A 141,399-nucleotide genomic window follows, 5' to 3' on the forward strand; every position below is an offset into this window, starting at 1 on the left:
TTTGGCCTGGCCCATTTGGGGAGTGAACTAGCAAAGGGAGACCTCTCTCTCTCTCTCTTTCTCTCTCTCTCTCTCTCTCTCTCTTCCTCTCTGTCTCTGTCTCTGTCTCTTCCTCTCTCTCTCTGTAACTCTGCCTTCCAGATAAATAAATCAACCTTTAAAAACGAAACACAAGGAAAGAGGTAGCGAGGGGATTGGGCACTGCCCCAGCAGCTCACGGTTCCGACGAGCTGGGGCCGTCCCGGGGGGCGGGGTGAGGTCTCGGTTACATCCCTGGGCTCTGAGCTGCTGGCCTCGCTGGGCAATGTGCTGGAGAGAGATCATCACCCATTCTCGCTCTCTCAGCTGTCTTCGCCTAATCACAGACCCTGGAGATCAACCAGCCCAGTGGTTTCCAAAAACCTCTTTCACGCTCTGAGTAGCAGAAGTCTTTCCTCTAAGCAGACACGGAAGGTAGATAAACACCCATAGCTCGGGTTCAAACAAGGGTGGAGACGCAAGGTCCTACCCACCCCCATCCTCACGCTGCTTGGGGCTTTTAGAGCCCAGTGAGACGAGGGTCCTCTAACAGCTCATGAAATATGCGTATTATGAAAAGTCATGGGATTCTAAATGTTTTTGCACCGAAAGAAACTTATCTCGGCTTATCACAACTGTCTCATTTCAGAGCTGACAGAGCCACCCCTCCCCCACCCCAGAGCCCAAGTGACCTGTGCAGAGTCCCCGGCTGCCCCGGCGGCGGCTGAGCCTGATCAGAAAGATTCCTCCTCTCCACCCTCCGCTTCCTTCCTAAGGAGCGAGTGTCTGGACAGTGCTTGGGAGGCTGCGGGCCGGGCATTTCCAGGGCGGTCCCTGGAGCCACAGCCGAACGCTGCAGCTTCCTAGGACTGGGCAGGACCGCATTGACAAAACATGAAGACCTGGGGTGAGTGTTAGGTGGAGCGATCATGCCCACAGCCCACGCTGGAGTCCCTGGACTTGACAGCCTAACTCCAGCTTCCTGCTAATGCAGATTTTTTTTTAAAGATCTATTTATTTATTTGAAAGGCAGAGTTACAGAGAGGCAGAGGCAGAGAGAGAGAGGGGTCTTCCATCCGCTGGTTCACTCCCCAGATGGCTGCAACGGCCGGAGCTGGGCCAATCAGAAGTCAGGAGTCAGGAGCTTCTTCTGGGTCTCCCAAGCAGGTGCAGGGGCCCAAGGACTTGAGCCATCTTCTACTGCTTTCCCAGGCCACAGCAGAGAGCTGGATGGGAAGTGGAGCAGCTGGGTCTCGAACCAGCGCCCATATGGGATGCCGGCACTGCAGGTGGCGACTTTATCCAGCACATCACAGTGCCGGTCCTGCTAATGCAGATCTTAAGAGGCAGAGTGGATGGCCCAAGTGACTGGGTTCCTGCCAACCAGCGGGAGACCTGGATTGAGCTTCTGGCTCCTGCTGTGGTTCCAGCATATTGCGAGCACCTGGGAAGTGAACCAGCAAAAGAGGAGCTTGCTCGCTCACTCTTGCGCTCTCTCTCTCTCTCTCTCTCTCTCTCTCTCCTTGCCCCCTCTCTCCCCTCCCACCTGCCTTGCAAATTTAAAAAAAAATAAAAAGAAAAGTGAAGCCCAGAGTTGGGTTGCATGCATTTGTATCACTCCTAACAGCTTTAAAAACTCCTTTACAGATGGGGCAGAGATCAATTTGTACAACAGGCAGAAGTTGCTAGAAGACAGTCCCCACCTCCTTTTATAAAACCGTTTATCATACATTTTTGGGGTGCAGTGCGGTAACTCAATCCTCCAAGAAAGTGTGGAGTGATCAAACCAAGGCAATTAGCATTCGCACTTCCTCCTACACTGAAGACAGCGTTTGGCTGAACGCGTATCAGTGTACATATGTCCGCAGTACGCTGCGATATCTCAGTACACACACACAATGTCGGGGTAATTAAGGTCTCGTCTCCGCGTCACCACTCGCCTGGCGCCCCGTCCCTCTCCTCTGGTTCTTCATGAAAGACATAATAGGGCACTGGGAACCATTGTCGCCCCATTGTGCTTAGAGCACCAGAACTGGCCAGGGCTCCCCCGTCTCCCCATTTTTGGTATCCAGTAGCCAGCTTCCTCTATGCCCCTCCAACAGTGGTCTCCCCCTGCCAACCCTTTGGTTGGTGGGAGGCATTCTGTGGGGTCTTCCCGGAGGGCGCGGGGCAAGCAGGGGCCACACAGGGGAGGTCTCCTGAGCCGCACGGGGAACAGGGGTTTCCCAGCGCAGCAAGAACCTTCTTGCTCCCAGCAGAGCAGAGAGGAGCGCTGTGACCCCGGGGTCTCCAAGGTAGGGAAGCGCCAGGCCCCCAGGCGTCTGGATCTGCAGCCGGGCCAAACCGGCTTCCCCCACTGATAGCCCAGCAGCGGCCAGCAGTGCCCCGCTTCAAGGGAGTGTGCGCGAAGCAGAAATGCACGTCTAGTGTTGGCCCTGTGGACCCAATACTGCAGGAAGAGCCCCCCTCACCATGTCAGTCCAGTGCCTTCCACGCGTTTCGGGGCCCGGTAATGACTCGGATGAAGGCTCCCCCTGCCACTTGGTGGGCTGGAGGTGGAGCAAGGGTACAATTTGATGTAGCAAATGGAACGCAATGCGTGGCAATGCGTGTTCTAAAAACAAGGCGAGATCCTCCCAATGCCAACGCCAATGCCAACAGAGGGACCCCGGCGCCTGCCTTGTTCTCTCCTTTGATCCCGACAGAGCTGTGTGAGACAGGAAGGGAGGGTAGGGGTTCCCGCCACGCTCCTGGAGTCGGGGAGAAGGTGGGGGTCTCTGGGGGCCTGGGGGAGGGGGGCGTGGCCTGTGAGAGGTGGAACTGAACTCGGCTCTCTGGTCTACCAATGCCCCTTCAGCTCCCTTCTCCAAGGGAGCGTCCCAATATTTGTCTCGGAAAAGAGGAGAATCAGTGATTTGATTCACAAAAATCCCTTAAATGCGATCACTTATTCTGGGACCAGAAAGAAATTTCGCTCATGAGTCTTAAGAGTGCTGTTAATGCTAATGCATTAGCAGCAATCGGGCCCAGGCATTGGTTGATTAAAACAACCAAAAAAAAAAAAAATGCTGGCTACAGTGGCTAATTATTTACAGACGGCGCTGTGATGCGCTCAGGAAACATTTCTCTTAAACTAGCCTGGGAGGGTGCGCTCCACCCCAGGCTCTCCCTGTGGGCTGTAGGATTGAAATCCGGTGCCGTCTTCCTCTGGTAAACAACACCCACAGCAGAGCATCCCGCCGTCTCAGTTCCTCTCGGATGGAGTGTGAAATAGACAGTGTGTGAGGCCTCCCGAGTGTACATTTCTCCCCCGGGAGTTTCGTCACCTTTAAGCAGGTGGTCCAGCCCCCTCGACTCTGGCAGCACCGCTGGGGGCTGCTGCCCCTGAGGAGGGCCCTTCCAACCGTTCCCTGGATTTCCGTGGAAATCACAGCGCCCGTCACACGTTTTGGACTATTTTGTTGAAATGCTGAACTATATTACGGTGATGACGCACTGAACCTGCCCTGGTGTGGCTCAAAGAAAACCACTCATGCAGGCAAGCGCACTCTGTGGTGTAAGCAGAGGGGGCTGGTGACCCGGAGAGTGACCACTGGTCAAGAGCACCCAGCAGGGGCCGGCACTATGACGTAGCAGGTGAAGCCACCACCTGCAGAACCGGCATCCCATATGGGCACCAGTTCGAGTCCCGGCTGCTCCACTTCTGATCCAGCTCTCTGCTGTGGCCTGGGAAAGCAGTGGAAGATGGCCCAAGTCCTTGGGCCCCTTTACCCACATGGGAGACCCAGAAAAAGCTCCTGGCTCCTGGCTTCAGATCATCTCAGCTCTGGCTGCTGCAGCCACTTGGGGAGTGAACCAGCGGATGGAAGACCTCTCTCTCTCTCCGTCTCTACCTCTGTCTGTAGCTCTGCCTTTCAAATAAATAAAATAAATCTTTTAAAAAAAAAGAGCATGCAGGGGTTTGGACCTCAGCAGCTGAGTCGCTCGTGGAAACCACGGCTGCTCCGGTCACACCAGGCACGCAGAGCCACGCTGCCCACGCGTCACACGGGTTAGCTCATTTCATTCCCCAAACAGCCTTGGGTCTGGGAGCTGTTCTTATTCCTATTAGCAGGTGACACAGCCGAGGCACAGAGAAATGACACAACTCCCCTGAAGTCCTAGCAAGCGGATGGCAGAGCCGGAGACAAAACCCAAAGCTCTGGGCTCCTGCCACCCACTGTCACTCACGGTACGGTTCTTCTGGCTAGGGTGGGAGCCGACGGGATAACAGAGAGGATTATCTGGCCAAAGCACTGGGGGGTTACGGCAGAACACAACCCAACCCACGCACACAGCTTCCCTACCTTCCCGGACAGACCTTGCATTTCCAAGGAGAAGGCAGACGGCCCGATGGAGACAATGGTGCACAGGCATTGTTTCCATCAGCAAAGCCTTTGATGGGTTCTGAATGTCGGGGGTGGCGGCTCCACGGGCTGACAGGTACCTGGAGTGCGGCTCTTTTCTTCGTGGGTTAAGAGCGGGCTAATGCTTCACCAATCAGCCCGAGCGGCAGTGAGGAATGATTGACACTCCTGGGAGGAGGGGCCCGTTCGCTGGAGAGCCGTTCAAAGGGAAAGTGATAACCTATTGTTAGCTAACAGTGTAGCCCTGGTGTGGTTTGGCGCCTGCACGGTGGAAGTGTGTATGTGATTGGAAAATAACTCCTTTCCTGCCAATCTCCTGGAGACGTCGGAGAAAAGCTAACGAGCTTACGTCTAAACCATATTCAATACAACCCACTGCAGGGCACGGCGCTTGCCTTCTGCTGTCTCGCTCCGTCCCTGCTTGCACAAGTATTTTCAGGCTGAATCCAGATCCGCTCCCGGGGCCCGTGCCAGGCTCTCCCCGGGGCCACCTCTACCCAATGAGCCGACTTGGCTTCCAATCCAAACAAGCCGTTAAATTCCATCCTCTTCATTTGGTAGAAGTGGAGCAGAAAACCCAAGATCTCAGACTTGTAATAGCTAAGATGTCAAGTTCTTCGTCAAAGACACGAGGGTTTGGTACTGGTGCCTCCTGTGGGAAATTATTAGGTTTATGTAACACATGGTGACCTGTGTGATGGTCATTATACCTAGTGAGTTAAAAGTTTAATTTGTGCTGGCGCTGTGGCTCACTAGGCTAATCCTCCACCTTGAGGTGCCAGCACACCGGGTTCTAGTCCCGGTCGGGGCGCCGGATTCTGTCCCGGTTGCCCCTCTTCCAGGCCAGCTCTCTGCTGTGGCCAGGGAGTGCAGTGGAGGATGGCCCAAGTGCTTGGGCCCTGCACCCCATGGGAGACTGGGAGGAGGCACCTGGCTCCTGGCTTCCAATCAGCGTGGTGCGCTGGCCGCAGTGGCCATTTGGGGGTGAACCAACGGCAAAGGAAGACCTTTCTCTCTGTCTCTCTCTCTCACTGTTCACTCTGCCTGTAAAAAAAAAAAAAGTTTAATTTGTAGAACACACACACATGCATATACACACATACATGCACAACATGTAAACACCTATACATGTAAACATACACATGTATGATCCTGTTTCTTTCAAAACCAAATATACACATATGTATAAAAATAGGCAGGCAAGAAAAAGTCACATCAAAGTTAACATTGATTACCTAAGGGAGAGTAGGAATTGAGAAAAATCTTTTCAAAATAACAGTACAGTTTGCCCTCCATAGCCATGGGGTCTGCATCCACACATCAGCCAACCATGGACAAGGACAGGCGTCCAGCAGAGAGGTTAGGACACCCCTGGGGACGCCTGTACCCGACATGGAACCCCTTGAATTGACCCCCAGCCCCCCACTTCTGACCAAGATCCCTGCTAATGTGCATCCTGGGGACAGAAGTGATGATTCAAGTGCTTGGGCCCCTGCCACCACCATAGGAGACCCATGGGGTTCTGGGCTCCCAGCCTTGGCTGTTGCTGGTATTTGGAGAGTGAATCAGCAGATTGAAGATTGATCTCTCCCCCCGCCCTCCCTCTCTCTCTTCCTCTATGCCTTCCCCCTCTCTGCCTTTCAAATAAAATATTTTTTAAAATTTAAAAGAAAAATCCCTAAACCTGTACTGCACATATTCCAAGAATTTTCCTGTCATTATTCCCCAACAACACAGTATAGCATCTGGCTGCATAGATGCCAGGTCTATACACTGCGTTAGGTATTCTAAGTCATCTAGGGGTGGTCTCAGATACAGAGAAGGCCCTGTGTAGGTTCTTTGCAAATACCGCACCATCCTGTGCAAGGGACTTCAGCATGTGTGGGATTTGGGATCCCTGTGGGCGCAAGGGACAGCAGTCTACTAAATAAAAGTTGAAAGGAGGCATGGCGCTGTGGCATAGCAGGCTAAGCCTCCACTGTGGTGCCCGTGTCCCCTGTGGGCGCCGGTGCATGTCGCAGTCGCTCCTCTTCTGACCCAGCTCTCTGCTACGGCCTGAGAAGGCAGTGGAAGATGACTCAAGTCCTTGGGCCCCTGCATCTCCATGGGAGACCTGGAAGAAGCTCCTGGCTCCTGGGTTCAGATCGGCTCAGCCCCAGCCATTGTGGCCATTTGGGGGAGTGAACCGGCGGATGGAAGACCTCTCTCTGTCTCTCCCTCTCTTTGTAATTCTACCCCTCAAATAAATAAAATCTTTTTTAAAATAGTTGAAATCTGAAAACAAGAGCCTTGGCTGTGGGGAAGGGTCCAGAGCCCGGCAGGTGCCTGTCTGGGGCCCTGCTGCTGGCTTCCTGATGGGGATTCGACAGCAGCAGCCGCAGCAGGTGGAATGCTCCGATTCCGTGGAGAGGGGCCGCGGAGTCTAACAGGATTCACTTAATCTGCTTGAGTCTCAGTTTGCTTGATCCCTGTCTCCGAGGGCTGTTGTGAGGCCAGGAAAAAGGATGGGATTTAAGTGCCTGTGCTTAAGACTCGGTCCCTTTAGAAAAGAGGTCGCCTGACTGCAAGGAGTGGCACAGGCGAGGCAAGACGCAGGCCTGGAGCTCCCTGAACACGGCACGGCCCCGGCTCTCCCTGTCACCTTAGGCACCTTGCATTTCAGACGCCTGGGTTATGTCAGCGGTGTGCCTGTCCCCTGAGAGCCTGTCCACCCTTGGCATTTCTTCATTTCTGTTTTCTGAAGCTCCCTTTGCAAGGTCAAGAGTCTCACTCAAGGTCAAGAGTCATACCCTATGGGGCTGGCACTGTGGCATAGCAGGTTAAAGCCCCAGCCTGCAGTGCCAGCATCCCATATGGATGCTGGTTCAAGACCCAGCTGCTCCTCTTCTGATCCAGCTCTCTGCTGTGGCCTGGGAAAGCAGTGGAAGATGGTCCAAGTCCTTGGCCCCTGCACCCACATGCGAGACCCAGAAGAAGCTCCTGGCTCCTGGCTTTGGATCAGTGCAGCTCCGGCCGTTGTGGCCAGTTGGGGAGTGAACCATCAGGTGGAAGATTCTCTCTCTCTCTCTCTCTCTCTCTCTCTCTCTCTCTCTCTTCCTCTCTTCTCTCTGTGTAACTCTTTCAAATAAATAAATGTTTTTTTTAAAGAGCCTGGTAAGAGTGCTATGTGAAACCTAGCACACATACTGCAATGCCCCATACCCACGTCCAGGCAGACATAACTAATCAACTACAGCATTCTTGCTCACTGAGCCTGTGTGAAATCTCTGTGTGCTTGTTAGCAAACCCATTCCTGTAACTGCTAAATGGTTAATTCTCCAAATGAAAACCTTGTCACATCCTATTTTCATGTCCACTGGAATATCTGAATGCAGCTGCAGTCGCCCATCCCAGTCTCCCACACCGGAACCCTCCGCGGGCACTCAATGCTCCCTGATTAGAAGCAAATGATTCCATGGCAGGGAGGCCCGGCCCTCAGGCCAGGTGCCTGCTGGGTGGACACAAGTGTTCCCAGCTGCCCCGAAAGCCTGCTAACATCCTCCTCTGTACAGCAGGAGAGTGAGTGCTGAACCATGGACCATGCCCGTGCTTCAGAGCCAGCCACGGGTGGACGGCCACAGGCGAGCCCCCGGACAATGCTGATCTCAGCTGGGGCATTCACGCTGTGGTCCAAGCCCTCGCGGGGTCAGACCCCACCACCTGACCACGGAGGAGCCCACGTCACAGAAGCTGCCTACAGGGTTCAGGAGCCGGGTGAGAAGCAGTGGCCGCTGTGCGAGCCAGGGGGAGGTGGCGTCTGCATCCACACCCCCAGGGATCTGAAATCCCTGATGCGCCCCTCCAGTGCCCCTGTGTATGCTGCAAACCCTACATTCCTCTGTGAGTCAACTCAGATGAAAGAGATGGACGCTTGCAATGGAGGGAGACTGGTTCCTGGAGGACACAGGGAAGGCACCATGGGGCGTGAGGGACCTGTGACGCCCTGGTGGGGCCTTTCTTAGCTTAATTATTATTACCATTAAGATTTACTTAGAGACCAGTGCTGTGGCGGAGTGAGCTAAGCATCCGTCTGCAGCGCCAGCATCCCATTTGGGCACCGGTTCGAGTCCCGGCTGCTTCTCTTCAGATCCATCTCTCTGCTAAGCAGTAGAAGATGGCGCAAGGTCAAGAGTCTTACCCTATGGGGCCAACACTGTGGTGCAGCGGGTTAAAGTCCCGGCCTGCAGTGCCGGCATCCCATTTGGGCACCGGTTTGAGTCCCTGCTGCTTCTCTTCAGAGCCATCTCTCCGCTAAGCAGTAGAAGATGGCCCAAGGTCAAGAGTCTTACCCTATGGGGCCACCACTGTGGCGCAGCGGGTTAAAGCCCCGGCCTGCAGTGCCGGCATCCCATATGGGTGCCAGGTCAAGTTCCACCTGCTCCACTCCCAACCCAGTTTGATCTCACGTGGGAGACCCGGAAGCAGCTCTGGGCTCCTGCCGCTGCAGCCATTCGGGGAGTGAACCAGCAGGTGGAAGGCCTCTCTGTCTCTCCCTCTGTCTGTGACTCCGCCTCCCAAATAAAAAAGAAAACCAGAGACAGAGTCACAAAGAGAGATCTTCTGTCTGCTGGCTCATTTCCCAGATGGCCACAACAGCTGCGGCTGGGCCAGGGTGAAGCAGAACTCCACGCCAAGCACTGGGGCCGTCTTCTGCTGTTCTCCCAGGCGCAGTAGCAGGGAGCCGGGTTGGAAGCGGAGCAGCGAGTGCTCTGACATAAGATGTCGCTGTTGCAGACAGCAGCTTACCCAGCACTCAGCTTTTAATCCAGCCACATTCTCATCGATGCTTTAGGGACGCTGGTCACAAGTAGCCAAGTGCCTGCTCCTCTTGCAGTCTTAAGCGTTTGTGGTGTGTCTGAGACACAGCCTGTGACATACTCTGTTAAATGTTGTTTGTTGTCGGTGTGACATTCCAGTCACTGGGTGTCCACCATTGCACCTGGCAACCCTGGTCTTTGCAGGGGTAGAGACAGAGTTGGAAATTGTCACCTTGAAAGGGACAGCCGCTTCCAGAGACAGGAGGAGAGGGACAGTTAGGGACCAGACAAGCACAGGTCCCTCTGCAAAGCGGTCCCCTCGCCCCGCAAGCCCCGAGCGTCTGCTCCGGACTGGGTACCGTGCAGATGTTGCTCTGGGCGACAGACCCAAGAGGGAGGCTCTGCAATGGCCACGGAGCTGTTTTAATGCCCGGGGGGTGGGGGACAGGTCACCTCCCACAACACAGAGGGGCTCTGGGAGGGGCTCCATCATGGCTAGAATTGTGTGCCCGCCCCTGCCAAGTTCACGCGCAAGTCCCAACAGTAACCCCTGTGACTTTCCTGGGCAGTAGTGAGTTGAGCTGGGTTCACAGTGGAGCAAGGTGGGGCTCTGATCCTGTATCACTGGCCACAGACACCCACAGGGAGAGCACCACTTGGTGACAAAGCTAGCCAGCGGTACTTCCGGATCATTCCCTCTGCACCCGGGACCCCTCCTGTGGGCATCCCCCATGCAGGCACCCATCAGCTAGGGTCCAGAGGGACCTTCCTTGTTCCCCTTTCCCGTCTCCCCAAGGCCCCTCGCCCATCTTGTTTTCCCTGGAGTCAGTTCCTCCCAGATGGCTCTCCCTCACCCTCAATGCTGATGGAATGTTTAATTATTCGTTCAGAAGCCACTAATGACTCACCAAGCACACGTGAGCAGCTTCAGGCATGTCTGGGATAGGGAATGCATGCTCCCCGCCCCCCACCCCGAACACGGAGGCCTGGTGACCATTTACGGGGCACAGGTTGAGTCTAAGCACAGTGGATCGGTATGGGCTTCCTGCAGAGGGCTGACTTCTGAGACATCTTGGCTCAGTGGGAAAGAGTGCTGGGATAGATGAATGATGTCTGCATGGGCACGGTGGTGGACGGCCAGGCATTTACCATCACTGAGGTGCACAGACCTGGATTCAAACTCTGATTCCACCTGCTTGGTAAACTGGAACAAGTCTCAACCAACTCTTGCAACCTCTTGGGCAATTTAGCTTCCAAGCGTGTGGATAATTTAAACAAATAAAACGATTCCCGTGAGCCAGTGACCAGAGCACACATGGGTACTTTGTGTGGATTGATTGCAAGCATGAATATAGTGCAGGAGGTAAGAGACAGGGGACCTAAGAGCGAGGCAGAATGGACAGACACCTTCCTCAGAGGACTCTGATCTGGAATCTAGGAAGATGGAGGCTCGGCGGGAAAGAGGACAGGAAGGAGGCTGCGGATGTGGGGTCCACAAGGACGGCAGACCAGATGGACGGCAGGCTGGAGCCAGAATGCAGAGCCCTGAACTCTGCCTGGGGTTTCGGGATTTTACTAACAGCACAGAGATCTGGGTAGCATGGCCGTTTCACCAGCACAAGACAGTGGGCAGAGGCAGATCCCTACAATCCTACACACGTCCCGCCGGGACGGGGCACTCTCCCCCTCCCCCCTTCAGGGGCCTTAACAGCTATGAGTCACCGATTCTGACGGGCATCGAGCCCCGGCGGCCCTGGCAGCTCCGTGTCCTCCCGTCCAGACCCGCACCACCACTGACAGCGCGGAGACCTCAGGCGCCCATTGCACAGAGCATGCGGCACTCAGTGGTAGAGACGGGCCCCGGTGTGAAGCAGCACCAACAGGCACCCACTGCGACCAGGCTGCAGAGAGCTGGGCCAGCCAGGAAACAGGTACAGACAGACACACACACACACACACACACAAACAAACTATAGACTACACACACACACTACAGATCACACACACAGCTACAGTGACCACACACACACAGCTAGAGACCACCCCCCCACACACAGCTACAGAGACCAGAGACCATACACACACTACAGAGACCACACACGCAAACACACAAACACAGCTACAGAGACCAGAGACCACACTAGAGACCACACACACACACACAGCTACAGAAACCACACACACACACAGCTAGAGACCAGAGACTACACACACAAACTACAGACAACACACACACAGCTACAGAGACTACAGACAACACACACACACACACACACATGCTGGGCCAGCCAGGAAAACAGCTACACACACACACACACACACACAGCCGAGACTGACGGTGTGCAGGTGCCCTTCTGCAGGTGTGGACGGCAGGTGCGCACAGGAAGCTGAGTCTGACCGTGGGCATCGTAGGTTCGTGCAGACTCCTCCGAGTGTTCTCGCTGACTGTGCGATCGGAGGCCTCAAGTTGTACAAATAAAACGTGGTGTCTTTTGCCGAAGATCTGAGAGCCCTGCCTGTGTTTCATGCAAACTGGGTACAATGTTCCCAGCACCAGGGCAAACACACCTTAAAGTTCCATTTCACTACGCTTGAAACAATCCAGAAACTCCATTTTATATATTTACATTTTTATTAGAATTCTTCAGAACTGTGAACAATTGGACAACACATCAGGAAAAAAAAAAAGACAAAACACCAATAACCGCTCGGGTCGCACCGCTTACGTATTTACACATAAAGTTACTGTATATATAAAAAATATTTTCAAGGACTCGTGGGCTTGGGAATATTCAAAAGACATTATTGCTACATTTCAATATTTACAGAAAAAGCCATAAAATAATTTCAAACATTAAAGCCACTTCAAAGAAACATCTGATGTAAAAAAAAAATTATAAAAATATAAACTTTCAAGAATATCCAAGACAAAACTCTCAGTGAAGTGCCCTGAAGTACCTAGACATCCACCACGAGCCACTAACTGATTTCCTTTCCATAATCCAAGTCGACAGGAACGCAAAGGAATGGTTTTCAGACACATCTGGCCAACGGCGGCCATCTCCTACGTGACAACGCAACCCCAGAACCGGCTGGCTTTGGGCAGGTGTGAGAGCATGGAACTCCAGTGCCTATGGTCACTGCCACGGCCACGGCGCTCGGGCTGTGGCCTGAGGGACGCAAGATCGCAGAAGGAACCCTGAAGACAGCATGCCTAAGCCTAAACCCAATCCTAAACCTGGCCGCCCGCCTCTTACGCTGGGCAATGAGAAGAAAAGAAAGAACAGACAGTAAACTACAAGAATAACATCCAGGCTCTAGCCTACAGGGCAACATTGAAGTACGTGTGCGTGGTAAGCATGGGGACAGTATGCTGGGGACACCCCGTGGCCCGCCTGCCGCCCGGAAGCTTTGTGGGAGTCGTGGCAGCAGCATGGATGCTGGGAGCTGGGCGCTGTCCCTGGTGCTGGAGGGCCGAGCCCCCCTGGGACTCGGGGTGAGGACACCACCCCCACTATTCGGCTAAACCCACTCATACATACACACACACACACACACACACACAGCCACAGATACCGGCCCAACGCTCAGGACACGCCTGCCACGGAACTGAACCCCACTCGTGCTTCCTGCCACGTGAGAGCCCGCGTGAAGGCAGCACTGTCTTCCCGCGCCGTCAACCTCTTTGGCAAATGACATCAAATCCATCGACTGGGCAGCTGGGCGTCGTCCCGCAGAACCAGGGAGCAAGTTCGTCGGCTGGCCGCGGAGACTACCGACTGCGCCTGGCAGGTGCATCTTTCTCCCCACAAAACAAAAACTGGCAACTGTCTGCTTGACACCTGGGAGGCCCTGAATGTGCCCTGCACGGGGAGGTCGTGACAGAAGCCAGACCCGCGGGCCCCCGGGGGCACGGACACACACAAGGCCACCTCCCTCTCCGCCAACGCGCGGGGACACGCTAGGTCAGCTGAGCCAGAGCCCGGGCAGCGTCCACAGCGTCAAACACCAGAGTCCCAAAGCCCGACGCCCCCGCCCCCAGCCTTCGTGCTCACGGTGTCGCACGGCCACCAAGGGGCTCGCGCTCGCGTCTCTTCTCCTGGTGCCCCGGCGTCATGGCAGGCTCTGCCGGCTACTGGAATGTGACAACTACACTGCTTAGCAAATCAAACTCTCCACCGCGCTAGGAGGACAGAATCGGCAAGTCTTGGAGAGGCCCCGGGGCCCCGGGCCCGCCGCCCCCGCCCGGTCACACTTTTTCTGTGGCCTGTAGGAGCTACTCTGCTATCGGGAATATATTTACAGTTCGAACCTCTGCAAGGGGGTGGTGGCCGAGGGGGCGGCCCCAGCGGCCACGGAAGTGTGCTCATCGCGAAGGGATTACGGCGGCCCCCACCCCGGAGGAAGGGAGAGGCCATGGAGGAAGCCGGAGCCCGAGGCCCCTCCCTGCAGGGGAGGCCCGGGCTGGGGCCCTGCTCAGTCTTCATGCACGAGCAGGGGCTGCGTGGAGGAGGCACTGCTGCCCACGGAATTGACGCGCACCGAGTGGTCCACGGCGGGGTGCGCGGGGTTGGGGCTGCTGTTGCACACGTTGGAGTAAACCTGGAGAGACAAAGCCCAGGTCAGCGAGGGTCCCTGCGACCAAGGGCGCACCCACAGCCTCGGGCCAGCACATGGCCAGCTGCCTTTGCAGGGACAGCGGGCGCCAAAATCCAGCTTTGTCTGACCCCGCACTCTGCCAGGGTCCTCGCTGCACCCAAGATGTGGTGGCCGAACTGGCACACGGCCAGCTTGCCGTCCTGGTGGACACAGCCGGGCCGAGCACCATGTAACCCACGGAGAAATCCCCACGGCCGGCGCCGGCCCACGGCCCTTCCAGGCATGGTCTGTCGAGAATCAAAGCAGCTCCAAAGCCCTGAGCCGGGGCCGGCGCTGTGGCATAGCGGGTTAAGCCTCCACCTGTGGCATCGGCATCCCATATGGGCGCTGGTTCGAGTCCCAGCTGCTCCACTTCCAATCCACCTCCCTGCTAATGCGCCTGAGAAACCAGAGGAAGATGGCCCAAGTGCTTGGGCCCTGCACCCACGTGGGAGACCCAGAAGCTGCTCCTGACTTTGGCCTGGCCCAGCCCCAGCCATTGCAGCCATTTGGGGAGTGAACCAGCAGACGGAAGACCTCTGTCTCTCCCTCTTCCCCGCCCCGAGGATGAACCCAGGGACCCCGTGACCAGCCCTGGGGGGCGGGGGAGGAAACACGGTGAACCCCGACGGGAGCTTGAAGCTCCACGGCTCGGGTGCACCTGCCCCCTGCTCACCGCACCCCCTGCCGAGGCTCGGAGGGGGGCGAGCAGCGAGGACAGGTTTCGGGCGCTGTCCTCACCCACGAAGCCCCGGGCCGCCTGCTGGTGGGGGGTTGGGGGACTCACGTGGTGGGTGCTCTCTGAGATCTGCGTCTCGATGAGCTGCACGATCTGCTTGAAGGTGGGCCTTTTCAGCGGGTCAGCGTCCCAGCAAGTCTTCATGATGTCATACCTGCCGGGGGAGGGGCCTTCAGCACCACTCCCAGAGGCTGCCACAGGCCAGCCGCACACCCTCCCCCGCCCCCTCGGGCTTGCTCTTCTGGCGGAGAGACGGCAAAGGGCCGGCTTACATCTCAGCAGGTGCGTGCTCGGGGCTCAGCATCCGGAAGCCCTCCTTGATCATCTTGTAGAACTTGGAGTCCACTGGCATCCCGGGGTAGGGGCTGCTGCCTGCGGCGCACACGGCGGGCGGGTCGGTGCTCCTCAGAGCAGGGCAGGGTCCTCCCCCCCCACCCCGACCCCTGACCCCTGACCCGGGGTGTGGTTACCTAAGGAGAACAGCTCCCACAGGAAGATGCCGTAGGACCAGACGTCGCTCTCAAACGTGTACACGCAGTTGAAGATGCTCTCCGGGGCCATCCACTTCACGGGGAGCCGGGCCTGTGGCACAAACACAGCCGGCCCAGCCGTGTCGACTGCCGAGCTCACAATCACCCGCCTGAGACCACCCCGGCAGACAAACTTCCGGGACCTCTGACTATGTGGCCGCCACCTGCTCCGGAACGGGCAGTCCGCGTGTCTGTCCTCTCCACCAGGGACGGGGACACCAACTCCACGCGGCATGGTTGTTAAAGCCGCAGGGTCAGAAGCACACAGGTGTGGGTTCTGCTCCCGGCTGCCCCTGGCCCTGAGCGATGTCCCTGAGCCCTGCGCCCCTCTCTTCCTGCAGTAGAGAAACGGGGCCACGCTGGAAACTGTGTGGCAGCTTTGGGAAAACCTCAGAACACAGTCCCCAGATGTGACGGCTGGCGTGCAGCCGGCGGTCGCCTCGGACCCCGAGGACAGGGGCGATCGGTGGGAGGGCACCAGAAAGAGGCCCCACGTCCCTCTGACTCCCTGCCTGTCCACCTTATCCTGGGATTTGTCACACGCAGGCAGAACCACGCAGGCTCACCCACGCAGGAAGTCACCCAGGTACTAAAAATCGAGCCCCCGTCTCTTCTACCGCAAAACAAAACCAATGCTTGGAGTTTCGTGGGATACAGGAGACGGGGCGAGACCTGACGGTTAGGATCTGAAAACTCGCCTGCCCCGGAACTGCTCGCCCACGGGCCGAGGCTACCACCCAGCCCAACCTCGCTCCTCCCTCTCCCGCCCACATCAGGTCCGGATCCCAGCCTGCCAGAAAAAGCTAAGCCAATCCGTCCCTGGCTCCATTTAGGACTAAGAACTGGTAGGCAGCGCCTTCTCACTTCAAAGTTTTTTTTGTGGCTACAAGAGGGGAAGCAGCGGGCACTCAGCACACAGGTCACGGTGCCGCTTGGGACACCCGCAACCCACGTCAGCATGCCTGGGCCTAATCCGGCTCCTTGTCTGAGTCCACCTTCCCGCTAACGCACGGCCTGGGAGGCAGTGGGGACGGCTCGAGGCCCTGGGTCCCCCCCGCTGTGGCCTGGCCCAGCCCTGGACGTCGTAAACACCTGGGGAGGGCACCAGTGGATGGGACATCTCTGTGTCTCTGCCTTTCAGGTGAGTAAAAACAGACGACGTTGGACACTCCCAACATCCCTAAGCGGCTCTAACCCGAGACCGGTCACCATCTTGGATCCAGAGGCCTTGGAACTTGGATGGGAAAGAAAGCACGCTGGCTTCCACGCTCTTCTGGGAGAGTCTGGCATTCACTTGAACGGCCCCACGGGAGTACCAGCAGAACGTGTGGCTGTGCCACCCGTGAACGACCACAAACGTCCCCTTACTCCTCTCCGGGGCTCCCAGCCGTCTCTCAACAATCTTACAGCCCTCGCCACCTTGAAATTACTCTGCCTGCTTCCTTCCTTCCAAGTTCACAGTGTTTTATATTTGAAGAAGAGAGATCCCATGTGCTGGTTCACCCCCCAGTCGCCCCCACGGCTGGGCCCAGAACACACGCCAGGCCTCCCCTGGTGGGCCAGAGCCCACGACAGTTTGTCTCCCAAGGTTCCCGTAGCAGGAAGCTGGAGCCTGCAGCTGGGGCTGTGAACCCAGGACACGCGTGTCTTAACCACTCGCTAAAGGTCTACTCCTACAGAAGCTTCTAGAACCACAGCCAGACTCTGTCGGAAGCACGTGTGTCGACTGTGCACAACTGCGCTTTATGAGATTCTGATACCTGTACTTCGGCACAGCTGCTTCTCTCGGGCACCCTACGCCCCTGCTCCATGCACACCACACAGTGTTCTGACGAGGGGTCTGTGTGCGCCCCCAGGCCCTGCACGGGGTCACGGCATAAACGCGACCAAGAGCTCGGGCCTTGTGAGACCGACACGCCTCGCGTTATCTGACTTCCTGTGCGTTTAGATGTGAACTGAATTCCCTCACCTCCAGGGAGCCACTCTGGGTTCACATACCTGGGTCAGGAGAGACCCAGCGACATTTTTACAGACCCACAGCCAGCGCAAGCTACAATGGAGAAGCAGCGGTGATGAACGCGTCAACACGAGACACCCCCCTCCAGGAAGAATTGCAGACCGCCAAAGCGGCCTGGGCGACAGGCCTGGGGGAGCACGGGCCCGTGCCAGCGGGGCTGCCAGGCCGGTGGGCACAGCCCTGGCACCAGGGGCTCTGGCCACAGCCTCCATGTCCAGCGGCTGCCTTAGGATTCTCAGGTTTCCCCAGCTTTGAAAAATGGGCCGATGCGGCACCTGGGTCACGATTTTGTTGGGAGAATACAATGGAACGAAGCACTCAGAAAAATTCACTGCTCTACCAACCGAGGCGCGGTAACAGCCAACACGGTACGGGGCTAACTCTCAACAGGACTGTAGACTTTCCACACGGTAGGTCAATCTCCAACAACAACAACAACAAAATTCTCCTGCTGTGACCTTCAAGTCCACATTTGTTACACTTGGCCAAGACCAGGGTCACTGCTGTTCTCGTGCGACCATGAAAAGGGAAGCTCTCTGTTTCCGGCCATGCCCCGTGACTACACAATCAGAATTCAGGAGTCTGACCAGGCGTCAGCCGAGCGGGGTGCAGCACGGGATGCAAGTTGGCCTGGAGCGCATCTCATCCGAGCGCTCAAACGCAGGCCGTCTCGGGCGGGATTCGCGGAGGGAAAATCCCAGCAAATCGGTCCTCGTCACAACCGCGTACTCACGTTTCCTTTAACCACATAGTTGGAGTCGCTCTTGATGTCTCGGGCGAGGCCGAAGTCGCAGATCTTGGTGATGCGCCCGTGGGTAAGGAGGATGTTCCTGGCGGCCAGGTCTCTGTGGATACACTGCCCAGGGCGGGGAGAAAGCAAACCGCGGACGGCCACTTTACTTCCTAAAGAGACTCCAATACCAGGGCCCGGCTGCCACCATAAAAACCCAACGCGTTTGTTCTGCAGAGAGAGCATTTGCCAAGAACCCCAAGCAAAATGGCTTGGGGTCTCGTGTTCTCGGGACTAGCAGCGCTTCAAACCTGGTTCTGGCAAATGCTTTCCCCTTCTCGGGACGGCAAGACCCAGACCTTTACCCCCAGGAAAACCCAGCGGGAATCGGGGCCCCATCCTCAGCCTAAAGCCGAAAGCTGGTATGCACGCACCTCCTTCAGTGTCGGTTTCAAAGAGATCTTAAAACGACTTTGCAGCCTCAGCCTGACACCTCCCAGGGCCCCGGAAGGAGGGAGGTCTGTATTCAGCCATCCCGGATCCTCTTTTGGTTTGGTAATTGTTTGCAAATGTCACCCGAGAGGCTGTGAACCTCCCACTCTGGTTAGCAGCTCTCTGGGGGAGCTCCCTGCATCCTGCCAGGGTGCCTGCTCCTTGTTTTGGATTCTCCTCCTCCCCTCCCCCTCTCCCCATCCCTGGTCCCTGTCCTGTCCCGCAGTCATCAACCTCTGACCCCTTCTCTCCTGCCACTCCATGAGCCACGCAGGGAACGCATGAGGCCTGGCCACACGAGGCGGCAGCATCCCCTGGCTTCTGCTGATAAAATGATGGTCGGTCTACTTCCTGGGGCCCCTCCTGCATCCCCCCAAAGCCAGGAGCCCTCCCCGGACTCGCTGCACCTGAGACAACACTCTTGGGAAGCTCATTTAGGCAGTTTGCACTTGAGAGCTTCCCAAGTCAGAACAGGAATCAGGGGCGAGCTGGAACAAAAGGGTCCGAGCTCCGTCTGCGTTTGGCTCCCACGCCTCCCCGTGACACCGCAGGCTACCGAGGGCTCGCGAGACTCAGCGCCACTTACGTTCTTGGAGGCGAGGAAAGCCATGCCCTTGGCCACCTGGTAGGAAAAGCTCAACAAGTCCTCCAGGTCCAGGGCCAGCTCGTCGTCCTCCAGGACGGCGGGCGTCACGTCTCGCTCTATGTAGGAGCCTGTTGGTGAGAAAGGACTCTTCTCAGCAATAAAACCCCCGAGTTAGGAAAACACACGACGGCAGCCACCTGTCCGCCGGTGAGGCACCCGTAGGGCCTGTGAAGACGGCTGGTCTGGCCCCGCCCCCAAGGCAACCACAGGTGGGGCTCAAAGCTCAGTGACCCAAGAGCCAGTGTCGTGGCCCAGCGGGCAAAGCTGCTGCCCGTGGTGCCCGCATCCCATATGGTTGCCGGTTCGAGTCCTGGCTACTCCACTTCCCATCCTGCTCCCTGCTAATGTGCCCAGGAAAGCAGCAGAAGATGGCCCAGGTTCCTGGGCCCCTGCACCCATGTGGAAGACCTGGAAGAAGCTCCTGGCTCCTTGTTTCAGCCTGGTCCAGCCCTGGCCATTGCAGCCATGTGGGGAGTGAAGCAGCAGATGGCCGATCCCTATCTTTGACTTTCAAATAAATAAATAAGCTTTTTTAAAAAAATTCAGTAAACACAGGGCAGGCTAACTTTTAGGTTGGTAATGTTGTATGGCCCACGGATGATGTCATAAATCTCCAAGTACCCTGGCCCTCCCAGATAGGGGCCCTCCCAGGCCCGGTCTGCCCCAAAGCCTGGTCAGGAACACACTGCAGCACACGTGCAGGTGGCGACGCCACCCTGGCCCACAAGGGGACGTTAAACAAGCCAGGGTTGGGCTACACAAGCCTTGTGGGAGACGGATGGTGGCTTCCTTCCAAAATCTCACACCTACAACCACACACTCCGCATGCTTGTTTACTTACACACAGACACACTTTACAATAAGCTGATCAAGTACACACACACACACTCCGGCCTCAAACACCTGCCCCGGCATAAAGGACGCTGGGAGTGACGTCACCCACGACCACAGAGAGGTCTGCAGGGGATGACACCCTTGGAGAAGCAAATGGCTTTGACGTTTTACACCTGCATTGCGTTGTCTGAGAGGGACAGGGCGGGGTCCATCTGCTGGTTCACCCCAAGTCCCCCCAGCGGCTGGCACTGGGCTGGTTCCACACCTAAGAACCAGCTGCTCGATCCGCGTCTCCTACGTGGCAGGCGGGAGCCCAGCTGCCTGAGCCACCGCCACCGTCTCCCCGGGTCTGCAGCAGTCAGAGCCAGGACTCAGAGCCAGGCACTGACGTGGGGGGTGGCGGCGCTAACCACTGGGCTGAACGCCCTCTCCCGGGAACCCACCGACTCTGGCGGATCGTCTTCTGTCTGCCTTGGTGGGGACGACGTAGGAGACGCCGGGCTTCATGTCCATGTACTCGTTGGTGCTGTCGCTGCTGGGAGAGGGGACACACGTCAGGCCCGGGGACCGATTTTATCACCGAGTGGGGAAAACCTCCTTCTGTGTCCCGTCTAACGCCGCGGGTGTCCACGGGAAACAGGGCACAAAGACGCTGTCCCCCATGACGAGCGACACACAAAGAACAAGAGCTTCCAAGGCCTGTTCCGGGGGGAGGCAGAGGGCGCGAACACACGGCGTCTGTGGGAGAAACCCAGCGCGGTTCAGACGAACGCCAATAATCTGGGCGGTTTTCTGAACCATCTGGCCCTCTCGAATCGGCAACATTTGGCTGGAGACTCTTCAAGATTCCTAGTGCTTCCCGCTTCTCATTAGCATAGGGACACCATGACAACAGGCTCCCTCGGAGCGCCAGGCTTCCAGCCCCAGATGGGATGGCGCAGCGCGCAGCGCACCACGCAGGCCAGCAGCCCGGGGAGCGGGAGGGCAGGCGGGCGCGTCCCAGGGGTCGGGGGAGACGGGGCAAGTGACGGGTTCCACGCCCACGCACGGACTTCGTCAGGACCCCTCCCGTGCGTGGACGTGAAAACACTCCTGGCATCAAAGGAAGCCACCCTTTCCAATCCGCCTCCCACGGGCCTTGGCTGGGGTGCCCGCAGCAACGCCAGGCGGGGGTTTCAGAAAGAGGGCAAAGGGGCTCGGTGCTGCCACGCCAGGGCACAGACTCGGCGGAAACCGGTACTAGGGGGCCTGGGCAGTGTCTCGCTGCCTTGTTAAACCACCCGAGTCTGCAAGGATAAAACAAACCAACACCAAAACAAACAAACAAACAGAAAAACCAACCAACCACCTGGGGCTCTGGACTTGAGCCAAAGCTACGGAAAACGGCTTCAGGAGGGAGTGGCCTGTCAGCAGTGTCTACGGGGGCCATCGCATTCTGCTGTCGACCCAACCGTTTCTCCTTAAGGAAACCCAGAGCCCTTCACACGTCACTGGGACTCATGCTATCCAGGGTGCGAGAGGCAGGTGCAGCTTTCCAAGGCGCTGGGGCAGCTCCGCCTTTTTACCGCGTGGCAAGCTCCAGGTGGGGGCCAAGTACACAGGGCTGGCTTGAGGGCGATGCCGGGAAGTGGACGTGGGGGGGGGGGGGGGACGCCGGGAAGTGGACGTGGAGAGAGAGGCTCAGCGCTCCGTGCTGCTCTGTTGCAGGCCCAGGCTTTAGCACGGTCCCCTGGGAGCAGCGCCCCCTGTAGGCTCGGGGGCGTCAGGGCAAATGCACACAGGAACTGTGCTAGGAGAACCAGGCCTAGAACCCACACAGGCTCACGGAGCAAAGTTCAGGAAAAAAGGAGAGATGTATTTAAAAAAAAAAGAGCCGAACTCTTAAGGTGACCGTGCTTTGCATCTTTCGAACCATTTGAACTGTCTGAACCGGTCACCACGGTTAAATAATCTAATAATTTCGATTTGGCACCTCCGGGTGCCTCAGCGTGTTTTCTCAAGAATCAGCCTTGATTGCGACCGCTAAGCGCCCGTCCACAGCTGCGAGGCTGCAAGGCGGCCTTACCAGGACGGCTCCTTGGACTGCAGGAGGTTCTTGTAGAGGGCAGCTTCCCCGTGGTCCTCCTGCTTGGAGCAGATGAACGAATCCCGCTTTCTCCGCAGGAAGTTCAGGAGGTCCCCGTAGCAGCAGTACTCTGTAATGACCAGGGTGGGCCCTGCAAGCACAGGACAGGGGCTGAGGGAGAGTGGGCTGCGCCCCGGGTGACCCCGCCTCCGCCGGCACCCGCGGCACGTCACGGCAGCCACGGCCAGCTCCGGGCGGGGGCGGCGGTGGTCCCTGCACAATCATAGCAGCTGGGGGGGGGGGGCAAAGCCCAACAGGCAAGGCCCTCTTTCCCCTGCCCAGGCGAGCTCAGCGCTTGGGGCCCAGGGTCCCCGGATGTACGTGTACAGGGAGGCTCCTGCCCTCATGGGGCAGCCGGCAGGGCAGAGCGGGACTGGCCACCTGGAGCGAGCCACACGCTGACCACCGCCGCTGGCAGAGCACTGGGTGCCCCGAACGCCTCCAGCTGTGGTCCTCTCGTGGCAGGCAGCTAACTAGTGTGGGCGGATGCAGCTCACCCACGACTCCTGACACCTGCAGGGCCTGGGTGGACGTCACTGCAGGCTTCTCCACACCTGTGGGGGCAGCTAGACCCCAGGGCCTGCTGCAGACTGCCTGGATGGGACCCTCCACGGGGCTGCTGACTCTGCAGAAGTGACTCGGCATCGGAGAACTGGGAGAGCAGGGAGCGCGGGGCCCGTTCAAAATGTGGGTGTCCACAGCAATATTAGCCCCGATGACCAAACACGGCCCAGCAACGGGCAAGGCTCCAGGCCTCCCAGAGCCTTCCCTCGGCTCACCAGGACACAGTCCAGATGTTCGTGCCGGGGCCGCGTGGCACTGGCATCCCCGACTGGAGTCCCGGCTGCCCTGTTTCCCATCCAGCTCCCTGCTATGGCCTGGCAAGACAGCGGATGGTGGCCCGAGTGCCTGGGCCCCTGCACCCATGTGGGAGACCCGGCTGAAGCGCCTGGCTCCGGCCTGGCCCAGCCCAGGCCGTGGTGGCCATCTGGGGAGTGAACCAGCAGACGGAACATCTCTCTCTTTCTCTTTCACATAAATCAATCTTAAAAAGAAATTTCTTTAGCACCAAAATGACCTCATCGTCCGGCTGTCCTTCCCACACCCTTCTTGGAGCGGGGTGACTGCCCTGGGTCCTGGGCTACACGCCCCAGGGCAGCCTCGGCCGGCGCGGAGCAGGAACACGCCGCGAGCAGCCTCTATGCGGGCCGCCTGACCCTCCTGCTGCGGGGCGAGGCGGGCGGGCGCACGGCGCGGCTTTACCTCCCACGGTGCAGGCTCCCAGGAGGTTCACGATGTTCATGTGATTCCCCAGGTAGCTCAGCACCTTGAGCTCGGACATGAGGGCTTCCCGCTCCGTCAGGTGGGCGCTCGCTGGAACGAAAAACGCCTGCTTGCGGCCAGGCCCACGGCTGGCGGCCCCCGGAGCCCAGCACACGCGGGGACTTACGTTTCAGCATCTTCACGGCGACGGTCATGGCCGCGTCCGACTTGATCAGCCCGTAGGCCGTGGCCTCCACCACCTTCCCGAAGGCGCCGGCGCCCAGGGTCTTCCCTGCGAGAGGAACAGGACGGATGGGGACAGGGTCAGTGGTGGGGGCGGTGGCGGGCAGGGCTGCACATGGACGTGGCACCGCTGCGCCAGCCACAGCAGCCACCCGAGTTCCCTAAAGTCGCCGTCAGGTGCACGCGGACGGCTGGCGCGGAAAGCCCCCCGGCGCCCACTGACCAAAGCTCAGCCGACTCCTGGGAAACTCCCACTTGTGGTCGTAGGGAAGCTGCGTCGGGTCGATGTACACGTAGCTGTTGCCATTGATCTCCTCCACCACCTTCCACTGCACCTCGTACATGGGCTTCTGCGGGGACCCGGGCCCGTAGGTGAGCGGCTGGCCGCTGCCGCGCCCCCCCCCCCCCCCCCCCGCTGCCGCCACGCCACGCCCCGCCACGCCACGCCCCCGCGCCCCGCTCCACCCCACCCCACCCCCACCACGCCGCGCCCCACCCCGCCCCGCCGCCACATCATGCCCCGCCCCGCCACGCCACGCCCCCGCCACGCCCCGCTCCACCCCGCCCCGGGCACGGACAGGCGGGCACTCACCTGCAGGTACTTGTAGGTGAGGACCATGACAATGATGCACATGACGCCGGCCGTCACCACGAACCCCACCAGCAGAGGTGTGAACAGGGTGTGCGCCTGGATCTGCTCTGGGGTGCGAGAGAAATGGGGGTGGGGGTGGGGGGTCACACCCTGGCCCCGGACGGGGTCCTGGACAGCCACCGCCTGCCCGACAGCCGGGCGAGTCTTGGATCCTGGCCTTGGCGACGCCCCTCCCTTGCTACTCAGACACATCTTCCCGGTGCCTCCACACCAGATGGCTGTGGGCAGGGGAGAGCTCTCCGCAGCCCAGGAGCACATCCCTGCCGCTTAGCAACGAACAGCAGCACCTGGGTGCATCTGTGCCCCACCTCCCGGCATGGACACGGTGGCTCGGGACCACGCAAGCCCCTTCCCCACGCTCCTCCAACCCTGGGAGAACACAGCTCCCTGGCACCAGTCTTTGCCAACTGGCAAGAACAAACACCGAGGCCCTACCAGCCGGGGCACCCAGCCTCTGCCCCACAGCTGGGTGCCCGTTCATCAGTCTGCCCACACTCAGGACCTGCTGGAGGGGCTCATGGCTGGGGAGCCGCCTAACACGACCTCCCAAGACACCGCGGACACTGCCTTCCAGAGACAGCGTCTGCCAGAGCGCTACAGTGACTCCTGTTAAATCACTGAGGTTGTAAATTGAATCCAAGATTTCAGTGGAGCCCATTTTGCCTAGGCAGAACGTGACTGCATGTGGTGTAGCAGGTTAAGCCTGCACTGCGGCACCGGTTCGAGTCCCGGCTGCTCCTCTTCCAATACAGCTCTCTGCTGGGGCCTGGGAAAGCAGTACAAGATGGCCCTAGTGCTTGGGTCCCTGTACCTGCGTGGGAGACCTGGAGGAAGCTTCTGGCTCTTGGATCCTGGCTTTGGATTGGTCCAGCTCTGGCCATTGGGACCATTTGGGGAGTGAACCAGCGGATGGAAGACCTCTCTCCCTCCCTCCCTCTGCCTCTCTATCTTTACCTCTTGAGTAAATAAATAAAATCTTGAAAAAAAGTAAGTAAAGATAAAAGTGATTGCATTCCCCCTTTTTTCCTCTGCCCATCTTAATGGAGTCAAGCTGCAAATATACAGTTACATAAAGACACACGCACACACGCATGCACACACGTGAGTGAGTATATGACGGCATGGTAAAATCGGCCGAGGGAAAGTGGAACTTATCCACACTCTATGACAGATGGATGACGATGCGGTGGGATGGGTGTTATCAATCACATGGCCAGTGGGAACGGACTTAACAGAGCGTGAGCAATCCCCTGAAATTGGATTAAAGAGGAGTATACCTTTGCTGTTACCTTTAAGGGCAAAGTTGAAGTAGGCGGAGCTCTGGCCCGCGTCGTTGGACGCCCTGCACTCCACCGTGCCATTGTGCTTGAAGGCGCTCGAGTCGATGGCGCTCTGGACCACCGGCTTCCCGAAGGGCTGCTCCGACGCGTTCTGGACCTGCACGGCCACCGGCCACACCGGCGCCGAGCACCTGTGGGCCGGAGCAGAGCCCCGCGGCCTGCGGTCAGCGGGCACGGAGCGGGCGGGAAAGGGGAGGCAGGCTTCGGAGTTCAACGCGGGCCACAATCCGACTCCCGCTCCCACTCCTGCTCCGTCCACGTCTGCCCAGTCCCGTGGACGCCCCGAGACTCGCCCCAGGCAGCTAACGCCCACGTTATGGGGGGGTGGTGGTGGTTACTGAACCAGCTGCCATGGGAGAGACCCTCGTGGGCCAGCAGAGTGAGGAAGGGGTGTGAACGGCGGAGAAGGGGCACAGGGTGGTGGTGCCCAAAACCGGGCAGAGCCGACCACCTGACTCACAACACCTCCAGCCCGTCGTGTGCCAGCTGCTCAGTCTGCCCCGACTACCCGCACAGCCAGAGAGTGGCTGCGACATGGGCCTCCACCCATCTGTGCTAAGAGACTCGAGGCATGGGGCTTGCTTCCCCAGGGGCCTGGGACCCTCTTTATATCGGTCACGGCCATGTCCCCCCGCTGGCCGCAGCGACCAGGTCCCCGAGAAGCACCCACGAGGCACCCGGTCAGCCGTGCCCTGCTCAGGGAAACCCCGTTGCAAAGCTTGCGGACGCCATCCAGACTTTTTGGCAACTTGGCAATTAACTTGGGAGGTAATTTGTTCATGGTAATGACAGCCACATTTCCCACACACATTACCTCCTGTGTACAGAATGGAAATCGAATTACCCTGTCCTGGAAAATCGCTTTATCTACCTGCAGGCTAGAAATTGCATGATAAATCCAAAAAGATAACCACCCAAACAGACAAGTCGTTCAGTAATCATTTTTTAGCAAACAAAATTAATGTCGACCGAGAAAAATACAGCCATTATCCCCTTTCTGAAAAGGCACATAGAGAGGAAAAAAAATAATCAAAACAAAGCTTGAAAAAAAACCATCTGAAAACGCGTTTGGATTTCAACTGAACGGCCGTTCTTTCAAGAATCAGCCTCTCACCTCTGCTCGGTTCCCAGACAGAAATACCAGTCTATGGTGGGCTCCGGGAATCCCGCTGCCTCACACTGCAGCACGCCGTTCACCAGTCTTTTGGAAGTCAGGATCTTTGGTTTCGCTGCAGGAAGAGAAACGGCCATACGTCAGACTGCTGGAAACCTTGCTCGGAGCCGAGGAACCTCCCGGGCTGCAGGGGCGCCCCAGGGGCCATGTGGCTCAAGGCGGAGGGCACGGCACGGAGAGGCGGATGCCAGGGTTCAGCCAAGACACACGTCCCACCTGCAGCTGCCTGGCCTACAGGCAAGGAGCCCTGGGACCTGTGAGCCGGGCGGTGGCTGACGTGGAGGGCGGGGGGACCCTGGGCCAGTGGCCACTTCCGGGAAGGGGACTGGAAAGGTTGTCTCTAAACAAGACCTGGGGATCCCTAACCATCCCAAGGATGGACATCTGTCTGCTCCAGGGATTCCCGCCAGTGGGGTGTCAAGCGGGTGCACCTGTCACAGGGTTTAAGTCATCGCGGGAACTGAAAGAGATGAGGGAGGAGTTGTTACAGGAACAGAACAGCCCTGCTCTCTCTTCTTGGAGGTGGTGCCGATATTGACAGAGCAGCTAAAACGCAGGAGAAACACTGCACGCGCCCTGGTAACTCCAATCTGTATTTCAAATGCAAAGCACGGACGGGAAATCAGCCCCCGAATTCTACTCATCCGCGCGCGTCTGAACCCGGCTACAGACACCAAGAACGCACACGGCACCGGCGGGGGTGCCACTGCAATCAACGACCCTTAGCAATTTCAAATTCCTGCCGTTACCCAAGTGGCGGAGGATGAACCTGGGCACGGCTGCTCCAAGGCTCCAGCCCTTTGAGGAAGCCCAACTCGCCCTGAAGTGTCCTGATGGAGGGGTAGGGGGTCGCAGCCTGCATCCCTGGGGCGCCCGTGGGTTGGGCACAAGGAACACGTGTGCCGGCCCCCACGCCTGCCCGCCCTCTGCCCTCGGTCACACGGCTGAACCTGTCTCCTGACGCCTGCTTCCTTGGGGACAACAGTGCCCGGCTCACAGCAGACGCTGGGGCGGCCGCGTGGAACAGCACAGAGCACGCCAAGGCCGGGGCGCAGCCGGAAACCAACCCCTCACTGTGCACCAAGTCTGCTGTAGCTCAAGCTAACTGTATTTGTCTGAGATCACTATTCGCCGAGAGGCAGAGAGAGCCCCATCCAGACCTCCGTGGGCAGCAGGGGGGCCCGTTCACGCGCCCCCCGCCCCCGGATGTGAATCAGCAGGCAGCTGGAACCAGTTCTGGACTCGGGGTAGTCCGACGGCTGACGAGGGGGCCGCAGACGTGGGCCAAACGCTCACCCCTGATTGGCGTTTCCCAAAGGCAGCGAGGTGACGTGTAAGGGTGTCGACCTGCCGTCCTCAAGCCCCCGCGAGGAAACACGGAGTGATCAGAGGCCTGGGAGGCTTCGCCACCCTCAGCAAGGGAACATGGACAAGTGACATCTCTGGAGAGCCCTGGCCGGGATCAGTGTCCATGCTCATGGCCCCCACCTGCCACTCACACACGCCGGCCAGTCTCCAAAGCCATGTCAAGGTGGGAGCAGCCTTGAGTCTGCTACGATGCCAGCTTCATGAATAGAGCAAGATGACGAGCCATCCTCTCGCGAAAGCATCCATCTGGTACGCTTCACTTAATTACCACGGGCAGCCGTGTAGACGTGCTGAGAAGTAGGACACAGCCCAGGGAGACGGTGGCCCCTTGGGAGACTGCCGGCGCCATACTCTGTGTCGCCCTGGCCCATTGAAGAGTCACCTCCCTTGCTGAGCCACCCCCAACTCCCGAGGCCAGTCAGTGGGTCTCCTCTCCCGGTTCCTGCCGCACGGAGTGCCTTACGCTGTGGTGCCAGATCCCAGGCTGCCTCCTCCATCGGACTGTCCCTTCTCCAGAGTGGGTGCATCGTCTCGCTGGCCCTCCCTCTGACTGCGGGACCCACTGCAGACACCCAGCCACACGCAAGCCACAAGACGGGGTCGGGAGAGCAGCCTGAAGGGGGCTTTCCGGGGGAGGGGGAACTCCTGCCACCGCTCTCGCAACAGAATAAGAACCCTCGTGGATGGGGCCGGCACTGTGGCATAGTGGGTGAAGCCGCCGCCACCTGCAGTGCCAGCATCCCATATGGGTGCCGGTTCGAGGCCCAGCTGCTCCACTTCCGATCCAGCCCTCTGCTGTGGCCTGGGAAAGCAGTAGAAGATGGCCCAAGTCCTTGGAGCCCTGCACCTGCATAGGAGACCTGGAAGAAGCTCCTGGTTCCTGGCTTCAGATTCGCGCAGCTTCGGCTGTTGCAGCCAATTGGAGAGTGAACCAGCAGCTTAAAGACTCTCTCTCTGCCTCTGCCTCTCTGTAACTCTGCTTTTCAAATAAATAAAACTTTGGATTAAAAAAAAAGAAGAAGAAGAGGAAGACGAACCCTCGTGGAGGCCAGGCCGGGCGAATTTCTCTTTCAACACTGGGACTGCCACTTAACACTGAGTGGGAATTCTACGCAGAGTGGGTAGGGATAACGGGATGGGAACAGACCTCCCGCAGATGCACACCCACACTCCGCAATGTCACAACAGATCTGCAGCTGAACGCGACACTAACTCAAAGAGGAACAAAGGGAGCGGCCACCTTCAGACGCTGTGTCGGCAGCAGGCGCACGCAGAGTCCTATATTTTTCTAATTTTATGTTATAAGGAACATGTAGCCAAAAATAAGCCTCTAAAACCTTTTTAATTAAAAATTTGGAACGGCTCAAAGTTTTATAATCAGCTATGTCTTGCTCCGGTTGCGAGCGCTGTGAGAGCCAAGCCTTCCAGCGGGACACCTGGTGGCACTTGCCCTGCCGCCGAGGCTGGCCGCGATGCCGGCCGCCTGGCCTGCTTGCTGTGTGCTGGCTAACTGCGGTCCCAGGTGGGTCAGGACCCGAGGCGGGTTGAGCAGCTTTGGTCCGGTTGGGCTTGGAGCGCCCTAAGCACGTCTACGTGTGTCAGCATCACCCAGGGAAGAGGTACAGCCCCCGGACCCATCTGCAGAGCTGCAGCAAGCCGAGGAGCTGACCCAACAACGCGCTTCCTAAAAATAATTTTAAAAAGAGCTCCTTCGAGAAACCGCTCGCAAGGCCAGGGCTAGAACGAGGCAGGAGAAGCACCGGCGGGGGGGTGAAGTCGCAGAAGGCAAGTCCCTCCTCTCTCACCAGTCCTGCCCCCTGCCCGGTGCTGGGAGACCACCCCCCGCCCAGCGGCAGTGACACCAGCAGCGTGGGCTACACCGCACGAGTGGCATTGTGAAAATGTGTCCTGCATAAAGAATGAGCTAGGTGGGAATCGGATTCCTAAACGTGAAAACCTGGCTCATCCGCAGCTTATAAGGGCCTCCGTGCACCGCGCGCGGCATTAAATGTACGTTTTGCTTTTAAAGATAGGTCAGCTCTGTACGACTCTGCCGGTGAGGCCCGAGCGCGGATTCTCGGCTGCTCCGCGAGGAGCGTTCCCTAATTCCTCCCAAGCTGGAGCTGCAGATAAGCCTGTGCGATGTGCAGGTCCTGCCTTCCCCGTGCGGAGAAAGGAAAGGTTCTCCGACTTCCTAAGGACAGCGGGTTCGAGTCGCTCTGGCGTCTCCAGCAACGTCGATGGCCGGCGTGCAGGCAGTCACCTTCGGAGAACGCGCTGTGCGTGTAGTTCAAAAGCCTGAGCCTTATCCCCCGGATTGTAATCCTGGAAAACACTCCCTTGCACCACCATCCGCGCCACGCAGAAGGCAAGAACAAAACGAATTTCAAGGATAACGAGAGCTGGCAGTCAAGGGCTGGAGGGGGGGGGACACGGGAGGAATCAGCCGGGGGGCAGGGGAGGTGTTTCTAGAAGTCTCTCCTCTCCCGGAACCGCCCCACCAACCCCTCTCTCCCTACGCCCACACTTGCTCTCATCAGCAGGACAAAGAACACAGACCGGAGTCTGCAAATAGCACTAAGCAGAGAGGGGCCGGAGGCTGAACTTGGCTTTGCACAACTCCAGGCTGGCGCTCCAGCGATTTGTCCCTGCCCTGGTTATTATCTGGGTGAAGGCGACATTCCTGCCATAATGCTGTTTAATAACGGAATTAAAATCGGCTGAAACAGCAATATGAAAATAACTCAAGTTGGCTTCCACTTATTAAAGGGGCTATCACAGTTTTTAAAAATCCCCCACATGCATATTTTGCATATAAACAGTGGCACTATGCTGTTCCCGTGACACGGGGCTGATGGATGCTGACATGTGAGTTTTCTATCCTCATGTGTCCTGAAATCTCCCCGATTTTTTATCAACTATTTAAGTCCCAGTTTGTGAGTCATTTAAAACCGGGTAGCAGTCTGAATCTGGTCCATGGGCTGTGGTTGGCCGAGCCCTCCCTAAAGTCTGCCAGCGGTTAAGACGTCAGCCTCCCATATCCGACTGCATGGGTTCAAGTCCCGGCTCTGCTCCTGAACCCAGCTTCCAGCTGATGCACACCCCGGGGGGCAGGAGGTGCCACCCACCCAGGAGACCCGGATGCAGGTCCTGGCTCTGAGCTTCAGCCCGGATGGGGGCATCTGCGGGGTGAATCGGCAGGCGGCAGGTCTGCTTCACACAATAATAAACAAGAGAAGCAATAATAAGAGAAACGGATCTCTCCATCCGAGATGAAGTTGCAAACGCGATGCCTGCTTGGATGCTGGCTTTGGCACAGCCCAGCCCGGTGGGTGGGGGCAGGGCCAGCAGTGCAGCTCGGGGCAGGCCAGGGATGAGCCACAGCTTCCCAACTCCGTGAAAGTGGCTGGCTCGCTCTGTCACATGACTCAGAAGTGGAAAAGTCCCGCTCCTAACCCTGGATCCATTTAAATTACAGGTGGCCCCCCGGGCGTCTGTGCACAAATGGGCTACCCGGATATGAACACACACACACACACACACACACACACACACACACACGGCTCCCCAGGCTCAGCCTCAATCCAGGCCACCCCACAGTCCACGGGGTCAGAGGCCCAAACCTGCTTCTCCCACTCCTCCAACCACATACACGGGCTGCGAGGGGGTGGCCAGCCGGTGCAGATGGACTCCGGTGCGTCTAGGCTGGGCATGATGTGTGCAGGTGACGGGGACACGCTCAGTCCCTCAGCGCCACCTCTGTTCAGTCCTCCCAGGGGAGATGAGCACCCGGCTCTCCTGGAACAGCAGGTGCCATATCGTCTCCCCACCCCCGCCCCGCCCCTGCCGATTCACACGTCTCGAACAGTTTTGCTTCCACAGGGATACTCTTTATAAACAGAAAGGGACCAGAGCGCATCACAGCAAACACAACACTCACAATTCCCAAGCAATTTGAGAACAAAAACCCATTTCAAGTTCAGGAAGAGAAAACACAAACACTGCCAGGGAGATCGACTGACCCGGCGTCACCTACACAGACGCGCGCGGGAAGACGAGCCACTGTGTCCACGCGGCTTCACACCCGCGCGGGACCTGAAACAGCTCCCTGTGCTCACCACGGCCTCCCTGCCACCGCAGAGGACGACAGGAGAGTGTGGGTGGTGACCTTGCCAGCTGCCAGCAAGGTCGCCCATTTGCGATTAAACGAGATAATTGCCAACATTAAACTCGCGTCTGACAGGTTCTTTTCAAATTCAGTCACGGGCTTGTCTTGTTCCACGGTGGCTCCATCCTTCATCAGACACCACCTAAAGGAGTCAGGAAAGACCACCCCGGGGGCTGGCAGATAACTGCTTTACCGCAGAGGGAGACGCTCTCCACAGAAAAACAGGGAATGCAGCTTCCGTGCACAAACCCTCCGTGGACTGTCTGGAGGAACAGCAATGATGAGGGACGCTACTGACCGTGAACTACAGAATGCAAACGGTGGCTGCCGCTGCGGCACCGGCACCCTCCATCCCCGCATCCGCATGCAGATTCAAGTCCCAGCTCCTGGGCTTCTGGCCCAACCCCTGCTAATGCGCCTACAAACGCAGCGGCAGACATAGCTCTGGGCTCCCGGCTTCAGCCTGGCCCAGCCCTGACCAGTGGGGTCATTTGGGGAGTGAACCAGCAGGTGGAAGATCGATCGCTCGCTCTCTCGCTCACTCTCTCTCTCTGTCACTCTGCCTTTCACAGAAATCAATCTCTTTTTTGAAAATTTCAAATAAAATTTCAGTTACACATAAGACAAGAGTAGAATTTCGCTCAGGGGTTAGGTTGGCTACACCCATGTGTTGGAGCTGCCAGGTTCAAACCCCAGCTTCCCGCCAACACAGACCTGGGGGTCAGCAAGAATGCCTCCACTCAGTGGACCCCTGCCGCCCATGGGGGAGACCTGAGTTGCACTCTGGCTTCCGGCTCTGGTCCAGCTTGGACCCAGCCCTTGTGGTCACTTGGGGGGTGAATTAGCAGACAGGAGTTCTCTCTCTCTCTCTCTCTACCTATCTCTTTCTCTGTCTCTGAAATACATTTCAAAAAGTTGATGGAGGCTGGCATTGTAGCACAGTGGGCTAAGCCCCCACCAGCAGTGTGGGAATCCTATATGGGCACCAGTTTGTGTCCCGGCTGCTCCTCTTCCGATCCAGCTCTCTGCTGTGGCCTGGGAAAGCAGAGGAAGATGGCCCAAGTGCTTGGGCCCTGCACCCACGTGGGAGACCCAGGAGAAGCTCCTGACTTCAGATCTACCCAGCTCTGGCCCGCTGTGGCCATCTGGGGAGTGAGCCAGCAGATGGTAGACCTCTCTCTAACTCTACCTCTCAAATAAATAAAATCTTTTTTTTTTTTTTTTAATTTTTGACAGGCAGAGTGGACAGTGAGAGAGAGAGACAGAGAGAAAGGTCTTCCTTTGCCGTTGGTTCACCCTCCAATGGCCGCCGCGGCCGGCGCACTGCGGCCGGCGCACCGCGCTGATCTGATGGCAGGAGCCAGGTGCTTTTCCTGGTCTCCCATGGGGTGCAGGGCCCAAGCACCTGGGCCATCCTCCACTGCACTCCCTGGCCACAGCAGAGAGCTGGCCTGGAAGAGGGGCAACCGGGACAGAATCTGGAGCCCCGACCGGGACTAGAACCCGGTGTGCCAGCGCTGCAGGCAGAGGATTAGCCTAGTGAGCAGCGGCACCGGCCCAATAAAATCTTTTTAAAAAACATTTTTTGCTGGTTTTTATTTTTGCTTACACGTTTTCAAACTTTTCTCTCCATCTCCTAACATCATCTAACAAGAAAAAACATCACTTAAGAACCTACACAGACCAACAGTGGCACAAACCTGCCCCCGTCCTGGTACTGTGGTAGCCTTATGGAACCTCTGAAAAGCAAGCCAACCAGTCAGAAGGGAGTTCTTTCCGCTCAGCCCTGGCTCTGGTTAATATTCAGGAATTCCACTTATTTAACACAGAATTGATTGCGCCCAGAGAACAGGTGCCATAAACAAAACCTCTCACAGCAAAACTCACTGATCAAATGTGCCCGTGGCAAAGTCCTCAGGCCCCCAAGGACGGCTGGGACATGCTTCTGGAAGGTCCTACTATTTTTCCTAAATGATACAGAAAGAACTAGACGGCTCCTACCTTCCAAAAGCGGTAAGGACCCAGCGGCTCTGCTTGTGCGCTCGCCCCGTCTCACGTGGGATGACTTCCTCGCTGGTACTCAAGGCTGGCAGGTGGGTGACCCAGGCGGCTGGCAGGCAGTCCAGAGCCACCCACACGGCTGGCTGCCCAGGTGTCCCCTCGCTGATGGCAAATGACGGCTGCCCATGCGCCTCCCTAGCGCTGTATCAGCCACCTGTACCTGATTTAACTGTGACCGAAACTACGTCAGACACACACAAGACAGCTCGGGCCTTGCCAGTGAGGCCAGACAGGACGTCCCCATCCAGGGAGGGCGAGACTCCGGGCGCTGTGTGATGGACCGCTAACTGCCACAGTGATGAGATGCGGGAATTGGAGACAAGACCTTATTCCCCGTTCCCCTGTTTCTCAACCCCCTGTGAACACCCGGGAGTGGAACTGGACTCTGTGGAACACGCTCCCCATGCAGGGCCTGTGATGATGGGGAAGCCAAGCCCTGCATGTCGCATGTGAGCCCCCCTGCTCCCTCCACCCAAAGGACTGAAGAGAGGGGGCTGCCCCCTGTGACACAGGCATCCATGTGGGTGCTGGTTCGAGTCCCAGTTGCTCCACTTCCAATCCAGCTCCCTGATAATGCACCTGGGAAAGCAGTGGAGGACGGCCCAAGTACTAGGGCCCTGCACCCACGTGGGAGACCTGGAAGTAGCTCCTGACTCCTGGCTTCAGCCTGGCCAGGCCCTGATGGTTGCAGCCATTTCAAGAATGAATCAGAGGGGCCAGTCTGTGGCACAGTGGGTTAACGCCCTGGTCTGAAGCGCCGGCATCCCATATGGGCGCTGGTTCGAGTCCCAGCTGCTCCACTTGCGATCCAGCTCTCTGTTATGGCCTGGGAAAGCAGTAGAAAACGGCCCAAGTCCTTGGGTCCCTGCACCCACACGGAGACCTGGAAGAAGCTCCTGGCTCTGGATCGGCCCAGCTCTGGCCATTGCGGCCATCTGGGGAGTGAACCAGCAGACGAACGACCTCTCTTTCTACGTGTCTCTCACTCTACCTCTACTCTGTAACTCCACCTCTCAAATAAAAAGAAAAAAGAATGATTCATGGGATAGAGAGAGAGAGAGAGTGTGTGTGTGTAACTTGGCCTTTCAAATAAATAAATATTACAAAATAAAAAAGGTTGGCGAGAGATCTATTATGACCCCTGAATACAGCTTGCACATATTTTTGGAAATGCTATCAGATAAGGTTTTGAAGCAACATTTTAAAGGTTATTAGATCTTGGAAAAATCATCCCGAAGCCTTAGGAAAACAGCTGAAGAATAGTATCAATCAATAATTTCTTTGAAATTAGATGCCAAAACACACACACTACATATGTACTTGGCTGATTACTACTGAAGTTCACTGTAGAGATTATTACTCATTCAAGAAATAACGGACGGCCGGGGAGAGAGCCAAGTGCACGGCTGGCCTTGCCTTCCGCCCTCGATCTGGGACAAACCTTCCTCTCTGGCACTGCACGCAACCCAGGAGCCCACCAAGCACGTCCACACGGACGGGGTCACGTCCTCAGGATTTGGAACTCTATTTTCTTCCCCGATGACCCTCTTCACTCAGGAATCTCTAGCATGTCAGGGCCAAGAATTTGATGTCTACAGACACAGTCCTCGCCAAGCAACCCCAAGAGTAACTACGGCAACGCAAAGAATCACCGCTTCTCCAAGTTCTGCTTTGCTTTTCAAAGACGACTCCCCTGGGCTCCCCTGCACCTGCCACGCAGAGACAGCAGGCAGTGCATCTGAGGACGGTCAGAGAGTGCCCCTGCGTCCCTGAGCCCAGCTCACGGCCCCGGCCGTACCACGGCGTGGCTGGCGCCTGAGGCGGCACTAAGACATGGTCAAGCCTAACTGTTTACCCATGTCATCACCCTCCTTACAGAAACTGCCAGGCTATGACTTCCGAAGCCATTAAAGCACCCCCTCCCCACCACCACCAGGGACACACACACACTCCTCAGACTCAAATCTACGCCTGGGATTTTCAAAGCAAATGGCCTTTTTAAGCACCGAATGTCAGGATTCTTCGCTAGCGTGTCTCACGGCCGAAGCCATTAAACAATTATCTGTCAGAGTCGCTGACTCAAGGCAGCCCGAATTTCTGCCGTCACCTGCGTCCTTTTCACCCAGTCCAATGTTTTGTGGAATGCAGTTCCCCTCATGCTTTGGGGCTGAGCTTAGCGAGAGAATCAGCCACACAGCAGACCCGCACCCGGAACCACTTCAGCCATAATATTGCCAAAACAGCCATACCGGGGCCGGCCGCCCCCCCCCCCTTTTTTTTTTTTGACAGGCAGAGTGGACAGTGAGAAAGAGAGAGACAGATAGAAAGGTCTTCCTTTGCCGTTGGTTCACCCTCCAATGGCCACTGCGGCTGGCGTGCTGCGGCTGGCGCACCGTGCTGATCCGATGGCAGGAGCCAGGTACTTCTCCTGGTTTCCCATGGGGTGCAGGGCCCAAGGACTTGGGCCATCCTCCACTGCACTCCGTGGCCACAGCAGAGAGCTGGCCTGGAAGAGGGGCAACCGGGACAGAATCCGGTGCCCCAACCGGGACTAGAACCCGGGGTGCCGGCGCTGCAAGGCGGAGGATTAGCCTAGTGAGCTGCAGCGCCGGCCCGGCCTTTATGTTTTAAACATGTTTTAAAATAATTTTAGCTGTCGATTTTAAAATGGGACACTAAGAGACCGTGACTTATAAAAGTAACCAGAATTTTTCAATCGCTGTCCCCCCAAAACCATCACCAATCCCCTAAGCTTACCTACGAGGAGGAGCCGGGCGCGCCTCACCTGCCGGTGCAGGGTTCACACGGAGGCGCTCAGCTGTCATCGCGGAAGCGAGACAAACGCCTGCCGCCAGTTTAGTGACGTCCACGAAGAGCCTCACCCGGGGCGGCAGAGCCTGCGCCGTCCCCACCGGCACCTCCCACGGTCCACCCAGCTCTGCGGAAGCTCCCTGGAAAGGCTGGGCTCTGAGCTCAGGCACGCCTGGATGACGGACCTCCGAGCCCCTCCCGGGGGGCACAGCCCATGTCGGTGCATCAGGGACCCAGCAAGGAGCAGACGTGCTCAATTACACAAAGCGTGACCCCCATGATCCGAACTCCCGCTAACATCTTGTTCGCAAAGCAGGGTTTTGGAAACACGGACACAGACCAAAGACTTCCAAGTGGCAGTGACACCCCTGAGCAGAGCACCCTATGTGACCAGCGGGCAGCGTGCAAGCTCCTTCAGGTTCCCGACTCCCCCGCCACGCCGGACACAGAGCTCTGGGCGCATGCCCGACACCGTTCTCCAGAGCTGTGGGGGTGCCAGTGAGAGGGCTGGGACCTGCAGGGCTCGGCTGTCCAGGGTGTGGCCGCAGCAGCCCCCCATCCTCACCACCTGCTGTGTTCTCCCAATGCCCCCACACGGTACTCACTAGGGACCCAGGGCTTCACAGTATCTCTGTCCCTCGACGCACCCTGGCCCAGCTCCACCCAACACCCCACAGTGCCCCCAACAACTGCTGCTTTCCCATTCTCTCTCCTGTTTGCGTCCAAGGTGTCTCTCAGAACCAGAGCGGGAGCGACCTCCCCTGGGTCACGTGGCCAGGGCAATGTAGGACAAGGAATCGGCTCTCTGTTCTCACCACCAAACCACAAGGTCGTGGTCAAGGGCAAGTCTATCGTGAAACATTATTTACACAGCACACGGGGAGCTCGGCACCAGGGCTATCTCAAAGCTAAAACAACAAATGTGAAGACAAGGAGGCTTCGAGCCACTTACTGTTCACGTAAACGTTAAAGGCCACGGAAGCGTTGACATCATCATTGGACACGAGAAACGTGTAGGTGCCGGCCTCGCTCCCCTTCAGTCTGGTCAGGTGCAGCTTGCTCACGTATCTGAAAAGCAGACAAGAAATCAGCCCCCTGGGGAAGCCCTGGCCTGCCTCAGGGGCGGGGGAGATGGCCCAGTGAATTCAGTGTCCGCCCCGACCCTCCTAAGCAAACACACGCCCGGTGTCGGTGTCGGATAAGCGCCTGTGCGTGCAAAGCCTGCCTTGGTGCACAGAGGCCTCCCAGGCCCTGCAGCCCCGAGTGCTCTCACGGCCACTTCCTCCTCTGCCCACAGCACCCTGACCTCAGCCAACCCCCCCGCCCCCCCCCACACGCAGCCCCACTTCTGCTCTGCCTCCTGCCCAACCTCAGCTGCACTCCTGGCTACAGGGGTGTGTGAGGTGGTGCAGGCACGCCGGCACCCCCCTCCCCGCCCACAATCCACCTGCAGGGTACTCGCTCCCCTCCTGCAATCTTTACCTGCCTTCCACACTGCTACCTCCCCCTGTTGGGGGGGTGCAGCTCACAATGCCTCACCCCTGCAATCCTCCCTCCCCTCCCCACCAGGGAGGGCCCTCGGGAGCTTAACCCTGCTTAGAAGTGGCCAGGCCAGGTCTACAGCCCAGGAGCCCTGCTCAGAGCCCCTGCCCCCGCCCAGCAAGTCTGAGAGTCTCCCCCTCCATCCCTTCATAAACCTTCAATTCCACCTTCAGGGGAACGGGAACCAAGACACCTCTTACCTGGGCTCCCACTGTCAACGCTGAATCAGACAAACCCCACAGGGGACCTGGGAACACCACCAGGGGTGTGTCCAGGCCCTCCCACCCCCAACCACCTAGTCCCATCGAAAAGGGGGCTGAAACCCCTCCCGACTCGGCCCTGCTCCCTCCAAGCCTTAGAGCAGGCCGTTACTACCTCTCAGCCAGAGTCGCTTACAGCTCTGCACTGAGAAAATCCACAAACTCCACCCAGCCGTGGGCTCCTGGCCAATTACTTCACTGCTGCCTGCCTCAGCTCCCTCTTCCTGAAACCACGCAGGAAACAGGAGTGCTCAAGGCAGACTCACAGAATGACAATTGCTGTAAGTAGCACTCTGACCTCAGAATCAGCCCTTAAGGCTTCTGGTCTGGCTGAAAAGCCCATGGGAGCATTTCAGGTATGGAAAGCCAAGACACTGGCAAAAAATGTTCTACATGAAGGACCTCAGTGGGTGAGACCCCAGTGGAAAGAAGGGGCCATCAAAGAAGGATGTACTATTCTCTGAAGGGAGGAGAGAACTTCCACTGTGCTTACGGCCTTGTCCAAATACTGACGGAGTCTGTGGAGTCATAGGCTTCCATAGCCTAGGCAGCTCCCATCAAGAGCCTCGGGTGATCACTGACGTCATACATAAGAGTGTTGATTGTTAAATTAACAACAGGAGTCACTGCGCACTAACTCCCCATGCAGGACCTCTGTCTTCAGTGAGTTGTGTTACAAGAGTTGACTGTAAAACTAGTTCTCAAACAGTTTTGTGTGTGTGTGGTATGTGTGCAAATTGTTGAAATCTTTACTTAGTATAGAGTTGGTCTTCTGTGAACAAAGTTAACTGAAAAGAATCTTAGTGGAGAATGGGACTGGGAAAGAGAGAGGGAGGAGGAGGAGGGGTGGGAGTGAGGGTGAGAGGACTGGTATAATGGAAATAATCACTATATTCCTAAAGTTGTACTTATGAAATTTGTATTTCTTGAAAAATAAATAAAAAAAAAGAAATGTATAAAGTTTATATTCCTTAAATAAAAGGTTTCTGGAGGGAAAAATTAGTAACTAAAAAAAAGAGGGCCGGAGCTGTGGCAAAGTGGGTAAAGCCGCCACCTGCAGTGCCGGCATCCCATATGGGCACTGCTTTGAGTCCTGGCTGCTCCACTTCTGATCCAGCTCTCTGCTATGGCCTGGGAAAGCAGTGGAAGATGGCCCAAGTCCTTGGGCCCCTGCACACATGTGGGAGACCCAGAGGAAGCTCCTGGCTCCTGGTTCCAGACTGGGGCAGCTTCAGACATTGAGGCCAATTGGGGAGTAAACCAGTGAATGGATGGAAGACCGACCTCCCTCCCTCCCTCCCTCTAACTCTGACTTTCATATAAATAAATAAATAAATAATAAAGAAAAAGATGTGGGGACATTTTGGATTTCGGGTGTTCACACGCAGGATGCTGTACCCACGCAGCTTAACTGGCTCGCAGCACGGCTGCCGCTGCTGTCTCAATCCCAGAGCCCGGTGGGTCAGGCGAGAACCCGACCTAGGACCTGGCCCAAGGCCACATAGTGGAAGATGCCATTTACTGTGTCCCGAGTCACGGCCACTGAGAGCCCAGGAAGGAAACATGCCCCTTTCCCACGTGCACACACAGCAGGTGAGCATGTGGGGGGCAGGCCCGTGTTGGGGGGCAGGCCCGTGTTGGGGCAGACCCGTGGGGAGGACAGACCCGTGTCAGGGCAGACCCATGGGGTGGGGGGGACAGACCCATGTCAGGGTCAGACCTGTGTCGGGGGTCAGACCCGTGTTGGGGGGCAGACCTATGGAGGGGGCAGACCTGTGTTGGGGGGATCAGATCCGTGTCAGGGGACAGACCTGTGGCGGGGGGAGGGGGCAGACCCACGTCAGGGTCAGACCTGTGTCGGGGCTCAGACCCATGTTGGGGGTCAGACCCATGTCGGGGGGGTCAGACCTGTGTCGGGGGTCAGACCCTTGTTGGGGGGCAGACCCATGTTGGGGCAGACTCATGGAGGAGACAGACCCGTGTTGTGGTGGGGGGCAGACCCATGGAGGGGACAGACCCATTGTGGGGGCAGACCCGTGGGGGGGACAGACCTGTGTTGTGGGGGGGCAGACCCGTGTTGGGGGAGGGGCAGACCCATGTAGGGTCAGACCTGTGTCGGGGGTCAGACCTGTGGGGGGGGCAGACCCGTGTCATGGGGGAGGGGGCAGACCCGTTGGGGGGGGCAGACCCGTGTCATAGGGGAGGGGGCAGACCCGTGGGGGGGGCAGACCTGTGTTGGGGGGGCGGATCCGTGTCATGGGGGAGGGGGCAGACCCGTTGGGGGGGCAGACCCGTGCCGGGGGGCAGTGGGCCGGCCCCGCTCACCTGATGTTGCTCTCATTCTCTGACTCTGGGTGGTCCTCCCACTTGCTGGCGGAGGTCCTGTTCATGTACAGCCACTGCTGCTGCGTGGGCCGCGGGTACGCCTCGTACTGCACCACCAAGTCCACGTTTTCTCCGTCGTTGACAAACATGGTGGTGTTGGTCACCGAGAAGACCCGGATGAAGCCTTTATCTAACGGGGACAGCGGCGGGCAAAAACACAGCGTCAACTGCAGGTCCGCGACCAAAACACGAGGCTCCGGAGCCACGGGGGCCGGTGGCTGGCGAAGCCACAGCACCTGCAGGCAGTCAGGCGACGTCCCCTTCCGTTCTTATAAAATCACCAAGCAAGAACGCACACAGCCTGGCCAAGCACCCGTGTCTCCCGCGGCCCCCACACATCCGCCCCTCCCTTAAACGTCTCTTAAACCGACTGCTTGTGATGTTTATGGAATTAAACCCAACAGCCCGCAGCCAGAGCCGACAGAACCGTGTGTGCGAGAAGCTGCCACGAAGGAAAGACAAGAGACCGGGCTACTGCGGACACTGGACGGCTGCCTCTCAGTATTGAAGAAGACTTGAGCTCTCTCCTCCCACTGTCACAGGTAAACCACAGATAGCAACTTAAAAGTTGCATTTTTTTAAATTTATTTGATAGATCGAGTTATAGACAGTGAGAGAGAGACAGAGATAAAGGTCTTCCTTCCGTTGGTTCACCCCCCAAAATGGCCACCACGGCTGGAGCTGTGCCGATCAACAGCCAGGAGCCAGGTGCTTCCTCCTGGTCTCCCATGCGGGTGCAGGGCCCAAGGACTTGGGCCATCCTCCACTGCACTCCCGGGCCACAGCAGAGAGCTGGCCTGGAAGAGGGGCAACCGGGACAGAATCCAGCACCCCGACCGGGACTAGAACCCGGGGTGACGGTGCTGCAAGGCAGAAGATTAACCTATTGAGCCGCGGCGCCGGCAGTGTTTCATTTTTTATCTGAGAGAGAGACAGACAGACAGGAGAGCTCTCATCACTGGTTCACTCCTCAGCTGCCTGCGCCAGCTGGGGCTGACCAGGCCAGAACCAGCAACAGGAACTCGGTGCAGGTCTCTCTCAGCACCCTGGGCCACCACTGCCGCCTCTGAGGGTGTGCGTGGGCAGGGAGCGGGAATCGGAGCAGAGTCGGGACTTGAACCCAGGCGCTCTGATACGAGACGCAGGCAGCCCACCAGGCATCCACGCCTGGCACAACTCTCTTAGACAGCAAACAGCAGCGGAGAATTTTGAAATCCCACTTCTTTTACTGAATCCTGTCGTTTCTGTGTGAGAACTCTTAGGATAGAGCATGATCTAGACTAACCGTAAGCATTTTAAAAGTAATGAAAGAGAGGGCCAGTGCTGCGGCGCGCTGGGTTAAGCCGCCTCCTACAAGGCCAGCATCCTTTATGGGCACCAGTTGGGAGTCCCGCCTGCTTCACTTCCTGTCCAGCTCCCTGCTAGTGCTCCTGGAAAAGTAGCAGCAGATGGCCCGCATGCTTGGGCCCCTGCACCCACAGGAGACCCGGATGGAGCCCCTGGCTTTGGCCTGGCCCAGCCCAGGCTGTTGCAGCCATGTGAGGAGGGAACCAGTGGATGGAAGACCTCTCTCTCTCTCTCTCTCTGCCTCTCCTCCTTCTGTGTAACTCTGACTCTAAAGTAAAATAAATCTTTAAAAAATAAAAATAAAAAATAGCTCCAGCTTCTCAAAGTCATAAATTCCAAGACAATCCCCAATGCAAATATTTCAGACAGCAGCGTCCGCCCTGAAATGATTTCTCACCATCACCGCACAAGACACAGGGCCTGCTGCGTTTTCTGCGTCTCGTCTGCTTCCTGTGGCTGGCGTCCCGCAGGGAAGCCTCAGAGAACGACCAGGCCTCCACCAGGGCGACTGAGGCGGGGGGACCAGAGCACCCACTGGGGTCGCCACTCTTGCTCGGAGAACACAGCAGGGCTACAGCGGGGCCACAGCAAGCGCCCGGGGCCAGGGCCCCGCCTCGAAACCAGGTCAGAGCTGAGCTGCCGTGGCCTCAAAACAAACCCGAAGCAGGTACCCCCGGGAGAAACCACAGAGGTCAACTGGCCTCACTCCGGGTTTGCAGGCCTCAAGTACCCACAATTTTCTCTAAAGGCAACAAACAAACACGCAGGTGCGGCTGCCACCTCCCTCTCTCCACCCGCCCCGCCCACGTCTCGTCCAAATCCCTGCCCGGCCTCTCAACGTCTCTTCCCGCTCCTGGCCCGCCACAGCCCGGATTCAGATTTCACGGCTGCCAGCCCTGCCAGGCACGCGGCTATAATTCTTGGAAACTGAAGAATGGATTTTAAAAATCCGATTACGTACAGCGATGTGCTCAAAACAGTCTTGCTAATTGCTTTCCTGGAGTTGACGCTGATCTATCAACAAGCTCCCTAATCAACTTAGCAAATTAGCGCTTATGGAGCTTAATATTTTAAAAGCACAGCCTTCCATTGCAATTAATAAATGGCTTGCGATCACGCGGAGGGACGGGCAGGACGCGTTCCCGCTGCTCCTGGGACGGCGAGGAAGGGGTCTCTGCACGTTCAGACCCGGGGTCGGGGACAGCTCCCGCTCTGCTCTGACCCGGGCAGAAGCCGGGAGCCACTCGGGGATCACCGTGGGGCAGCGCGGGCTCCAACCCTGCCCGGGGCACGAGGCACCCCTGTGGGGAGGGGGTGGGGCGGGGTGAACACAGACACTGCTTCCTGTCGTCCCTGCTGAGCCCTGCGGCCCCGTCAACAACTAAGAACCAGGTTGGGTCAGCAGGACAGGACGACACTCAAAGAAAAACAGGTCAAAGAGGCCATTTCGAAGCAATTATTCTCGTTCTCTCTCTGCACATCAGCCGAGGAAAACACTGAGGGAGGCCCACAGGGCTGATGTGCGGTAGGGGACCCCATCTGCACCCTGGGCTGCACCCCGGGGGCTCCCTGCCTCAAGGGTGCTGCTCTGTGCTCGAAGCTGGAGACCAGGGGAGGTGGGGGCGCCCTGGGCACCCTTGCCCCAGACAGAGCCACTGGGCGGCAGAAGGCAGAGGAGCGCGCGTGACCCGGATGAGGAGAGAGACCCGGCTCTGCCCCCAGTAGCGAAAGGCTGAGTTTGCTTGCACAGTGGCCTAGCTCAGCCAGGGCTGGGGCTCCCGCTGGAAAAAGCCCAGCTTGCGGCGTTCCTCAAGGCGAAAAAAGGAATAATCTGCTTTGGTGCTGAATTGCAGTGATATTTTCATTCATTCATTCAGTCACTCACTCACTCACTCATTCACTTGGTGATGATCAACGTCCAAGAATCTGCTTAGCATTGCATTAACATTGAAAGGAAACTGGCTCGTCATTTCTTCTTCCATGATTGCCAAACGTGTGGCTTCCCGCGGCAGTACTTACCTACGACTTTCAAGGTCGTGGTGACATTCGCCGACCCGAAGGTGTTGTTGGCGTAGCACATGAACACCCCGGAGTCCGCCACTCTCGCCGCGCCGATCGTCAGCGTCTCCTGGCGCTCGTAGTGGAAGTCGCCCTGATGCCAGCTGTGGCGCCTCACCTGGCCGTTTGTCCGCTGGTTCCCAGAGGGGACAAAGAGAATCCAGAATTACCATACCATTAATATTCAGATCTTCCCTAAATTAAAAATAGCAGCAATTAATGTCTCCATATTTGCATTCATTACAGTGACTTAAGGGGGAAATACTAAAGCCACAGGTGTCGCTGGCGCAGTTCCTATCACAGGGCCGTAAGAGAGACGGTCGGTACTAGTGACTGGCGGGGAGCAGATGAAAATTCATTGCTTGACCAGAGTCTGTGTAATTCCGAAGTTGCAGCACTAACTTTCAAGTTCTTATAAGAAACATTATGAGGGGCCAGCACTGTGGCATAGCGGATAAAGCCACTGCCTGTAGTGCCGGCATCTCATATCGGCGCTGGTTTGGGTCCCGGGTGCTTCCGATCCAGCTCCCTGCTGTGGCCTGGGAAAGCAGCAGAAGATGGCCCAGGTCCCTGGGCCCCTGCACCCGCGTGGGAGACCTGGAGGAAGCTCCTGGCTTTCGATGATCGGCCCAAGTTCGGCCGTTGCAGCCACCTGGGGAGTGAACCAGTGGATGGAAGACCTCTCTCTCTGCTTCTATGTAACTCTACCTTTCAAATAAAAATAAATAAATAAATAAATCTTTAAAAAAAGAAAAAACCTTATGGCATCTTACAATCTAAGAATACTTATAAGTATTTCCTGTGATCTAAAACCATGTGCGTGACGACCGTGCTCTGTGGTATTAGCGGCTGCTTCTGTGGGGATTAGGATGGAATCCGTGTGTCGTCAACCACCTCGCAGAGCCACCCACAGCCCTTACGCAGCAGAATCCCGACAACCCGAGAGCAGTCCCAGAGACTCTGAAACGCGCAGGCCAAGCCTAAAACTACGCAAGCCTGAGCAGAAACGCTGTGGCTCCTCCCTGGTGACATCAGCAACCCACTGACAAGACACCTATCGTGGGCGGCGGACGTCAGGCCTCCGGGCCAAAGGCACGTGTGCACAAGACCACTCCAAGAAGTTTCTAGAAAAATGAAAAGGTCACTTCGGTGCCAAAACACCTGTAACCCAAGAATATGGTTTTTTTTTTTTTTCAAAATATACAATTTTCAGAGACTTTCTGAAGTCCCTTTATATGCATGAATTTCAAAAAAATTTTTTACCAAAATAAGCTCATCTTTGACTTCCACTTCCCACGCACTTTCTGAAGGGCCTTGTACAGCGGTTAGCGAAAAGCAAAACACACACACACGAGTTGGGGACACAGAACAGGGGAGGGGAGAACAGACAGGCAGCAGGAGGCCCTGTGCAGGCTGGAAGACAGCCGCCGCCTCCTACGGGCAGGCTGCCTGGCTCTGCACATGGCCGGGGCAGCCGAGACAGCCCAGGCGTCCACACGGGGAGCTGCCCGGGAACTCAGAGTGGGTCAGGGACGGATGGGGCAGCCGGGCCCAAAGACTGCTGGGGGTGATCACCAAAGGCCAGGAGAAAGCCCTGGAAGGCCCAACCAAGACCGGCAAGCACTGAATAAAGTCCAAGACGCTGAGGCTTAGAGAAACAAATCCAACAACACTGAAGCCACGTGGCCCCGGGTCTCGCTGGGGGTTAAACTTATTCTAAGTGGTCAGAACCAAATACCATTATGGATCTGGAAAATAATCTGATCGCGCTAACAGCACTCCAAATTAAACCACAGGGTAGCCACACAGATTGGCAGGAGGCCAGGAGCCCATCTGCAAGTCACGCATTGCATATTGTCTGCACGCGGCCTGGCTCTCCTTAACCCTCGGCGGCGCACGCTGGGACCTCCCCAAAGAGCCCCCGACTCGGAAGGCGTGTGCGCCAGCGCCCGTGGGTTAATTGGGAACGGCACACAGCACTCCTGGGACAAATGGCTTCAAACAAGGCTGCCTGAGGCAACTGAATCTCTCATCTCAAAAAGGCTAATTTTCAAATTGCACAGAGGCGCGCGCACACACACGCACGGAGTCCAGATTGCCCTCTCATCTGGAATCAAGGCTTGGAGGAAGCCACTTAACGTGGCGTTGCGTCCTGTAAGGGTAGCCAGCGATCTATACCTAAGCTACCGCTGTTATTACATTATCCGCTTTGAGAACTAAACTTCCCACGGGGTTGAAAGGGCGAGGGGAGAACAGAGCCGTTCTCTCTCCATGGCACCAGCAGGCCTCATTAGCGAGACACCATCCATCACAGTCGGCTTGCGCACCCCCGCCGCCGCTCTGCAGGGCACAGGCACCGTGGGCCTGTGTGCAGAGAGCTTTGAACAGGCACGGAGCTGCCGGTGTCGGGGATGCGGGGGTGGGGGGGTGCAGGAAGGAAGCCGTGGCTCTTTGCCCGAGACAGCGCACACTCACGCGGGTCCTCTGAAAAGCTCAGGGGAGCACCCAAGTGAAGGGTACGTCATCTCGGTGCAAAACTCGTCTGAAGCCCGCGCAGTTCATTCTCCACCCTACACTTTTCCGTGTCGTGCTCAGGGATCCTGCAACCAGGAGGAAGCCTCGGGACAGCCGACCAACCACACGCTCAAGAGGACTTGAAAAAAAAATACTGCGATCTCACTCAACAGGGATTGTAAAGGAGAATGGTAGGAAATCCATCGGCTCAAAGACTCCGCTTGGTATTAACAGGAGAGGGAGGGAAAAAATACCTCTTCAAATACAACTCCTGAAATTTGCTTAAGATACGCCTACCACGTATCTGACAGATAGCAGGCATTCGATGTGCATTTGTTAAATGAATGAGAAGCTACATACGTCCACAGCTTTCAGGGGAAAGATAACCATTATATTAATAGCTGCTAAAACAAACAGAAAACCATTAGCAAGTGAGCCCCAGGTGAGCGGCTCCGAGCAGCGCGGGCAAGACGGGCTGCCCTGACGCACACGCAGGCCGTCTTTCGGCAAAGAGCTTTCTGGTTAACATCGGGGACGCTCTGTTGGCCTTCGATACGGAAGGATCAGCCAGAGCTGCGGGTTTCCAGTTCCCTAGGGAAGGCCTCTGCAGACCAGGGTGCCGCCCCCGCCCCCCGTTCTCAGCTCGACTCCTGGTGGCACGCGGACCCGTCACTGGTAACGAAAGGCCCCGTCTCCACGCGCAGCGCCGCCTCGCCGGTGGGGTCCCGGCCCCGGGGCACCCCCACACATCAGAACCCCGGGAGAACAAAGAGGAGGAGCCTCCACTCACCTGGCCGTCCTCCTTCAGCCACGCGGACAGCACGGCGGTGGACACGTCTCTGACCGTGCAGGTCACCGAGAACTCTTCCCCCTCTCTAAGCAGGCAGCTCGTTCTGGACACGGACACCACCGGGACGGCCTTGATGGCTACGGCGGGAAGAAAGGGGGCCTTCGCACAGCCCGGGCTGGCACAGCAGGCGACGCCGGCGTCCCTCTTCCCCAGAGGGCGCGGCTTACCTCATCGTCTTGGAACCCGGCACTGACCTGCGGTCTCCCCGGAAGGCCGGGAAGCCCGCGCCCCCACCCAGCACATTCATCAATATTGCGTGAAAGAGACAGACATGTCCCCTGTGGGACTGTAACACCTCTGGAAAAGGCTTGCTCAAGACAGGAAGAAGGGGCTGGCGCTGGCATAGCGGGTTAAGCTACCGCCTGCGATGCCCGCATCTATTTGAGCCCTAGTTCGAGTCCCGGCTGCTCGACTTCGATCCAGCTCTCTGATAATGTGCCTGGGAAAGCAGCAGAGGACGGCCCAGTCCTTGGGCCCCTGCATCCACGTGGGAGGCCCGGCTGAAACTCCTGGCTCCGGCTGGGCCCAGCCCTGGCTGCTGCAGCCACCTGGGGGGCGGTGAACCAGAGGGTAGAAGATCGCCCTGTCTCTTCCCCTCTGCACTACCCCAACTCTGTGAAATGGTGTGAATTTGCTGATGGCTTCTTGAGCATGTGGCCTCTAACGGATTATATTCTCTTATCCACACAGACCTCTCTCGTACACAGAGAAGTAACACCTCGCTTCTTCCTGAACACCCCAGGTTTTAAACAAGCAAACCTTCCTTCATTTCAATGAGGGCATCTTTCCAAAAGCCTTAATTAAAAAAAAAAAAAAAAGAAAGAAAAAAAAAAAAAAAACCTACTGAACAGCTGGTGTTGAATCACATGGCCTCTGAGATACAGAGACCTGGATTATCCCAGCCACCAAAACACTGCAGGATGCCACATGATGACAAGTTCACGGTCAGCTTGCACGTTCCTCCCCAGGCCTCGCGCGGTCCCAGGATGCATTGCAGTCAACCAGCGGGAGAGAGTGCAATAGCCAATCAAAACGAACAACTCAGCTTTGCCAACAGTGTGGTGGGAGCTGTCCAGGGGGTCTCTGGGAAGCAGCACTTGATGCAGGCACAGCCGGTAATGACCGTGCCCAGCACGGATGCCGGTCCATGGCAGACGCACCTGCCTCGGCTAGAGGTGGCCGTGGTCCAGGGGTGCGGGGCTGGGCCTCTCCAACAGAGGCTCCACCAGCACCGGTGCTCCCGCGAGGCTGGGGAACAGCCCACGGGGAGGGGCCAGCGCCCGCGGGCCGACCCTCAGGGAGAGGAAGGAGGGAAGGGGGCCCACCTGCTCTCACTTTCAGGATGAATTTTTCCGACTGCACGGTTGTGCCCTCGCGGTCGGCGGCGCAGCGCAGGCACAGCCGGTGGTAGGCGCGCCTCACGTTCTTGATGGTGATGCCGGCCTTGGGGTCCGGGACGAAGGTCAAGTCCTTGGGGAGAGGCTTCCCCTCGCACTCCTTGAGGGTGTAGTTGGTCACGTCCGGGTCGGTCAGCGGACAGCGGACCAGCGTGTCACTGTCTTCTCGGCCGTACAGGGGCAGGCCCACGAGGAACAGCTGCCGCGGATCTACAAACACATTGGGCGTCAGTGGCTTGCGCGGCTGTGCTGACACGGCAGGCAGCGTGACAGCCAGAACTGGAGCACATGCAAACGGGACTGGCGAGAAAGAGTTAACACGCCTAAGACACTTTCCACGAGCCGGGCACTAAGCCTGAGCCACCACCCATTTTTTTATCTTATTTAATCTTCCATAGGCCCCTGTGTGATGGGTGCTGCCGGCCGAGAATCTCCGACGGAAACACTTGGGACCAGAAGTGTTTCATAGTTCAGAGACGTTAGCATTTTGGGATATTTGCATAAACTTTCCTGGCTGAGCAAGCCTAATCCAAAAATCTGAAAGCTACAGGGCCGGCGTTACAGTACAAGGGTTAAGCCAAGCCGCTGCCTGGGACGCCGGCATCCCATAAGAGCAGCAGGTAGAGTCTGATCCAGCTCCCGGCTAATCCCGTGCCCCAGGTGGGAGACCCAGTGCAAGCTCCTGGCTTTGGACCGGCATAGCCCCAGCTGTTGGGGCCGTGTGGGAAGTGACCCAGCGAATGGTGTGTGTGTGCGTGTGTGTGCATGTGTGTCTCTGCCTCTTTCACTATAACCCTGACTTTCAAATACATTAATTAACCTTATAAAAATAAAAGACCCCCAGAGCATCTGAAGATAGCAAAGCTGTTTCTCCATAAGAGGTGACAGCACAGGAGTGGCTGCAGAGGGGTAACAACCAGGGTGACAGTGACAGCTGCTGTCGGGGAGGAGCCCCGGAACCCAGTGCAGGCAGCGCGCGAGCCCCTCTCTGCACGTCCTCCTGGGCCCCGTGTGGGCAGGGCTTCCGCAAACCCCGTCGCTGCAGACCAAGGGGAGGGGGCTCATCGGTGTCAGGAATGAACGCAGGACAAACGCTTTCTCGTCCGAGCCGGGACTCCCGTGAGAGCTCGGGGAGGCCCCGGCTCAGTGGCACAGCACAGCCCGAGCAGAGCTAAACAGTATCTCGTCGGCGCCCGTCTCTGGCCCACTGCCCACTCAGGCAGGACAGGACTCCTGGATGTCACGGCCAGTTTGCAGGTCACAGGGCGTGCACGCATCTGTCACTCGGTGAGGACGACGGAGCAGTGAGCTCACCCGGGCACTGCAGGGGGCGGCTCAGGGCTCCCACCGAGGACAGTCACCCCCATCACTTGTGCAGGACCCCCTGGCTAAGGCCTCTCGCCTCGGGTCTGTTTCAGTGTCAGCTGCGATCCACACCCACTCAGGACGAGAAGTCGTCTCCCAAGCCGTCAGCTACCAGAAGACACACCCCTTCTGGCAAACCTGGTCTCTACAAAGATTTGCAAAGAGCAAACACGGGCGGGCGAATTAGCCACAGGAAGCGAGGCACAGACATCCACCTGCCCTGTGTCTTTCTCTTTTGTTGCCAAGAGGTCACGATTTTTTAAGTGAATCAACTTTACGGGGCCAAGGGACTGAGCAGATTAGCAGGAAGAGGCTCACAGCCCCCGTGGCCCCCAGCCCCAGAGCCAGTGCCAGCCAAAGACGGGACAGAGAGAGGCCTCTGTCTCGGGCATCTCGACCCAGCGAGCGGGCGACACTCCATCGCTCCGGCATCTGCGTGTCAAGATCAAGGGCAGCGTCACGGAAAGCCGGGCACTCACCTCTCACGAACACGTAGATGGAGCTGCTCAGGCCGCCCGCGTTGGTGCAGGTGTACCTGCCCGTGTTGGCGGCCTCCGCCTCCTCGCGCGTCCATTGGCTGTGCTCGCTGTCACTCAGCTGACCCAGGCTCTCGAAAGTCCACCTGACGGAGCCCGGGTCGATGCACTCCAGCGAGAACCTGCTGCCGGCATCCACGGTCAGCTCCGGCTGTGCTGGCTGGATGACGGGGGGAGCCGGCTGCCCTGGGCTCGCAGATGGCTGCGAAGAGCCTGCCAAGAAAAACCAAGATCTCGTTGAGTGCGAGCTGCTTCTTTGGCGGAAAAAAAGCATTTCTTCCAACGCGAGCCCCATCTTCTGTGTGCGCTACAATAAAAATAGGACAAGGCTGTCCTGCTATTTAGGGCTGGAAAGAGAGCTCCGTCCAAAGTTTGCTAAGATCATCTCGAAAATCGGGCTATTTTCGGCAACTCGCAATTCTGCTGGGAGTCACACTTGGGGTCCAGGGAAGGGCTAGCTGGATGCCACGGCTCCCCTCGGGTTAAACGCACGGCCGGGCGGCTGCCCTTGGGAATACCGGCTGTTGCCATGGCCCTGACACGCCGCCATCCAGCTCAGGAAGCACGAAAACAAAAATCTCACACCACGAGGGAGAAGAAACAGCTAAGCCACTGGCCCGCCCCTCTCGGCGGGGTGCCCGTGATCACGACACTCTTGGTTTTTTTCTGAAGGCTCTGTGCATCCAGTTGCTTCCACGGAGCTCTCCTTACACGGTAGTGCTTGCTCATTGACACAACTAGCCACGAACCTACACGGTAAGGCAGAAACGCAACCCTGTTTCAAAGAGGAGACCGTGAGATGCTCTGTGGCACGAGTCATGAGATGCAAGCTTCAGACAGCGACCGCGAAACCTGGACCTCAGAAAACTCACACCAGCAGATTTGCGCATCCTCCAATCCGTCTGTGAATTACAACCCGCAGGAGTTGTCACTGTGACCTCACCACGGGGAGAAAACCAGAGGCTGACGCGCAGCCAACCCGCGCAGGAGAGGAGCCCTCCACGGAGCTGGGGAGAAGGGGCAGGGGGCGGCCAGGAGCAGTGGGACGACGGCACAAGGGCGAGGCACACTGGGCCTTGCTGAGCTGGGGCAGGGGCAGGGGCAGGGGCAGGAGCCGAAGGGACGCCCCAGCAGCGGGCTGCTTCCAGCGGGAAACCCCGGTCCTGGCGCAGGACGGTGGTGGCATCGTGCAGGAGCCCAAGGTCGGGCAAGACCACAGCAGGTGCACTGGGGCTGCCCGGGAGTCCATGGGTGCCATTTCAGTCCAGTGGGAATCTGTCCACGCCAAGGTTAAACGGTCAGGCCCCAAGCATAGACTTCTAGGGCCGTGGAAAACCAGAAAACAAACATGTAGTGCGTGGGAGACCTGTCCGCGCGCACACAGAAGGAAGCCCCCGCCAACCGACGGGGCCGGAGCCAAAAGTGTCTTCCCACTTCCTGTTTGCCGCCCGGATAAACACTTCCCCGGAGGCACCAACGGCACAGCTCGGATCAAAAGGCGCCAGCAGCCCTGATGTGCAGGAGATAAGAGCCAGGCCAATTATAACCATTACAGCGTAGTGCGCACCGAGCGCAGAGGGGTCCGGTGGAGGGGACTCCCTGCACCCCAGGTCTCCAGCCACACCCAGGCGGGGGACGCAGATTAGGTGGAGGCACTACTGTTTCAGTTACTGGTCATTTAAAAAAAAAGGAGTGGGGGGCTGGCGCGGTGGCATAGCAGGTAAAGCCAGTCTGTGCGGGTGCCACTTTGTGCCCTGGCTGCTCACTTCCGAGCCGGCTCCCTGCTGGTGCGCCTGGCGTGGGTCCCTGCCACCTGCGTGGGAGACCGGGACAGAGCTCTGGCTGTGGCAGCTATCTGGGGGAGTGAACCAGCAGGGGGAAGATCTGCCTCTCCCTCTCAGTAACTATTTCAAATAAATTTAAAAAAAATACTAGTAGTTCCATGTGGAGAGGCATAATGTTGACAGTAAACGCAGCCCAGAAATTCTTCCAGGGTTTGGACTGGAGTGTATCTCAGTTCAGCCTTCTCATGAGTTGATCTGGAGGACAGATAGATAGCTACTACAATGCAGGGACTCGCCGAGGCCCGGCCCCGGGGACGCCCTGGGTCCCGGCTCCCACACCTGGAAGATGACAACCCACAGCACCCTCCTCTCACCGAGTTCTCGGGAGAGAAAACTCCGGGGTGGCAACTGGTGCAGGAGCGGTGAGACTGGTGAGCTGTGGACAAACGCCGGCTCACCGGGGGAGCACTTCTGCACGCCGGGCCAGAGCTCGGCCCTCCATTAACGCTGCCTGGCTCTGTCCCCAGCCGGGCCGCCCGGGCAAGTCGCTCCCCAGGGCCGCCTCGGGGTCACCATCCGGAAAGTGGGGGCAGTTACGGCCCCTGTTTTTAAGACATGTAGATGGTATAGATAAACACATATATAGAAAGGCAGAGAGAGAGAGGTCTTCCATCTGCAGGTTCACCTAGCAGGCGGCGCTGGGCTGGGCCAGGCTGAAGCCAGGAGCCTGGGACCCCATCCATGTCTCCCACGTGGGTGCACTTGGGCCACGCTCTGCTGCTTTCCCAGGCGCATTAGCAGGGAGCTGGGTCGGAAGTGGAGCAGCCGGGATTTGAACCGGCGCCAATGGCACCTCGCTGTGCCTGCACACAGACCTTCCTGGGAATAGAGAAATACTCAACACCTGTCAGGTGCGCTGATGAGGGCACTTCAAAAAAAAAAGTGTGACAAATGTTGTTAGAAGGTGTTTGCTTTGTTGCAAAAGACGTAAAAGCCAAGCACACAGGGGTCTTTCTAACCTTCCAGGGCCATGGGTGTTGTGAAAAACCCTGCATGGATTTCAAATAAACTTATCTTCCAAGCCCACCATGCAGGGACTTTGTGAAGTGCCCCACGCTCCACAAACAGACCCGCTTATCACTGCTGCCAGTCAGCCACACTCACCACTTCCCACTGTGAGAGGGGCTCTGCCCGCCTCCCCCTCCCCACGGGGGCCTCCACGCCGCAGGCCCCAGCCCAGCCCCTGCACGGAGAGTGGTCTTGAATTCGTTTCATTTACTTCTTTACTTGGAAGTCAGAGACAGAGTTCTCCCACCTTTAGGTTCACTCCTCAAAATGCCCACAACGGCCACCAAACGGCCACGCACAGCCACGTTTTCCCAGCATTCACTTCCAGATGCTTCCCTGTCTCTCTGGTGGTCACCCGTGCCACGCCCATCTCTGCCCAGGACCCCTCTCCTGTGGTCACATGGCTGCTGCTCCCTGCGGGCGCCGGGCCATGCAGCCTGTCCTCGTTAACTCCCACCCTCGCGGCCAGCGCGGCCTGTCCTGACCCCCCACCCTGTGCTGTATGTGTCTCTCTCCAGCCACATCCACGCCCAGTCCCACGGCGCCCAGGTAAGGGGCAGGGGGCCTTCCCAACCCCAGGTGGTTCATACACAATCCGCCTCTAGAGTTTCAAAACACGCTCTCAAACATATCACCACTTGGCTTTTATTTTCAAAACAAATGATTTGCAAGCTCAGCTCTCAAACTCGCACTACGAAATGAAAATAGCACCTTGATGAGGCGGACGGTGGATAGTGGATATTCCCTTTATTACAAACTATCTGCGATGTGGCTAGAATGGTCTCACAATAGAGGAGAGAGAGAGAGACTGACTCATGCTAAAAAAAAAAAAAATAGATTCGTCTTAAAGGAGCAACTCTCAATAAGGTATTCCAGCTGAGCTTTGAAATTGCTCTCAAATTGCACACGCCGAAATGTGTCTGGCAAACAGCGCGCTCGCGCCGGCTCTGCTCAAGTGTTTTACGCACATCAGGACTTTGTGCATTCGCAAATGCACTTCCCTAATTACGCGTGGCCAGGGCTAATATTACGGCTAATATGTTTTCTGTTCCCTGGATGCATGTTAATAATGAGCCCCCAAAAAAACAACAACAACAAAAAAAAGAGATGGCAAAACCCACGGCTCTGGGGCCCAGCTCCTGTAATGAGCTCTGGGGCGGGGCTCCCCAGGAACCTGTCAGTCACCAGCGATGCCAGTGCCCTGCAGGTGCTGGCCCTAAGAGAGCCCCTTGCTTTCCAAGTGCAGGGATGAATGAAGGGGGCCCTTACGGGCAGTCAGCAGCACAGAAGTCAAGGTGAGAAACGTCCCCGTCTCGGCTTACAGCTCCCGGGTACTCACGGCCGCGGCCCACGCCCCCTCCCCCAGTACAGACCTCGCCCTGCCCCCCGCAGGTGCCCTCAGATCCCCAGCACCCCCACAGCAGCTCCAAGGTGGCAACGGCGCGGGTGTCGACCCTGGGTGCACACGCACGGCGTGGCAGGCACGTGCCGCGGAACATTCCAGAGACAGGAAGGAAGGGAAGTCCGACAGCAGCACAGGGGGACCCGGTGCACCCGGACAGCGCCGTGCTGAGCCCAGTGAGCCAGGCACAAAGGCACGCTGTAGGACGTCGCTCGCCCGGGGCCTGGTGGGGGCTCGCCCACGGAGTGGACCGGGCAGGGGAGGGCGGACGGATGAGCGGTTTCTGCTCGGGGGAGAGACAGCATGGAAGTGGGTAACAGAGGCGGCCGCGTATCTGTGAAATTAATGGCACCGAATTGGACCTTGAAGTGGTACCCACCTCGGGCAGGGAGGGGGGCCTAGTGGTGAGTGCGCCTGTGCCCCTGATGAGAGAGCCCGGGCTCAGTCACCAGTTCTGCGCTGACCCCAGCTTCCGGTCAGTGCAGGCCCTGGAGGGGCAGCAGGGGACGGCCGCAGGGACTGGAGCTCCTGCCACGCACGCGGGAGACCTGGACAGAGTCCCCCACTCGTGGCTTCGGCTCCGGCTGGGGGCTGGGGAGTGAACCAGCAGATGGGAGCTCTCTCCCTCTAATAAACCCATTTTTTTTTTAAAGCGTACGTTTCACGTCATGTCCATTTTACAGTTAAAAAAGAGAAAACAAAATTTCAGCAATTCCTCCAGGCCGAGCTAACGCCCAGTCCTTTCCCCAGCTGGGAGTTCCTCCAACGTTGTCAATCACGGTGTCTAATCAGAGGCTCCGCCCAGCTGTGCTGAGGGCGTGTCCTGTCCCCCACACCGCCCCTAGTGCCCACAGTAGATGCTGATCGGGGCGGAATGGTCTAGAAGCTCTGCTTTAACCACACCGGCCGCGGCCCAGGCACGTCCGCGGCCCCTGGTCAGCAGGTGCTACTCCCTAGCTTACCCTTGCTCTCCCGCCCCCTCGCCCGAGTCATCTGGTTTTGCGCCCACCCCTGCGCACGGGAGCCGCACCTGACATTGCGTTATGGACTCCTATAGGTCAACGTGAAGTCCACGTTATGAAAACGATGACAAATGAGTGTGTCACGGGGCTGAGAGCTGTGGGTGCGCTGTAACTCAGACAGACTGAGGGTGGCTCGGCCACAAGCCTCCCGTGGACTGAGGGCTGGCGAAACCCTGGGAGGGGCAGAGGGGCCTCCATGTACAAGCTCTTGGGGGACCTCTGTATTCAGACTTCGGCAGGTGCAAAATCCGAAACCGAAGTGGCAGATCTTGTATTTGGGGAGGGGCTCAGGGCAAGGAAGTTGGCTTAGAACTGTGGAGATGGGGGCTGGCTCTGTGATGCAGTGGGTTAAAGCCCTGGCCTGAAGTGCCGGCATGGCATCCCATATGGGTGCCGGTTCGAGACCCGGCTGCTCCACTTCTGATCCAGCTCCCTGCTATGGCCTGGGAAAGCAGAAGATGGCCCAAGTCCTTGGGCCCCTGCACCCACGTGGGAGACCCGGAAGAAGCTCTTGGTTCCCGGCTTCGGACTGGCACAACTCCAGCCGTTGCGGCCATCTGGGGAATGAACCAGTGGGTGGAAGACTTCTCTTTTTCTGCAATTCTGGCTTTCAAGTAAGTAAATAAATCTTTAAAAAAAAAAAAAAAAAAAAAAAAAAAAAAAAGGAAGAAGAAGAAGAACTGTAGAGAATCTGTCAGTCAAGGCTCCCAGGCAAGGCAAAACACATGCCACCTGTCCATCTTTCATTTTCCAAACAAAAATAGGATGACCAAGGCATACTCGTATTTTTTTTTTTAAATAATGTGTCAACCAATAGACCAGCTCCAGACTTGACAGCCGGTGGAAGTGGCCACCCCCACTGGCGCTGGCACTCGGGGTCCCCGGTCACCTGCAGTGTCACCATTGCCACGACGCCTTGACACCCTTCCCACGCGTCTACAGCTGCAGGACTGGATTCAGGTTGGGGTTCAAAGCACGAAGTCCTTTCCAAACGGTCCCCGCTCTGGACACAGAAGGAAGCAGGCAGAGCCATGGCTGGGAAGAAATCCCACGTCGAGAGCTCCATTCTGGCTTTGGGGAAGCCGAGCAGAACGGCCATGGAGGCAGAGTGGCCGTGCTGAGCTAATGGCCCCGCAGCGCCCGTCCTGCTTAACCACGGTCGCTAATTAAAAGCCAAGGACCCATTGGGCGGCGCTGTGACACAGGCTAATCCTCCTCCTACACCGCCGGCAACCCATATGGGCGCCGGTTCTAGTCCCGGCTGCTCCACTTCCAATCCAGCTCTCTGCTGTGGCCCAGGAGGGCAGTGGAGGATGGGCCAGGTGCTTGAGCCCTGCACCCGCATGGGAGACCTGGAAGAGGCTCGAGGCTCGAGGCTCCTGGCTCCTGGCTCTAGATCGGCTCAGCTCCGGCCATTGCAGCCATCTGGGGAGTTAACCAGCAGATGGGAGACCTTTCTCTCTGTCCCTGTAACTCTACCTCTCAAATAAATAAATAAAATCTTTAAAAAAAAAAACCAGTGGAGGACCCGTCCGTTACAGCGTCCCTGCTACGCTCTAACACTTCCGTGGGAACAGCTGGGATGAGACCAGGATGGAGCGGGCCTAGAGACCAGGATGGAGTGGGCCTAGAGATGGCCCACAGCACCCAGCAGGCTTCGAGACAGACAGCTGACACAGGAAACAAAGCAGGGCTGGGGGGAGGGGATGAGCTCCCAGGAGGCTGCCGTAGCCCTGTACATCACTCAAGCAGCAGAGGCCAATGGCCGCCGTGGGGCAGACGGGAACCCACGGCCTTGGCCAGGAGGCCCACGGCAGGGACATGCGGCCACCAGCTCTCAGGCAGCCCCGAAGGACACAGAAGGCTGGGGCAGATGGGCCGCGAGAACCACACCAGGAGAACTGCACATGTATGTGTGCGTGTGTCTCTGCCTGTATTCTCTGGGGCCCAGCGCCCCCAGAGCAATCGGCGGTCTGCACACGGGGAACCTGTTGTAAGAAGGGAGGAGACCCTGTCGGAGATGAGGCTGGGAGCCGCAGACCGGCACCTCGGCTTGCAAGGAAGAACATCCGCCCGTGCCCTGCCACTGACAGGCGACAGCGGGAACAGCGGCCCACGCCGCGGACACGCGGCTCCTCTCAGCTTATCCCATCGAAGCCCAGGGAGGGCCACAGGCTTCCTGCTCGCTGGGCACGGAGACCGCCGCGCCCGGATCTGCTGCACACGCGAGCACAGCTCAAGGGAGACGCTCAACATCCTACAACGTGTGTGTCTTCAGAGACGAAACACAGCTTCCCCAGCGTGGTCCCGGACCAGGTCAAGGGCAAAGGGCGTGGCGACGGGTCTCAGGGACGCTCCTAGCGTTTTGCTTGCAGACTTTCTGGGGGACCAGAGGACAACAGCACCCACTAATCAGGAATCTTTGGAGGCGCTTACCTAAGCGTTAGCGGGAAGTACCTAGGCTAGCCTCACCAGCGGCCCCGCCCCAGCAGAGCAGCCCCCCTACCCCGCCCCCGCTCATTCCCCCTACCCAACAAGGGCCCTGACCTCACCCCTCCCACTCTCTACTTCCTGCTGAGCAGGATCATCATTAAAATCAACTCACTGGGGTTCAGACCTGAGACAAACCGTGAGGAAGTGCTGGGCTTCTTCGCCACACTGCCACGTCTCTAACCGCAAACTTGCGTTCAGGCCCGAGAAGCAAAACAACTCCTTGGCATAGTGCAAATTCATCTGGCTTTCAAAAACTAAAGAAACCAGGATGTGCCCCCATCCCACACCTGAGCGCCTAGGATCGAGTCGCCTCCACCTCCGATCCAGCTTCCTGCCAGCGCACCTGGGAAACAGCAGGTGGTGGCTCCTGAACTCGGGTCCCTGTCAACCACAGGGGAGACCCGGATGGAGCTCCTGACACCCCGCTTCGGCCTGGCCCAGTCCTGGCAGTAGTGGCCACCTGGGGAGTGAACCAGCAGATGGAAGGTCTCTCTCTCCCTCTCCCCATCTCCTTCTCTATAACTGCCTTTCAAATCAATAAAATAAATCTTATATAAACAAAAGAACCAGAAATTCTGTAGCTGCATGCAGGTCTCAGTGTTACAGCAGGGCCAGGATATTCAGTGGACATGCCAACGCTGGTTCAACGTTCCGGGCGGCCTGCAGTTTCAAACACTAGAAATTACCAGTGTCGCTCCCCCTCTTCGTGGAGGAACGACACAGGACCCTGCGCTGTTCTTTCGTCTGCTCGGCCCTCCCCGGGTTTGCTGCTGGTTCTTCCCGGGTTGGCTACTATCCCTTCCACCTCCGTGGAAGGGCAGTTCCCCTGGCCGCTTTCCCCACTTCCGCAGGGGAGCGGCACACCGCCGGCCGGCTCTCTCGGGGGCTGCACAGGTGTTCCCTCAGCTAGATGTTCCCCTTAGATGTTCCTGGTGCATGCCGTCTCTCTCCTCCTTTATAGTCCTCCTCCGCCAATCCTAACTCGGCTGCCCACACGCCGAGTACGCTGCTCTCCAATCAGGAGCAAGTCCTACAGTTTATTGGTTGAACTGGAGGCAGCTGTGCGGAAGCTGTTTACTTCTCTCCCAGCGCCATATTGTGGGAGAGCAGATGCATAGAATAAGTCTTAATTCCAGTAACTCAGTCCAGTCCGGGCTGCTCCCCACAACCACCGTGCAATGACCTGCTGCTTGAGAGCCAGTTAATCATAAAATCACCAAGACTATAGACTGCAGCACCGTTTTTTAAAAAGTAGCTCCTGGGGGCCAGCGCTGTGGCGTGGCGGGTAAAGCTGCCGCCTCCCATATGAGCGCTGGTTCGTATCCCGGCTGCTCCACTTCCGATCCAGCTCTCTGCTGTGGCCTGGGAAAGCAGTGGTAGATGGCCCAAGTCCTTGGGCCCCTGCACCCACGTGGCAGACCTGGAAGAATCTCCTGGCTCCAGATCGACGCAGCTCCGGCCGTTGCAGCCAATTGGGAAGTGAATCAGCAGATGGAAGACCTCTCTCTCTCTCTCTCTCTCTCTGCCTCTCCTACTCTCTCTATGTAACTCTTTCAAATAAATAAATAAATCTTAAAAAAATAAAAAATAAAAAGCAGCTCCTTACCTGTCTTTCAAGGTTGGTCTAACCACGATGAACTACCTGACAGGACGGAAGGGAGAGAATAAAGCGAATGCCAGAGCCTTGGTAACCAAGGACAGAGCTGGTGACACAGCAAGACTTAGGAAACGCGTCTCCCCTGGGAGGGGCCGGCGTCCAGGGACACGAAGGGGCTCACACCGACCACCCCCACCCGGGGGCGCAGGGCAGGCAAGAGCCTGGGGCGGAGAACCGTGGCTCGCTGAGGGCGGCCCCTCTGTGACGAGGCGGCAGCGACACGCCTTCAGCACACAGGGGGCTTCTGCCGTCCGGTCTGTTCCCAGCGCGGTCGGCTCAGCTGACAGCATCCAGCTGCAGCTCCCAGATAGCAGCCAGGGAGGTTCAACACTGTCACCGGTCACAGGGGCGCCGTGGGAGATGGCCCAAGCGTGGCCTGACGCGAGTGCTCAGAGCACGCTCAGGGTGGCCAGGCCGTGCTCCCCTGTCCAGAGGGAGCGCCATCCCCCTGCCGAGGGTTCATCCACAGGGAGTCTATGGCGTGGAAGCCACCGGCAGGCAAGGGCACCTGCGGTTATGACAAGGAGGCTGGCAACCGGAGGCAGGGCGAAGAGAGGGCGGGACAGGGTTCCTGGGGCTCGGGCTGCAGGCCTGGGAGTGTGGGGCTCAGCTGCACCGGGCCTGGGCAGGGGAGGGGAGAGGACCCGGGGAGGAGCAGGGGCACCGGAAGACTGGAGGAGGCGGTTTGCACCGGCAGGCCTTGGAACCTGGGATGCAGGGGCTCAGAGGGCGGCCAGGGCCACAGACGCCCTGCAGCCTCACCAGCAGCCAGGGCGGTGACCAGGAGTGTCTGTGAGTCCCCCAGGACAGGGCGGAAGGGCAAGGAACAGAGAAAGAAGTGACAAGACCAAGGCGGCTGGGGACAGGAGCAGCTGGCAAGGACTCCACGGCTGAAGGGCCCTCTGAATGGACCCCGGCGTCTCTGAGGGCAGAGAACGGCCCCAAGCCTTCAGTGCCCAGGGTGGGCGGGGACAGAGTGAGGAGGGGCGCCCTGGTACTGGCATCACATCCGCGCCCGGCTGCACCAGGAGCAGCTGCAGAGCCGGGACGGCACAGACGCTGGGCGATCGCCCCAGGAACTCCAGGCGAGAGAGGGGTCCGGGCATGGGCACGGCACGGGGAGCCTCGCCCTGCAGGGCTGTGGGGCAGGGGCACCTGGGGGCTGACTGGTGTCGGCGAGGACACTCAGAGCCACTGGAGACAGTGGCTGATGTGGGGGTGCGGGTGGGGGAGGGGACAAGTACCCACAGAGCTGGGTGACAGGGAAAAGCAGAAAAAGACAGGGGCAGGACAGGGAGCGAGGTGGACAGGGTTCTAAGCTGCCCTGCCCAGGGCTGAGGGTGTGGCCACAGGCGGGGGCCCACTGCGGGCTCCAAGGGGCAGAACGCAAACAGTGCCTCAAGCCCCCAGCTCGGGCCCACCCTCGTCGGGAAGCTACCTGTGGCTGTGGGGAGCCCGTGGTCCTCCGTGTGGGTCCCCCACCCCCCGGGCCAGGAGGGATGTCCCTCTGCCAACAGGAGGGGCCGGGCCGCCCGGCCACCCAGCTGCCCGTGTGAGCTGCCGGGCGGACGAGACGCACCTGTGGTCTGGGCCCTGCCCGCCCCTGCTATTTCCTGCTCTAACCGCAGGGACAAACTCGGCACTAATAAATCTCCCGGGCCCATGGCAGCTCTCCTGCGGCGGCTGCACTTTCTTAGACTCCTGCCTGGGGCGACCGTGACGCGGGCAGATCCTGCAGCCCTCACTCCCCGCTATGACGCGTGTCCCACTGGGAACAGACACTTCGCTTATTTATTCGAGGCGGGGAGAGGGAGACAGATCTTCCATCTGCTGCTCATGCCCCAAATGGCCACAACGCCCAGGGCTGGGCCACGCGGAAGCCAGGAGCCTGGGACTCCATCCGGGTCTCCTAGGTGGGTGGCAGAGGCCCACGAACTCGGGCCACAGCAGGGAGCTGGGTCAGAAGCGGAGTGGCCAGGACTCAAACCAGCACTCAGGCACACCAGCGTCACAGGGGTAGGCTTAGCTGGCCATGCCACATCGCTGGCCCCTGGAATTCCTTCACACGGCCCCCTGCGGGCTGCCCGGCCTTGGCCGAAGCCTGGCCCCTTCCTTCTGCTGGGCTTTGCCCTAGGAAAACCACACCGAAGACTCAGGAGGTGCCCAACACCCAGGGCTTCTCAGGAATCTAGGGGGTGAGGGGAGAGGGTCTTTCACTTTCCCCAGGCTGCAGGAGACGGCAAAACTACCCGATGTCTGGTGTCCACTATGATACACAGCATGTGTGCGTTTCCAGTAAAACACGTGGGGCCAGTGCTGTGGCATATCGGGTTAAGCCGCCGCCTGCAGTGCCAGCATCCCATATGGGCGTCAGTTCGAGACCCGGCTGCTCCACTTCCCATCCAGCTCCCTGCTGTGGCCTGGGAAAGTCCTTGGGCTCCTGCACCCATCTGGGAGACCCGGAAGAAGCTCCTGGCTTTGGATCAGTGCAGCTCCGGCTACTGCAGCCAATTGAGGAGCGAGCCAGTGGATGGAAGACCCCTCTCTCTCTCTCTCTCTCTGCCTCTCCTTCTCTGTGTAACTCTGATTTTCAGATAAATAAATCTTTAAAATATAAAAAATTAAAACACGTAACCACACATTTTCGCTCTCAAGCAATTAGTGAAGAACACAAAGAGGGAGGAAAAAAAATGTCCCGGTGGAACCGAGTGAAAGCTGTGGAAGTGCAGCCGTGGCCAAGGCGTCCGGCGCCCCAAGGCCCCCCTGAGGCCCCCCCGAGGGCGTGTCCGCCCCTGAGGACAGAGCAGCAGAAAGGCACCCGCACTAAGATCCAGGACCTGTGCCCGACACCTGGACACCTGGGCCGTGAGAGGGACACAGAGACAGCCCTGGGACGGCCCTGGGGCTGCACACAGGCGGTCCCCCAAGGGGTGCGAGGGAGTGGCAGGGACTCTCCTGGGTATAAATCACACACCTGGCCGCCTGCCTTGTGTTTAAATTACTGTCGGGACACAGACTCCAAGGGGGGGCACCACGTGGCTCGTGCATCCGGGGACCACCCGGCACTCAGCCAGGCACCGTGCAGAACTTCTAAAGGCACACGCCTTCCCCACAGCAAACACTTTCACGGGGGCGCCCCACTTGCTCAGCCTGAGAGAGGTGAGCCCAGCGCTTGAGACGGCCACGGGGAGGGCGGGCCTCCCGGCCAGGGCGCAGGCAGGCGGGGCTGGCAGCACCAAGTACAGCACCCATCCCCGCGCAGCAGGGAGGAACGGACTCCTCCGGGGGCTTCTCCCGCCAGCCGAGTCGGCTCCTGCTGAGGACACACAGGTTCCCCACACTCTGATTTCTGGAACGCACTTCTTGCTGAAGCAGGAATCAGATAAGCAGCACCAGGACTGCCATCCGGTAAACCCCGCCCCAGGCCTGCACCGTCTGCCAAGCCGGGCTGGAGGGAGGAGCGGGCAGGGGGCTCCCCACTTCCTCCCATGCGAACTGCCGTGACTCAGAGGACAGAGTGGACCGGAGGTCGGGATGCGGGGCACAAGCCGGCACAAAGCAGCCCGGGTGCTCAGGGCACAGCTCTGCACCGGCCCAGCACCGACGGCCCCCTCTCAGCCCGCCCAGGGCGTGTGCAGGTGAAGCCGAACGCATCACCGTCCCACTCCCCCCATCAGGAGGCTCTGTGACAGGTGGAAGCTTCTGGAACTATGAAGCAGCAGGACACCTCGCGCTCAGGTCCTAACACAGTGAATGCTAACGACTCCAAGCAAGGATGGACCGGTTCCCCGGGGGCACAGCCGCCTGGCTTCTGCCTGCACACACAGATACACACACGCGCGCACGGTGGGGTGGCAACTGGGGCATTCAGGACAAGTTTTAACGATGGCAAAACACATAAGAGCCAAGACTGACCATCTGAACGACAGGTCAGGAGAGGCGAGTGGCCCGGAGCGCACCCACACGGCCCTGCGACTGTCATCGCCGTTCCCAGAACCCTGCTGCTCCATAGACTGACAGCCTGCCTGTGACACACGAGCTCCCCACGGCCGGTCACCAGGACTGCTCCAGGAGGCCCCCACGGCGGGCACCGCACACTGCCCGCTCTAGTGTAGCAGCAGGGGTCAGCACTACCCCTTCCCTGTTCCGGGCTGAATAGTATTCCACCGCGCTCACCCATCCTCCGCCCTAACCTGCCGGTGGCTTCCCGTGGGCAGTTCGCACACCCTGTGCACACCGTGCCCCACACCTCGGAAGGGCCTCCGACTGGGCCTGGCAGATAAGGAGCTGCCCTTCCCCTCGGCCCCCCGGCGTAAACCAGCCGCTTTTCTTTCTGTTCCCACGTTCACGTGTCACTTCCCAGCCACAGAGCTGCTCTCCGCCAAAGGAGTTTGAAAAACAAAAACCAACGAATCTTGCCCAGGCAGCTGCTGGTGAGCCGGGCGCTGTGGATAACCGGAGGCCACACCTCTACCCGAGGCCCAGGTAGACACCTCCCCCAGTCCTGGGGCCGGCTTGCGTGGAAGGGGATCTGGGCTTTGGGTGCGCGAGAGAGCCAGCCCCCGGCGGGACAGGGGGGAGCCAGTGCGTGCGTGGAGGCAGAGGGGCCTGGCGTGCCCTGGACGTTCCCGTAACACACGAGGCGGCTGTGGGCGCCTGCATCCCACGCCGAAGGGCCAGGTCAGTCCCAGCTACTCTGCCGCCAGTCCGGCTTCCTGCTAACACGCCTGGGAAGGCAGCAGGGGGATGGCTCAAGCGCCCGAGTCCCCGCCACCCACCTAGGACCTGGCACGTGGGGAGTAAAGCAGCAGGTGGGAGAGTTCTCTGTCACTTGATTTTTCAAATCAATCAACACACACACACACACACACACACACACACACACACGCTGGTCTTCAGGAGGTCACGGGTGGGGCACGAGGAAGGGGGCCGTATTCCATATGCACACAGCATGAATGTAGCAACACGTTAACTCCCGTTGTCCTGCAGGGCTCTGTACACTCTCCTTGCAACTTTTCTGTAAGGTTGAAATCTTCCCCCAAGAACAGACCATGAAAAAAAGCCCCGGGTACAGATTTGTAACTTTGTTGGGCCACATCTGAAAGTCTAGACACAGGATTGGAGACCTCGAGGGGTGAGCAGGTGAAGGGGGGAGGGGCAATGTCCCCCTCTCCCAGGCAGGGGCCGGCCTGGCCCCGGCCTCAGTTTTGGACATCTGCAAATTGGGGGTAAAGTCCTCAGCGCCCTCATGCGGCCTCTCAATGCCTTCTACACAAAGCAAAAGGTGCCGGGCTGGGCAGCTCCCAGCAGGGGAAGGCAGGCAAAGCCAGCCGCTGATGGCCTCGGCCTGCCCGGGACCCCGGGGGGCAGGGCGGCGGGGCAGGGCGGCGTGCAGAGGAACCACGGCTCCTGGAGACACGCGGGGCGCAGGAGCCTGCCCCTGGTGCCGTCACCTTCCACAGCAGGGAGCTGATCTGATGCCAGGAGCCAGGAGCTTCTTCCTGGTCTCCCACGTGGGTGCAGGGGTCCAAGGACTTGGGCCATCCTCCACCGCTTTCCCAGGCCACAGCAGAGAGCTGGATCGGAAGTGTAGCAGCCGGGACTCGAACCAGTGCCCATATGGGATGCCGGCACCGCAGGTGACAGCTTTACCCGCTACGCCACAGCGCCGGCCCCAGCTGCACTTCTGATGCAGCATCTCAATGTACACGTGAGCGGCAGGTGATGGCTCAGCTACCGCACCCGGCGCCCAGGCGAGACACGCAGATGGAGTTCAGGTTCCCTTCTTGGCCTGGTCCTGCCCAGGCTGCCGCAGGCATTTGGGACATCAACCAGCAATGGGAGGGCTCTCCATATCTACCTCTCTCTGCCCTTCAAAAAAAGTGAAAATGAAAATTAAAAAAAAAAGAGTTCCCTAAGCCCACAGCTGCATTTTTAGCCCCTAGGTCTTCAAACTCAAGAAAACTGGAGGCTGCACTGGCTACACAGGCGTTGTTACAAATGACCCGGGCAGAGGCCGCTCTCCGAGGGGCCCCCCTCTCAGCGGGGGGAGCTCCCAGGCCAGGCCCCCTCTCAGCAGGGTGAGTACCCTGGCCAGGCCCCCTCTCAGCAGGGGGAGCGCCCAGGCCGGCCTGAGAAGCCCAGCCTTAGCCTGGCCGAGGCCAGGACACCAACACCGGCCACGGAGAGACCCAGACACCCGTCTCTTCCTCCATGAAGTGACCTGGGGGGGGAGGGAACAGTGCTGGCCCCTGCAGGCCCGGGGAGGGCCAGAGGACAAGCCACCGCCCCGGAGACTTCCTGGGTGCCCCTGTCATGCGCCAGGAGCTGCTTGCTGACCAGGGCTCGGGGCAGGACACAAAGCCCCCAACCGTGGGACTGGGGGGCGCCCTGTGCAGCCCACGTGAGCGCGGGTGCAAGGCCTGGAAATGTCTGGGAAGGCACAAGATGGCGCACACCCTGAGCCCCTGCACCCACCAGACCCCGATGCAGCTCCTGGCTCCCCGCTATGCAGCCACCTGGGGAGTGAGCCAGCCCATAATAAGTACACGGATCTCTCTGTGTCTCTGTAGTTCTGCCTTTCGAATAAATCAGTCTTTGGAAATAAAATGGAATTAGAAAGTAAACTTGTTAACAGTGCAAAAAAAAAATGAATGAATGAAACCCACACGTGGTTTTTTCACAGCACCCATTTTCCACTGGTTCTGGGTGCTCCCGCCCGACTCAGCTCTGTGCATTGCTGTGTGGGACCTGCGGCCTGGGGCGGCCAGGCCTCCCTAACTGTGGGGGACACCTTGGGGGTCACCCGGTCCCTGCACCAGCCCAGGGTCCTGGGAGCGGCAGGGACAGGACAGCCACAAGCCGGTGCAGTGCCGTGTGCAAAACAGAGCCCTGGGGGAGGGGAGCAGAGGCTGAGCCCCTGGGCAGGCCGTGTGCAAAACAGAGCCCCTTGGGGGGAAAGCCCTGTGCCGTGTGCAAAGCAGAGCCCCTGGAGGGCTTGCTGAGTCCTGGCCTTGGTGCAGCGGGCGCCATCCCGTTTGTCCTTTCAAACTGGCACCGAGGGCCCTGCCTGCGCCAGCACGCAGGGTCCGTGTCCGGCGGTGGCATCCGTCGTGGGACCCTGCGGGCACCCGGGAGGCCATGCCCGCCCCATGCCCGCCACGCGCTCAGGGGCTTCTCTTCTGTCCTCGGTCTCTGGGGGGGAACGAGACCAGAACCCAGCTCCCAGCCGGCCCACTGGGAACGCTCTGGGTCCACCCAAGGAGAGGCCGGTTCTGAAACTGCCCCCTTCACGCGGAATTTCAGCCAGCGGCCGCCGGAGGCCGCGCCAGCCGGAGGAAGCAAATTCGTATTTTTGGAAATCGAAATTAATGTTATGTCAAGCCCTGGCAGCGTTTTTTTTTCCAAATGACTATAATTAGAGATATGCAAATGTGGGGGGGCTGAGGGGAAAATGAGCTCATTAAGTAATGAGGTGGTCTTTATTAGCGGGCTAAGGGTGGACGTGTGGCCCCCTCCAGTGGCACAGTCGCCCGGTCCGGACTATACCCGGGTGACTTCAACCCCTGCCTCTTGTCACCTGCCGTACCGGGTTTATTTCCATGCCATGGACTCCTGTCCCAAACCATTGTGTAACTGCCCTGCAAGATACTATTTACAAGAAAGCAGCTACTAGCGAGGGAATGCTGCAGTCTTCGGGCCGGATCTGACAGACCCAAAGGTCACCGAGTTTTAGTCAAAAGGTCAAGACACCAAGTGGTGGATGGTGACGGCTGCAGATGTGCTGGCCCGGGCACAGACTCTCCCAAAAACCCACAGACAGCATCCACGACAGAATCAGGGAGGCGAGAGCATGCCTGGCCGCCCTAGGGAGGCAGAGGTGGGGACGGTCCCCAGGGCTGAGGGGTCATCATGGGGTTCTCCCTGACAAGCGCCTCGGGCCATTCCCAGAGCAGCCCCAGACTCTGGGAGAGGAGCTGGCAGGTTCCAGTTCTACAGGTGAAGCAGAGACGCCTGTGTCACCTAAAACCATGTACCTCGGACATGGCAGAACGTTCTGGAATGCGCCGGAATGTTCTGGGAGCACCAGAATGTTCCAGAGTGAGCCGGCATGTTCCGGAATGGTCCAGAGTGCGCCGGAATGTCCCGGAGTGTGTGTCAGAATGTTCCGGGGTGTGTCAGAATGTTCTGGAGTGTGCTGGAATGTTCCGGGGTGTGCCGGAATGTTAAGCGGTGGTGGTCTGATTCCCATGTATTGACCAGGACAAAGCCTCACCCTGAGGAGAATCAGCTGGGAGTGGAATTAAGAGCAAAACGAGCAAATACAAGATCTGGAGAGGCAGGGAGTGGGGATGGGACCAGGAAGAGGAAGAGCGCAGGGTGGGGGAAGCACAGTGTGTGTTCACCGCCTCATGGGAAGAACCGAGAGTGGACGCCTGGAGGTGCAAAGACTGCCTGCCTGGGCCTCCCAAAAGGTCAGGAAAATGGAAAACTCAGCGTGGGGGGGCGGGGGCTGCAGTTTAACTCCAGAGACAGCGTTTTAAGGAAAACCTAAGGAGCAGGATGATAGCCGTAACGTTGACAAAATCCCGACAAGGACACACAACTGCAACCTTGCACTTGGAAACGAACGGGAAGAGACACAAGCGATGAGAGATACCGTGAAGTAGCGACAGCGATCCTCGGAATCCAGCAGGCTCGGGGACCGGGCGCAGGCTCAGGGACCGGGCGCAGGCTCAGGGACTGGGCGCACGCTAGGGGACCGGCCCCGCTCTCAGGGACTGGCTGCACGTTTGGGGACCGGGCGCAGGCTCAGGGACCGGCCTTGCGCTCAGGGACCGGGCGCAGGCTCAGGGACTGGATGCACGCTCGGGGACCGGGCGCAGGCTCAGGGACTGGATGCACGCTCGGGGACCGGCCCCGCTTTCGGGGACTGGCTGCACGTTCGGGGACCGGGTGCAGGCTCGGGGACCGGCCGCAGGCTCAGGGACTGGCTGCACGCTCGGGGACCGGGCGCAGGCTCAGGGACCGGCCGGCCGAGCAAACTAAGGAACAAAAACCGATGTGAAGGAGCCGAAGAGGAACTGAAGTCGAGGGAGATGAACTATCAGAAGCCAGGGGTGAACAAAGCGAACACAAGAGCCGAGGGCCGGGCCTTCCCGCAGGTGGAGAGGAGGACCTTTTACAACTCAAGCAAATGAGGAAGGAGCTCAAGGATCTGCGACTGCGGTAGACACAGCAGGCGGGCAAAGACGACACAACATGCGCTCAAGCGGCACCAGGTTCGGCGCTGCCATCAGGGCGCCCCGCGGAGTCTGGACACAGCAGCCCTCAGCAGCCAGCACCAAAAGGGACTGGACTTGCAAGGCTAAAAATTAAAAAAAAAATTTCCTCGGTTATCTCGGCCAGCTCAGTGTCCAGCCCTTCGCGGCAGGACACGGGAAAACAGTACCGGCATCTGAGCAAAGGCGGGGTGGGCCAGGGTGTGCTCTCTGCCGGCCTGACCTTAGGAACCAGACCACAAGCCCGTGAGCGCGCCATCAGCACACCCTTGCTGCGGCACCTCCGAGCTGAGCCTCCGAAAACCAAGTGTCCGGAAGCGCAGGACATCCGGACAGACGGACAGACAGACGGACAGACGGACAGCTTCACACACTCGCGGAGGCGAGACGAGCGTGTAACCGCTGTGCGCAGTCACGAAGTTGCTCGTTTCCTGTTGTGGGACAGAGTTCCGTGGGTTTTCTGTTTGTTTCAGAGGGAAAGAACACACGTAAATGAGCACCCATGTGTCAGTGCACTCCCCAGATGCCTGGGGGGGCTGGGGCGGGGGGTGCTAAATCAAGCCAGAGGAGAGATTCAACCCCGTCCTCCCGCCCCGTCCCCCAGCCTCTCTGTGGGTGGGAGGGACCAGTGATGGAGCCATCACCTCCCGGGGTGCGCGTCAGCAGGGGACCTGGGGGCAGAACCTGGGTGCTCTGAGGTGGGACCCAGGCACCTGCGCCACCGAGCCAGCACCCACTGCAGACGGAGCCATCACCAAGACGGGAAACCAAGTCTGGAAAAGGGGCCTAGACGCTCAGCCGGGGGCTGGGTGCCACGTACAACCACGTGCCTGGGACCCCACCCTGTCTCTGCTTGCCCGCAAAGGCGCCGGGGAGGCAGACGACGCCCCCGTGGGAGACCCGGATGGGGCTCCTGGCTCCCGTGTGGCCCAGCCCTGGCTGTTACAGCCTCGCGGGGAGTGAACCAGTGGATGAAGACCTCTCTCTGTGTGTCCCTCTGTCTCTAGAACACTGACTTTCAAATAAAAAAAAATAATAAAAAGAAATGGCACGGTCAAATGCCAAGAGCCATCGGCGTAACATGGTTCCCATAAAACGGAAGTGCACTGGAGTTTAACACGAGAAAGAGGAAAGAACAGTGAAAGAAGCTGCAGAACACCCAGTCCTCAGAGAGACTCCAGACAGCACCCAGCATGGATGCCTGACACCGCTCCCAGCTATGGAAGAACTTTCTGGAACATTCTGGAAGGAACCACCCCTCGCTCGGCCCTGTAAAGCTTCTGGCTTCATGCGAGGGAAGGCTTTCCCAGTGCACCCCCAACACACTCTCAGCAATTCATTCGCAGGGAGCCTCTGTCCTCTCTTTGGTCCTCGCTCCTGCCAGGACCTGCCCCACCCCCACCCCCACCCGCCACAGCAGGGCGCCGGGGAAACTGACATGCAACTGCGACCCACGAGAGACCCACTCCTTCCTCTCCTTCTGGGCTCCTGGACCCAGGGTCTCCAGACACCAAGAATTCACTGGCGCATAAGCCCAAGGCCAGGGGTCTGCCTGGATGTTCACCGCCTTACCCCAGCTTCAGTGCCGTCTCGGGAACACACCTGTGGGAGCCTGGCAGAGGCTGGGTGCAGAGAGGCCGGGGGTGGGGGGCCAAGCAGGAGCTGTGCAGCCACGGGGGTCACGCACAGACACCCAGGTCTACCGCCCCTCGCGGCCAGCCTCTCTCTGGGCTGTGGCTCTGAAACTAGGAGGCTCCTTTTAAATAATATCCCTTGAAAATGCTAGAATGCAAATTAGGCAACACATTCCAATCTCCCTTAAAAAAAAATCCACAGCCCCTTCTACATATGCTAGCTTCTTAAAAAAAAAAAAAAAGGCAGGCGGAGAGGGGCGCCTCTTGACGCTTTTTGCTCCAACTAAAACCTCAGGACTCCTTCCCTGTGACAAAACCAGACTACACTGAGCACAAGCGCCCACCAGCGACCCTCACGACACCCGTCACTCAGAGCCATCACCTGTCACCCCCTTCTCACTGCAAACCTGCCCAACACAGCACACCTGCAGCTACACAGAACACCCACCCTGGGGCCCTGGGCGGAGACGCACCCACAGTGTTGTACAAGCCAAACACCCGTCCTGCCCTCCCCCCAGGCTCTCCAAGTAGAATTCTGGAGGGTTTTTTTTTTTAAACATAGTCTTGTTTTCCTTTTAAGTCAAGTTCTAACCCAGTAGAGAGATAGCCAGTGCCTCCAGCCACCTCTCCCCAGAAGGCAGCCTTAGGCAGAATCCCTGTCTACACAGGGGGCTCACTGAGCTCCTTTCCAACAGAGACCCGTATGCATTTCCAAAGTTCTCTCTGATAACAGCCCTCCCCCACCGCCCTCCTTTGTTCGGACTCCCCCCACTCAGGAATCCACCTGGCTATTCTATGGAGATTACCGGCTAACAACCATTCTTTGAAATAACTGACTCACCTGGGTAACCGCACACCAAGCAAACCAAGGGGGGCATTTCACCAACTCCTTAAAGGAGTGAGCCGGTTCTCCCCTTTCCACCTGCCCCACCTGGTCAAGAACAAGGCATTTGTTGGGGGCCAGCACCTGCCACACCAGCAGCCCTTACGAGGCCAGGTGCTCCACTCCTGGTGCAGCTCCCTGCTAATGCGCCTGGGGAAGCAGCGGAGGAGGGCCCAAGTGCCGGCCCCTGACACCCACCCGTGTGGGAGACCCGGATGGAGTGCCAGCTTCCTGGCTCCTGCCTGGCTCAGCCCAGACACCTGACCAAAGTAGCCATTCATGAACCAGCAGATGGAAGATATCTCTCTCTCTCTCTCCCTCCCTCCATTGTGCTGCTTTTCAAAAAAAAAAAAAAAAAAAAAAAAAAAGAAAAGAAAAGAAAAGAACGAACAAGGGGGAGAGATTGTGCCTCAAACCACACACACAGGATCCTTATCAAGGCGTAGGGTTTGTTTGAAGCCTTAACCAAGGAATTGACATACACAGGCTGCCATCTTACTGAATGTTTAAATCCTGGTAACAGGCACAGACCAGAATGCCACAAGATCTGGAATCCTGGCTGGGGGGAGGGGAGAGGAAGGTGGGGGAAGACTATCAATCAGCCTTGGACTTGCAGACGACCAGAGGACGGAGCGGGCAGTTGGCACTGCAGCCATGGCACCTCTTGGAGGCCCACGTGCCCGTGGGAACGCCTCGGTCTCAGCCGTAGCTCCACTCCCACGTCTAATGCACAGCCTAGGAGGTGGCCGGTGACGCCTCAACCTGTGGGTGCCTGCCACCCATGTGGGAGACCCAGACTGAGGTCCGGGCTCCCGGCTTCTGTTGTGGGCATTTGGAGAGTGAACCAAGAGGCGGGGGAAAAAAAAAAAAAAAAAAACTCTGCCTCCCTCCCTCTGTCCCTCTGCCTTTCAAAATGGAGTTTTTTTAAAAACACAAACAGCGCAAAGTCCGCATCAAGTCCTGAGCTCGCACTGTAGGCACCGCACAGGTGACCACGCGGCAGCGAGCTCACCTCCCACCCCCTCCGCTGCCACCTCTGACTCAGCAGGTCCGTCACCAGGCTTCATCTGCACAAACATCTCATCACATATGGCACTGTCACAATACGTCAATTACTCAGGAATCAGAGTCCCGAGGACTTCCGCCCGGCACTCCTGCGCGCGGATCCCCGCAGACCCCTCCTGCGGGAGCCCCGGCTGCTGGCACCGTCCACACCGGAACCCGGTCCCAGCCCACGCCTGGGTTTCCGCCCAGAAGCCGCCACCCTACTCAAGAAGCGACGCCCACGTCCGACGGAAGCACACCCGGGGTCTGCATCCTATTTTACCCGTCTCAGCACCTGAGCGTCTATCTACCCAGTACTGAGGGTCCCACAGACCCCAGGCACCTTCAAGGCAAGGATGCCGTCCTGGGCGGTGACAGGTGACGAGGTGTCGTCACCCAGAAGCCGCTGGAGCATGGCTTCGCCCCCACCACCTGCCCCACCACTGGACAGCCTGCTGGTCCCAGGTGGGCCATGGAGTGCGAGCGGTGACCGTGAAATGACCAGGGGGAAAGACAGATGGGAGGGAGGGGGAGGAGGGAGGGGGACGTGGGCGACAGGCCCCCGAGCCCCTGGACCCGGGACCGTCCCTCACCCAGCGCGGTCGCGGCCACCCCTCCCCCAACAGATCAAGGACCCCCATTTAGGCCGTGGCTTCTTCACAGGCCGTTTTCAATCCGGCTGCAACCCGCCAGCCGACACGAGGACCACTTGACCGCACAGCCACGGTGGGGGGGGTGGGGAGGGCGCAGAGTATGCAGCCCGGCTGCTCCCAGCTGCTCCTGCCCTTACTCCCTGGGGGCCTCACGGGCCAGGCAGCCCCAGAGCCACACTCCACTTGGCTGGGCTCCCATCGCAGAGCAAACCCCATACCCAGCTCGCGTAAAACAAGGAGATCCTTGCACTAAAGAACTGTTGCAAACGACAAAACATGCACACACAGACACCTCCCCCTTGGGGACAACTGGCTCCGGTGCTGTCACGCTGCTCACCCACACACTAGACACGTCCTCACCACCCTCCCTCGCTGATCCTCTCGGGGCGGCACAAATCCACTTGTCTTCAGTGCCTTCCAGGGGCCCACGGCCACAAGCTTCCATCAGCGCCCTCATCCCCGACACCCAAAATGTCCCCTATCAAGAGCGCCCCCGGTTCGAGTCCCCGCTGCACCACTTCCAATGCTAATGTGCCTGGGAAAGCAGCAGATGGTCCCAGCTCGGGCCCCAGCTTCAGCCCACCCCATGCACAGAAGGCCCCCAGATCTCACGGGCCACGCCTCTGTCTTCCTTGTGTCCCCCAGGCCCTGCAGCCGAAGGTGCCCGAAGCTGGCGACTGTCCCGGCCAGCTCTCGGCCGTGGCTGACCACCCTCTGAAGAGGCCCCCCAGAAGGTTCCCATGGGGCACGCTGCTCCAACTCAGAGACGGAGAGCAGAACCCTGGGGCCGGGGACGAGCTGCACACATCCGGCTGTCCCTGCACACTTGAACATGGTTAAGGCCGTGAACTCGGTACCACGTGTGCTTCACTGAAATTTAAAAAAATGACTCTCCCTTAGCCTTGCCAAGGGAGTGGGGTATCCAAGTTGTAGGGCAAGGATCGCACCCAGCGTCCCCACCGTGGGGCAGGGGGCCTGCACCGTGCGCAGAGGCAGAGGGCAACTCCTGAGCCCCGCTCAGGGACTGGGCCAGGTTCTCCAGATGCACTCCCCTCCCTCTGGGGGCCTCTCCAGCCTCTCTCCCTCCAGCTCCCCGCCCCAGCCGTCACCCACATGGAGATCAGAGATGCCTCCACGATGACCCTGTGACCCCCCCTTGAAGAAATCGTCAGGCTGGGGTGGGAGCCGTGGGTTGAGGCGCTGACTGGATGCCAGCACCCTATGGGAGTCCCTGCTTCTGACCCGGCTCTCTGCTATGGCCCGGGAAAGGGGCAGAAGATGGCCCAAGTGCTTGGGCTCCTGCACCCAGATGGGAGACCCAGATGGAGTTCCCGGCTCCTGGCTTCAGTCTGGCCCAGCCGGGGCTGTGGTGGGCCTTTTGGGAGTGAACCAGCAGATGGAAGCGCTCGCTCTCTCTCTCTCTCTCTCTCTCTGTCACTCTTACAAATGCATTCAAAAAAAAATCTTTTTTTAAAAGGTGTAGAAATCAACCTCAACCACTATTTCCCACAAGGACATCTTACTGATCCCAGACGGGTACTACAAAGCGGCTTCAAGAAGTCCATGGGACTTGCACATTATTAAACAGCCATACATGGATTTCAAAACCCTTCGCACCAAAACCAACTTCTGTATCAATTCCATTTTCCATGGACTTTCTGAAGTCCCCTCGTACTTCCCGCCCTCCGACCGCGAGGGCTGGACGAGGACATCACAGCCGTGTCCTCACACCCTGCCCCCGTGCCCCGCTGGCATCGTGGCCCTGTGGGAACCCAGCTGCGAGACGGAAGCCAGGCCGTCTCCTGAGCACTTGTTACATCGGACGCGTGGCCCAGGAGCTGGGGAAAGGGGCTTGTCTGTTCTCATTATTGCTATTTGAAAGGCACAGCAAGAGAGGAGGGGGAGAGACCTTCCATCCAGGGTTACTCCCCAAATGGCTGCAAGTCAGGGCTGGAAAGCGGAAACCAGGAGTCTAGAACTCCATCCGGGTCTCCCAGGTGGGGGCAGGGGTCTGAGCACTCGGGCCATCATCTGCCACCTCCCCAGTGTCCTAACGGGGAGCCGCCGGGACTGCAGGCGGCGTGCTGCCCGCATCCCACGCAGCGTGTTAACCCACTGGGCCGCACCGCCCGGGGCCAGGAGAAACTCGACCAGCGTTCACCGAGGGCCGCTCTGTGTCCAGTGCTTGCGCTTCCGGGAAAGGCGGGTCCCGCAAAGCTCCGGGCGCTCACGGTGCATTGCAAGCCACTGCGAACGGTGACGGGGGCCGCGGGCCCTGCAGAGAGCGGCCATTCCCGACTTTTCCGTCCCTAGGCTTCCATCCAGAAATCTGTCTCCTTTGCTGGAAAGTAAGCCGAGAGCCAGGTTAAACAAAGAACTGGGAGAGAAGTACACTAACCGCGGACTTTTAAAACAACGCGACGTCAAATGTATAAATTTCATCCTAATACCAAAGGTTTTCAAACATCCTGTATAATCTGGTTTTACACTGTTTCCGAAATTTTTTTTTTTTTTGACAAGACCAAGCTGGCGCGGAACCTGAAAGACCCAGCCTGAAGGTGGAGTGCGCGAGCTTCCTCCAGGAGGGCCGCCGTGCCTGCAGCACCCACGCCAGAGCCCTCTGCCCATGGCCCCATTTCACAGATGAGGGACTGCAGGGCCCGGGGAGGCTCCTGTCTGGTTCCAGACCACACAGTTCTCAGTCCCAGGGTGACGATTTCAGAAACCCAGCTCTTAGCGCGGACGCCATGTGCTCTGCAGAATCACTTCGCGGGAGCTTAAAGTTTGGAGAAAAGCTGGCAGGCAGGGAGGCGTCGGGAGGTGTCTAAGGGAAGTGTCCTGACCAAAAACGTGGGCGGCAAGGGCCGAGGCGGAGGCGATGGGAAATTATCAGGGACGAAACCTCCGTCCCGCAGAAGCCACCAGAGACAAGGGGCGGGGGCAGGAGGGGCTGCCGCCCTCCCTGGGAATCAGAAGGGGCCACATCCACCTGTTCTCCAAGGCCAGTGATTCCAACTATCATTTATCAGCAGCGATAAAAACCCAAGCCAACAGGAAAAGTTTATTTACGTCCTGTGCACAGCACCAACTTAGTGCGCATGGGCACTCACACGGAAGAATCCAAAAACCAGCCACCAGGTCCTGGCCAGCAGGGGGATTCGGCCTTTGACTCGGTGCCGGCCCTGGGAAAATCCTGCTTCTGGCGCGTGGACAATGACCACGGACAACAGTCAGAACCTGCACGCCCGGCGCGACCCCTGGGGCGTTGCTCCACGAGTTTCCCCTGCAGCAGCGGGGTGGGCGGTGGGTACAGCGGTTAGGAGGCGGCTTGGGATGTCTGCATCCCATTTCGGGGTCCCTGGGTTCCAGCTTCCTGCTGCTGCACCCTGAGAGGCAGATGATGGTTAAAGCGCCCGAGGTCCATGTGGGAGGCCCAGGCGTACGGCTTCAGCCTGCTAGCCCGGGCTGCTGCAGGCATTCGGGGAGTGAACCACAGGCTGGAAGCTCGCTTGCTCTCTCGCTCGCTCCCTCATTCTCTCTCAAATAAAGTTCAGATTCTCTGCTTCTGCTGCAAGATGTTATACCAAGATTGGCCCAGCGAGGCTCAGTAGTTTGTCCAAGTCCAAGCCATGCAAGTGACCAGTGTCTCCAAGAAGATGGCCAGACCCAGCCCGGACACAAACCCTCTAGATCCGCACATACTCCCTAGAGTCTCACGTAGGCCACACGAAGCGAGTGACCCTTACCAGCTACAACTACTCTTTGCTCACTGAGAACCTTGGGCGAGACGAAGCGCAGGATCACACCCCAGAACGTCAGAACCAGCCCCCTCCCCACCCCCACCCCCACCCCCACCCCGACCCAGGCCAGGCTCACCCTCCACGGCCGCCCCGCTCGGGACTCGGAGCCGTGGAATCACCCGTGGGACCCTGCGTCCTGGCCTCCTGCCGCCTGCTTTGGGAAAGACGGGGCACAGGAGCGCACACACCCAGGCGCTGGCTGCATCCCCGCCCTGGGAGATGCTGCCGCAGCCTGGTGGACGGCCGCCTCCTCTGGGGCCCCTCCCGAGTCGGCTGGCGAAGACTGCAGGAAGTGACTCAGAATCCTAAGGGTAACTTCTACCGGCTGTCAACAACAGCAGCAAAATCCATCACACGAGGCAACATCTGGACCTAAGCCGCTCGGACGGCAGCCCACCCCACGCTCGGCTCATTCCCGGGCTGGGAGCCGGGAGCTGTGCAGGGCTGCGGGCGCACGGCCCACGGGCTCAGCCACGGTGGGCTTTCCCCTTCAGCAGGCTGCACCAGCGCTTAATGTGTGCACACTCTGGAGTGAGAATGGGGGGTGGGGTTGATGCCAACTGACCGTGCCATCACTCTGGGGCAGTCCTGCCCATTGCTTGGTGGGGAGCTTAACTGGGATGGAACAGCTAAGACCCAAGGCTCATCCAGGGAGTCAAACGCCTACCTATCCCAAGCCCCCTCTACTACCTGCGACCCGGGGTCTTTTCACCCAAAGATTCCCAGCGCCTCCGACAATGCCTGGCACCTGCTGTGCGCTCATTAAGCGTTTCCTCCCCGCTGCTGAGAGCTGTGCCGAAGGACAGTCAGGCAGGCACCAGGGGCAGGTCTCGGGCTCTGCCACGGATTACGTGGGCCAAGTGGCTCCTCCAGGAGAGCTGGGAACAGCGCCACCTCCTGGGCCGCTGGCGAGTGAGGGATCCGGCAGGGAAAGCCCCCCGCACGCGGCCTGGCAAGGTTTCCAACTGCGTGCAACACCCAGGTGAGAGGGAGCCCAGGGCCCGCTCGAAACGGTGGTGGAAGCGCCATGAACATGACGGCAGGGGCACAAGGCACACGGCTGGCCGCTGGGAAAGCCACGGAGGGGCAGAGGAACTCCGGGAGGCTCCCTCTCCAACACCATCCTGTTATTCCAAGCAGGATAATAGCCCCGCGGCCAGCTGCTGCCCATGACTCCGGCCCCACACGTGCAGGAACCGGGGAGGCAATGATTCACTACCCCGCGCAGGTTCATCCTGTTGGGCACGGGAGCCGTAAACAGCCGGGGCGGCGGGAGCCGCCGTCGCTACACACTGGGCACCTGCAGCCGATGCAGGAGCAGCAGCCTGGGGGCGCGGGGTCGGGGGCGCTAAGTCCACGCTCAGGACCTCCCCAGGACGTGCCCCAGAAAATCCAAGCCCCCTGCCCCAGGCACGCGGCCAGCAAACGCCTGAGAAACCGCGCGCGCCAGGAGCCAGCCCTGAAAACTCCCCTCGCCAAAACGGGCTACTCGCAAGGGAGGCGCAAACCGCTGAGCCACTTAGTTTTTGAGAAGGGAAGACCCCGGCGGTCTCCCCACATCCTGCCGGGCTCCGGTCCCCACACCGGGACGCCCAAGGCACAGAACTGCAAGGCGCGCAGCCTCGGGTCACTCCCCGGCGACCCCTGCCGCCCCCTCCTGCGCGCAGCGGTCCCCACCCCGTCACGAGGCCGGGACGCTGCGTGCGGGGACTTGGCGGGCTGGGGGAACTGACCGGTGGTCAGCAGCCGCACAATACTTCATTGTGCCGCTTCCTTTGAGGGCCCGATTCCGGCTCAGGCGGAGTCGCCGCCCGGACGTCACCAGGGCAACCTTAAGGGTCTGCGTGGTGGGCTGCTCCAGGGGGCGGCCGAATAACACCTGGGCGGCAGGGAAGGGGAACCGGGGGTCTGACAAGGGCCCCTCCACCTGGGGACCCGGGCCCCGGCGCGGACGCCGCCGACAGCGTGGAGAGCCGAGCTGCACCTGCAGAAAGTTCCACGGCGCCCTGGAGCGTGGACGCCACGTGGGGGAAGGGGGAGCGTCGCTAATCTTAGTCCCCCCCCCCAAAAGCGGGCACCTGCGAGGACAGGTCGCACACGCCCAGAAGGAGGCTTCCGGGACGCCGCGAGGCGGCCGCGGCCGGTCCCTGCTCCGCGCGGCCAGCGCAGCCGCCAGCCGCTCCGGGGCGCGTGGCAGACGCCACACGGGCGAGCCAGGAACGTGCAACCTGGCGGCGGCTTCCCCAACGCCCTGTCCAGCTTGCCAGGTGGCCGCCACCCCCGGGGGCCCAACCCCAGCCGGGGAGTCCCCCTGCGTTCCCGGGGTCGCCTCCACGGGCGGCGGTGGCGGGTCGGTCCCGGCGCCCGGCACAAAGAGCGCCCGCGGTGGCTAAGGCGGCAGCTCCAACTTCGCCCTCGGCGCGGCCGGGCCTCCGCCGGTCACACACACGCAACTTTTAACAAAAGGAAGCCGCGGCCGCGCCGCGCCCGGCGACACGGCGCGCTCCGGGCGAGCCGGCCTCCCCGGCCACCCGCGCGCCGGCGGCACAAAAGCCGCCGCACACTCGCCCGCAGCCTCCCGCACGCCGCCGCCGCTGCCCCGGTGCGCCGAGGACCCCCGGCTCGGCGGCGGAGGGCGCCCGGCGCAGGTGAGCGAGGCGCGGGTGCAGCGGGGTCCCGGGGCCGCCGGGCGCCCGCCACGCTCTCCCACCTGTCTGGGCGCGGAGCAGGACGAGCAGGACGCAGAGAGGATCCCAGGCGCCGCGGGCGCCTCTCATCGCGGCGGCTGCGCGGGGACCGGAGCTCCGCGCCGCGCTCCAGCCCTCGCCCGAGTGCACCGCGCGCCGCACAGCCGAGCCCCCCGAGCCGCGGCCCCTCCTCCCGCGCCCGCCCCTGCGCGCCGCCCCGCCCCTGCGCGCCGCCCCGCCCGCGCCCGGCGGCCTCGGGCCTCTGCGGCTCGGACGTGCGGTCCCGGGGGCTGCGCCTCGGGGACCCCGGAGCCCCTCCTCGGGCGTCTGGGCGCTCCCCCCGACCCCCCGGGAGGGGGAGCGAGGGGGCTGCTGCCCGCGCGCTCGGGTGCACCCTGCCGCCACCTGGCAGGTGCCACGGGACAATAAAGGTCAGGGGCGGGGCTAGGAGGCGGGGGCCCCCTGCGTTCCGTTCGGCTCCTGTTAGCCGGAGGGGGCGCCGGCGCGTGGCGCTGGGGCGCAGGTCACGGCTGATGGTCATTTCCTCTACCTGCTCGGGAACCTATGCTAACGCCCAGCGCTGCGGCTGGTGGGCGTGGCCGCGTGCGAGACCCCCGTGGACGGGCGAGCGGGCGGGGCAGGGGGCGGCTGCGGGAGACGCCCCCCGCCCGCGTGGCTGGAGGCGCCCGGGCGTTCGCCCCCGAGGCGCCTAGGGGAGCGAGGCAGGGGGTGGGGTGGGGGAGGGGAGCACGGCTTCCCGGCCTGGGTGTCCGACGATCCCCCCGGCCCCTCAGCGAGGTGAAAATAAAGGAATTGTCGCCAGCTGGGCGCCGCCGGCTGCGCCCGCGCCCGCGCCCGCGCGGGGGCCCACGGGGCTGCCACCGCTGCCCCCACCCCGGGGTGCCTGCTCACTGCACCTTGCAAGGTGCGCAGCGCAAGCGAGTTTGGAAAGCGGCCCGAGAGCAGGGCGCTGACCGCCGGGAGCCCCTGCTGGAGCTCTGGTTCCGAGACCGGGTGCCCCGTGCTCTCCCTGCGCGCCCCGAGATGCAGACGCCGCGTTCTGCGGGGGGCCTGGGCGCGCAGGCTGAGCGCGGGAAGCCGCCGCGGAACCCCGCGCCCGACGCCCGGGATCGCCCGACACGGCCGCGCCCCTGCCTCCCCCGCCCTTTCCCGTCCGCAAGTCCCGAGCCGGTGTAAGGAAAATGATTTTTAAAAGCTAATCACTTCAAAATTATCGGTACTAGAGGATGATCAATGTGCATAATTGCCTCTCTTTAAATTTATTTATTCATCTATTCATCAAGGTTGTGCGGGCGCCTGCTGCGCTGGGAGAGGAGCCGGGCCTGGGGGGTGCGCGGCGCAGGGGTGCGGGGTGCGGGGCCCAGGGCGCAGCCCCGCCGCGTTCCCTGCCCTGCCGGGAGCCCACTGCCCAGCTGGGGGGCCTCAGACCGGACCCAGATAACGCTCGTCCCTCACGGCCAGTTTCTGGGATCTCGATTTCGTCCTCGGATCCATTTTGGAGCGGGGGTGAGCGGGAATCGCGAAGTTAGACTAACATTATGCCTGAGAGCGAGAATTCAAGATTTCCTTCTTCAATCAACTGATGATGCCGAGGATAAAGGCTTCGCGAGAGTCGGTGGAGAGAGCCCGTGTTGCGATTTAATTCCAGACAAGGCAATTCTACAAAATAAATAAATAAGTGAAAGAACCGGCCGCGGGATGGGGAATTGCACAAGGAGGGCCTGCTGCTTTCACTGGGCACAAAGCAGGCACAAGAAGTGCAAAAATGGGTCAGGCCAGCTCCCTGGTTGCTTAGGGGCATTCCCAGTTCAACAGGCAGCACGCACACACGCACACACGAGGCGATAAACCCTGAGACCACAGCCAGCACTCGGTTGCTTGGACAGCATTGTGTTTCTGCACTGATTAGAAAAAGCCCCCCCAACCCCCACCACGCCCCAAGCCCGCCCTAGAGACCCCCAGACTGCAGTGCCTGGGTTCCCGGGCTTGTTAGCTGTTGTTAATAACACCCCCTCCTGGCTGCCCTGTGGCGGAGGCTATGGGATGGGCTCCATGGGCGGACAGGAGATCTTGGGTGGGAATTCCCGGATCAGGTGGGATCCTGGGTCTGTTCTGGGGTGCCTTTCGAAACAGTGCTGGGCAACAGATTTGTTTCTTTATTTGGAAAGAGAGAGAGAGAGAGATTTTCCATCTGCTGGTTTACTCCCCAGACGGCCAAACCAGCCAGCACTGGCTCTTCATCTGGATCTCCCAGGTGGGTGCAGGAGCCCAATACTTGGGCCACGTCCTCTGCTTCCCCAGGTGCATAAGCAAGGCGCTGGATGGGAAGTGGAGCAGCCAGCAAAGGAACAGGCTCCCAAGTAAGACGCGGTCTGCACAAGCCAGGGCTTCATCTGCTATGTTACAGCGCCAGCCGCAGGCCAATTACTTTTCTCTTATAAGATTTTATGTATTTGGAAGGCAGAATGACAGAGAGGGGAAGATCTCACTCCTCTGGTTCACTCCCACAATGCCCCCAATGGTGAGGGGAGCCCAGAACTCCATCTAGGTCTCCCGTGTGGGTGCAGGGGCCCAGGGACTTGGGCCATCATCCACTGCTTTCCCAGGAGCATTAGCAGGGAGCTGGATCAGAAGCGGAGCAGCCGGGACTCAAACCAGTGATCGCATATGAGGTGTTGGCACCTCAAGCAGTGGCTTAACCCGCTGCACCCAATGCGCCCCCTTAATGTGGGCTCCTGGTTGTACCTTGGAGAAACCCAGACTGACTGAAGCAAACCAACAGGCATTGGCTTTTGTCACTGGGAAGTCTAGGGGTGGTAAGGGATCCAGCCTCTGCTGGCTTCGAGCAAAGTAACCAGGACTTGAAGGGTGGTGGGGGTGTGTGTGCATGCGTGTGCATGCGTGTGTACACCTGTGCATTGTGGCAGCTCTCAGCATAGCCCCTGTAGACATCGCCTATGAAAGTACTGACGCTGAGGAGCCAGCGCTGTGGTGCAGTGGGTTAACGCCCTGGCCTGAAGCGCTGGCATCCCATATGGGCAATGGTTCGAGGCCCAGCTGCTCCTCTTCCCATCCAGCTCTCTGCTGTGGCCTGGGAAAGCAGTGGAGGATGGCCCAAGTGCTTGAGCCCTGCACCCACATGGGAGACCTGGAAGAAGCACCAGGCTCCTGGCTTTGGATGGGTGCAGTGGCCATTTGGGGAGTGAACCAGCCGATGGAAGACCAACCTCTCTCTCTCTCTCTCTCTCTCTCTCTCTCTCTGCCTCTGCCTCTCTGTAACTCTGCCCTTCAAAGAAATAAATAAATCTTAAAAAAAAAAAAAGAAAAAGAAATCGAGGCCCTCTCCTTGAAGGAAGAGTGACACTGCATAGAACAAAAGATGTTGCCACAGCCCCACTCAGCCCAAATCCCCACCTCCGAAAATATTGTTGCGTTTCTGATTGTCACAGTACAGAGGCGTATTACAGAAAGGGTGGAAGATACCACAAATCATAAGGAACAAAATAAAAATGGCACACGGCCTGATCTCTACTTAGAGGCTGTGTGTTTTCGTTAGGTAAGTTACGAGCCTGCTGCACTTGGCAGGAACACTGGATGGGTGCAGACGCTTTGGGAACAGCGGCAGGTGCGATGCTGGGTGGTACGGGGCGGGGTGGGGGGGCACCACTGTTCCCGATGTTGCTACCTAACAGAAGGTTCTCCTAGGGGCTGCACAGAGGGCCCCCAGGAGGGTGGGAGCACCATATTCTCCCTCCAGCAAGGCCTGGAGCTGCCGGCCATGGAAGTCAGGCCTGGAGTTGAGGCTGCTTTTTCTTCATGTCCGACACGGGCCTGGCGCGCAGTGCAGGGCGGGCAGTGGAGAGGGGGCTGCACTTCCAGCTCAGTGAGCTCCCTCGGGAGAGACCCCTACCTGGGAAGCGGAGGGCACGCGCTGTCTCCCGGGGAACGGGTGTGGAGGCCACCGCTGTAGACGGAGCTCCTGCACCAGGCCCCAACAGGCCAGGCGAAAAATTGAAATAGGGAGTTGTGGTGCGACAGGGACGCCTGCGTCCCACCTCGGAGTGCCTGGGTTCGAGCCCCGGCTGCTCTGTGCGGCTGACCCAACTCCCTGCTACTGTGCTGGGAGGCCGCGGGTGATGGCCCAGGTCCTCAGGTTCTCACCACCCTAGTGGGAGATCAGGGCTCCGGGCTTCATCCTGGCCCAGCCCAGGCTGCAGCAGGCACCTGGGGCGTAAACCAGCAGACAAAAAAGATTTCTCTCCTCACCCCCTCCTTCCTCCTTCACCCGCCCCCTTCTCAAATAAACAAATCTTTTTTTAAAAATCACAAAGGAGTTCCAGGTCACCACCAGCTGAAAGGAAGCTGTTTATAGGACAGAAATCAGAGTTAGGGAGATAACAGACAACTTCCCCCCAAAGCCACCTTAATCAGCATGATAATGAGGGCCCGCCCCTTAATCCTTGCATACAAACAAGGTCCTGGACGAGGCAGATGTTAACCAGTGGTTATTTTTCTATTGTCTGTCTTCCGGCCCTGACTGCCTCTTGGTTTTTGTTTCTGCTTTCTTCACCCCTCTGCTGCCTCCAAACCCAGCCTCCTCTGCCGGGATCACCAGAATCCTGGTTCCGTTGTGTTGGAATCAAACACGAAAGCCAACTCTGACTTTGGGCCACACTGTGATCCTCTCATCCTGATAAAGCAGGAATGGGGAGGCTGGGACTCTAGATCTGCGGTGCTGGGCTCTGGGCTGTGCCTCCTAGGGGGGGCCAAACAAGATCTAGCAGGAAGGCGTAGGTCAGGCTTGCTCCCGCAAGAGCTGCCGCCGTCTGCCACCGTGCACTAACTTCTTTCCTCCTCAGAATGACTTTGTGGGGGCTGGCGTGGCGAAGCGGGTTAAGCCACTGCCTGCAGCACCAGCATCCCACGTGGGTGCTGGTTTGAGTCTCGGTTGCTCCACTTCCGGTCAAGGTCTCTGCTGATATGTTAAAGGAACCCTTGGGCCCCTGCACCCGAAGCTCCTGGCTCCTCCTGGCCCAGCCCTGCCTGGCCATTGCAGCCATCTGGGGAGTGAACCAGCAGATGACAGATCGATCTATGACAGATGTGTGTGTGTGTGTGTGTGTGTGTGTGTCTTCTCTCTGTAACTCTGCCTTTCAACTATATGAATACTTCTTTAAAAATAAAATAAAATAAAATAAATGTCTTTATGCTCTACCCATTCTGCAGATGAGGAAACAGAGGTACAAGGAAATTAAGTAACTTATACAAAATGTGGACCAGGGTTCAACAACCCCTAGAAAGAATGGGAGGGGTGGGGCCTGCACCGAGGCCTAGCGGGTTAAGCCTGCAGCGCCAGCATCCCATATGGACGCCAGTTCACATCCCAGCTGCTCTGTTTCCAATCCAGCTCTCAGCCACACAGCTGGGAAGGCAGTGGGAGACAGCCCGAGTGCTTGGGTCCCGCCACTTACCTGGGCACGGCCATTTGGCAAGTGAACTAGTGGATGGAAAACCTCTCTCATCTCTCCCTCTCTCTCTCTCTCTGTAACTCTGCCTTTCAAATAAATAAATGAATCTTAAAAAAAGAAAAGGAAAAGGAAGGGCCAAGTCCAGGGGACGATCTGTGTAGAGGGCCAGCGTATAAGCCGTGTACCCTGTGTGAGTGTGCATAAAATATGACCCCCAGACCTCGCTTTGTCATAACTGTCAACAGCTGTGTGACAGAACGTCCTACGAAGAGCCTTGTGCAGAGATAAAGAGCTCCACGCGGGGACACGGCTCCTCGTCTCCATCCCCGTGGCCTCCGGGCTTAGCAGCAATGTCTCTACATTTCAGACTCGCCTGAGTCCCTAAAGCCTCTGCCTCCGAAGTCACTCATCCTTCCTTGCCTCCAACCAGAATGATTTGTCACCTTGCAGAGCCTCGCCGCAGACACTCAATTCACCTCCTAGTCTCCCCAAAGGCACGCAGTAGGCGCTGCATGCTTGCAGAGCGCCCGTGTTTATTCCTAGGTTTTTTTTTTTTTTACTATTTAAAGATTTATTATTTATTTGAAAGTCAGAGTTACACAGAAGGAGAGGCAGAGAGAGAGAGAGACAGACAGAGAGACAGAGAGAGAGAGAGGTCTTCCATCTGCTGGTTCACTCCCCCAGATGGCCGCAACAACTGGAGCTGCGCAGATCTGAAGCCAGGAGCCAGGAGCTTCTTCCTGGACCCCCACGCAGGTGCAGGGGCCCAAGGACTTGGCCCATCTTCTACTGCTTTCCCAGGCCACAGCAGAGAGCTGGATCGGAAGTGGAGCAGCCAGGACTCAAAGCAGTGCCCATATGGGATGCTGGCACTGCAGGTGGCGGCTTTACCCACTATGCCACAGCGCCGGCCCCATGTTCCTAGGTTTTTATGGCATCCCCATTTGTTTTGGCCTCAGGAAATCCCACACACATTTCATTACGATTATTGTCATCAATCTGTATGATCCAAAGCCGAGTCAATATCCCGGTGAACAGCGTCACCTTTTTACTGCCTTGTGTTTCCCTTCTGATCTGATAAAGAAGTCGCCTTGCACGGCTGGAGAAGGAAGAACAACCTGACGTAAGGCTGACCATCCTGGATGGTTGTGTGACTCCCACAGGAGCGAGTGTGCGTTCCACCCTAGAGAGTACAGATCAGTGCCGCTTCCTGATTGGTGGGGGCCGAGGAGGCGGGGCTGTGTGAGATCTGTGTGCAGTTCTTTACGGGATCTCGGATTGGAGAACACCCCTCCCCAGGAGGGATAAAAGCCAGAGCCAGGGCCCTGCATTGTGGCACAGCGGGCAGGGCTGCCACCTGCAGTGCCAGCCTCTCTAAGAGCCTCTGTAGGCGGCTCTTCCCCCTCAAACAGCCCCTGGGCCAGGTGCTCACAGCCCTGTCTCCATAGAGGGGGAAACCAAGGCAGGCCAGGTCCCCCCGCCCTGCACTGACACTGGAGCCGTTTCTACTCCACACTGGGCTGCTCAGATCCCAGGGACTGCTGTGCAACCATCCCAGGACCCTCCATGGAGTCTTACGCAGGGTCAAAGTTCAGCCTTGCTACGGCAAACCCACTGTGTGTGGCAACTGGAGCAGTTTGAACCCTGCCAAGGTATTTGACCATTTTAGCAAGATTTTTTTTTAATTTATTTATTTGAAAGGCAGAGTTACAGAGAGAGAGGGAGAGAGAGAGAGAGACTATGTCCCATCCCCTGGTTCACTCCGCAAATGGCCCCTGTGGCTGGAGCTGGACCAGGCTGAAGTCAGGGGCCTGGAACTCCACCCAGGTCTCCCAAATGGGTGCAGAGGCCCAGGTATCTGGGCCATCCTCTGCTGGTCTCCCAGGCACATTAGCAGGGAGCTGGATGGGAAGTGGAGCAGCCGGACATAGCCAGTGCTCATATGGGATGTGAGTGTTGCAAAGCGTGGCTCGATCCCCCGCGCCACCACGCTGGGCCCAGTGTTATTCTTCAGTGGTCCTAGGGTAGAGATGTACGCCCTCTCGGAGAGGCAATGCTGTGGCGCCTGAGTCTGAGCTCAGGGTTTCGCACCGGGGGCCGGGGCTGGGGGAGCCGGTGGGAACGCGGCTGCAGCTCCATGGACCATGCGGCGGCTGAAGCCTGGCAGCAGGGCGTGGGAGGCCAGGGTGCTTGCGTAGATGTTTAGCTGTTTCCACAATAAACAGTTTTTTTTTTTTTTAAAGTCGTTTGTGGTATTTAAGCAAATGGAAAAAGCCCTGGGAATGGCAGAGCCGCGGGCAGCAAAGCCTCTGCCTGGCACCGTCATCAGCAACTTGAACCCTGCCCAAGTCCTTAAGTGCTCTGGCTGCACCCAGTGTCCCCCCCCGAAATGAATGACAGCGTTGGCCCGGCAGGCTCCGAGGTCCCATATCCTGCTCTCGCACTGGACGATTCAGTTAGCGGAGGGGGGGGTATTGGAGGGGATGGGGGGGTTGGTTCCCCAAGTCTGTGCCCCGGCTCCACCGTGGCCACACTGAGCTGCTAACCCCACGCCTGCTCCTCTGTGTCCATGGCACTCTCACCGCCCCGCCAGGTGACCCCGGGCAAGCTATCCGACCGCGGCGGCAGACAGTGGGGCAGCAGGAGGGTCAGGATCACAGCCGAGGCCCGGATGAGCGCAGGCATTGTGAGCCCATGTCCATGTGCACACAAAGACCAGGGCCTGCTGCTTCCCAACAGGCAGCACTTTGCCCCATTGCACAGCCGAGGCGGGGAGGGCTAGCCCAGGTCCATCCGTTTCCATAGTCTGCAGAGCAGACGGCGAAACGCAAGCGTCTGCCCTTAAGTCCAGCCTGCCTCGGCTCCAGCCCCCCTCGGAGGGCACGGTCATGAGAAATGACACGAGACAGCCATCCGGGAGGGTCAGGTAGTGTCCTGGGCCTCCAGCGCTCACCAGGAAATAAGTTAACATTTGTTGTTAACACAAAAACTCGGCGGCCCCTGGCTCCCGGAGCCAGCCGGCCTCTCCCCCAGACAGCCTGGAGCCCGCGCCGAGGGGCTGGCGAGCCCTGGGTGGCTGGAAGGTAAATTACAGCAGCCAGCACGAGCCAGCCCAGCGCCGGGCAGGGGACGGGCCATTCTTTTGTTTGCACGCAGGGAACTCCTCCGCCAGGCGGGCGCGCTGGGCCCCTTGCAAAACGGGGCCCGTGCAGCGAGCTGACCCAGGGTCACCGGAGCCAGCTTTTAAAGGGCGGCTCCGGCGGGAGTCCTGTTTCCCGGCAGCACCACCTCGCCAGCACCCCCTCCCCGCAGGGCTCATCCACCCTCTCGAGATGATTTTTTAATAAGACTTTTAGAGATGCCGTGTGCCAGGGAGATGAGATGGCGCTCCGGTTGTTCGCATAAGGAGTAGAGAGGAGGAACGGCAGAGGTCACGGAACACGAGGGCTAGCAGGACTCGGGGGCGTTAAGTATTAGATTGCGCGATGTGGACCTGCTGCTACTTCAGCCGTCCTTGACCATGAAAAGCAGCTACTGGACACACTTCTGCCCCAGGCTGACACCCCCCAGGGGCCACACACCCACCTGTTCCCGTCCGCCCTCGGCTGGGAGGGGTCAGCAGGTGCATAGGGCCGGTCTCGCAGGAGGGCACCTCCATTTGTTTCTGAACTGCTTCAGCTTTTATTCAGATACGTTCATATATTCTTCTTATAAATTAAAAGATAAATAAAAGTTGCTATTTCCAATATTTTCTGTAATAAACGAGAGAGTTACAACATACTTACGGGGCCGGCGTTGTAGTGCAGTGGGTTAAGGCGCAGCTTGCGATGCTGGCACCCCTATGGACATGGGTTCGAGTCCTGGCTGCCCCACTTCCGATCCAGCTCCCTGCTAATGTGCCTCGGAAAGCAGTCGAAGATGGCTCAGGTGCTTGGGACCCTGTCACTCACACAGGAGGCCTGGATGGAGTCCCTGGCTCCTGGCTTCCTCCTGTCTCAGACCTGGTGTCTGGGGAGTGAACCAGTGGATGGAAGTTCTCTCTCCGTTTCTCTCTCTCTCTCTCTCTCTCTCTCTCTCTCTCTCTCTGCAATGATGCCTTTCAAATAAAGACAGAAGTCTTCAAAAGTGTATCTGTAAGTCAAATGAAGCACTCCTATCCTAGGACACTTGCATTTCTGAGCAAGGCACGCTTCGGAGATCAAAACATCCATGTTCCCTCCTGGTCGAATCCAGCTTTTCCTCTCAATGTCACTACTTATTTATTTTCACTTGTTTTTGTTTTCAAAACTTTTTAGAAATTAAAAAAAATTTATTTGAATAACAGAGTGAAGAGAGAGAGAGAGAGGAGATGGAGAGAGATCTTTCACCTGCTGGTTCAGTCCCCCAATGGCCCCAACAGCCAGGGCTGTGCCAAGCCCAAAGCCAGGAGCCTGGAATTCAATCTGGGTCTCCCATGGGTGGCAGGGGCCCAAGTCCTTGAGCCACCGCCTGCTGCCTCCCAGGGCGCGCATTTAGCAGGAAGCTGGAAGCTAAAGTGGAGATGGGCCGTCCCCCAGGCACTCGGATATGGGCTACAGCCCCTTGGAGGGGACATTCCCAACCCCCTTTTACCTCCGGACACACCTGCCGTCCTAACCTATCTCCTAACCTTAGCTCCAGCCTCCTCCTGCCTCTCAGAGCACAGGCAGCTGGAAACACACCCCATGTCTGCACACACACACACACACACACACAGCGGCCACTACAATAGGAGCTCATCAACAGTCATTAAGGGAATGGGGGAGGGGAAGCGCCTTGCATAAATGAAATGCACACCACGGTTTTAGAAAGGACAGAGCCCAGCTTTGAAGAATTCCTCCTGTCATGGCTCCAGGGCAATGAGCTGAAAGCAAATCAGAGGCTTCTCCCTGTCCCAGCAACGCCCCCCCCCCCCCCCCCCGTGCTTCCCCACGGATTCCAGTGTTCCTCTTCTGTGCTTCCCCACGGATTCCAGTGTCCCTAAGCAGCGCTCAGGGTCCGCGGGTTAAGTGACAGCGATGACGGTGGAAGGTGAGAGGGGAAGAAATACAGGGAGGTGACCTGCGGGGGGGAAGGGGGGGGGACGCGGGAGGCAGCAGGCGCTCCTGTTCCCTCTCCCTCCACGCCCACGGCAGGCTCGGGACCCAGGCGACTTTCTCTCTGCTGAAATTTGGGAAACATCAAGAAGGACCTCAGGGCTTTGCCTTAGGGAAGAACAAAAGCAGATCGCTGTGGGGGCCAGCACTCTTCAGGGCTGGTGGCCCAGCATGGGCAGCGCCTGGCCCTCAGCTCCTGGAATGTGACGATGTTTCCTGCATTCTCACGTAGGCAACAACAACAAGTAGACTTTCTAAACACAAAATTGCAGCTGTTTAGCAGCAATAAAAACAATAACAATAATGATGGCAATGATGATGCGAGAGGGGCCAGCATCGTGGTGCCGTCGGTTAAGTTGCCGCTTGGGACACTGTAAGGCTGCCACAAAACACACCAGACACTGGAGTAAGGGAAAGGCTTTATTGGGGAGAACCCAGCAGACTGGAGGGAAGGGGCGAAGAAGGAAAGAGAGAAGGAGGGTGTAAGAGAGGGAGAGAGGGAGAGAGAGGAGAGGACCTAGCGAGGAGAGAAGAGAGAGCAGAGAGAGAGCAGAGAGCACAGAGGGAACAGAGCGAGCGAGAGAGGAGAGGGGAGAGAAGCCGAGAGAGCCACCTGTTCAGAAGCGGGTCCTTTTAAAATTTTGCCGGGGGGCGGGCAGGGAAGCAGGAGCAGCGAATCCCATTAGGATGGGGGTGGAGCTTGACCCCAGTGGTTGGGCCATGTGGCCACCTGGCTTCCAGCAATGGCGGCTGGAGCTAGAGCCTAGGATGGTGTCAGGGTGTAGATCGCACCATAGATAAAACTGTGCCATTTTCCTAACAGACACCACCATCCGGTATCAGAGCATCAGTTCGAGTCCCGGCTACTCCACCTTGGACCCAGCTCCCTGCTAATGCACCTGGGAAAGCAGCAGAGGATGGCCCGAGGACTTGGGCCCTTGCACCCACATGGGAGACCTGAAGGAAGCTCCTGGCTCCTGGCTTCAGCCTGACCCAGCCCAGGCAGTTGTGGCTGTTTGGGGAGTGAACCAGCAGATGGAAGATGGACCTTTCTCTCTCCCTCCCTCTCTCTCTGTCACTCTGCCTTTCAAATAAATAAACAAATCGTTAAAAAAATTAATGATTTAAAAAATTATTTATTTATTTGAAAGTTAGAGTTACACAGAGAGAGAAGTCTTCCGTCTGCTGGTTCACTCCCCAATTGGCTGCAACAGCCAGAGCTGAGCCAATCTGAAGCCAGGAGCCAGGAGCTTCTCCTGGTCTCCCACGTGGGTGCAGGGGCCCAAGGACTTGGGCCATCCTCTGCTGCACTCCAGGGCCACAGCAGAGAGTTGGCCTGGAAGAGGGGCAGCCAGACTAGAACAGGCACCCATATGGGAAGCAGGCACTGCAGGTGGCGGCTCTACCCAGTGTGCCACAGCGCCGGCCCCACTAATGGAGCATCTTTTCAAAGCATGCACTACATGCCAGGTGTATGCCCAGCGTCACTGGCTGGGATAGTGAGTGCTTTTGGCCAGCTGGGGACATTTGTCAGCACCCTGAGACCTTCTGCGCTGTCAGGACTGCAGGAGAGGGGCTACAGGCATGGAGTGGGTGGAGGCGAGGACCCTGGTGAGCATCCCGCAACTCACAGGACAGCGCCTTGCAACGGAGCATCATCGGCGCAAAATGGCCCCAGTGCCCGGGTTGATAAGCCTGCTCTCACTGAATATCTCGTGTTGATGATCTCAGAACGAACATGGAGATTGCTGTCTCCGTTTCACAGATGAGAACACTGGGGCAGAGAAAGGTTAGGCGACTTGCTCCAGGCCATTCAGCCAGTCAGCTGGAAACAGCTTCGCCCTCCAGCCTGTCTGGCTCTCATGCTCCCATTGGCTAGTTCACTTCCCACGTGCCCACTGTGCCAGGCTGAAATCAGGACCTAGAAATTCAACCCAGGCTCCCCACGTGAGCGGCAAGGACCCAACACCTGAGCCGTCACCTGCTGCCTCCCGGGGTGCGCATTCACAGGAAGCTGGAATCAGAAGTGGAGCCGGGACTCAAACCAGGCCCTCAGACATGGGTGTGAGCACCTCAACAGGTGTAGACCCACTGGGCAAAACAGCCACCCTCCACGCTGCTGCTCTCAACCCTGACCGTGGTTATACTGGTGGGAAGGAGCAGATGAGCTTGGGCGAAGCTGCAGCTTTTATGGTGAATGACGGAACGGCTGCCCAGGCCCTGGCGGCAAGTCGCTTCTATCCCACCTCTTCTCTGCACTCAAGATGTGAACTCTGGGGCCGGCGCCGCGGCTCACTTGGCTAATCCTCTGCCTGCAGCGCATCCTATATGGGCACTGGTTCTACTCCCGGCTGCTCCTCTTCCAGGTCAGCTCTCTGCTGTGGCCCCAGAAGTGCAGTAGAGGATGGCCCAAGTGCTTGGGCCCTGCACCTGCGTGGGAGACCAGGAGGAAGCACCTGGCTCCTGGCTTCGGATAGGTGCAGTGCCAGCCGTAGTGGCCATTTGGGGGGTGAACCAATGGAAGGAAGACCTTTCTCCCTGTCTCTCTCTCACACTGTCTAACTCTGCCTGTCAAAAAAAAAAAAAATGCCAACTATGACGTCCCCACCTCTTGGCTCTTTCTGTCAGTGGAGACCCTGGGAGGCAGTGGTGATGGCTCCAGTGACTGGGGTCCTGCCGCCACTCATATGGGAGACCTGGGTTGTGTTCCTGGCTCCCAGCTTCAGCCTGGCTCAGTCCCCAGGCATGGCAGGCATTCGGGGAGTGAACCAGTTGATAGGAGGTCTCTTGCTATATGCCCCCCTCCATCACCCCGTCTCTCTGCCTCTCAAAAAATTTTTTAAAAATATATATTTTTTAAATTGACCTGAGAGTAGGATAGTGATTACAAGAGGCTAAGAGGGGCCCAGGGCGGTGGCGCAGCAGGTTAAAGCCCTGGTCTGCAGTGCTGGCATCCCGTATGGGAATGCGGGTGCAGGGGCCCAAGCACATGGGCCGTCTTCTGCTGCTCTCCCAGGCCGTAGCAGGGAGCTGGATTGGAAGTGGAGCAGCCAGGACTCAAACTGGCGCCCATATGGGATGCCGGCCCTGCAAGTAATGGCTTGGGCCACTGGAACACAACGCCCGCCCCCCAAGATGTGCTGTTGTCACTCACATGGATTTGTGTAACTAGCTCCCAGCCTCATCCATCTTTTGTGTGGTAGAATCACACGGATACTCGGCACCAAGAATGTCTGGTTTAGGGACGTTGTGACACTGCTTTGCCTCGGGAAGCTGAGAATGACGTCGACACTGGCCACTCTGCCTCTGGCGCGTTGAAGTTGAGGTGGGAGAGATGCGGAAAAACACAGTCTGACTAAGTTGCTCCCCTGACAGCCGTGAGACACGGCGAACTCACAGGCAGGTGGCTTCCGTCCACAGCACGCATCCTGAACACACGCCCGCATCTTGAAGGTTAAGATGCTTCCGAAACAGCTAAAAAAAAAAAAAAAAAGTCCCATTTTTTTTGTTTTCCCAGAAAAGCCACTTCCTTTCAGTAATTCCAGTCATACAGAAATTATTACATTGCATTCAGCACCACACAATTTTCATCATGAGTTGCAACACCCTGGCAATTTGGTAACGTCTTTGCTCCCGCCGGCCCTGCGGCGCTGGACTCGAACCGGCGCCCATACAGGACGCCGCACTGCAGGTGGCAGCGTCACCCGCTACGCCACAGCGCTGACCCCATTAACGCCCTCTGCACGCAGTGCCCACGATGACGTCATTGGCTTGCACTGTCCCACTCCGGAGAGCGCCACCACTCGCCACGCCAAGCTTGCACCACAGCCACCGTGAGGGGACAGAGCGCCTCCACACCGCAGCAAGTGCTCCACTTGCTTTGCTGACTCAAAAAGTGAGCGAGGAGCGAGCAGCTGCTGGGGGTGCCGATCGGGGGGACGCGGGCCTGGCGAGAGGACCCTGCCCGCAGGAGCAATCTGCAAACCCAGGGACCCTGGCTCCGAAGATGACCGACAGCCCCACAGCTGCGGGGCCCGGCCAGGAAACGGAGAGGCGAGGGGTGGGTACCAGGGGCAGCTTCCGTGGGAAAACAAGAGAGCGAGGCTCAGAATGCGAGCCTGGTGTTGTCCAGAATTTCTGACTTGTGCAAAGGAACCTGAAAATACTGTGTGTGTGTGTGTGTGTGTGTGTGTGAGAGAGAGAGAGAGAGAGAGAGAGAGAGACCCACCCCTGTTTGGAAGCTAACTAGAACTCATTTTTGGGGCCAGTGCTGTGGCACAGCGGGTTAAAGCCCTGGCCTGATGTGCTGGCATCCCATATGGGTACCGGTTCGAGTCCTGGCTGCTCCACTTCCGATCCAGCTCTCTGCTGTGGCCTGGGAAAGCAGTAGAAGACGGCCCAAGTCCTTGGGTCCCTGCACTCATGTGGGAGACCCAGAAGAAGCTCCTGGCTTCTGGCTTCGGATCGGCACAGCTCTGGCCATTGCGGCCAACTGGGGAGTGAACCAGTGGATGGAAGAACTCTCTCTCTCTCTCTCTCTCTCTCTCTGCCTCTCCTCTTCTCTCTCTCTCTGTCTCTGCCTCTCCTCTTCTCTCTGTGTAACTCTTTCAAATACATAAATAAATCTTAAAAGAAAAAGAATTCGTTTTCAAGCGCCACGGAGGCCCAGTAAGATGGCTCTGTTGCTTGGGCATGGGCTGAAGCCACCAGTGCACAGTCCTTGTCTAGGAGTCGTCCTGTGCCCGCTGTCCAGCACAGACGGAGAGACTGAACGAGAAGCTGCGGTCATCAATCAACTGGACGCAAGGAGAGGGCCAGAGCCGGAGTCCTGGGACGGCCAGCGCCCGCACAGTCACAGCCACTCAGCCGGGACTGCGCCTCTGAGTCCGTCTCTGGGAGCCTTAAGGACCCAATCAGCCTGGTGGGCGCTTGCCCGGCTCAGAGCTTGGTTCCGGGCTCACGCGAGCGTGAAGGACCCTCTGGGCCCCTGCCTCTGGAGGGAGCATGCATGCCCAGCACAGCCGTTGCTCGGTCCACCTGCGGAGCTTACAAACAACAGCCTTCAGGGCCCAGCCTCGACTCGGCCATCCGAGACTCCAGGCACGCGTGTACTTTCCCTAAACTCCATCCGTGACTCCGATGCGCAGCACGGGCGGGGCAGTCCATGCGGAGCACGAGTTCCGGATCCATCTCCCACCAGGCAGTGGCCCTGCACGTGGAGCAGAGCTGCCGACTCAGCAGGTGCTCGTGTGTGAACGTTCTGCGCGCCGAGAAGACCTGGTGGGGCGTTTAGCTCGCTGGAGCCCCGTATCGGAGCCGCTGGGCTCAGCACCTGGCTCTGGCCCCCTGACTGCAGCTTCCCGCTAATGCAGACCCCAGGGGGCAGCGGGATGGCTCCAGCAGCTCAGTCTCCACAGCTCACCTGGGAGACCTGGCTTCTGGCTTCAGCCTTGCCCAGTGTGGCCCTTGAGGGTACTGGGGGAGTGAAGTGATGGAAGATCTCTCTCTCTCTCTCTCTCTCTCTCCCCTCTCTCTTTCTCTCTCTCCCACTTTCTCACTTTCTCTCTCTCTCTCTCTCCCCCTCTCTCTTTCTCTCTCTCCCACTTTCTCACTTTCTCTCTCTCTCTCTCTCCCCCTCTCTCTTTCTCTCTCTCCCACTTTCTCACTTTCTCTCTCTCTCTCTCTCCCCCTCTCTCTTTCTCTCTCTCCCACTTTCTCACTTTCTCTCTCTCTCCTATACCTCTCAAATAAATACAAGTAAAAACATATTTAAAAAAATCCTGCTTTTCCAATTTCCTGTATTTCTTACTTTCTCACACCTTTAAGAAACAATTTTTAAAGAGAACACCTTCACAATAAAACTTCTGGTTTCCAGCGATAATGCAGGAGCGAGATATTTTTATTCAGGAATAAGCCTGAACAGCTGCAATGAACTGCTTAATTAAATCATGAATGATAAATTCCTCATAAATTAGACTTAAACATTTTGTAATTTTGATAGTTCTTATTTTTTACTATAATCTGTAAACATTTAAGTGGAAGCCATGAATTAGATTTCAAAATAGATGAGCAATTTCAGGCTGTGACACTTTCAGAGCATTCCGGTTTATTTTAAGGGACAATTAGTAGCACTTAGAAAAATGGATTTAATTGCCAGGCTAAATCAGGCTCAGCAGCGCTGGCTGGCTCTCTACCCTCATCATGCCTGATTTTCTCCGTAACTGACCAAAACGAGTGAACAGAGGCCAAAAATAAAATCTGAGAAGCGAACGCTTATCATAAAGCTCATCATCATTTTCAAACCAGTCCGATTTACTTGGGCCAACAGCTCACCTCCAGGTCTCATAAATCACCCCCGGGTTTGCGCCTCTTGGCCACAGGAGAATTTCCTGACCACACAGCACGCTCAAGCTGCCGCATACATTGTCTGGGGATTTAACTTGTTTTAAAAAGCTGTGTGAAAACTGATTCCTGCGATGTGATGATTTGGCGGTGCTGATAGTGACAATGATGGTGATGGTGATGGTGACGACGATGATGATGATGGTGAAGGTGATGTCAGTGTAGATGATGGTCATGGTGATGGTGGTGAAGGTGATGGTGATGGTGGTGATGGTGATGGTGATGGTGAAGGTGATGGTGGTCATGGTGATGGTGATGGTGACGATGATGATGATGATGGTGAAGGTGATGTCAGTGAAGATGATGGTCGTGGTGATGGTGGTCATGGTGATGGTGATGATGATGGTGATGGTGGTGAAGGTGATGGTGGTCATGATGATGGTGATGGTGGTGCTGATAGTGACGATGTTTGTGATGGTGATAATGATGGTGGTGAAGGTGATGGTGATGATGGTGATGGTGATGGTGGTCATGGTGATGGTGATGGTGATGGTGATGATGATGGTGATGGTGGTGATGGTGATGATGATGGTGATGGTGATAATGATGGTGGTGAAGGTGATGGTGATGATGGTGAAGGTAATGGTGATGGTGATGTCAGTGAAGATGATGGTCGTGGTGATGGTGATGATGGTGGTGATGATGGTGATGGTGATGATGATGGTGATGGTGGTGCTGATAGTGACGATGATGGTGATGGTGATAATGATGGTGGTGAAGGTGATGGTGATGGTGATGATGATGGTGATGGTGATGGTGGTGCTGATAGTGACGATGATGGTGAAGGTGATGATGATGGTGATGATGATGATGGTGAAGGTAATGGTGAAGGTGATGTCAGTGAAGATGATGGTCATGGTGATGGTGATGATAGTGGTGGTGGTGATGGTGGTGAAGGTGATGGTGAAGGTGATGGTGATGTTGGTGACGATGATGGTGATGTTAGTGAAGATGATGGTCATGGTGATGGTGACGATGGTGGTGGTGGTGATGATAGTGGTGGTGGTGATGATATGGGTGAAGGTGATGGTGATGGTAATGGTGATGTTGGTGACGATGGTGGTGATGGTGATGGTGATGATGGTGGTGGTGGTGATGATGGTGGTGAAGGTGATGGTGACATGAGGATGATGATGGTCTTGGTGATGGTGACGATGACGTTAGACTGCTGCTAGTCCATCCTAACAGACAGAACACGCACTGTGACTCATCTTGTCAGGGCACTAGTTGTTTGCTAACTTTCTTTCTTTCTTTCTTTCTTTCTTTTTTTGACAGGCAGAATTAGACAGTGAGAGAGAGACAGACAGAAAGGTCTTCCTTCCGTTGGTTCACCCCACAAATGGCCACTACGGCTGGCACTGCGCTGACCCGAAGCCAGGAGCCAGGTGCTTCTCCTGGTCTCCCATGCTGGTGCAGGGCCCAAGCACTTGGACCATCCTCCACTGCTACCTTTCAAGGCCTGGGGCTCGCAAATTTGAAGTCTGTCTTTGCACTGTCTCCTCCCTTCTGTGGAATTTGGAGGTGCGGTGACGTTATTCAATTATGCGCTGAGTTGGCTTGGGTCTGCGTGAGCAAGGATTTAGCTTAGCTCCTTACTCCACGTTTGGAAGTTAACAACACACAGGACCTCATTCCTATTACAGCCAGGCCCCCGGGCCTCTTGCCGAGAGCTTTGAGCCAATCTCAGAAGGACTAATTGGGCCCAACACCATCTCAGTCTTACACAAACATCCCCTGGGTTAGTTCTACACTTCTGATGATCGGCCTGATGGAATTGTTTACTTACCGAGTTGAAAAACCCCCACCACTATTTCAGGGTGACTGTGAAGGGGGGAACCACCATTATTTCAGGGTGATTGTGAAGGGGGGTCCACCACTATTTCAGGGTGATTGTGAAGGGGGGTCCACCACTATTTCAGGGTGATTGTGAAGGGGGGTCCACCACTATTTCAGGGTGATTGTGAAGGGGGGATTCTTCCATCAACACAGGTGTCAGAAAAGGCAAACAGGAAGTCCATGACCTGCTCAGGCTCCCAGCGCCAGCCCCCTGCGCCCCGAGCAAAGAGGAGCGGCCGCCAGGTTGGCACCTTCCGGCTCGTCAAGAAATCGGCATGGGGATTTTTGTGTGAAATCTTCCCATTTTTAAATACTGGCAACCTGTTGACGATGACGTAAAACACCACCCAGGTCAAACAATCCGCTTCCAGCTGCTTGGGCTTCTGGTCCGCAAATTCTGTGAGAGCCATTGCCCCAGGGGCTCATGGCCTGGTGCACTTGACCCTGGGTCGCTTTTACACCATCTGCTCGACGCCAAGTGCTCTTCTAGGTACTGCAGACACAGGACTGCGCAGAACCAGCCCAGTGAAGCGCACATGTAAGCTCGGTGGAAGCTGCAGCCAAGGCTCCAGCCCCGTCCAAAGTGTTTCTTCACTCAGCAAGCATTGGCAGGGTCCCTAACTGTGGCCAAGTAAGGGTGAGAAAGAAAAAGATGATTTTAGCTGTCTACACCCAGGTGCAGGAAGCAGAAAAAAAGCCAAATCAATACTAATAAGTAGACCGGCGCCGTAGCTCAATAGGCTGATCCTCTGCCTTGCGGCGCCGGCACACCGGGTTCTAGTCCCGGTCGGGGTGCCGGATTCTGTCCCGGTTGCCCCTCTTCCAGGCCAGCTCTCTGCTGTGGCCAGGGAGTGCAGTGGAGGATGGCCCAAGTGCTTGGGCCCTGCACCCCATGGGAGACCAGGAGAAGCACCTGGCTCCTGCCATCGGATCAGCGCGGTGCGCTGGCCATAGTGGCCATTTGGAGGGTGAACCAACGGAAGGAAGACCTTTCTCTGTCTCTCTCTCATTGTCCACTCTGCCTGTCAAAAAAAAATACTAATAAGTAGAGGAGGGTGGGCATTCATCAGAGTGGTCAGGACGCTGGCACCCACAGCAGAGCGTCTGCGCTCGACTCCTGGCCCCAGCTGCCTGCTAAGCTGGACCCCAGGAGGCAGCAGCGAATGCCCAGGACATTAGGTTCCTGCCGCTCATTCCTGGCTCCTGGCTTTGACTTTCTGGCTACCAGGGGCACTTGGGGAGTAAACCGGCAGGTGGGCACTCCGTCTCTGCCTCTCACATAAATAAGTAAGAATTTTTTAAAAGTTAAAACAATGACTGACAGATCATCGTAACTCTCACGAGAGAGACTAAACTGGAGACGAATGACAGGAACCAAAAGCCCGGATTAGGGTGGTCGTGGAGGCCCTCACTGATGCTGACTCTTAAAGAAGAAAGAGTCCCTTGGCAGAGGGGGCTGGGATTGGAAGATGGTTTCCAGGTATGGCATGTGCAAATGTCCTGAGGCCTGTAAGAGCTTCCCTAAAGCCTTTAAGTCAAGGGGTGGTGTTCTCAGCGGGTCCTGGAGGGATACCAGGGGTCAAACCACTCGGGGCACTGCACGGAGTTCCAGCTCAGGGAGTCACTCACTAATGTACCCTCTTTGACCATCACACTGGCTGTGGTATACACAGAAAGCACCCAGGGGCAGGCTAAGCCTTGCCCCGGGGACACCAGTGAGGAGGCCACTGTAGGAGGAATCTCATTACGACTGAGGGGGGACCGCCCGCCCCAGGACATCGTGGGGTGTGTGTAGAAGGACATTGATTCCAGGTATATCCTGTTTAGGGGTCTCCCCTTGTGTCCTGGGACTGTTTGCCTGCTTTTCATCTTTTCCAGGAAACCAAACCCTAAGGCTGGAAGTCAAGTACGCCTTCTGATATGAACAGCCACCCGGGAAGCAGACAGCTCAGCAGTCCCCCCTCGGCGCGCCCCCTTTCGTAGAGTTTAAGTCCACAGAGATGAAAGGCGGGGGCATGACCCCCCTGGCTGATCATCCCCACGCACGCCAAGAGCTGTGGTCACCACGAGTTCTTTGGATTCTGAAAGACGCACACAGCAGGATCGCTCCCTTGTCAAAGCACTTGGTGCAGCTGTTTTACTGCCCACAATAAAAAAAAAGTCTGACCCCAGAGTTGCAGAAAACACTTTGTTGTGAGGCTTAGCTGAACAAAGCCAATGGGGCGTGGTCTTGGAGACCGTTGACAGGAGCACAGAAACCTGACCTGCTCTGTCCCTGTGGCTTGTTGATGTTGTCCCCTCACGGGGAGGGAGCAGGGAGGGACATCAGGGAAGCCAGCCTGGGCCCGGCAGGCAGGGCGTGTCCCGAACAAGCTGGGCTTGAAAACCAAGCTCAGTGGCAAGGTTGCAAAGGAACGTCAAAGCGAGCGCCCCAGGTTCTCCACCGCCTAGAGCAGGAGGAGCAAGATGAGGAGAGAGACTCCGGCGCTGTGGTACAGAGGGTTAAACCATGGCCTGCAGTGCTGGCATGCCCTATGGACGCAGGTTCGAGCCCCGGCTGCTCCACTTCCCATCCTGCTCTCTGCTGTGGCCTGGGAGAGCAGTAGAAGATGGCCTAAGTCCTTGGGCCCCTGCACCCATGTGGGAGACCCAGAGGAAGCTCCTGGCTCTCAGCTTCAGATTGGCACAGCTCCGGCCGTTGTGGCCATCTGGGAAGTGAACCAGTGGATGGAAGACCTTTCTCTCTGTCTCTACCTCTCTCTGTCTGTAACTCTACCTTTCAAATAATAAATACTTTAAAAAAAAATAGGTGAGAGAGAATGCTCCCGTACCCCCTTCCGCTGTGGTTTGCACGTGGAATGTCCCCAATGGCCATGCAGTAAAGACCTGGTCCCTGGGTGGGAGTGCCGGGAAGTGCAGCCCCTTTAGGTGGTGAGGCCTGGGTGGGTGGGGGTCTCCTCGGTCATGGGGCGAGCTCTCGGAAGGGCGGTCTCATGAGGCCGCAGTTCTACAACCTGTGCTTGCCCCCCCCACTTCCTCGCTCACCTCGCGATCCGCACAGCAGGGGGCCCTCGGCACAGCCAACACCTGCTCCAGGCCATCTGGACTTGGAGCCTCCAAAGCCGTGAGCTACAGACGCCTTTTCTCTGTGAGCTGCTGCCCAGGCGTTTCATCACAACGTGAAGGGTGTGCACAGGCACTCCTGGGTCTCCCGGCGGAAACAGAGTTGGGCCCAGCCCCGTGCTGAGCGCTCGCTCCTCCTACAGCCCACGGGTGGGCCAGGCTGGGACAGACGGAAAAATAGATGGGAGCCAGCGAATGACAGGGACGGCATCAGGCGTGCGAGTGCTAGAGTGCGTGAAGTTCAAGTTCAAGTTTAACCGGATGGAAAGGTTGTAGATTGCATGGAGAGTTCAGCTTAGCTTCACCTTGCAGCTTCACCAGACCCAGGTGTCTCAATGAACCACCTCCTCCCGCTCAGCCCGAAACCTCTCCACACAAGCCCAACCCCGACTTGGCACACCTCGTCCCACCAGAGCTCAGAACCTGTGACGCCATCAGTCAGCACTGCCAAAAGGGCTTGGCAAATGGCAAATGGGATCCACGGATGGGGAGGCAGCCGGCAGGATCCAGGGCACCCCGATCAGGGGCAAGCAGCAGAGTCGGTGTCAGAGGGGACGGGAGGACAGAGCAGGGCTGGGGGTGGCTTCACACTGCAGCCGAGAAGCTGGAAATGGAGAGCCGGGGCCTCCCCGGCAGCCTTCAGCCGACAGCTGCCCTGCTGGCCCACCGGGAAGACACACAGAGAGAGGGAGACACAGGGAGAAAGAAAGACCTTCCATTGGCTGATCCACTCCTCCAAGTGGTCGTCACAGTCAGGGCATGGCCAGGCTGAGGCCAGGAGCTTCATCTGGGTCTCCCATATGGGTGGCAAGGACCAAACACCTGGGCCATTGTCTACAGCCCTCCCCAGGCCGTCAGCTGGGAGCTGGATGGGAAGTGGAGCAGCCGGGACTTGAACTGGCGTCCTTATGGGATGCTGGCGCTGCAGGCGGTGGCTGTAGCTGCGAGCCATGGTGTGGGGCCGTTTGCCGTGGCAACACCAGGAAACAGACACGGACCAGCTGTTAGCACGCTCTGCACCCACCCCTGTGCATCTGGGGGTTCCGATCCTGTCACCCCTCCTGCTTTCCCACTGTCTGCCCTGAGAGGTGGGGGGAGCCCCTCCTCGGAGCAGCCCTGCCGAGGGAGGGGGCGCGGGAACAGGCTGCGGGGTGCTGTCTCGGTGGGCGCCTCCTGTGTCTCATCTCGGGAGCAAGCTGGCCCCTTTCATCTCGGGGGCCTGGCAGCCTTCCCCGCCTTCCCGGCCCAGCTGAGATCAAAGCTCTTCCTCACCGCTGGGCAGTTAGCTGGGGTTTGATCTGCTCGGGCGCGGGGTAGGGGTTTGGAATGGAAAACAGCCGGGCCGGGTCTCTGCTCAGTGCCTGGGTGGGGGCCCCGCTTCGCCAGGAGAAACCGCCCAGGAGTGAGGATGCCGCGGCCTGCGGTGCCTGCCCGCGTCCCACACCTGCGCCTGGGAGGGCTCTCCCAGCCTGGTGCTGCGGCCCGGGGCGGCAGACACCAGGCAGTGCGGTCCACTGAGCTGTCCCCTCGCACTCGTGCTGTGTGAGCCCTCCAGGCCCCGTCCTCCACACCAGCCATGGAAACACTGCTCTCGGACAGTGAGGCCTCCGGGAGGAGATCCCAAACCCACGAGGTCTTCCCACCTCCTTCCAATTCCCCAAACCGTCGTCCGTGCTCCCCACGTGTTCCTGGAACAGCAGCGACTGCTCGCTCCACTCCTAGGCAGAAAAGCAAACGCGTTAGGATGTGGGATTACAGTGGGGGCTTTGGCAGCGTAAAGGGTTAAGCCACCCCGGAGATCCCCACGTCCGGGTGTTGGCCTGCCTGGGGCGGAGCCCGCCTCTGCTTCCCACCCGCCTTCCTGCCAATGCGCACCCTAGGAGGCCACGGGTGATAGCTCAAGTACGTGGGTCCCAGGCTGGCGCCACGGCTCACTAGGCTAATCCTCCGCCTTGCAGCGCCAGCACACCGGGTTCTAGTCCCAGTTGGGGCACCGGATTCTGTCCCAGTTGCCCCTCTTCCAGGCCAGCTCTCTGCTGTGGCCCGGGAGTGCAGTGGAGGATGGCCCAGGTGCTTGGGCCCTGCACCCCATGGGAGACCAGGAGAAGCACCTGGCTCCTGCCATCGGATCAGCGCGGTGCGCCGGTGGCGGCAGCCATTGGAGGGTGAACCAACGGCAAAAGGAAGACCTTTCTCTCTGTCTCTCTCTCTCACTGTCCACTCTGCCTGTCAAAAATAAATAAATAAATAAATAAAAATTAAAAAAAAATTAAAAAGTACGTGGGTCCCTGCCACACAGGCGGGGCACTTGGATGGAGCTCTTGGCTTTGGCCCGGCCCAGCCCTGGCTGTTGCAGGCCTTTGGGGAGTGAACCAGCAGGTGGAAGACTCTCTCTCTCTCTCTCTCTCTCTCTCCCTCCCTCCCTCCCTCCCTCCCTTTCAGATGCATAAAAATGCACGATGACAGACAGATGGCGGGGGCAGTGGAACACATCCACGTTATAGATAAAGCGACTAAGGCCCCGACTACTCAGCTCGTTCACGGCCAAGTCCACTCCCGGAGAGTGCAACAGATTCTGTGTGCTCCACAGTCCACAGTCCCAGCTACAGGCAGTCCCTGGCTTAGCATGCTCAACTCTTAGCATGTTTCAACTCTTAGCATGCTCAACTCTTAGCATGCTCAACTCTTAGCATGCTTCAACTCTGGGAATGTTCCGGGTTCATCAGTGACTGTGCACATCCGTTAGTCAGTCAAGCGAGTACCCACACAGAGGGTGCCAGTGTCGGCCCCCTCCGCCGTAAGTCACGGGACACAGTCAACACTCCATTCTAAGACAGGCTGTGGGTGAGGCGACTGCCCACGGTGACTGCGTGTGTGCGTTCTCCGGGTGCTCGCCGTAGACCAGGCTGCTACCATGCCCAGCAGGTCAGGTGTACTGAGGGCATCCCAGGACATTTCCAACCTGCGGTGGGTTTGTTGGGACATAACGCCATTATAAGTCGAGGCGTATCTATATTGCTAGGGCATATTTATGATGATGATTACTTTAAAGATTTACTTATTTTTTTGAAAGGCAGAGTTACAGAGAAGAAAGAGAGAGAGCCTCCTTCCACTGGTTCACTCCCCAAATGGCCGCAGTAGCCAGAGCTGTGCCGATCTGAAGCCAGGAGCCAGGAGCTTCTTTCAGGTCTCCCATGCAGGTGCAGGGGCCAAGGACTTGGGTCATCATCTACTGCTTTCCCAGGCCATAGCAGAGAGCTGGATGGGAGGTGGAGCAGCCAGGTCTCAAACCAGCACCCATATAGGATGCCGGCACTGCAGGGTGGCAGCTTTACCTGCTACGCCACAGCGCCGGCACTAGCATATTTGTTAACAAAGAGCAAGAAATCTGTCCAGGGTTCAAAGCCAGCCTCTGCCACCTGCCAGCTGTGTAACCGTAGACAAGTCTCTTCACAGCCCCGTGCCTCATGTCTAAACTGGAAAGAGCTAGAATCAACCTCATAGCGTTAATGCCAGAATTAAATACCTTAACAGGTGTGGTTGCACCCAGTAATTATTCTGCAAGTATGAGTTGTTTGCTATACGGAATATCTTACTGACGCAGAATCACCAGAGCTTTCCTGAGTGGCCTGAGACCTCCAGGCACAGGCAGACATTCTGCCGGTCGCGAAGTCCATCTCAGAGCCCATGTCCCGGTTCCAGATCCTTCTGTTGCAAGACTTGGGGAAATTATTCAACTCCTTGGCGCCCAAGTATCCACATCTGTAAAACGGAGAAAATAAAGTAGGTGTTGACAACATAGCGTGGATGGGGGAATCACATGAGGCCGTGCACCCTAAGCACCTGCTGTGTGCTTGTGGCGCCTGGACTTCCGGCCCCGCCTTCCACCGTTGTGGAGGAGGCCGTGCAGGATCAGGATCACGGCGTTATGTAACCGATTCATTAATATGGATTACTCAGAATCACCCCGGGAAGTTATCCGAGGCTCTGTGTATTTCTGATAACTCTTGGAAGGCCAAGGTCACGCAGGGAGCCGATGGAGGCATTGAGAAAGGAATTTGTGGCCCCCGTTTCTCGCTGCCTACTTCCCGAGACTGGCTTCATGTCTGCCCGTTCCTGATAACTTGTCCCTGTCACAGGCAGGCCGTGCTGGAGGGGTCGTGCACCAGTGGATGATTGCACTACGTGGGTTCCTTGGGGGGGCTCAGTCCGGACAAGAGGACGTGTGGCTCAAGTAGCAGTGGGGGACACTTTGAGTGAACCCCAGTAAGACGGGGGGGGCAGCAAAACCTAGAGTCGGGAGACAGCGAAAGGCAGGGGCTCTTCCGGAAGTGGGGGATGGCTCTCCGTGGGGGAAGGGATGGCCGGAGGCACAGGCTAATCCCGGGTGCAGAATCGCAGCGTCATTCAACTCACCAACCACGTGTTCTGCTCCAGTGCCCCCGTGCTCACAGCCCACGCCTCCCCAAGGACACCCAGACTCACCTGGCGGGGCAGCCGGCCGCAGGCAAGTTCCTGGGGCCCTGAGCCAACTCCCCAGGGGAAAACAAGAAGCCTGGGCTGACCCAGGCACCGGCCCAGCTCCCACTTCGGCTCTCTCTGGGGACGCGGCCCGGCAATCTGGCCGCAGGCGATCGCTCCGTCTCAGTGGACCTGAATGGGTCTCTTCACAGGCAGGGGCTCCCACGGGAATCAGCTCAGCGTCCTGCTTCCATCCTGGACTGCCACTCACCCTCCCAGCCCCACCGACAGCCCCCGGGGAAGTGGGTGGCTCCAGCTGCCTTTTCACACTGGAGCTCTGAACACATGGAAGAACAGACACAGAATGCTGGGTGCAGACTGGATTGCATGTGACAGTGTGGACCCGTGCCTGCGAGTGTCCTCAGGATTGCTGGAAGCTTGTTTCTCCCAGGACCCCCACCTCGGGGTAAGGAGCTCCGTCGGGTGCCGGCTGTGCCTTTAGAAGACTGAACTCTGGCTTCTCTGCCCGTAGCCTGCAAGTGCTCAGCTTTTCAAAACGGTGCCAGCAAGAACCACGGACAATCCTTGCAAAACAACAGGCAGGGGCAGTGGGCCTCCTTTCCTGGGCTCTGACCCCTCCCCCGCCCACTGCACCTGCCCGGGCAGAGGCCTGCACGGGACTTCCTTATAAAACAGATTTGTTGACCTAGCACGGGGTGCAGAGTTTCGGGACTCGCACTCCAAGGACAACCTCACAGCTGCCAAGGGATAGGGGTGATTAGACACGCTGGGCCCCGCTCCCCAGAGGTCAGATGGGGAGCCGTGTTTCGGATCAGAGGAGGGGTCCGAGAATAAAAGGGTCTGGGAGCTGGAGGTTTCCACCGAGAAGCAGCAGGGCACACAGGAGAGCGCTCAGAGGCAGGGGTGGGGGCGGGAGGGCTGCAGAAGCGCTTGTGTCGGGTGGGTCGGGCTCACTGGTGAGCATGTTTGAGGGGCGACCAGCGTGTGAATGGACCCATTCATTCCTGACACCTCTGCGGTGCCCCGGTGCCGCCAGCAGCTAACTGGGGCGGCCTCCGTGCCAGGCCCTGCCGGTTCCTGCGAGGAGCCCCCAGGGGACTGGAAGGGCAAGGCGCTCAACCTCGGAGTCCTTGGGCCTCAGGGGGCTTCGTCAAGCCGGAGCCTGGTAGAATTCACTTCTGGATTCAGCCTATAGACAGAACACATGCACCTGTCAGTCGACACCTCGTATGAATGCATGCCGTCATCAAACATTTACCGCGTGCCTGCAGTCTGCCAGGCCCGTTCTAGGCTGCTCCCCCAACAGACAAGATCCCTCCTGCCTTCCCGAGGAAGACAGCTGACGCCAAGCAGACACAGAATGGGCCAGGTGGCGGCAAATACTAAAGATGATAAGGGGACAGAGGGTCACAGCGGGGTGCTGATTTATATGGGCTGATCGGGGACAGCTGCTCCAGGAAGGTGACATTGGAGGGGTAAGGACTAGGCCATGCTGCTGTGTGGGACAAGGCCTTCTGGATGTGGGGGCATCGGGTGCAAAGGCCCTGGGGTAGAATGGACTCAGAGGGTTCCAAGTATGGCGAGGAAGCTGACGTTGGAGGGGAGGCAGGAGGCAGTGAGGCCAAAGACTAGCGTGGGATCCCACGGCACCTCTTCCCTGAGCAGCACAGGAAGCCCCTGGACAGATCTGAGCAGAGGCGACATGATTTGGGGGCTGGCGCTGTGGCCCAGAAAGTTAAGCTTCTGCCTGCAGGGCCGGCATCCCATACGGGTGCCGGTTCGAGTCCCAGCTGCTCCACTTCCCATCCAGCTCCCTGCTAATGGCCTGGGAAAGCAGCAGAAGATGGCCCAAGTACGTGAGCCCCTGCCAAGCACTTGGGCCATCTTCTACTGCTTTCCCAGGCCACAGCAGAGAGCTGAATCGGAAGTGGAGCAGCTGGGATTCGAACCGGCGCCCATGTGGGATGCCGGTGCTACAGGCCAGGGCTTTCACCTGCTGCGCTCCGCTCTGTGGCCTGCAGGCCTGAAACGGGCGGCCTCCCTCATTCTCTGTCCCGGGCTTTGCTTCATCCCCCCTTGTGCTGAAATCTTTGCCTCTCCTGGCGTAAACCGGAAGTACTTTCCTGTAGCACTTCCCGGCGAGGGAGCTTCTCCCCTGAGTGGCTCCTGGTGCGCCGGTCTCAATCGCAGGCACCTGTGTCCCTGGACCCTGATCGTGCAGTTGTCCCGAGAAGCCGGGCCCCACCACGATGCCCCAGGTCCCCTGCTGGGACACATGGAGGCGTTGAGCTGCCTCCCTTTGCTCTTGGGTTTTCCCTGGCCTCCCCGCCGAGGCCCAGACAGCCTCCTGTGCTGTTTGGTGTGGTGCGTGCAGCAGTCTGGACGGGATTTAGCTGCTGATATTTCAAGTGCGCAAGTTGCAAACACAGTTAGAGACTTCTGTGTGCTGGGCCCTCCTGCAGGAAAACCCACCCCTGGCCGGACACACTCAGTCCCCCGCCCTGGCAGCTGGCTTCCAACCCCAGGAGACAAGGTCAAGGTTCACTGCCCCAAATGCCCACAACAGGGAGGGCTGAGAAAGGCTGAAACCAGGAGCCAGAACTCCATGTGGGTCTCCCATGTGGCAGCAGGGACCACGCACTTGAGCTGGCATCAGCAGCCTCCCAGGGTGTGCACCTGCAGGAAGCTGGATCAGAAGCCGCCGGGACTCCATCCCGGGCAGTCCTGTAGGGCGGGCGAGAGACCTGACCTCAGGAACTTGGGTGCGCTGCACTCTGGGGAGGGAGCGTTTGCCGGCGGGGGACAGAGGCGCCCACCTACAGGTTCCCACACCCGTCTCTGCTTCCCGGCTCCAGCCTTTACACTTCTGCAGGGCCCGGTGCCTCCTTCAAGTCCTGAGTCCCTCCCGGCTCCTCATCCCCCTTCCCCTATCCCTGCGGTGCGCCCGGCTCTTCATGGCCTCTGACGTCCAGAAATGTTGCCCCATCGTCCTACCGGAAGCCATCAGCCAGGCAGGCCAAGGGGCTTCGGGGACTCCTGGCCCCCAGAGACACTCGGGAAGGGCGGGTCCCACGTGCTGGGAGCAGGCTTTGCAGTTCGTTCCAGTTTATTTCAGTTTACCAAGGCAGGGGCGTCGGCCCTGAGCGCATGGGCGGCCCCGCCCCCACCAGTCCCGCACCTGCTGGGCCCTCAGTTGGAGGGCGGGTTGGAGAGAATTCTGAGACATCAGGGAGCCGTCAGACTTCCCCTAAAGTAATCCCCTTCAGAGATGGAATGTTCCAGAAAATGTGCGGCCCCGCGGCCAGGCCTCCGTGGCGGCGCCCCTACCCCAGACACACGGCGCACGAGTGGGCATCCACGCTGCGTGCGGCACTGGCGTAGGCGGGCGCCCGTGTGCTGCGCAGGGCGGGCAGACTTTAACCCGCAATGCAGCAGCCAGGGGCGCATCTGAATGCCAGCTTTGCTTCTCCGGGGTCGACGTCAGTAACCGCCTGCGCCCCCTCGCCTGTCACTCATCCCGGACCGCGGGAAACCACAGCTGGGCGGTGTCTCTGCTCTCAGGGCCTGCGGAGCTGTGCCCTCGGCTCCTGAGCTTTGCACCTGCAGCATTCGACAGCCTGCTCGGTGCTGGATTTCCTGTTGTGCTGTCCGGCCCCGGGCCCCAGGCTGTTCGGCAGCTGTGTGCTCAGGAGTGACCTTGAGATTTAAGGGCACAGAGCAAGATCAGATTTGCAGGGCACAGAGAGAGGACGCAGGGCCAGGGGCTGGGGCGTGGTGGGAGGGATGGAGACGGGTGGAAGGACATTGCTACACATCCGATGGGACACAGCACCTGCCCGAGTGAAGAAAGAGAGATGGGAGGGCTCCCAGCAAGAGCCAATCGCCAGGTCACTGTGGCTACCTGATGGGCCGCTGTGGCTCCTTGGATGGGTGGGCCGCTGTGGCTCCCTGGGCTGGCCGCTGTGGCTCCCTGGGTGCAAGGGCTGGGGAAAGGGAGCCTGGGATGATTCTTAGTCTGCACCTGGATGACAGAGCAGGGGGTGGAGCCTGTGGCTGGGCCAGGAAGTGGAGGGGGAGGTGGCACAGGGCTTCATCCGGGCGCCCACTGTAGGGATCCAGGGGTGGCGCAGCCAGGGCCCCGGTCTAGGGACACGCCCACTGCTGTGCCCCACGTGTTCTCACTTAGAAGCCAGGGGCTCCAGGGTCTTTCACCCGAGTTCACCAGTCAGAAGGGCGAGGTGGGGGCGGAGGAGGGGGCGTTAGCTCACCCGATCCCAGATTCTGGAGGTATCAACACGGCCACTCAGGATTAGCATTTTTTGCAAGATTTGTTTATTTACTTATTTATTTGAAAGTCAGAGTTACAGAGAGAGAGAGGCAAAGACAGAGAGAGAGAAAGATCTTCCATTCACTGGTTCACTCCCCAAATGGTCGCAACAGCCGGAGCTGGGCAGATCGGAAGCCAGGAGTCAGGAGCGTCTTCCGGTCTCCCATGTGGGTAGCAGGAGCCCAGGCACTTGGGCCATCCTCCGATACTTTTCCCAGGCCATTAGCAGAGAGCTGCATTGGAAGTGGAGCAGCTGGGACTTGAACCTGTGTCCATATGGTATGCAGGCGGTGCACATGCCGGCTTTACCGGCTACGCCACAGTGCCGGCCCCCAGGATAAGCATTTGAGAGTCCGCGGTGCACAGATGAGAGCCACGCCTTGGCTGGATGTTCTGGGTGGGAGCCATTTGCCCGTTAGATACTTGGCTCTCGGAGACGGACGGGCAGGTTGTGTTAGTGCTCACCTCCAGGGCGCAGGCGAGTGGGGATGCTGCACCCAGCTGCAAGTCTTCCCTGCCTGGCTCTCGCTTTTTCTCCAGTAGCCTCCTCTAGCTCAGACACACGGCTCCCGCTCTGATTACTCTGATTGACTTAAATCTTTGTTCTCTCTCCTGCTTTATGTTTATTTTCATCTACTAGAGTCACAGGAGAGAGAGAGAGAGAGAGAGAGATCTTTCCAAAGTCATGAGCCAGGAATCCCATCTGGGTCTCCCACCCGGAGATCAGGGGCCCAGGCACTTGAGCCATCACCTGCTTTTTTACAGGATGCGTGAGCCGGAAGCTGGAACAGAAGCGGAGTAGCCAGGACTCGAACCAGTGCTGGCCTAGGGGGTGTGGGCACCCCACACGGCGACTTGACCACGGCACCACAGCATCTGCCCACCTCTGTATTCTCCCTGTTCTGAGTGAAGTGGGTGTTCCTGAACCCACACTACGGGCGCTGCTCTGCCCATACTCTGTGGTCGCAGCTCCGTGCTACCTTCCTGGGCTGTGGAACAAATTCCCATGAACTTGGTGGCTTCAAACAACAGACACACGTCTCTGGGTGTCTTGTGCTCAGGTGTGGGCCCTGGAGGCCCTGAGGGGGCACCTGCGCCAGCCTTGGCATCGGTTCCCTCACTGGCAGGTGGGCCCCTCCCCTCTCTGCCTTCACACACATTCCTGCCCGTGTCTCCAGACCCAAACCTCCCTCTCTTCCCTAAGGACACCAGGCGCTGTATCCAGGGCTCGCAGTCAACCCAGAAATGCTTACATCTCACGATCTCTAAGTCAATTATGTCTGCACATGTGCATCCTAAAATCAAGTCATCTCCTTCCGGGGCTCTGGGCAGACCCAGCTTCTGGGAGCCGGCTCAAACCGGCTTCCAACAAGTGGTCGAGGTCAGCAGAGTGCCGTGTCTGCTCTTTGGGGAGTGAGGCGCCGGGGCACAGGAGGGCCGGAAGATGTGTCCGAGCCCTTGCAGGGGGCAGCGTGGCCGGATGTCACGCCCGCAAGGGCAGTGCCCCGGGGCTTTCTCTGAGCATTTGCGTTTCTGTGTCCGCACGGATCTGGGTTTTTGGCTGATCTGCCTAGAGCGGCTGCATCCCCGTCTCCCTAGCGGGGTGCAAGTGGGCTTGAAGTGTGCGCTTCTAGAAGTGCCCACCTTTGCTGTGTGCTCGGGAGAGTGAACTCCCCACTCCAGCAGCAAGAGGAAGGGAGAGGATCAGGCCCTGCAAGGAGGGAGGTGGCGGAGGCCAGGGCACTCGTGGCTGACCTGTGGACAGCCGCCCATGAGCCACAGACCACGCCGGGCAGCCACAGAGACCTGGTGCCTTAGGTGTAGGCCGTGGGGCCCAGTCTGCCCCCAGGAGAGCCTGGCCCCTCCATCACAAATGGGGGCCTACTTCTGTCTGTAGTTCAAGGACACCACGGGGTCTCACGATGCCTCCTGCTCTGGGCCCCGGCTGCTCCTCCCGTACAAACAGCTCCTGCGTGGGATCCCCCTCAGCCCGCCCCTTCCGGGAGCCACGTCACAGCAGCAGGCTGGGGGCCCCGCGTGCATCCCCGTGCGTGCGCGTCCCCGTGCACGCTGGTACCGCAGCCTGAGCTGACCGCTGCCTCTGGCTGGCGGGTCCCCCTCCCCCGTAGCTGGGACCTCAAAGCAGTCGCTTCCCATTCTGTAAGATCTTTAATCGCGCCGAGCCTGAACTCAGCACCAACTTTGGTTAAAGCTCCTTGTGACGGGGTAGGTGAGGTTTGGCTGTGCAGGGGCGAGACATCAGGAGTGGAACACGACTCATGCCTGCTTTTCTGTGCCTGGACTGTGGGATGCCGCCCACCCCCACCCCTCTGTTCCGGAATCCAAGGTTTGGGGCCCCTCTGAGGATGCGAAGTGTGCTGTTTGGGAGCAGGATTTTACACGTCTAGACTACATACTGATGTGGGATACCTTTCAAAACCAGCATAAGAACAGAGTGGTTATAGACTGCCATCTGGCGCATCGGGTTCAGCTGCAGCCTGCGATGCCAGCATCCCAAATGAGCGCCAGTTCGAATCCTGGCTGTGCCACCTCCGATCCAGCTCCCTGCTGATGTGTCTGGGGAAAACAGCGGAAGACGGCCCAAGTGGTTGGGCCCCTGCCTCCCATGTGGGAGACCCGAATGGAGTCCCAGGCTCCTGGCTTCAGCCAGGCTCAGCCCTGACCCATGTGGCCACTTGGGGAGTGAACCAGCCGATGGACAATCTCCCTCTCCCTCCCTCTCTCTCTCTCTCTCTCTCTCTGTAACTCTGCCTTTCAAATAAATAAAATAAATCTTGAAAAAATAAAGTATTTGTAGAATGCTAATTTTTTGTAAAAGGGAGATATCATTGTATGTGTATAGTTGTTTATATTTTCAAAAAACCAACAAAAACAGAGAAAAATGCTTCCTGCTGGGAGAGGGGGAATGAGATGGAGAGGCAGAGATGGGAGCCGGCCCTCCCTGAGGGTGCCTTCCCAAAGGCTTTGGGCTTTGGAAGAGCATAACGTTTTATATTTTTAAAGCATCGTTAAAAGGAATGCCTAAAAAATGAAAACAGCCAGAAGCAAGTGACCCCAACTCCATGTCACGTTGGTGGCTGCTGGCACAGAGCGGAAATTGCAGGAAGTGGGGTGAGCAGTCGTCTTGGTTTGCCTGGGGCCATCCCGGCTTCGGAAACGAGCTGGGGAAACCCCTTCCTGGACAAGCGGGTCAGCTGGTCACCCTAGTGAAATCCTTGATACCCACAAGAGACACTGAACTACATTCAGTAGCCTTAGTGTTTGCTGCGGTGTTGATTTGAAACCATGGCGGGCGGCATACTACAGTGCAAGATATAGACACGTATCAGCGGTTAGGAACCCAGTCCCCTTTAAGAAGAGTACAGATCCTCGGAGAAAGGATGATTAACAAACTGGAGCAAGAATGGAGGAGGTGATGGGGCCGGCGCCGTGGCACTGTGGGTAAAGCTGCCGCCTGCAGCGCCGACATCCCATATGGGCACCGGTTTGTGTCCCGGCTGCTCCACTTCCGGTCCAGCTCTCTGCTGTGGCCTGGGAAAGCAGTGGAGGATGGCCCAAGTGCTTGGACCCTGCACCCACATGGGAGACCTGGAGGAAGTTCCAGGCTCCTGACTTCAGACTGGCGCAGCTCCAGCTGTTGCGGCCATTTGGGGAGTGAACCAGCGGATGGAAGACCTGGAAGATCTCTCTCTCTCTAACTCTGATTTTCAAATAAATAAATCTTTAAGAAAGGAAACGGAGGAGATGGGCCTGGACTCTCTTGCTGTGCGTCCAGCCAGGAAGCAAGGGCAGACTGACAAAGCCGCGACAGAACACGGAATCATCTCGAAGGGGCTGGCACTGGTCTGAGATGGGCAGTTTGAGCATCTAAAAGAACAGCGACCTCCACTGGTTAAAAATATGAAATATAGGGGCTGGCGCTGTGGCGCAGCAGATTGATGCCCTGGCCTGAAGCGCTGGCATCCCATATGGGCGCCAGTTAGAGACGCGGCTGCTCTACTTCCGATCCAGCTCTCTGCTATGGCCTGGGAAAGCAGTAGAAGATGGCCCAAGTGTTTGGGCCCCTGCACCCACTTGGGAGACCAGGAAGAAGCTCCTGGCTCCTGGCTTCAGATCGGCGCAGCTCGGCCGTTGCGGCCAACTGGGGAGTGAACCAGCGGATGGAAGACCTCTCTTTGTCTCTCTCTCTCTCTCTCTCTGCCTCTCCTCTTTCTGTGTAACTCTGACTTTCAAATAAATAAATAAATCTTTAAAAAATATGAAATATAAAAAATGGCAAGCTCACGATGCCAACAATCAAGAACATATTTTTTGTGCTCATTTCCTACGGCAATAGTCACCACTTTAAAAATTTAGGAACGGAATTTTTTTTTCCTGTGTAAATTTCATTTCAGGGCAAAGAAAAATTTAATGAGGAAATGTTCCTTGTCGAAGAATTACTCAAATAAATGAATGAGGAATACAGGTTAAATACCTCTTATCCAAATGCTGGGGGCCAGCAATGTTTCAAATTTCAGATGTTTAGACCATTCACACACACACACACACACACACATACACAACGAGGTATCTTGGAGATGAGACCCACATCTACACGCGAAGTTCATGTATGTTTCATATATGTCTTACACGCCTAAGCTAACGGTGATCTTACACCATGTCTTTAGTGTGCCTATGTTGGACTAGAGCACACACGTGAGGTCAGATGTGGGATTTTCCACTTGTGGAATCGTGCCTACACCCAAGAAGGTTTGGGCCTGGGAACGTTTTTGGATTTTGGATTTTCGGGTTAAAGATGCTCAACCTGTAACTGAGTTAGAAATCTGGGCAGAGGAAGCCAAAAGCCCCCAAGAGGCTGCCGGCAGGGAGCTTTGTGTCGCATGGTTCATGCTGACATCACTGGACTCTGCAGGTCGATCTTGTACACAGGTACTTATTCATGTGTTTACATGGGCCAGCCCACACATGGGAGCCAGGAGCACATTCTGGGTCTCTCACATGGTGGCAGGGACCCAACTCCGAGCCAGCACCTGCTGCTTCCCAGGGGGTGCATTAGCAGGGAGCTGGAGTCGGGAGTGGCGCCGGGACCCACCCCCAGGCACCTGCATCTTAATTGCTGCGCCGAATGTCTGCCCTCCCCTGTCAATCTGTAGGACGGGTGGAAATCATCTCAAACCTGCGGAAAAGGTGCAAGTTACGATACCCAGCACAATAGCAAACTCTCGACACCTTCAGAGGAATCTGCCCACAGGATGCCCCAACACTCCCGTGCCTTGAGCTTCCACACCACAGCCCTACTCAACACGATGTAACCGTCTCAATCAGCACGTTGGCGGGGGTATAGTGCTGCCAACAACAGAGAAGGGTCTGAGTGTTCCCCTTCCTGCAAGCCAACAAGCTGACTCATCCAGAGGTGGAAGTCATGAGACACCAGCACTCAGAGCACAGCACAGGGCGCGAACAATCTGTCCGTGTCAGTTTCCGGTGTCTCTGAATTCCACAGAGGCAACACGCATGCTCCCATCACCAGCCACACACGCTGTGGATTGCCCTGTGGGAGAGGGGCCCTGCGCTTCGGGAACCCACGATTCATGACGGGCAAGAAGCCCGCATGCCCTGTGCTTGGGGACAGATAGACCTCTGGGTGGACAGGAGGAGCCCACCTGCTCTGGGCTCCTGGAGAGACGCTCACTCTGTCTCTAAATCTGTTTGTTTTCCAAACATTCCTGCAAAGGGCAGTGACCGTGTGCATTTGCAAGATGTGCACACGTGTGGGAGACCCGTGGGTAACTGTCCCCAGTCCTGCAGTGTCGGGGAGCCATAAAGGTGAGCTCGCAGATGTCTGGGGGTTGGGGCTAGCGCCGCCGGCACTTGGGGGCGGGAGGCGAAGGAAGATAGATCTCCCGGTGAAGCGTAAAGCAGGGATAAAGAAAACGCGGGTGCCCATGGAAAGCTCAGGTGTCCTGTGGCCGGGCACAGCTGGAGCAGAGAGCAGGCGGGTGGGGAGGAGGGGGTTTCAGCTGGGAGCAGAGACCCAGGTTGCCCCTGAAGGGCCTTGAAAGCCCCGCATGCCCTTGGAACTTGAGCCTGATCCTTGAGGAGCGGCAGGATCCCAAAAGGCCACTCGTGCTGCAGCTGCAAGTGCACTGGATTCAGCCCAAGAGGAGTTGTTTCCACTTGGTTTCCTGTAATCAGGCTCAGGAGGGCACGATGCGTCGAGATCCTGCCACTTCACAGCTGGGGCTGGCAGCGCACCGCCCCTCCCCCAGCCCACGCCCTCGCCTTTGGATCCAGGTGCCCGGCGTTCCGAGCAACAGCCAAGGCAAGCGCGGGGCGGGCGGAGGAAGTGACTCGGCCTCACGCTCCTTCCTCTCGCAGAAGAGCAGTTGGCCAAATGACCGGTCAGATTCTCCGATAAGTCTGCCTGGCCGAGCCGCTGACCTACTGCTTTCAACCGCTCACCATCTTGGCACCGATATGATTTGGACGGCGTTCTTTTTAGCTGAATTTGAAGAATTTTCATGATCTCTTAGTTGATGAGTTGGAAATTTTACCATGGTTTCGTTTCAACTTAGTTTAGTCTAGCTGGTTTTTCTGGGACCGGTGGAGTTGGCTTGTGTCTCCTACGTTCCAGATTATTCTACACTGTGGGTCAGTGACTCTGTGGAATGAGACCGTCACTGGTATTTCACGTTAGAGTGCATGTCGTTTGGATGACAACGCCTTACGAATGGTGGAGTGAGTGTCTCTCATCCGATACATCTCGTTCAAGTCCATCCATGGCCCTCGTTTAGATCTGCCAATTCACAGATTTTTTTTTCTTTTTTTAAAGATTTATTTATTTATTTATTTGAAAGAGCTACACAGAGAGAGAAGGAGAGGCAGAGAGAGAGAGAGAGAGAGGTCTTCCATCTGTTGGTTCACTCCCCAGTTGGCTGCAACAGCTGGAGCTGGGCTGATCCGAAGCCAGGAGCCAGGAGCTTCTTCCAGGTCTCCCACATGGGTGCAGGGGCCCAAGCACTTGGGCCATCTTCCACTGCTTTCCCAGGCCATAGCAGAGAGCTGGATAGAAGTGGAGCAGCCAAGACTCGAACCGGCGACCGTATCAGATACCAGCACTGCAGGCGGCGGCTGCACGCCACAGCACCGGCCCCCACAGATTTTTTTTCAGCAGTGAGTTTAAAGAAATGTTTTGCCTGTATTGCAGGCATTGTCTGCAACATGAGTCACGTGCAGAGCTGAAATTGAGCGGAGCGGGGTTGACACATGGGCAGTGCAACAGCTGGGCTGACCCAGCTGGGCCTCTACCTTCAAGGTTGCTGAACCCCGGCCTGGGCAGGGAGCCCACACTCTTGAAGGCATCTGAGAGCACTTCACAGCACATAATTTGCTATTAAAGCAGGCATTATACTTTCTTGCAGTCTGAGGATGGAGGGAACCCTACTTCTGAATCTGTAACACCTTGCTGTTCTTGCCCCGGGCGAGGTTCCCGTGTTTTGTCTTATTTTATATAGTCTCCTTCATCCCCAGTCTCTACTCCCTGTCCCTGCCTCCACGGGGACTTGCTTTCACGGGTTGCCCGCGTGTCTTTAGCAGACACGCACTCCTTCATGGCGCCGCGTGTGTGTCTGTTTGCAGTGGGCACACGCGAATGGTGCTGCTTACCCCGTCCTCCCCGCGCACGCTGTAGCCCTCTCTCTGCGTGAGCACTCGCGCACGGCTCTGACTGCGGCCCGTACTCCATAGGCTGCATCCGTCGCGTTTTGGTATTCTTTCCTTCCAAAGGTGTGAGCGTTTAGCCCCCGAAGACTTTTCGAAAAACTGAAAACTGTATTTATCTTCCTTTGTGTTTGAAAGGGAGAGACGGACAGAGCTCTTCCATCCACTGGCTCACTCCCCCAAATGCCCACAGCAGCCAGGGCTGGGCCAGGCTGAGGCCAAGAACTCGGAACTCAGTGCACGTCTCCCACAAGGCAGGCCAGGCCCCGAGTACTCGGGCCACAGCCTGCTGTCTCGCCGGATGCTTGTTAGCAGAAGCTGGCTCGGAAGTGGAGCCGAGACCTGGACGCAGGGGCCCTGTATGGAGCACAGGCGTCTAACCACTACGCCAAGTGCCATCCCTGTTCACCATTTCTGTACACCAGTTCCGTGCCAACAAAGCTGAACAGACCTCCGGCCCTACCCTTGTCAGACTTACCCCTCCTCTGCAACGAAGCACTGGGCTCTGCAGGTGCTGGGGTACAACTGGCGTGGAGTTCAGTGTTCCTGCTGTAGGCAGGAGGGGGTGAGGAGCATGGACTTGCCAGCACCTGTGTTACAGCCCCAGAATGTACCCAAGCCCCACCCACTTCTGTGTAGACCCAGCTGCCAGGGTCGCATGGGCTACAAATATCCAACATGGCTGCAGGTTCAGCATACCAACTCCCATCCTGTACCGGACCCCACTCCCATCCTGCACCTGGCCCCCACTCCCATCCTGCACCTGGCCGCCACTCCCATCTTGCATCTGGCCCCCACTCCCATCCTGCACCTGGCCCCCACTCCCATCCTGCACCTGGCCGCCACTCCCATCTTGCATCTGGCCCCCACTCCCATCCTGTACCTGGACCCCACTCCCATCCTGCACCTGGCCACTACTCCCATCCTGCACCTGGCCACTACTCCCATCCTGCACCTGGCCCCCACTCCCATCCTGCACCTGGCCACTACTCCCATCCTGCACCTGGCCGCCACTCCCATCCTGTACCTGGCCCCCACTCCCATCCTGCACCTGGCCACTACTCCCATCCTGCACCTGGCCGCCACTCCCATCCTGCATCTGGCCGCCACTCCCATCCTGCACCTGGACCCCACTCCCATCCTGTACCTGGCCCCTACTCCCATCCTGCACTGACCTGAGGTTGCCCGCACTCCCTTTTGGGTGTGTGCTTTCCCTTTGCCTCTAAGCGCATCTTACTTTCCTCTCACCTCCATCTGTGTCTCCTCCTTGAGTTCTTTCTCACATGGAGATGAGGACCTGGACTGGGTCGAGCCAGAGGCCTCCCCGACAACCTCAATTGTTCAGGGTTTTTATCATGAATGCACGCTGAATTGCACCAAGTGGATAAACGGTGACTACTGGACTGATTGCAGGATTTTCATCCTTCGTTCTGTTGGCGCGTGGGTTATGCTGATTGATTTGCATATGTTGAACCATCCCTGCCTTCCTACGATAAGTTTCACGTGGACGAGGTGAGTATTTCTGATCATTTGCTGTTGGATTCAATCACTGTTCAGTCTCTTCTGGACTCAGCTTGCTAGTATTTTGTTAAGAGCCTTGGTATCTGTGCTCATCAGGGAACAGCATGGAGGTTCCTTGGAAAACTCCAAATGGTCTACCATCTGACCCAGCCAGGCCACCTCCGGGTAGGTAACGGAAGGGAAGAAAATCAACCTTTCTAAGAGACGCTGTACGGCCAGGTTTACTGCAGCCCAATTCACAACAGACAAGAGTCAACCCAGATGTCCGTCAATGGATGAGTGGACAAAGAAGACGTGGCGCACAGGCAGAATGGAGCATTACTCGGTCAGAGAGAGAGTAAAGTTCTGGCAAGTGCGACGGGATAGAAGCAGAGATCACGATGCTAAGCGAAACAAGCCAGAGGCCGAGACACGTCCCATGCGTTTTCTCTCATAGGTGGAGTTTTACATACATATCCAATGGGTGGGCGCCCTATTATTTGGAATACAGGTGTTTATAACGTTGTCCCCACTGAACTATACCTCTTACATGGCTGTATCCCTGTCTTCCCTCCCTTCATGGTCTTTGTCAGGAACCCCACATTCTATGCTATGAATATATCCATCCCAGCTATCGAATTGGGATGTATTCGATATTTCATACGAGTCAATGTGGTGTGCTCACCAAACTCCTCTTTATACTCTTCTGTATTATTTGGAATACTTTCAAATAAAAAGGCACAAACTACAACAAGTGAAGAAGTCTGCCCTCCCAGGAGAGCCCTTGAACCGGAGCCTCCAGGTCGCCCCGTGCCGGGCACTGTTTGGGAGGACTTGTGATCACCTGATGGCTGGCACCTGCGAGGCCAGCAGGATCCTGCACCTGGAATGGGACTGCGTCCACCTGAGCTGCCCGGTGGCCCCAGCCCGCCGGGCGTCCAAGGACGGCAGGAGCTGCCACTTCACCTACCGGGGCAGAACCGCTCTGTCTCCCTCGCGTTGGCCGATTCCTCCCGACACTCGCTTTCGCCGTAGTGAGACGATGGGGCAGCGGCTCACTCTGGCCCGACGGGGGCTTCTATGGCAGGGACGCGTTAGCCCATGAACTCCAGGCTTGCATCTGATCCAGGGGCTGTCGCTGAGTGCACAGCCAGCCTCTTCTCAGCCTGCCCCCTCCGCGGGAGCCCCCCGCTTCCCCACCCACCAAGGCCTCAGCCTCCTTGGCTTTGGCTCCCACCAGGCCTTTGCAGTCGTAATGATGGTTATGGATACGTGCACATTACACTGCATTTCCCTTTATGTGTGTGGCCCTCGCTGGACCGTTAACTCCTCCAAGGTCAGGGTCATAGCTTTTCACCTACGCACAACTCAGATTGATGCTTTGCTCCCCATACAATACAGTGACCATTTGCTGGGAGCGTGAACTAATGAACCTCAGCGTATATTCCACCTAATGCCAACGCAGCACCCTGGAATGCAGCCTGAGTGTTGTCCTTGTAACGGAAGCAAGGCCATCAGCAGACAAGACGGGAGCAGAGATGCCTGGGGTGCGACAGAGTCGGAGGAGTTGGGAGCAGTTCTCTTAACATCTCCATCCGAGACGGGGGTGGTTCTTGGTTTTCAATTTGTGTCTTAAAATCCATCATCGGACTTCATTCCGCTAATTTAGTCTTTCCCACCGCTGGGTTTGACTAACCGAATCTTGGCTATGGTTGCCTTTATGAGTTTGGTAATGGCTATGTTGAATTTAAGAGTCATTAATCGCTCCTTAATGTTTGCGAGGTTGACAAATAACGGCGAAATAGTTCCCTTCATTCAAAAGTTGATGTAAAAATTAATTCTATCACTTGTCTTAGCTCCAGGGCTGCTGTGTTTTCACACCGAAAGGTAGGCTGTGGCTTAAATTAAGTGCTTTTTACAACCTGCCTGTGGGAATTGAAGAAGGGCGCTTGCTCTCGTAATCTAGTAATTATATCTGCGGCGGGGAATGAGCTGTCTTGTCTCCGTGGATGCGCTGGTACCATTTAGCATTTTGCCGTCTCGGACCTCTGTATCTGGCCATAGCCTGCCTTCCTATCCGTGCCTTTGTTGTTTTGAATTCCCTCCAGGGGCCCAACCATAAAGCCAGACCCATTGAAAATGTCACATGCGTCTGCCTTTGGACAAGTGCCCATTCTAAGGTTTTTTTTGAAGCCAGCTCTTCCTCTCCCTTTGCTCTCCACCGCTCTCTGCACTCCCCGAGGGAACTTACTTTTCTGGGCCTCGCTCCCTCCTGTCACCCCCTCGATTCCAGCAGCGGGGAATTGGGGCTGCCAGTTCCAGCAAAAGCCACAGCAGGAAGCCGAGAAAGAGCCGCTGCAAGTGTGGTCTCCGCCCATTGGCGTCTGATCAGCCTGGCTCAGCGTGTCTTCCCGTGGCATTCCCGTGGCAATTTCGTGGCCTCTTGTGAGGCAGGAGCATGTGACTCCTGGGAAGCCTGAGGCGGGGGGATGTCAGGAGATGGCTCCAGGGAAAAGGGGGAAGGCCCAAGGGGGCATGCCTTCATGACTCAGCATGAAAGACACCCGCATCTCGCCCATCGTGTCCCAGTGTCAACCAGAGTCAGAAATACACAGGGACTGGATTTGGCTGCTGCTTGGAAGGTCTTAGATTTCTGCCCTTCCTGATGATAGAATCGTGGTTGACTGATTTGAAAGGTAGAGTTACAGAGAGAAAGAGGGAGACACACACACAGATCTTCCATCTGCTGGTTCACTCCCCAAATGGCCACCATGAACAGGGCTGGGCCAGGCTGAAGCCAGGAATCCAGAGCTCCCTTGGGGTCTCCCACATGGATGGCAGGGGCCCAGGCACTCGGGTCAGCCTCCACTGTTTCCCCAGGTGCTGGATCAGAAGCAGAGCAGCCGGGTCTCGAACCAGCGCCCATATGGCTTGCCCGGCTGTGCCACCGCGCTGGCCCCGAGGAATCCACACGGTGTCGTGTAGTCATTTAGTGCAGAGGGCATCAGACTGGTGGCTCCTGGCAGAAAGGCCTCAGGACTGCGTGAATATTTTACTCTGTTTCTCAAAGGCTTGTTACAAAAACCGCCGGGACTTTAACAAATTATGCATGCGTCCAAACGTGGGTTAATTCTATTTGTGCAGAATGAATCGGCTCCCGTCACTGTCCATGCACCTGAACTTCGCGGGAACGTGTCATTGACTCAGAAAGGTCTGAGCTGGCCCCTGGAGAATTCAGGCCAGCCCAGCGCCATGTGGGTCGCGACGGCACGTGTGGGTTGTCAGCTTGCACACACGGCACTCGCTCAGGTGCCGCTCGGCAGCTGGGAACCACAACACAGTCACTGGGCCTGCAAAAACTGGAGGAGTTACTGTTTCCTGAATGTTCACTGTGCACTGGGAATGATGCTAACATTCGTGTTGATTGTGTGATCATTGGAGCACATGTCATTTGATAATTCTGTCTGCTTCGTGGTGTCATGATGACGACAGGCATAGATGCCATGACCTGCTGGCTGCCACCCTCGGCACACAGTCTGCAGCAGCCGGGACTGATCCTTGCAGACATTCCGGAGGGCAACTCAAGAACTCGTGTTGTCCGTGCCTGCTCTGACACCTTGGTGCAGCTGGGGCCAGCTCGGGTCCCTAACCTGGAGGCTGTTGTAGTTAGCATTGGTAGTTCCTCGAACGAAAATATATAATCCAGGGGATGTGTCAGCATTTTAAAGATACAATCCAGCCGGCGCTGTGGCCCAATAGGCTAATCCTCTGCCTGCAGCGCTGGCACCCCGGGTTCTAGTCCCGGTTAGGGCACCAGATTCTGTCCCGGTTGCCCCTCTTCCAGGCCAGCTCTCTGCTGTGGCCTGGGAGTGCAGTGGAGGATGGCCCAAGTGCTTGGGCCCTGCACCCCATGGGAGACCAGGAGAAGCACTTGGCTTCTGGCTTTGGATCAGCGTGGTGCGCCGGCCGCAGTGGCCATTGGGGGGTGAACCAACAGCAAAGGAAGACCTTTCTCTCTGTCTCTCTCTCTCACTGTCCACTCTGCCTGTCAAAAAAAAAAAAAAAAAAAAAGATACAATCCGTGGATCGAACTCCACTGTCTAAATCTCCGATCAACATCAGACATTTGTCTCATTAGCATTAGGCGAGCGGAAGTGACATTTTATTGGGGAAATGAGTTCGCGAAGGAGCAAGCTGGCTTGGAATATTGAACAGGGGCTCCTGACCTTGCGTGCATGGGAAATAAGAACCCAGGGAGCCACTGGACGCAGTGCACCCTTCAGGCGCAGGCCTTGCCTTGGGATTCTGGTTACCTCTGGGAGCAAGGCCATCATGGGGGATTACGTTACCCAGCCGGCTGGACGGTTAGCTGAGTCCTGCCCACGGGCTATTTATTCAAAACTGCACCTGCCTGAGGTGGAACCTCCCTACAAAGTGTTTTCAAAGTGTCCAAAAGGCCAGCGAGTTGGCAATCCACCGAGCTTCCAGAAAATAGGATCGGGTGACGCTTCAAGGAGCGGTGGCGCAGATGGCACGCCTCAGCCAGCGCCGCACAGCTCCCTGGGTCGGGCATGCCGTGCGAGAGGCCTGCTGGAGGTGACTCTTTCCCCAAAGGAGCCGAGTCTCGCGCAGGACAGTTCTCACGGCGCAAATGGGGAAACTGAGGCTGGAAGAGGTGGAGAACTTGGCTTAGGACAATGCTGCTGGCGAGGGGGCAGTTGTGCTGGGCACCCACGCCCTCCTCCCCCCGACCCCTGCCGCCTCTTAGAACGAGCAGGGCGAGCAACCGCCCGGTGTGATAGCATCGCGTCATAAGATGGTCCTGGGCTGCGGTGCGCTTCGGCGGCTTCCAGGCTGACGTGTGCCGGGTGATAAGGCAGGCGTGTGGCTGTTAGATAGCACGCACGATTCCAACTTCAAACAGCACGTCCTGCTGACCTCCCCGGCTTCGCACGCATCAGGCGGACGTGCCCAGAGACATTGGTGGGCATGAGGACCCCCTGCGGACCCGAACAGAGAGACCGGCGAGACGGACGGTGAGGCTGACGGGCGACACCTGTCAGTCAGAACTTCAGACCTGGATTCCCCGTCCCAAGAAACAGCTGCCTTTTCTCACGGCTCACTTTACCACAAGCAGATCTCCTGCATGGGACATTATGATGCAAATGGATTTCAATTCACTGCGTTTTAACCGCATACACAGTAGTCCATGGTGTAGGATTTTATTTACCAGGAGAGATCTGGGCCATCCCCAGCGCAGCCTGCTGGCGGTTGGAAGGACATCTTCCCACCAGAGGGAAAGGGAGCACCTGACCCTGACTTTGGGCTCCTGATGACAGAAAGCCAGTTAGAGCAAGTCTGCCTGCGGCCCCACACCGGCTCCCAACCCCACCAGACTGAGCCAGCAGCCGGGGCTCCAGGGCGCACTCCGCGGGGGGAAGTCCTTTCTTCTGTGGCCGCCGCTCCCGTTTGTCCTCAGGGGCCTGAAGGACCACCAGCCGCCGGGGACTCACGGGCCTATGACAGTCGCTGTGGTGGGTCGCGTCTGCCAGGGACTGCGCACGCACGCCTCTCAGCTCTCCCATTGCGCAGTTGCAAAACTGAGGCTTTGCCAGGTAAAGGACGCACGCCCAGCGTCCGGTTTCCAACCCAAAGCCCCCACTCTGGCCTCCTAGCGGGACGGAGTCGCTGGCATCCTGGAAGATCACCTCAGCATGACAGGGTAGCCAGGCGCCTCTGAGTTGGGGCTCTCTCTCCAGAGGGGCCAACTACACCAACTCGGTTGGGGTGAGTCACAGCAGTGCATCCGTGGCTGGTGCCCAGGCACGCAGCCGCTCAAGCCTCTGCCCTCCGTGGTGCCTGGCCGCTGGCCCTGTGCCCCCGGGTCCCCAGTCCTCGCCTTTGAAAGAGATGGAGACGTGCTGGTGGCCCTGGACACCTGGGCTGCTGTGCTGCGTCCTGGTTCCCAAAGGAAGTCCTCTGGGGAACTCACAGCACGTTTGCCCTGGGTGCTGGCCCCGGCCCGCCGCAGGGCTCCGGCTGCGTTACACCGCGTCTCTGCACGCACGCCTCCTGTCTCAAGATGGAGGCAGCAGCGGTGGAGAAGCCGCACTGCGCACGAGCCGCCGACTCCTAGAACAAGCCGGTCAGGGAAGGCGTCACAGTACCCACTCCGCTCCGGGAGTTGTGGGACTGCGTCTACACCGTGGTCTACACCCCCTCGTAATTAACCCACGTATGTGCATCAATGCTCGTTTGCCCGATGCAAAGGAGAGGGAGTGAGGTGGTTACTTGGGATTTTCAGAACCTGACCACGAGTAGGCATGTAGCCCCGTGGCGAATACATTCGCCGGCCATGTTTAACCATCTGGGTTCGAGTCCCGGCTCTGGCTCCTGACCCCGGCTTCCTGCCAATGCACACTCTGGGAGCCCAGTGACCAGGTCCCTGCCACCGTGTGGAGAGCAGATAGAGCTCCCGGCATTGCCTGCCTCCCAGATAATAAACACTGTAAGAAAACTGATCGGGAAACCACCTGCAGAGGTGAGTGCTCAAGCATCCAGATATTATGAACAAAACGCACGCCAGGGGAGCAGTGAGCGGCGCGGGGGATGCAGCACCATCCTCCCCGCTGGGGACGGTGGCGTTGTTGGCTGGCACGGGTGCACAGCCCAGTGTCCTTGCAGGAAGGGGTGAGACCCTGCTGTCTTCAGAGCTTCGTCTCCGTCCTGAGCTGCTGGGCTCCGTGTTCGCCTCTCGGTTGCCCTGGGACACTGGCCGCCACGGGGGACACTGGCTGCTCGGCCAGCAGGAGGGAAGCCGCCGCGGAAAGCGGCCAGGTGACCTCAGAGCGGGGAGGTTGCTGGGGCGGCCGGCTAGCACCTGTCTCTGCTTTCAGCAGAAGCCGGTCCAGCACGCTCTGTGGTAACGCATCGCTGTGCCAGGCGCCTACGGGAGGGGAATCTGTGCCTTTGATCCTCCTCGGTGGCCAGCGGTGACGGTGACTGCAGAATAATGGCTGAGTGTCGCATGGCCAAGTTGGTCAGGCCCCTTCTCAGCAATGAGATGACCCCACACAGAGACCCCAGTGTGGTGCTTGGGACCCTTCCCTCCCCCATCTTCCGCCCAGACCCTGTCATTCAACCAGCTTGCTCCTTCATGCAGGGGTGAGCCAGTGGGCAGCAGCTCGCTCTGTCTTCAAACGTCTGTGAAAAAGTGCACTTGATGGAGGCAGGCACTGTGGCATAGCGGGTAAAGCCTCCATCAAGCGCATTTTTCACAGTGCCAGAATCCCATATGGGCACTGGTTCAAGTCCCGGCTGCTCCACTTCCCATCCAGCTCTCTGCTATGGCCTGGGAAAGCAGTGGAAGATGGCCCAAGTCCTTGGGCCCCTGCACCCGTGTGGGAGACCCAGAAGAGGCTCCTGGCTTCGGATCAGCACGGTTCCCGCTGTTGCCATCTGGGAAGTGAACCAGTGGATGGAAGATCTCTCTCTCTCTCTCTCCCTCTGTCTGCCTCTCTGTAACTCTGCCTTTCAAATAAATAAATAATTCTTTTAAAAAAAGCGCTTGATGAAGGAAACCATGCATGGATTTCAAAACTTTTGGCTCCAAATGAAGCTTATTTTTCAGGTCCGTTTTCTGTGAACTTTCCGAAGCCTCTTCGTACTTCCTGGGTGCCCACCACTTGCCAGGCACCATGCTGGGTGCTAGGGACACGGGCAGTGGTGGCCAGCCCAGGCAGCAGTCCCAGCCCACCTGGGGCCCCCATGCCAGCGAGGAGAGGAGGGGCCAGACCCAGGGGGCTCACTCACGGGGACCCGCCAGTCCCTCCTCCTCTCCTGAGCGCTGCGTCCATAGCAGGGAGCAGTATGGGGGTGGCCCCAGCATCGGGGCCAGAACAGCAGCCACCTTGGGGCCGCCACATCCCCGTGAGCACACAGCCGGGAAAGGCAGTGTCTGGGGACATCCAACCAAGTCCCCACTGGACAGGCAGGAAAGCAAGACACCAGCAGAAAATCTGCTCCCCCACCCCCTGCCCATTTTTGGTAACAAGACCGAAGCCATCAAGGAACCAGCTCTTTGGGGCTGAGCCGCACGGGCGGCTGTTGTGGTCAGAAGCCAGCACAGCTGTAGCCCTCCACCTCCACTGCTGGCCCCTGGCCTTTGTGACTCGAAGATCGTCCTGCCCGAGAAAAATCTCACACCAGGGCTCCCTTAACAGTCAGAGACCAGAGAGGAGCGGTCAGCCCTGCCTGCGTCCCCACCCTCTGTCCTCCCCGTCCCCGGGCCACCCAGCCACCTGCCGCTCCCCGCTCACACTTTCTCTTCCCCTTTTGCTACAGAAAGCGACTTGGGCCTCCACGGCTCCACCGCCTTCGAGTTTCTGGTCCTGCCTGCTTTCCCCTTAGCCTTTCATTCCCCTTCGTCCACTAGAACGATACGAAGGGCGAGTGAGGTGGACGTCAGAGCACGACCCAGGAAGGGGCCTCATCCAAGCACAGCTGGGTCCTGCGGCAGGCAACATAGGACCTAGACTTATTTTTTTTTTTAAGATTTATTTATTTGAAAGGCAGAGTTACAGAGAAGGAAGGAGAAGCAGAGAGAGTGAGACAAGCCAGGAGCCAGGAGTTTTTCCAGGTCTCCCACGTGGGTGCAGGGGCCCAAGCACTTGGGCCATCTTCTCCTGCTTTCCCAGGCCACAGCAGAGAGCTGGATTGGAAGTGGAGCAGCCGAGTCTTGAACCTGCGCCCATGTGGGATGCCGGCACTGCAGGCAAGGGTTTTACCCACTACGCCACAGCGCCGCCCCATGACCTAGACTTCTGAATTTAGGAAGCAGACCGATTATACTGCGATTATTCTGCCACCTAAGTATTACTGGTGGGCGTATTCTACCAATTCTTTTTTTAAAATCCTGTGAAATACACTGTTTTAAATATTTAGTCCCTGAAGCACTTAAAATAAGATTTCATTAATGCATTTTACTCAGACATTTTATACTAATGTATTTAAATGAATCATATCAATTGAAATATATATGCAAAATATTTTCAATAATTTTCTACTTTTTAAATTTAAATTTAATTTTTAAGATATTTTTAAGGTGAGCAAATTTCATGTACTTCATTTAGACAGCTTTAGGAGCATAAAAATCTTGATTGTTTGGAATCTGTTTTGGGTCACCCTTGTCTCATATGATAATTATTCTAGGTATTGAGATAGATAGAACCTTCACACTTACTAATTACTTCCTTTAATGATCAAATATTTATCTGGCTGCCAACTCTTTGTGGGGGGTGGATTCCAAAAGTTAAACGGGTATGAGATCTGGGCTGGTGCTATGGCGTAGTAGGCTAAGCCTCTGCCTGCAGCGCTGACACCCCGTATGGGCGCCGGTTCGAGTCCCGGCTACTCCACTTCCAATCCTGCTCTGCTATGGCCTGGGAAAGCAGTGGAAGATGGCCCAAGCCCTTGGGCCTTTGTACCCATGTAGGAGACCTGGAAGAAGCTCCTGGCTCCTGGCTTCCGATCTGCCCAGCTCTGGCCGTTGGGGCCACATGGGGAGTGAGCCAGCAGATGGAAGACCTTTCTCTCTGTCTCTCCCTCTCTCTGTCTGTAACTCTACCTATTTCTTAATTAATTAATTAATTTTTAAAAAAAGAGTACAAGACCAGGGCCTTACTCTCAAGGTCTGAACAGGCCCTATGGGCAAGGTTCGCTCACGACAGTTAACCGCACACAGCTGGTGCCTCTTTTTAATGCCCTGCTTACTACTTTAGTTAACTGAAATGGGTGGTATCCGTGCACATGGCAGCACACGTTGACAGTACGGAATACACAGTGCATCGAAGCCTCGCCAAGCACACCCTGACCTAGGAGCACCGAGCGCGGCCAGCGTGTGCCCCGGAGACGAACTGCCACCCAGAGGTCCCTCAGCTGCCTTCGGGGCTCACCAAGGGCGGCTGACGGAGACCTCGTCACCCCGGTTCAGAGGATCTGCACGGAGAGGCGGGAAAGGCCAAGCTGGGGCCTGCATGGTGGCACAGTGGGTTAAGCAGCTGCCCGCCACGCTGGCCGCCCATGTCAGAGTGCCAGTTCGAGTCCTGTTTGTTCCACTTCTGACCCAGCTTCCTGCCAATATGCCTGGGGTGTATGCTTGGGCTCCTGCCACCCGTGTGCAAACCAGGATGGAGTTCCTGCCTCCTGGCTTCGGCCTGGCCCAGACCCAGCTGGTATGACCATTTGGTGGAATGAACCAGAGGATGAAAGATCTCTCTCCCTCTGTCATTCAGATTTTCAAATAAATAAATGAATAAATCCTTTAAAAGTGATAGCCTTTATCAAATAAGTGCACTTGTCAAAAAAAAAAAACTAGTCTTTTTTTTTTAAGATTTATTTATTTATTTGAAAGTCAGATTTACAGAGAGAGAAGGAGAGGCAGAGGGAGAGAGAGAGAGAGGTCTTCCATCCGTTGGTTCACTCCCCAGATGGCTGCAATGGCCGGAGCTGTGCTGATCCGAAGCCAGGAGCTTCTTCCAGGTCTCGCATGCAGGTGCAGGAGTCCAAGGACTTGGGCCATCTTCTCCTGCTTTCCCAGGCCATAGCAGAGAGCTGGATTGGAAGTGGAGCAGCTGAGTCTTGAACCTGTGCCCGTATGGAATGCTGGCTCTGCAGGCAGAGGGTTTACTTGCTATGCCACAGCGCCAGCCCAAACCAGAGTCTTTTGTCAACTTTCTGCCAACCAACGCACACTGGACAGTCCCCACTGCAGCTGCTTTGCCCGCCATACAGCAACGTCTCAGAGGTTCCCTAGTGCTGGAACTGAGCCGGAAGTACGGCCAAGGGTACAGGGTGAGGGCAAGCTTCCTCCAGCTCTGGAGACTGTCCTAACCGAACTCACCACGGCGAGAGTGACACGCAGCCACCCTGGCCGGCCACGGCCGTCTGTCGGCCCCGCCCCCGGCTGCCGCTCTCCAGGGACTGTTAGGCGCTCCAGCAGTAGTCTGTGCCGAGAAGTTAAACACGCGTGATAATTGCAAGTGTACTCCCAGCTCGTGAGCTGGTGCCAATTTTTCCTTTAAAAATATACACAACTGTACTTCAGAAGGTCTGTGGGGGGCCGGCACCGTGGCGCAGCAGGTACAGCGCCACCTGCAGTGCCAATTTATGTCCCAGCTACCTCGCTTCTGATCCAGCTCCCTGCTAATGGCCCGGGAGAGCAGTGGAAGACGGCCCAGGCACCTGAGCCTGTGCGCCCACGTGGGAGACCTGGATGAAGCTCCCGGCTCCCCGCTTCAGCCTGGCCCAGCTCTGGCCATTGTGGCCATTTGGGGAGTGAATCAGCAGATGGAAGACCTCTCTCTTTCTCTCTGTCTCCCTCTTTCTAACTTTGACTTTGAAATAAATTTAAAAATCCTGAAAAAAAAAAAAAACTCTTTGGAAAGTGGAATTGAAATAAAAGGTTATTTGAGTGCAAAAGAAATTGAAATCTGGGCATAATTCTTTCATCATATAAGTTTCTCATGAATTTTTTGAAGAAAAACGACTTACGGTCATTTCTGACTTTGCAATGGTACAAAAGTGTGCCATAGAAACCACTTTGTTCTGCACGTCAGTATAGCAGTCAATGAATTACGTGGGCTATCCAGCGGGTTTTGTAGGACAGGCTCTGAGTTCCGTGGGGTTGCCCCTGGTTTGGGCGTGTAAGGCAGCGGGGCCGAGCGATGGTGGTCAGGAGCTCAGGGTATCAGACAGGTTTGACTTAGGAGCGTTTCCGTTTGTGCTGGGTTTACCGAGACGCAGCCCATCCTGGTGGGTGAGCGCCCGGGCACGTCTCCCCTCTGCCGGCGTCGACCTCAGCTCAGCCTGCGTTCACTCTGGGCAGCCATTCGGCTGCGAGTGCAAGTCTGGGTTCTTGCTCTCTTGTTTGAGTGTGGCAGGAGCGGGAGAAACGCTTCCTCAACGGGAGATGGCATCAGAAGCCCTCTGATCGGGCTTCCGGGGGTCTCACGCCCCTCTGGGCCGTAATAAACAGGAGATGTGTGGTTGCAAGTGGGCGTCCCGCTAGGAAGGGGGAAGTGGAGACCGGCTTAGGGTAGCAGTGACCGCACGCGCGTCGGCTTCCGTGGAAGCGTGGGCCGCTGGGGTCTTACTTGGTGGATCGGGTTTTTGCTTCGTTACCACTTGCGATGTTCAAGGGGCCTGCGAGGACTCACACAATGCCTTACGCGCTGGAGTTAGTGTGTGCACGGCAAAGAGCCGTCCCTCGAACTTGCTGTTCAGCCGCGGGAGGGATGCCCTGTGCTGGACGCCGTCTGAGAGCCTTCGATTTGCAGGACCGTAACCAGGATCCCGGCCGTCCAGGCGTCTCAGGAGGATCTCGCAGAGTTCATCTTCATTAGAAACACACATGGACATTTTAATTTCATGCTGAAAACGATGTGAGAATACTGAAAGCCGGGAAAGAGACGGGGGGAGGGTGCCATATCGGGCAAGTTAAAAATGCTGACACTGTGCTAATCTGAAAACAGAAAACTCTCGCTTTACACGGCTTTGAACCACGCAGTGCTGGATTCCAGTAATTCGAGTTTATATTCATCCCATTCTGAAATTCTTTACGGACCTCAAATTCATTTCAGGTGAGACACACCCACAGAATCACTCACTCTGGCTCGAAACAAAGCCTGGAAGGAAACCCACTCGAACGGGGACATTATCTCTGCGTGCGGGGAGTATCCACGGTCATCCCATTTTTCACCTGCGTTGTACTTTTCAGATTTTCTGAAGTGCACAGCACATCTTACTTTCTAAATAAGATACTACATGGTACAACATACAATTGCACCATCCGGCTGTGCAATGTACAGGCTAGATTTACAGCCAGTGTGAGATACTTCATCTTCGTCCGTTTCTAAGAACTTATGGCCTGGTCAGCCAGCACCAGTCTGAGACCAGGTGCTCCATCAAAATGCTGGTGGAGTTAGAAACAAATGCTGTAAGTGGGTCTTGATAATTAAAGGAATTCCATTCGATCAGTCTTCTTAATTTTACCTTCCCCAAAAGTCAGAGACTATGATGGCATCCTTTATGGCAAGGATACAATATTGTGTGACAAAATGGGACTAACAGCGCTGAATCCCGAATAACTGAGCAGTCCCGGATCCAGTGGACTCAATCGGACGACTAGCTCAGTTGGTTTGGCTTGCCTAACAAAATATGAGTTAGCCGATAGTCTGCAACAAACTAAAATCCTTTTCATAAAAAAACCCGGATTTTGTGTCCCTTGAGAAGTTAGAAGGCGGCTGTCTCCAGGCTCCCAACAGCTCCGACTGATTCCTCGTCCCCCTCCAGTTGGGCTGGGTCCTCGGTTTGCCACAATACCCACCATTCCCTATTGTGCTTGAGCCAGCTTTACCGTCTGCAGTCTCGTGGGGGCAGATGTTCATCAGGGGCTGGAAGGATGAGCACAGGTTAATACTGCGTACAATGGGATACTCAGCCCCACAAGGAAAGCTACGGGACACCCACCAGAACCCGAGCACGCCTCAGATACATGTCACTGCGTGAAAGACGCCAGCACGAACGGTCAGCTTTGTGTCACTGCGTTCTGAAACACGTCCAGAAGCAGCAGCGCCCAGGATCTGGTTGCTGGGAGGCTAGGGGAAGTGATCCCGGGGGAGACAGGGCAGAGTTTTGGAACTGGATGGAGGTGGAGGCTGCTTCACACTGAACGCAGGAAGGCCACGAGCGTTTCCCACTTCAGGGTGAGTCATTCCCTGTTCTGCCAATTGCGCTTCAATTACTGGGAAAGGGTGCTTGCCAGCTCTGCCATTCTATGAAAGTGACCGGCGTCATCAAGCCACAGAGAGGCGGTGAGAGGAAGACGGGGTTATCACGCACCACGGACGGCGGCGGGACTGCCAAATCAGGGAGCCCCTCGCCCAGACCCCGGGCTCCCAGCGGTGGGAGCATCTGTGCTTACAGCCGCCTCGGTCTGCTTGGCTAACGCCGTCAGCACGGGAAGGCAAGGAATCTCCATCTGTAACAGCCTGCAAATCACATGCATCCGATAGGCTTAAAAATAACCCTCCTTGTGCAGCTGCCTCTCCGGATAGGCATGGACAACACTGCGCTGTATTCAAGACTTCAAAGAAACAGCATCAAACGTGTGTAAATGACCTTCAGTGCAGGGTTTTTTTTTTTTAAGGCTATTCATGGTGGCCGCAGAGCTAAGCGGTTATTGCTTGTGACAAGCCCTCGGGGCAGGTGTCCTGGTCCTGACACTTGAGCATGTTTGCTGCTGCTTTCTCGCGTCCCCGATTTCAACACGGTGAAAATGGAAGTTTGGGAGCTAATAATAGTGTCATCTCCTTGGGGGGGGGGAGGGGGGAGGGTGCATGGGGGAGAGGCTGGCCACCCAAGGCATTCGCAAAGGAAGTGGGAGACGGGGAGGCCACAGGGATCCAGATGGGAAGGCGGCACGCGGCAGGAGGGAGGAGGCCCACAGAGAGGACTGCAGAGCCGCAGGGTGGGCATTCGGTGTCGCGGGCCAGGGCCCATGTCCTGTATCTCAGAGCACGTTGAAGTCTTGGCTCCACTCCCGACTCCAGCTTCCTGCCGACTCAGACGCTGGGAGACAGCAGTGATGGCTGGAGCACTGGTTTCTGAGACTGGGTTCGGGGCTCCTGGCTTTGGCCTCATGGATGTGGGCCTTTGGGGAAAAAAACCAGCAGATGAAACCCTCTCTTTCTCTTTCTCTCTCTGCCTGTCTCTGGTCTCTGGTCTCTGTCTCTGCCTCTGTCTCTCCATCTGCCTCTCAAAGAAATCAGACTCTAAAGATGGAAATTTTAAGGGGTCTGTAGGAGCCTGCTGGAGGCTGCTTTGGGCCCACTGGCCTCGGTAGCCCCTCCCCCAGGGTCTTAGATTGGCATCAAATCCGAGCGACCCTATGGAGAATATGTCGTATCTGAGACACCCTAGCTTCGGCCGTGTGGAAGGAACAAAGCTTCGCCCACGCCCTTGATGGAGGGGTGTTTGCAGAGTGATCAGGGCTCAGAGCAGCGACAGGCACTGTGGGGCAGGGGGTGGAGCCTCGGCCGGGACGTCCCACCTTGGGAAGCCAGCTCAAGTCCCGCCCCTCTGCTTCCAATGCAGCTTCCTGCTGATGTGCCGGGAGGCCGCACATGGTGGTCCCAACGCCTGGGCTCCCGCCACCCACATCAGAGACCCGGATGGAGTTCCTGGCTCCTGCCTTTGGCCTACCCTAGCCCCGGCTGTCAGGGGCATTTAGGGAGTGAATCAGAGAGTAGAAGACCTCTCTCCTCTTTCTCCTTCCCTCCCTCTTTCTCTCACTTGGGTTTTCAAACAAACAAATAGACAAATCTTTTTTAAAAAAGTGAATAATAATATGGCAAATTTTTTATGTTATAACTATAATAATGGATTTCTTCTTTTTACAGAAGTGCAACCTATTAATGGTGGAAAATACAAGTAATAACAGCATGAAAAATAAGATAACTTGTAATTCCACATCGAGAGAGACCTTGTGGTTGATTGGGTGCCATCCTTGCTTGTCTTTCGAATGAAAGTTCGCAGGTAGCTGCATATTTATGAAAAATGAGTTTCATACTACACACACCATTTTGATTAATTTAGCTTAACTAAAACAGGAGGAAAAAATTTGCAAAATAATAGGTATGCCATCCGATTGTGTATGTAAAACAAGCAGAATACAGAAAACGCACTCCGGGGCAGTGCACTGTTCTGGGGGCCTGTGTGTGGTGGGAGGAGGAGGGCTCACTGTAGATCTGACGTCATTGCTGTTTCTTTAATAGGATTCGTTCAAGGGCATCTAAGGCTGGGAGTGCTGGGGTGCTGGAGTGGTTTGGGAGGCGGTGGGGGCTGACTCCCATCCGGAGTCTCCATTCACCGCCTCCACCATGGACAAAGAGTTGAGCTTCTCCCAGCTTCCCCGACCCAGGGAGGAGGCCGGAGAGGCCCCGGCTGCAAACGGGGAGACCACGCCTTGTACGTCTGGGTTGTGTTGAAATGAAGTTTCTGGGTTACCCCAAACCTCTGCCAAGCTGCATTTTTTTTAGAGAGATTTATGATTATATCTAATTGAAAGGCAGAGTTGCAGAGAGAGAGGTACACACACACACACACACACACACACACCTTCCATCTGCTGGTTCGCTCCCTAAATGGCTGCATGGCCGGAATCTGGGCCAGGCGGAAGCCAGGAGCCAGGAGCTCCATCCAGGTTTCCCACGTGGGTGACTCTTGGGCCAAACTCTTGGGCCTCCTCTGCCCTCCCAGGCTATTAGCAGGGAGCTGGGTCAGAAGTGGAGCAGCCGGGACTCGAACCCACGCGCCTATGGGATACCAGGATCGCAGACAGCAGTTTAACCCTTTGTGCCGGCCCCAACCAAGCCACGTTTTAATGTCCTGGTCACCCCCTGCCCCTACACACACAGAGAATTCTCCCTCCATGGGCAGCTGCAGATCTGACCTTGTTTGTGTAGAGGGTACCCGAGTGTGCCTTCTCTCACAATGACGCTGGGATGGGGGATTTCACAGGCTCTCGCTGAGCGTGGACACCACCCAGGCGTCCTGCTGGCCCGGGGCTCTGCACGGGCTCCACCTGGGCCAGCCTGCTGGGTTCCGGCAGCCAGAGGGCCCGCCCCTGCACCTTGCAGACTCGCGTCTCAGTTCCCACAGCTCCAGCAGGGGAGGGCAGCCCGGCCTCAGATCAGTGTTCCCTCCCCGGGCCGAGCATCTGCAGATGCACTCCTTGACCTTCTGTCCTCCGATCTAGATAATCCCACGTCTCCCAGCCTTTCTTTTTTATGAGCTTGATTGTTCCAGCCCTTTCATATTCTCACAGTTCTTCTCCAATCCTCTTGCCGGCTCCCAGGTCTCCCTCTAATTACAGGGCTCTCGCACGAGACTCTCGGGCGCGCTGGAGCAGGGCTAGCCAAGATGGAGAGCTTATCTCCGAGATCCCTGCGGGCGCCGCGCCAGGCAGCCTTCCCAGGGCCACGCGCACAGTGCTGTCTTTAAGCAACTGTTTACAAATACCCCGTGACCAGCCTGTGACGTGCGAGAGCAGGGGCCCGCGCGGGGGGCTGCTCAGCCTGGCCAAGCCCGCCATCCCTGCCGGCGGCGGCCAGCACAGTGCGGTCATGGCCCAGTGCGGCTCTGGAGACCTGGGTCTCCTTTCCCAGAAGGTTTGTCTACTCAGAAACACCCTTCCCCTGCCGACGTCCCAAACCTTCCACTGCTGTGCGCTTCCAAAACAGAGGAGCCGGGGCAGGGCCGCCCGTCTGCTGTGTCTAAAACCGCATTGTGTGTTTCTCCCAGCACTGGCATTTGAAGCCCCTTTACGTCTTACTGCAGATGGAGGGCTCTGCTCACTGGGAAGAGAATCTCAAACAACAAGCGAGTGGTTTGTCATCTCTGCCATCTATCCTATCAATCAATCAATCAATCTTTGTAATCATCTGTCATCATCCTTTCTGCCTTCCTCCCCTCCTGAGTGTCACTCTTCTTCCCATGCTAGGATTCTTGGGCATCGTGTTGCAGCAAGTTCAGCTTGGGACGCCCGCATCCCGTATTGGGGTGCCGGTTCAGGTCCCGGTTCTTCTGCTTCTGGTCCAGCTCCTGCTAATGCGGCTTGGAAAGCAGCAGGTGATGGCCCAGCTACTTGGGCCTCTGCCACCCACACAGGAGACCTGGGTGGCGACCCTGGCTCCTGGCTTCGGCCTGGCCCAGCCCTGGCTGTTTGCGGGCATTTGGGGGAGTGAACCAGCAGATGGAAGGTCTCTCTCTCTCTGTCTGCATGTGTGTCTGGCTCTGTCTGTTTGTCTGTCTCTCTCTGTCTGCATGTGTGTCTGGCTCTGTCTGTCTGTCTGTCTCTCTCTCTCTCTCTGCATGTGTGTCTGGCTCTGTCTGTCTGTCTGTCTGTCTCTCTCTGCATGTGTGTCTGGCTCTGTCTGTCTGTCTGTCTGTCTCTCCTGCTCTGTTTTAAGGTAGATGAAATTAAATAAGAAATGCTAGAAGAGGAATCTCCACAAGCCTGCCCCAAAGGGCTATCAAGGAACGTCTTTTTTTTGGACAGACAGAGTTAGACAGTGAGAAAGGTCTTCCTTCCGTTGGTTCACCTCCCAAATGGCTGCCGCGGCCGGTGCACTGAGCCAATCCGCAGCCAGGAGCCAGGTGCCTCCTCCTGGTCTCCCATGGGGTGCAGGGCCCAAGCACTTGGGCCATCCTCCACTGCACTCCCTGGCCACAGCAGAGAGCTGGACTGGAAGAGCAGCAACCGAGACAGAACCGGCGTCCCGACCGGGACTAGAACCCGGGGTGCCGGTGCCGCAGACAGCGCCGGCCAAGGAACATCTCAGGCCTCCCTCTCTCCTGTCCTCCCTTTGAGCTCTTCCACACAGATCTCTAGAGTTCCTGCTGTGCTCCCTCGAGCTTCTGGGGTTAAAGTCAGGAAAACACAGACTCTACCCCAAATGCCAAGGAGCCCAGCATACGGGGAAAAAATGGCAGCCCAGCCAAGGTGCTGCTCTGGGTACCGTGTGACAAAAATAAGAGCGGCCGGTTCTACCCAGGGGTGGAGAGGGCACCGGGGAAGCCCTCCCGGGGGGCAGAACCCTCCTGCTGCACCAGCAGTCCACATCCTCCCCCCGCACCCTGGAGCCCAAGCCTCCCCAGGAGCGGGGGGCCAGACCCTTTTCCTTCCCCGAGCCATCCCCCAGCGATGTTTCCGCGTCCTGTCTCCTCCGGGCAGCTGGCTCACCTGGTTGTCGCCGTCTCCAGACACAGCTGGGGGAGCCCTCGGGTGCACGGGAGGTGAGGGAGCCCACGCACGTGGCTGCTGTCTGGATGAGGGGGCACCAGCCATCGTCTTCTAGGGGTGAGATGGGCAGCTGGGGCGTGGACCGCCAGACTCTCCGGTCTCTGTCGTGTTTCGTGCCGTGAGATAGCCTGTGTGCCTGGCCCGTGTCTCCTTTTCCTTAGAGCAGTTTCATTTCTCAGCGTTCATTTTTGTGTTTGGAACTTGTCTTGAACACGTGACAATCAGGCCCTTGTGAGAAAGGACTGGGTCTCACGCTGCTGTAGCCCCAGCTGTTAGCAGGCCCGGAATAAATATCGGGAAGGTGAGCAAGTCACGTGCTTGTTCATAAAACGTATTTTGGAATTGCTGGTTGAGTGAGGAAAGGAGCCATGCGGAGTGACCACTTTTGAGTTTTACGCGGTTACAATAAACTCGACACCCGTGTTTCATGGCCAGGCTGGAGCCAGCCCGTGGAGGCTTCTGGGTGTGTGTGGCTGTGTCTCCGGCTGCAGCGATGGGTGAGGAAGTGCGCTGGCCCCTTGCACAGCACACGCCACACACACAGGTAGGTGAGCGAGTCCTGACACGTACGAATCCAGGAGCTCACTTGGTTGTACCGTGCACACAGAGCCATTTTTTGCATCATTTCAATGCACATTCATTGTAAATGCAGCAGCCACGCTGAGCGAGAAACAATCGCACTTTGGCTGTTCGGATGGAGATTTTGACAAGAGCTGTTCACCATTGTGGAAAATCACGCGAGCGCTGGCGTGGAGGCACCGGCGCGAGTCAGCTGGACGTGGCTGTGTTTGTGGTCCTGCCTGCAGAGCCAGTCGGGGCCAAGCCAGAAGCACCCACCTGCCCCACCACACGGCTCGGGGTTGTGCCTGAACATTTGTGGACTGGAACCCACAGAATTATTTATTTATTTATTTTTTGACAGGCAGAGTGGACAGTGAGAGAGAGAGACAGAGAGAAAGGTCTTCCTTTGCCATTGGTTCACCCTCCAATGGCCGCTGCGGCCGGCGCACCGCGCTGATCCGAAGGCAGGAACCAGGTGCTTCTCCTGGTCTCCCATGGGGTGCAGGGCCCAAGCACTTGGGCCATCCTCCACTGCACTCCCTGGCCACAGCAGAGAGCTGGCCTGGAAGAGGAGCAACCAGGACAGAATCCGGCACCCCGACCAGGACTAGAACCCGGTGTGCTGGTGCCGCAGGCGGAGGATTAGCCTAGTGAGCCGCGGCGCTGGCCGTACCCACAGAATTTTATTACAGTTTTCTTTTTGTTGTTCTCTCTTACATCACGGTCAGGCTGTTACCTGGATTCTCTTATAGTTACACGTGATAGTGGCTATAGGAGCCGCGGATTTCATTTCAGAGGAGTAAAGAAGTTAACGCAGTATTTGTACGAAAAGCCAACTTGCAGTCTGAGCCAGGGGGACGTCGCGTCCTGGTCTCACACGCAAAGGCGCGTCTGCTCGCGGACAAAGCGATCCCTTTGGAGGTGGCCGGTGACCCCAGGCTGCTCCCCCGTGCTGACACAGCCGAGCCTTCAGCACAGCGGGTGCCCAGGTCCACGCCCCTGCAGCCCGGACGGCCCAGGTCCAGCCTTTGGTTTCTTTTGGTGAATGGCCACTTGGGCTGGGTCTCCGGGGACCCGGGGTCCCCAGAGTTGGTCGATGCCAGCTGGGACTTTGGGTTCTGGAAGCCGGGCTCTCAGGGTGCCCAGCCCCCCAACGCTCTCAGCACGGGTAAGGTTCTGATCTGGCCCAACCCTTCCTCTCCAGAGCCGGGAAAATGGGTTGAGGCCTTCATGGAAGGCTCCCAAGTGTG

The 141,399-nt window shown here is 57.7% G+C and overlaps 1 protein-coding gene across 6 annotated transcripts; it reads right to left on the reverse strand.

Annotated features, from left to right (window-relative positions):
* Positions 1 to 11,833: 11,833 nt before the first annotated feature.
* Positions 11,834 to 80,892, reverse strand: KIT (KIT proto-oncogene, receptor tyrosine kinase). Of its 6 annotated transcripts, NM_001329070.1 has the most exon segments (24): positions 13,697 to 13,822; positions 14,646 to 14,751; positions 14,870 to 14,969; positions 15,068 to 15,179; positions 17,878 to 18,000; positions 18,953 to 19,080; positions 20,290 to 20,381; positions 21,912 to 22,062; positions 23,235 to 23,345; positions 23,422 to 23,571; positions 23,573 to 23,581; positions 25,119 to 25,143; positions 25,145 to 25,207; positions 25,209 to 25,247; positions 25,381 to 25,600; positions 26,584 to 26,698; positions 38,004 to 38,119; positions 41,179 to 41,368; positions 44,605 to 44,776; positions 47,948 to 48,091; positions 49,334 to 49,614; positions 51,249 to 51,522; positions 52,017 to 52,054; positions 52,178 to 52,202. In NM_001329070.1, coding segments are annotated over 23 exon segments (2,865 nt in total). In that variant the 5' UTR covers positions 52,035 to 52,054; positions 52,178 to 52,202.
* Positions 80,893 to 141,399: the final 60,507 nt, after the last annotated feature.

Source organism: Oryctolagus cuniculus, chromosome 8 (assembly GCF_964237555.1).
Source record: "Oryctolagus cuniculus chromosome 8, mOryCun1.1, whole genome shotgun sequence".
Classification (NCBI taxonomy): Eukaryota; Metazoa; Chordata; class Mammalia; order Lagomorpha; family Leporidae; genus Oryctolagus; species Oryctolagus cuniculus.

Coding starts and splice junctions, on each gene's coding strand:
- KIT (XM_070047084.1), bottom strand. CDS start 51,600: ATGGGGCTCGCGTTGGAAGAAATGCTTTTTTTCCGCCAAAGAAGCAGC. Junction 41,369..44,604: donor CACGACCTTGAAAGTCGTAG/GTAAGTACTGCC, acceptor TGTCCCCGTTAG/ATAAAGGCTTCATCCGGGTC. Junction 14,970..15,067: donor GTGGGAGCTGTTCTCCTTAG/GTAACCACACCC, acceptor TGTGCGCCGCAG/GCAGCAGCCCCTACCCCGGG.